General features: G+C 48.2%; 5 protein-coding genes and 1 non-coding gene across 6 annotated transcripts; 3 read left to right on the top strand and 3 right to left on the bottom strand.

Moving 5' to 3' along the window:
• Positions 1–393: 393 nt before the first annotated feature.
• LOC118075542 (RNA-binding protein 4-like) lies at positions 394–3364 on the top strand. Its single transcript, XM_035097539.2, has 2 exons — positions 394–459; positions 2384–3364. The coding sequence occupies exon 2, from the start codon at positions 2399–2401 to the stop codon at positions 3362–3364; it is 966 nt and encodes a 321-aa protein (XP_034953430.1). The 5' UTR covers positions 394–459; positions 2384–2398.
• A 7855-nt stretch (positions 3365–11219) lies between these two features.
• SNX15 (sorting nexin 15) lies at positions 11220–18930 on the bottom strand. The gene is made up of 8 exons (XM_035099370.2): positions 18718–18930; positions 17401–17436; positions 16734–16854; positions 15381–15496; positions 14748–14994; positions 13614–13778; positions 12433–12693; positions 11220–11709 (listed from the first exon to the last, which is right to left on the bottom strand). The coding sequence occupies exons 1-8, from the start codon at positions 18814–18816 to the stop codon at positions 11603–11605; spliced, it is 1152 nt and encodes a 383-aa protein (XP_034955261.1). The 5' UTR covers positions 18817–18930; the 3' UTR covers positions 11220–11602.
• A 1415-nt stretch (positions 18931–20345) lies between these two features.
• Positions 20346–24092, bottom strand: ARL2 (ADP ribosylation factor like GTPase 2). The gene is made up of 5 exons (XM_035099274.2): positions 23856–24092; positions 23120–23230; positions 22786–22948; positions 21467–21547; positions 20346–20800 (listed from the first exon to the last, which is right to left on the bottom strand). Exons 1-5 carry the CDS (start codon positions 23918–23920, stop codon positions 20666–20668), a joined length of 555 nt encoding a protein of 184 aa, XP_034955165.2. The 5' UTR covers positions 23921–24092; the 3' UTR covers positions 20346–20665.
• Positions 24093–25512: 1420 nt separating this feature from the next.
• SAC3D1 (SAC3 domain containing 1) lies at positions 25513–28984 on the top strand. Its single transcript, XM_035098455.2, has 2 exons — positions 25513–26995; positions 27675–28984. Exons 1-2 carry the CDS (start codon positions 26416–26418, stop codon positions 28136–28138), a joined length of 1044 nt encoding a protein of 347 aa, XP_034954346.1. The 5' UTR covers positions 25513–26415; the 3' UTR covers positions 28139–28984.
• Positions 28985–32951: 3967 nt separating this feature from the next.
• On the bottom strand, positions 32952–95455 carry AHNAK (AHNAK nucleoprotein). The gene is made up of 5 exons (XM_035098992.2): positions 95265–95455; positions 53945–54038; positions 52511–52667; positions 51162–51349; positions 32952–50064 (listed from the first exon to the last, which is right to left on the bottom strand). The coding sequence occupies exons 3-5, from the start codon at positions 52665–52667 to the stop codon at positions 34261–34263; spliced, it is 16149 nt and encodes a 5382-aa protein (XP_034954883.2). The 5' UTR covers positions 53945–54038; positions 95265–95455; the 3' UTR covers positions 32952–34260.
• Positions 95456–104953: 9498 nt separating this feature from the next.
• On the top strand, positions 104954–105036 carry TRNAL-CAG (transfer RNA leucine (anticodon CAG)). The gene has a single exon. It is a non-coding gene; the product is annotated as a tRNA-Leu (tRNA).
• The last annotated feature ends 16860 nt before the right edge of the window (positions 105037–121896 follow it).

The following is a 121896-nucleotide window of genomic DNA, read 5'->3' as shown; positions in this document are numbered from 1 at the left end:
GTTAAGCGGAGAAGCAGTGACCGGCCCCCAAAGTCACACACCAGGGCTGAGTGGGGATTTGAACCCGCGCCTGCCAGGTCCTATTAGGCCAGCGCTCTAACCATTATGCCTCACTGCCTCACCCCCGCTCACGGCGCCCGGGGGGGCCTCCTCCCCCAGCAGCCGCAGAGAGCAAGCCTCGCCTTGCTGTTTGCAGCAGGACCTTGGTGCGCCCTTCGTGCAAAGCCTGGGCGCGTTCCCACGTGCAAAGCCTGCCTTAGGGAGGAGCAGCCGCGCCCCCTCCCCAACGAATAGCTTCGGGGGCGGGTCTCTTGTTCTGTCTGTGTGTGTGTCCCCCACCCACCCACTCCAGCCACGTGATGGAGCAGCAGCCCAACATGGCGCAATCCTCCTAGGCCGCTCCATCCCAGCCCGGCGGGGAGGCCATCTGGCCTTGCAGAACATCCCGGAGACCGGCAGGTAAGTGAGGCGGGGGTGGGGGGAGGGGGCGCACCATAGTCCTTCCCCCCCTCCTCCCCAGTGCAAAAACCCACGCCCTGCCCAGTTCCCCAAACTGCCTTTACCGTCCCTACCCCCAGGCTGGGATGGAGCCACGTGCCGCGTGGGGTGGGGGGGGTCGCCTTCTTGTCCCCCCCCCCGCCAGAGAAGGACCCGAGAGCCAGGGACAGCCTACCCCACCCCGTCGAGGAGAGGCAGGAGCCTTGCATCCAGGCGGATGGAGGCGGGGGATGGAGGACGTTGTGGTCCATCCAGATGCGGCTCTCATCACCAACATCCTTGCGCCCCGATTGGGGCTGTAGGGCATTGGAGGCCAGCAGCACACCTGGAGGGTGACATTGGGGGGGGCGGGGTGTTTCCCCATCATCCCTGCTCTGCTGTTCAGAAGGTGGGGAGGGGTCTGCTTGGGTTCCGCCGGCCCTGCAAACCTTGTGGGGTGTTCGACGGGTGGGGGAGGGTGGACTTCTCTGGGGCGAGGGGAGGAAATTGGGACACCTTGGGGAGGCGCTCACTGAACTTACCCCATGTGCTTCTCCGCCAGATTGTGGTCCTAGCCGCTTAGGGTAGATCTCTTGGAAGAATCAGATATAGAACATTGCAAAATATCTCCTTGACCAACTTCAATTTAGTCAATCTCTGTTGAATATATCTGCCTAGCAAAGATAAGCAGAACAATGCAAATTATTATTATTATTATTATTATTGCTGCTACTATTGTACTGCATTTGCTCAAAGAAGATAAAGGTGGCATGCATGATTCTCTTCCCATCCTATCCTCACAACAACCCTGTGAGGTAGGTTGGGATGAGAGAGGCAGTGACTGGCCCCAGGGAGTTTGATGGCTGAGCAGGGATTTAGACCCTGGTCTCCCGGGTCCTAGTCCGACAATCTAACCCAGGCATCCCCAAACTTCGGCCCTCCAGATGTTTCGGACTACAGTTCCCATCATCCCTGACCACTGGTCCTGTTAGCTAGGGATCATGGGAGTTGTAGGCCAAAACATCTGGAGGGCCACAGTTTGGGGATGCCTGATCTAACCTCTACAACTACCAGTATTCAATATCCTTATGCAAGATCTGTTGAATAAATCTTTTGAACAAGTAGATAGTAGAACAATTTGTTTATTTCATAAAATGTATACACCACTTGATTGTTTTTTTAAAAAAGACACTTCAAAGCAATTTACAAAAAGATAAAACAATAAAATTAGCAGTAAGAAAAAAATAGTAATGTAAGAAGTTCAAAGAGTTAAAATCACAATAGACGAAAAACAAGATGTAACAATGCAAAATGTGCTATGAAACAATGACCGATCTCAACAACCCAGCCAGTGAGTTGGAAGGGGGCTGTAAGTCAGTGGGCAGTGCCCCTGCTTGGCATGTAGAAGGCATCAGGTTGAATCCCCACCAGCATCTCCAGGTAGGGCTAGAAATGTCTGAAGCCCTGATGAGCCACTGTCGGCCAGTTTTGACCAGCCTCTTCCAGCATGGTGCCATCTAGATGTGCTCAGTTGGGCTGAACATCTGGAGAAGGGAGTTGTAGTCCAAAACATCTGGAGGGGGCACCAGCTTGGGCAAGGCTGGTGTTGAGCTTGGAGGAAAAACCAAATATCTGCAGATGTGGAGATGATGATGATGATAATATTTATATGCCACCCATCTGATTGGGTTGCCCCAGCCACTCAGGGCAGCTTCCAACAAAATATTAAAAACACAGTAAAACATCAGCCATTAAAATTTTCCCTCAACAGGGCTGCCTTCTAAACGTCAAAAAGTTGTTTTATCTGTTGGACATGTGTTGGGAAATGTATGCCTCTGCATGAGAGAGGGAGAAGGAAGCGCCTTCCCCTGCTGCTATGACCCCTTTCCCTCCTTCTTGCCCTCAGCACAATTCACCCACCATGGTGAAGATCTTTGTAGGGGGCCTGTCTCCTGTGGTGACGGCCGAGGAGCTGCGGAAGCTCTTTGAGCAGTACGGGCAGGTGAACGAGTGCGACATCCTCAAGAACTTTGCCTTCGTGCACATGGAGAAGGAGGACGAGGCCCACCAGGCCATCAGCGCCCTGCACAAGAGCGAGTTCTACGGGGCCCACCTGACGGTGGAATACGCCACCTCCAAGATCCGAAACGCTACCAAGATCTACGTGGGGAACGTCTCCGCCAAGGCCACCACCTCCCAGATCCGCCAGCTCTTTGAGAGGTTCGGCAAAGTGGTGGAGTGCGACATCGTCAAGAACTACGCCTTCGTCCACATGGCCAAGGAGAGGGAGGCGATGGACGCCATCTTGAACCTCAATGACACCCCTCTGGAAGACCAGAAAATCTTCGTCACCCTTTCTAAGAGCAACAGCTCCCTGCGGGCCGCCAAGGGGGTGGCGGGGGCGACGGCGGTGCCCACCCCGCCTCCTCCGTCCCCGAGCTACTACTTCTCCAGGGGGCGGCTGCCACCCCCGCCCCCGGCCTACACCCCCTACTGCCCCCGGGCCTGGTACGACAGAGAGTACTGCGACCGCTACTCGTACGAGCTGTACGACCGGGCCCGGGCCGCCTACGACCGGGCCTTGCCCCCTCCCCCTGCCGCCTATAGGGAAAGGAGCCCCGTGGGCAGGCGGACAGCTGCCTCCACCGCCGTCGTGGCCCAGTACGCCGACCCGTACGCAGCTGCTGCTGCTGCGGCAGCCGCTGCTGCCGCCACCGCCGCCGCCAACCAGACCTACAACCCGGCCTACAGCCAGCCAGGGTATGCAGCCGCTGCTGCCGCTGCCGCCACATACTCCCAGTACAGCATAGGAACCGCCTACAACGTGGCGGAGTACTACGAGAGGTACGCCAGCGCATATGCCGCCCAGTATGCGCAGACCTTCTGAGCACGGTGTGCCTTTTCCGGCAGTAAGTGTCTGGAGGTCCTTGGTTGCTTGGGATGGGGGGTGGGAGGTGGGAGGGAGCAGGGGGTGGTGGGCAGGAGAAGGGATTGGCTCAGAAACACCCCACCTCCCGGGCTTCAGCTCTATAGTGCTGGGGAAACCCAGTGGCTTGCAAAACCCAGCCAGATGGGCAGGGTATGAATAATAAGTTGTTGTTATTATTATTTTATTATTATTATTACTACTACTATATCGTGTTCCCCGCATGTGGGCATTAGATTTCTGCACCCTGTCTTCTGGTGAGCGAGGGGTATGCAGGGACACCTTCTAGCCAGGAAAGAAAGAATTTGAGGAGGGTTCAATGAGGGGCAGAGCTTGGGGAGGATAGTGAGGGCCAGATCAGGGGGGCCACAATTGACATGAGCCCAGTATTGGCCGTCCTGGCCAGCAGCTGCTGTTTAGGGCAGGCTTTGCCAAGCGGTTGCCCTCCAGATGTTAGAGAGAAGGGAAAGCTTGGGAGGTTGTGGGATCAGCCCAGCAAGGTGGGCTCTCGGCTAGCTGGCAGGCTGGTCGGCTGGCTGGTGTGTGTGTGCGCGCACAGGGTCCGAGATTGTGCCCACCTTCCATGTCTCTTTGTTTGCCTGTGGAAAATACAGTACAGTACATAGGATGCAAACCTCTGTGTATATATGATGCATGCTTAATACGTCTGTGATACACACACACAAACAGACACACACACGCACCTGAATTGTGTAGATCTCTTTGCAGGCATCGCCACCGCAGTGTCTGTGAGGCCCTTTGCTGATCACACGCTGACTTTTTACTCCAGCTTCCTTCCAAGGTTGGTGATGCTGCATTTTTTTTACACCCTACCCTCCGTCCTTCCTGCCCTCTTGCCTTTTTCTTCCTTCACCCTCTTTCCTCTTTTTTTTTTTTTGTTGATCCGGTCGTTACCTTTTTGTTAAAAAAAAAAACCTGCTTCGAAGACCCGCCGCCTGCCTCTCCAACCCCCGCCTTTCGAACCCGCCGTGAGCCGAAGACGGTTTTGCTCGTAGAAACGCGCCCGCTTTTTTGAACTCTCCTCGTGCCCGGAGCAGCGGGCGTTTGCCAACCTCCGAACTCTCTGCCGGCTAATTCTTTGCTTGCCCCGTGGTGTTGCTGCCTGCCGAACCTCTGACCCCTTTGTCGCCCCCAGATCTCTGCCGGGCTCCTTAGCCGGGGAGAGAGGCCTCCTTTCGCTTCTGCTGTATTCCTGGGTACCGTTCTGTTCTGTTCTGTTTGTTGCCTTTGTACAATCGGTTAACGGAGCTTGTTCCTGTCGTGGCAACTCGTTTGCTTTTTCCCCTTATTTTTTTTTTTAAATGTCGATCATTAAATGGCTTTTACAGAACCTCTCGCGTCTCGTCGTGAAATTACACCCACCGCAATCCCCGCCGCCGCCCAACTTCGCCTCTGCCTTCGATTTCCTCCACCCCACTTTCTGCATGGGGTGAGAGGGAATTGCCCGTTCTTGCTGATATCCACCGCCCGGCATCTCTACCGCACCCCCCCCCCCAAAGTTTACTTCCTGCCTTCCCTCCCTCTGCTTTCCCTCAAGAGTGATCCTCTCTTTGGGCTCTCCCTCTCTCTTTGCCGCCACTAACTCCATCCGTCCGTCCGTCTCACCCGGAGAGTTAGGGAACCATTGTCAAATCCGCAGCAAATTCTGGCTCCCGTCTGTGGGGCTGATGTAACGCAGCCTGGGCTGGGCACCATGTGGTTTTTTTTAACCCTGTTTTTTCTCCCTCCATTGACTTTCTCTTTCTGTGGACAGCTGCTTCTGGAAGGCGACCTCGGGCAGGCAGACCTGACCCAAAAGTGACTCAGCGCCACCAGCCAGCCGAGAAGAACGCGAAAGTCCTGCAAGCGAACCTTCGGCCTCTTGCACTCATAGTGTAGGAACTGGGAAGGAATGGGGTGTTTGGGCAGGGGTGATACCGTAAGATGCTTTCCCCTCGCCTTCCTCCCCCTAGGCGGAAGGACTACTCAAGAGGAGGGTGTGGGCGTGATCTGCCCCTGGGCTGGGGTGCCCGGTCTGGTTCTTTCTGGGTTAGGAGAGACAGCCAGGCTCACCCAAAAGGGTTGGTTTTGTCTCTCTGAAAGGTAAGCAGAAGGACGGAGCCTCCGAGGTCTAAAGAAAATAGTCCCCTTGCTGCCCGGTCCCACTCGTTTGTTTTAGACCCCTCTTTGTCCTGCTGTCAGCTGACGGATGCCCCGGCAGCAGAGCCAGATCTGAACTCGGGACCTCATGATGTTGGGGAAGCCTGTGAGGTAAGCAAGCTCTTTCTCGCCCCCGCCCACCTCCCCGGCTGGGGCTGAGGGAGGGGTGGTCCTTTGCGGAGCCGAAGCTGGAAGGGGGGGGAGAGCAGCTCTTGTAGGAGAAGCCTTCAGCTCCAAACAGAATCCGTTCCGGGAGGGCCGTTCAACTTCCAAAACATTCAGAAACCAAATCGTGGCTTCTGATTGGCTGCAGGAAGCTCCTACAGCCAATCGGAAACCGCGGAAGCCCCGTCGGAAGTTCAGGTTCCAAAAGAACATATGCAAACCGGAACAACCACTTTCTGGGTTTGTGGCGTTTGGGAGCCGAAACGTCCGAGTTCCAGGGCATTCAACAACCAAGATATGACTGTACAGTGGTGCCTCGCTAGACGAATTTAATTCGTTCCACGGGTCTTTTCTTATAACGGAAAATTCGTCTAGCGAATCCCATAGGAATGCAATGAATTTTTTTTGAATTCCCCCCCCCATAGGAACGCATTAATTGAATTTCAATGCATTCCTATGGGAAACCGCGATTCGCTAGACGAATTTTTCATAAAACGAATTCGTCTAGCGAGGCAACCTCCGCTCGAAAAATCCTTTCGTTAAGCGGAAATTTCGTTAAGCAGGGCATTCGTTAAGCGAGACACAACTGTACTTGTGTCCCCGACCCCAGCTTTCTTTCCATCCTCCTTGGGTTCTCAAGTGGAGCCGTGAGCTTCACCCTTTGAGCTATGGCATGGCAAGAGGTGAGTTTGCACCTCTCTGGCTTGGCTGGGGCTTGTAGGGCGCAGAATCACAATTCCCCCTCCCCTCATGCTTGTGTGGGTTTCACTTCCTGGCATGAACTCCTGTCTGGGCGACAATGAAAGCAGGTTGGCACAAGGACCCCCAAAGAGACGGCCTTTTCGTCCATGTGGCTCTCACTCCCCAGCTCTGGCAACTTGGCACAGGATCATTCTGGAGTTGGACACCAGCTGGCAGCTAATGGTCAGAGATCCCTGGAGTTGGCCAGGTACGGAGAGCTCCCACAGGTGCTTTGAGGGAAGGAAGAGGAAGCAGTGGACGAAGAAGGTGACCCGAGAGGGAAAGAAGCAGGAGTTTCCCCTAATGGTTACTGCTTCTGCGGCCACATGGTCTTCCCACACGTAGCAGGAGCGTAGGGGGGTAGAGAAACGTTTTTATCCCTCCCTTGGAAGTCATGGGCATCCACAGAAGCTGGGTGTTGGAAGATTGAGGGCAAGGTCTTACACACAGCACACAGTTAAACTGTGGAACTCCCTTCCGCAGGAGGCAGTGATGACCACCAACTTGGATGGCTTTAAAAGGGAATTGGACAAATCCATAGAGGAGGAGGAGGAGGCTGCCATGGCCATTACTCTGCCAGCACAGTGGGAGGCAGCAATGCTTCTGAATACCAGTTGCTGGAAACCACAGGAGGGGAGAATTGCTCTTGAACTCAGGTCCTGCTTGAGGGTTTCCCAGTGGAGGCAACTGGCTGGCCGCTGTGAGAACAGGATGCTGGACTAAATGGGCCCCCTTCGGCCTGATTCAGCAGGCTCCTAACTCCATTCCTTAGGAGAAAATGCTTTTAATGCAGAACGCCCAGCGATTGCTAAAAGGAAGCTGCTGCAGCGGGCAAACCCGAATTGAAAGGGGCAGAGCGGAGGAGGCAGGTGAGCAGGGATTGGGTGGAGCAGGTGAGCTACCTGCCGGCTATGTGAAAAGTGAGAAGCTTCCACAGTCAGTCTTCTCCATCCTGTGGACATTACCAGAGTTCAGGGACACATCCCAGCCAAGAAATGAAAGCGTTTGAGGAGGGCTCGCCAAAAGGCCAGGGCTTAGGGTTAGATTGGGGCCTGGAGTGCCACTTTTGACTCCTAAGCTATTTGTAGGCCCTGGGGAGTGGGGCTTGAGACCTCATGGAGCACCGAGGAACACTACGAGTGCCTGAGGAATTAAAGCAGCTTTTAAAAATGGTGCCTGTGACTGTGTGTCTTGCTTCCCTGTCCCCCATCCCCTGCTTCCATTGACTGCTGCCGGTGAGAGGGGACACCCCTACCGCACCCGCTGTGCCCCATGCTTCTTTGGCTTGAAACAACTCGCTCGTTTTCGTAGCATGGCGGCTGAGAATTATCTGAACTCTTCCCTAAATTGGTTTTTTTTTAAAAAAATATTACTGTGTTTATACTCCACCTTTTCCTCCAAGGAGCTCATCAAGGTGGCGTACATGGTTCTCCCCTTCCTCATTTAATCCCCACAACAACCCTGTGAGGGAGGTTCGGTTGAGAGGTAGTGAGCTTTGTGGCTGGGTGGGGGATTTGAACCCTAGTCTCCCAGGTCCTGGTCTCACACTCTTAACCACAACACCACCACCGCTACTGGGGTGGGGGTGGGGGAAAATACCGTATTTTTCGCTCCATCAGACGCACCCGACCATCAGACGCACCTAGTTTTTAGAGCAGGAAAACAAGGGGGGAAAATATTCTGAGCACGGAACAATGGCAAACGGCCTGCCTTCTGCTCCCAAACCTTTCAGGGGGAAGGGGAGGCTGCCGGCAGAGCGGCGTGGGCCCCTCCACCCCCAAAGAGCAGCCGAGGAGCAAAGGCTACTAGCGTGCGCGGCTCCCACTTTGCTTGAGTGGCTCCGGCAGCAGAGGCATTCCTCTGCTTGCGACTGCAGCAGCAGCTGAGGGATCCCACTGCCGTCCAGTGCCTTCACTCCATAAGATGCACAGAACTTGCCCTTCCTTATTAGGAGGGGAAAATGTGTCTTATGGAGCGAAAAATACGGTATCTGTGTGTATGTTTTCAGGGGCAGGCAGTACCTGTTGGCTGGGGCTGATGGGAGTTGTAGACCACATAGGAGTCTTGGTAGACCACAAACTTGACATGAGTCAACAGTGTGATGCAGCAGCTAAAAAAGCCAATGCAATTCTGGGCTGCATCAATAGGAGTATAGCATCTAGATCAAGGGAAGTAATAGTACCACTGTATTCTGCTCTGGTCAGACCTCACCTGGAGTACTGTGTCCAGTTCTGGGCACCACAGTTCAAGAAGGATACTGACAAGTTGGAACGTGTCCAGAGGAGGGCAACCAAAATGGTCAAAGGCCTGGAAACGATGCCTTATGAGGAATGGCTTAGGGAGCTGGGTATGTTTAGCTTGGAGAAGAGAAGGTTAAGGGGTGATATGATAGCCATGTTCAAATATATGAAAGGATGTCATATAGAGGAGGGAGAAAGGTTGTTTTCTGCTGCTCCAGAGAAGTAGACACGGCGCAATGGATTCAAACTACAAGAAAGAAGATTCCACCTAAACATTAGGAAGAACTTCTGGACAGTAAGAACTGTTCAGCAGTGGAATTTGCTGCCAAGGAGTGTGGTGGAGTCTCCTCCTTTGGAGGTCTTTAAGCGGAGGCTTGATGGCCATCTGTCAGGAATGCTTTGATGGTGTTTCCTGCTTGGCAGGGGGTTGGACTGGATGGCCCTTGTGGTCTCTTCCAATTCTATGATTCTAGTCTGAGGACATGGGGAGGGATAACAGGCTGCCCTAGAGCATGCCCCCCCCTAATCATGTGTGCCAGATTTAAGGTGTGCCAGAAAGGAAGCACCCCAGGTACAGTCTTGAATGAGTTAAGTCGCTGGAGCATCACCCTAGTGACGCAGAATATCTATCAAGCTTTCTCCCTTGAAACTGAGAAGAAAGAAACGTCAGTTTGGCCTGTGTTTTTGTGCCCCCCCCCAGCTCCTCCAGGGTTGGACCCAAAGATGAATGCAGACCTCAGGCCAAAAAGATCAGCCCCCCCAATCTAGCCTCCCCACTGTCAAATGCAGGAACTACAACCCCAAATTCCAGGTTTCCTACCATGGGACAAGAGCCCAGCATGGTGTGTTTGGGTGGGCAGGGGGAGCCCCAAAGCCTCGCAACACTTCTTTCCCCTCCCATGAAATAACTCTTTGTTATATGAAGAGGTGGGGAAAAACTGTCCTCATATTTTAAAAAGAGCTCTAATTTATAGAGCATTTTTCACTTGATATCTCTGAAATTCGGAAGACTGAATTTTATAATGTGATGCCAGGGAGAATTACTGGGAAAACCAGCTCTTGGCTTGGATTAAGCAGATCCGTCCTTTCGATGGGCTGATTCCTGCTCTCTTCCTGAACATTTGTAAGCAATAGCTTGCTGTAAAGACATTTTAAGGATGTGACCCCCTGCACATTTTAACTTTGGAGTCTACTGAAGAACTCTCTGGACCTTGTTTCTAAGTGAACACGGATCCAATCTGTCTCCGTTGCTCCTCTTCCCTACAGATTGTTACTGTTGTTAATTATTATGATTAACATGTATGGCCCACTCTTCACTAGCAGGTCCCAGGGCAGGTTACATGCGAAAATTCTGAATTAAAAAGCTGACCCAGTTCCTGGGCAGGTTAAAAAAAAAACTTACTCATGCAGCACATATCTGACCTATAGGAGGCCACCAACCTGGATGGCATTAAAAGAAGATTAAACAAATTCATGGAGGAAAAGGCTATTGATGGCTACTACTAGCCAGGATGGCTCTGTTCTGCCTCTAAGAGGGGAGAGGTGTCTGGTGCTCAAGTCCTGCCTGCAGCTTTCCTCAAATAAAACCACCTGTGCAGGCAATCTATATATATAGAAATGTAAACAGACCATAATTTGCTTGTCTCCACTTTTCGCCAAAACTGCTGAGGCGTTCACATTTGGACACAACGTCACATGCAAATAAGCGATTCTACACATACCGTTTGCGTAGACAGATATCACAACAGCGCCACATTAAACCCCCAAAACACTGTGTTCCATAACACACCACTAAGCCAAAAGTGCATGCTAGGAAATAGAAGCCAGAAGCTGCGTCTCCAAGGGCGGGACAGAGTGCATCCTGGGAAAAAGAAGACCGAACCTGTGTCTCAGCAACCAATATGCTATAACTGCCATAACGGCCATTCCTCCACAAAGGGCCACCACGCCGGTATCCTGCCCTTAGCCACCCATGTCCCAAAACACGTCAGCTCAGGTTCGCAGGGGACAGAGCTGGGGACTCAACTGCGTTGTGGGTGGGGGCAGGACGGGGACGGGATAGCTCAGGTTTGCAGGGAATGGAACTGGGGGACCCACAGCAATACGTGGCAGGGCCAGCTAGTAGTTTATAATTCACTGCAATAAGATTTGTTCCAAGGACATTGCTTGCGATAAAAAACCAATTGCTTGCGATAAAAAAGGATGCGTAACTGAAAAAACGATCAATGTGAAACGGATAAATACCGGAAATCTCTATAATTTATTGGAGAAGCATGTTTTGTACAGGGTGAGTCTTTTAAAAGAGGCCCCGTGGAACACATGTACTCTGTTTCCATGGGGCCTCTTTTAAAGGACTCGCCCTGTATAAGCCTGTGAAAATGACAAGGGAAAGTTTTATTCATTGAGAAGCAAGTTTTAAAACATGGAAAGCTCCTGGGGGATAAAATTTTGTTGGAACAAATCTTATTGCTGTAATTTATAAGCTACTGCCTGCATGGGTTGTTTTTCGCTTTCCCCCCAAACTCACACATGCAGTTCTGAGTTTCATCGAGGTTTCCTAGAAGAGGCAGCAGGGTGGCCACTGTGAGAAAAGAATGATGGACAAGGGAGGCCATCGGCTTGCTCCAGCAGGTTCTGTGTTCATCCAGGCGCAGTGGGAATAAATCAAGACACACGGGTGGAAAGGAGATTTACAAACATGTATTGTTTTTACAGTGTGGCCTGAGTTCCCAACAAAAGTGAGGCAGGGTTCGGGTGAAGCCAAGGGGCTGGATCTGTTGTGGGCAGCTTATGCCAGAGTGAGGCTGTAGGTCACCGAGGAAGCAAACTGCCATTCTGCTCCCAAGCTGACTCACGGCCATTGTGGGTGGAGTGGTGGGTTTGGAAGCCCCACTCACAGCTGTAGATGCTTCAGGTGCAGCTGGAAGATTTCCTCGGCCCTCTGGAGGTACTCTGCCGTCTTCTTCTTCACGGCCTCCCTGCGGGCTGCGTCGGGATCCCCTAAAAGAAGGAAGGAGCGGGTCTTGATGCCTGCCACTCAGCCCTCAGCTGATGGCTACAACCCTCCCAGCAACAAAAGAGTGGGAGGGCAGTGGCTCAGCGATTAGAGCATTTGCAGAAGGCGAGCAGGGCAGATAAAATTAAGTACGTAGTTAAACCTCTGGAACACTCGCCTGAAGCAGGCAGCAATGACTAGGGCTGGGCGACATCTGGTTTTCATCATTGCGATATATCACCGGCTAAGCATCGCACTATACCGATATATCACAATGTCTGAAATAAGGTTGGAGCTATGTAGAGGCATTGGGCGGGCTCCATGTGTTTTACCACATTGTGCTTTCTGCATCACGCGCCCACATGTCATGATTCGCGATAAACTGACGGGTCAAAAATTATGAAACCATTTCCCCCCCTATTTTTGAGGTTTCTTCTTGCAATCAACCAGTATATAAATCTTTTGAAATAAATAAATGAAAGAGATTAAAGTGAGGTGGGGGGCGGCAGGATGCCCCCAGAGACTTTGAAATGGCAAAGTTTACAGCCACGTTTTATTTGGAAGCAAGCCTCAGTGAGTTGAAAGGGGCTGGCTTCCTAGAAGTCACATGGACTTGTGGCTCTGACTTATGGAGACCAATTCCCAGGCCCTCCACATGGGGATAAGCCAGGTGCCCAGGGGTATAATGGAGCTGGAATAGAGTTTGGGGACCAGGCATTGCCCATTACCTTGCAGTCCCTGCAGCAAGAGGTCAACGCCGCTGCGGTAGCCACAGAAAGCCTCCTTGTAGTCCTTCGCCGCTTCACTCTCCAAGGCCTGTCTGATGCGCTCTGTGGCCAACGGCAGGTAACCGCCTGGGTCTAATGCAGCAGCTCTTTCCTGGGCTACCTGGCCTGTTCCTGCGTTGGGGGCAGAAAGCGCTGGTCCATGTCCCGAGGCAGCGAGAGCAGCCAGCTCTTCCTCGTGGGAGAGGCTGGCTGCACCGGTGTCTGGACAGAACAAAGAAAAATGTTATTTATCTATTAACTTATAAAAATATTCGCACACCACTGCAGTTTTTTCAAAAAAAGAAAAAAATCATAACAGCTTACGGCAATAAAAACTAAAAAACCGTACAATGAAACTATTAAAAAGTTAGAAACAGACCTCAATGAACCTTTGCAGAATGATGCACTCTTAATTACCTACACCAATAGAGTGGAATAGAAAAGTCTCCAGTAGGCATTTAAAAGTTGGCACAAAAGGCGCCTGCTGAATCTGTAGTGGCAGAGAGTTCCACAGGACCGGGCCAAAAACACTGAAGGCTCAGGTTCTTCTTGTTGTCAAATGAGCCTTGGCAGCTCTGGGAATGACCAGAGACACTCCTGCAGATGACCTCAGTGGTCAAACTGGGATATAAGGGTCCAAGTGGTCCCTGAAGTACCCTGGACCAAAGTTGTTTTGTAAATTAATAAAAGGGCCTTGAACCTGGCTCAGCTGTTTTAACAAGGCTGCCGCATGTTCTTGGTCAGATGCCCCCATCAGCAGTCTGGTTGCTGCATTCTGCACCAGCTGGAGCGTTCGAACCAGGCCCAAGGGCAGCCCCACACAAAGCACATTGCAGTAGTCCAGCTTCACAGACTACAGTGGTCAGGCTATCCCTGTCCAGGAACGGCTGTAGCTGGCAAACTAAGGAGGAGGATTTGGCCATGTGCTTGCTCCATCCAGAATACTTTCCACTGCCGAGCATCGTGGCAACAGTACAGAAAAAGTAAAAGTAAAATCCCCACAATGCAATTCTGCTCATCTTGCTGGAACCAGGTCAGTGTTCAGAAGTAGGGAGGGACCCTGCAACTTGGCTACCTATATCCTACATGGTCCAGGGGCCCCCTGCCCCCCTCCCCTCCGTTTGACGTTTGAGTCCACCTACCTTCCTTTGAGAAGGGATCAAACAGGGCTAACTCCTGAAGCGACAAGGGGCCGCGGGAGGGCGACCCAAGACCCTTCTCTCCTTCCTCCTCCTCTTCGTCGCCGCCAAAGGCAAAGAGAGCGTCCAAGGCCTCGTCGTCACACTTCTCGGGCGAGGAGAGCCTCCCTGTGGAGGGGAAACGGATCAGTGCAAGGCATCGATAACCCCCAACCCAGAAAACGCCTAGAGTGACAAGGCTTTGCAATGGCCCACTCAGCACTCGGACTCAAATGGGGCTACAGAGGTGGTCCTGGCCAGACTGCGGGAAGGAATGGCACACTCTGGACGTGCGCAGGGCCTTTAGGATCTCCCACAGGTGCACAGAGAAAGTGCACCAGTCAGAGGTCAGATTGTTTCCCCTCCTAGCCAGTTCCAAGGGGCACAAGGTGTCATTGCAACGACTCACCTTCACGAGTCCTTAAGAGGCCTCCTTTGAGAGGTGAACACCATAAAAGGTACAGCCTGCAGTGGCTCGCATCCAATCTGGAAACTGCTGAGATACAACCCATATAGGCTGCATTACAGCAGTCCAGGCAGGAGGTCACTAGAGTGTGGACAACTGGGGCCAGGATGTCCTGATCTAGGATTGGCCACAAACCTGGCTCAGCTGGGTATTGGCAGGGATTGGACTCAAGAGGGCGAGAGGGAGGGGGAGGAATAGTGGAGATCACACACACACACCCTTCTGACGCTGCAGGAGAAGAGGGATGCAAGCATTGATTTACAGCAGGGGTTTGAGGAAAGTCACAGCCAGAGATAGATGAACAGAAGAGTTGGGAAGTGCTAGAAGAAAGGGGGGGGGGAATTGTGGCAGGGCAGCCAGGTGACAGACACGTTGTCATTGGAGGGTATTTCTGATTCCCCCTTCTCCCAGAACTTGGTGTGGAGAGGGGGAGGGGATGGGAAAAAAAGAAATGTCTCCTAGTTGTCCCATCCTTCTCTCCAAAAATACACACCCTTATCATGATCTCTGCTCAAGGAAGGAAGGCCATGCCTGAGCATGTGCAGAGTGCCTTTCTCCCCTTGATGAAAACAGAACGCAAACCAGATCCACAACGTGTCTTGTTTTATGCCCGAAGCTCTAGAAGGCTGTACCTTCCTCCTCCGTTCGGGGCTGCAGGGCACAGCACTCCTCGCTCGCTGCCTCCGGAGCAACACCAGGGTCCTGCTGCTCCAAATCCAGGCAAACTCCCTGTTTGGAGTCCAGGAGCACCTGCTCAGCCACAGATCCCAGAGCATCCTCCGCTGGCTCTACTCCTTCCGAGGATGGCGGGACTGGGATCAGAGGGGGAGGCAGAGAGGGCAGGTCGTGGTTCTCCAGAGGTCTCCTCCCCTCCCCACCCTGCAAGACAGAAGCAGCAGAGAGTGGGTCCAAATGTCGGTTGGGTGGGTGGGGGGTGGGGATTCCTTTATTTTAGGACCAGGGCAAAACCTCAGGCAAGGACCCAGTGCCACTTTTGCAACCAAGGAGGGGCCCAGGAACACAACTCCCAAGATGGCTTTCCCATTTTTGCAGCGGGCAGGGAGATCACTTGGAAATTGCTGTGGGGATGTGTGTGTGTCTTGATGGGCCCATTAACTATGTGTTTCCTTATTCATGCAGCACAGAGTTAAACTGCGGAACTCCCTCCCACAGGAGGCAGGGATGGCCACCAACCTTGGGAGAAAAAGGTGGGATATAAATCAATAGATGCAATAAATAAATAAAACCTGCCCGGCCAAAAATACCCGAAAGAACTCCTTCAGCTGAGGGCTGTTGTTCAAGGCTGGGATGTCCACAGTGAAGCGGAGCATGACCTCAGCTGCTTTCCGCCGCTCCTCAATCACCTCGGGCTCAAATCGGCCTGCAAAGAAGAGGAACAGATTCAAATCATGTGTGTGAGGGGATCAGAACACCCCACCCTCTGCTCTCATGTACCAGCAACAACGACCCTGAAGCAATGCACAAGAGGCCTCCGTTTTTCTGGCCTAGCAAAAATTCACCCAAAACTTGCACCTGGAGACCCTCAAAAATGGAACATGGTGGGGCTGAACGGGGGGAGATTTGGGGCAGTCAAAATGAGGCACACCTTCACATACAGGGGAAACTCGGAAAATTAGAATATCGTCGAAAAGTGCATTTCAGTAATGCAACTTATTATTTTTTATTTTTCTTATTTTTACAAATGCATTCTTTTAGAAATTCCACAGTAATAAAACAAATAGTTACACTAATACAAAAATAAACATCGCTATTACATTCCATTTATAATTGACCTGCCTAACGACAAATAATTACAATTGCAACAAATAAGGGCTTGACATATCTTGCTTTGCATGTCATGCATCTATCTCATATATTGGTTTCACCTTTTAAGTTGCGTTACTGAAATAAATGCACTTTTCGATGACGTTCTAATTTTCCGCGTTTCACCTGTACAGTAGTTGAGCTGTGGAATTTGCTACCACAAGATATTGTGATTCCCCACCCCACCCCACCCCAATTTAAATGGTTTTAAAAAGCAGATTACTGGGAATCACAAGTTCAGGTCCTAGACTGGGGCCACCCAGTCAGATGGGGGAGGTACAAGTAATTTATTATTATCCTCATCATTATTATATTAGCCTCTGGAGCAGCAAGAAGCAAGCTTCCATGTTACAGCCCTTTAGCAGCCACCTTCAAATATCTGAAGGGGTGACACATGGAAGATGGAGCAAGCTTGTTTTTGTGCTTCTCCAGAACGGAGGACCTGAACTAATGGATTAAAATGGCAAGAAAAAAAGAGATGCCAGCTAAACTAAACATTAGGAAGAACTTTCCGAGGTGGGGAGCTGTTCTGACAGCGGAACGGACTCCCTCAGAAGGTGGCGGATTCTCCTTCACTGGAGGTTTTTAAAGTGCGGTTGGACAGCCATTTGTCAGAGATTCTTTAACTGGGATTCCATGTTTCCAATTCCATGTTTCGCTTGGCTCCTGCTCAGGGGCTTCCCAGAAGGGGCGTCTGGCCTGCCCCCCGTGGGGACGGGATGTCAGATCAGATGTGCCCCCCTTTTGGCTCGACCCAGCAGCTGCCCATCTCCCACTCAGCCGGAGACCCTCACCAAAGACTTGAGCCTTGGGGAAGGGGGGGAAATCCTCCAGTCGACGGAAGAGGTTGCGATGCGTGTACGCCAGGTCGCCGTGCAGCTTCTTGAAATCACTGTACCGTTTCCAGACCACGATCTGTAGGAAGGAAGAGACATGAGGACTGTGCTTTGAGTGCCCTCTCTCCTGTGGAAGGTCTACAAAGCTGCCTTAGAGTCAGACCAATGGCCCACCTACTGCAGCTAAATACTGCCTACACCAGTAGTTCCCAAACCTTATGGGTCCTACAAACTCCTCCCCAGTGCTCCCTCCTCTATCCATCAGAAAGCACTGCTCAGAATAGCACTTTGCATGACCCACTGAGGACAACAAAATCCCAAACGGCAACCATTAATTCACATTTGTTCGAAATCCAGTTAAACACTACTTTTGTTTAATTAACTGAGGAACCTGGCCCAGTCATGCCAGATTTTAAAAGTCTGGGAGATATGTGCAACACCAGCACTCCTGCCTCCTAGCATCGCCCTAGGTAATCCCATTGCCCCCAGGAACCACCAGTTTTGTGAAACTTTGTCTTGAGCTCCTTAGAGGCATGACAGGGTAGAAACAAAATGGATAACGTTTCTGAAGTGGCTGGCAATGCCCACGCTCCCACCCCGCCTGGGTCACCCAGCAAGGACCTACCTCCTTGACATCTTCTGGTTTCACCTTTGAGACAAACTGGAAAGGGGACAAAAAGTGAGATTTTGAGCATGAGCAAGGGATTTGCAGCCAGCAAGAGGTGTGTGTGTGTGTGTGTGTGTTGGAGGGGGAATGTTCTTTTCCACCTGCACCAAGAAGGGTGGGGTTTCCTTGTGGCATCTTTCTTGAGGTTGAATGTGCACTGAGATCTCTATGCTCTCCAGAAATAGTTTTAAGAAATAAATCAACCAGGCATATAGGGAAGAAAAAGCCTCGCTGAAGCAGAGCCAGCATGGCTTTTGCATGGGTAAGATCTGTTTCACGCACCTATTGGGAGTTCTTTGAGAGGGACAATAAACATCTCGATTCAGGCACATCTGTATTTGACATAGTGTGTTTGGGACTTTTGAAAAGCTTCTGATAAGGTACCTCACCAAAGACTCCTGAGTAAGCTTAGCAGTCAAGGAATAAGAGGCTCGAATCCTGCTTGCAGGTTTCTCTTTGGGGCATCTGGTTGGCCACTGTGAGAACAGGATGCTGGGCTAAATGGGTCTCCCGTGGCCTGATCCAGCAGGCTCTTCTCAGGTTCTCCCAACAGGCTCCCCTTACTCCCTGTTTTAGGGGCCCCTGGTATCCAAAGATCTCTGCCATTCCTGAGACACAGCTGAACCCCCAAGGGCAGAGCAGAGAGCAGGGTGTGGGCACAAATGCCAGAGCTGAGGCCCACTCTGGGCCAGAAGGCGGTCCTTATTATTTCCAGGTTAAGGAGAGAGGATGGGAGTTGTTATCCTACCTGGACATACTCAAGAGTTCAATGAAACTCACAGGGATGCATGCAGGATTGCAGCCATGTAGATTATACCAAGACAGACAATTGGTCCATCTAGCTCAGTACTGCCGGACGCTGACTGGCAGCAGCAGCTCTTTGGGATTTCAGGCCAACAGGCTGGGCTCTCTCCCCAGACCTACCTGGAAGTGCCCCTGCAGACTGAACCTGGGATGCTCTGCTTGCAAGGCGGCACTTTTTCACCGCGCTACGGCCCTTCCTGTGTGTCTACTCCGACGTAAGCCCCACTGAGCTCAGTTGAGTTTACTTCCAGGTAAAAGCAAGAGGGGAGAACCAGAAGCCTCCGCAAGGAAAGGAAGCCCACCCTAAGCTGGAAGCCACCGCCCCTTTGCCCGAGTCTGCTCTGAGCTTGCACTCTGCACATGTACAAGAGGCTCGACGTCCAGCGAACAGGTGCAGCGGGTTCAAATCCCTCCAGGTGAGCATCTAGGCGGCTCTCCAGGTGCCCCTCCCCGCAGCAGCCCCTTCCTCACCTTGGCAGTCACTTTGTACTCGGTGTAGCCCTTGGGATGGCTGCGGTGCTCGGTCACCGTGTAGTGCCGCTGGTACTCCTCCTTCACCCGGCGGGACATCCTGCCGCCCCTCCGGGCGCTGCGGCCCCTTTAAATCCAGGACCGCCGGGCTGGGCGGCTCCTGCCCTCCTTTCGCTCTGGCGCCCGGCCTCCCCCCCGCAGAGCGCATGCGCGGCCCGTTGGCCGCTCCCATTGCCTAGTACTCCAGGGACGAGGAAGCGTCTTCCAAGTGCAAGCCCGGACAGCGCGCGTTAGGGCTCCTCTGCAAAGTGCCCGGCGCGCATTGCGTCCTGCTGCAAGACTAAGGGAGCAGAATAGGGAGGGGCTCACTAGGCCTGCAGATACGCTGGACAAGTTTTGCATAGTAAGCCTGGAGTGGGCAGTCAATCCGGCGAGAAGGAAGCTCCATTTCTCTTTCCAAGGGGACAACGTTTGCAGGAGGCTGGTATGACTGAAGTTTAAGGAGGATCAACTTAGATTGCTTCTTTAATGAGAAATAGAGTAGTGGAGCTTTTTTTTTCCTGAAAAAATTTGAATATTAAAAATACTTTTTCTTCCTCTTAGCCAAATAGTATCATCAATGAAATATGGGCTAGCAGAGGTGTGTGCCCGCCCCGCTCCCCTATTCTTTCCTTTGCATTATTTGTCATTCTCCTGGATTTCCAGACCATCCCTCCCTCTCTTCTCATATTCATCTCCCTTGTTCCTGTCCAGTCCTTTACTCTATTTTTATTTACTTGCTATTTAACAAAATGTTATATACCACTTGTAGTAAACCTTTCTAAACGGTATACAATAAATATTAAAATTATCAATAATAGTAGTTTAATACACTTAAAAATAATCAAAAGCAACATGTCAGCATCTAGCTATTTGGATGGGCCCCTAAAATAGGGATTAGGGGATGGGCGCAAGTTGGGAGAACCTGAGATAGTCTTGCCTAAATTAAAATGTTTTCTGCCTGCACCCAAAAAGAAGACAGCGAAGACACTTGCTTGCCTGATGTCCGTAGGCAGGAAATGTAAGCAGCCGCACTAAGACTGATCGTTTGCAATCATTTTGGTTGTTGCTGTTGTTAGAAAATGTTCCAGGGTGCTGCAGTGGTTTCAGGCTGGGGGCGGAGGGATAGCTCACAACAGTCTTTGGCAACCATAGGGTGAAAAGGCAGCTGCTACTAGTACTAATCCACTCTTGCTCTGCCTTGCATCTTTGTGAGGACTGCCCTTTTGCGGAGGTAAAATTATGCATTTTGTTTTTTAGTATTTGGGGGGAAAATATTTAAGGTTCCTCACAGGGTTGTTGCACAGGTTAAATGAGTTTGGGGAGAACTTGCCACCTTGAGCTTCTTGGATAAAAAGGTGGGCTATAATAAATTAATAATAATGAGTGTCTGGAGAGTACCACACTGGCAACCTGTGGGGTAGGGAGCAAGTGAGAAGACAACCTTGGCAGCTAGATTTCCTCCACCACAAGCCCGAGGAGATCTCCTTGCCCACACAAGGCAGAGGAACGCCTAACCATCCATGCTGGGACTAAGGCAACCAGCCAGGCTCCTCCAGGGCCTAGGAACCCATCAAATATGCCAGTCCTGAGAGCCACAACAACAGCTTTATTGGCATGTTCTTAATATGACACGATCCCGTACAGAGAACTGGGGTGTTGGGGATACCCCAAACATACACCTTCACTGTCCTTCCGCAGGCGGGGCCTGGATCATGGCCTAGGACAGAAGCAAGAGTGGGGCGCCCCACTCTTGACCAACATAGCTGAGCAGCTTTCTCGCCGAGGGCTGCGCCCAGGAAAGAAACAGGCCCTTAAAACGCCCAGCAGGGGAAAACAGTTCCAAGTTATTAAGCCACGCAAAGCAGGTGAGCTGGAGGTGTTTGCGCCTGTTTCCCCCTTCCTCCTCTCAGTCCGCGGTGAATATCCGGCTGGAGATATCGTCCAGCAGCCAATCGATACCCACAAGCAGGTTCTCCCCAGTGTAGGCACTGCAGCCTTGAATGCACCAGTGGTGGCTGTGGATGCTGTCGAGGTCGAGACCCTGGAAAGAGGCAGAAAGACAGTGGGGGGGGGGTGAGGGCCATGCATCTGGCGAGCTCAAAGGGAAAGCCTGCAAGTGGGCCTTGAAACCAGACTCGCCTGAAGTGGTGCTGGGCAGCACCCAGAAAAGCTACAGGCAGGCACCACGCAGGACAGCCTTCATAAAGCAGGCTCCTTCCAGGTGTTTGGGACTACAACTCCCATCAGCCCTGCGCTGGCTAGGGCTGCTGTGCTTCCCAACTTCTCCATCTCCAAAAAATACAGTTGTCTGTAATCTTAAGCATTCTTGACTCATCATGGCTTCTTTTACTCTCTTGTTTAAAAGGCACAATTTGTGTGGGTGTAAATGGTGTTGTGTCCGTGCTGTGGTCATCTAGAAGATCAGGCATCCCCAAACTTTTGGCCTACAACTCCCATGATCCCTAGCTAACAGGACCAGTGGTCAGGGAAGATGGGAATTATAGTCTAAAACATCTGGAGGGCCGAAGTTTGGGGATGCCTGATCTAGATAATGCTATGCCATATCCGACGTTTATGGTCTGCTGGCCAAATAAACTGAGCTGAAATTAACTTCCTCAAAGCCATGAGAGACACCCTCCCGCCCTTGGTTTGGCTGGTACCCAAAGCCGCCCCATCTGCTCTCGCCAGGACTGCCAGTGATCCTCACCTCCTGGATGGCGCTGGAGCTCAGGGCGCCGGGCAGGTCCTGCTTGTTGGCAAATATGAGCAAGGTGGCCCCTGCCAGGCGCTGTTGAGACAGAAACAAAGTTGTGACCTAGGAACGAGGTAAGCTTATCCCAAGTTGTCAGATTGGTCCACCAAGCCCAGTATGGTCCACACTGGCTGGCAGAGGCTCTCCAAGGTCCTTCTTGGAGATGCCAGTGGGAAACGAACCCGGGGCCTTCTGCATACAAAGCAAGTGCTCTGCCACTGACCTATAACCCTAAAAAACAAACGAAGATTCTAGTCCTCGTTGTACTGGGACCTTCTGCAAACAGAGTGTGCATTGCCTACCATGAGCTATGGTCCTCATGATTCTAAATAAAGGGCAGATTGAAAGAGGGACACAGGAAGGAGCCTAACTCCAAGTCAGACCAGTGGGCCAGCTAGCCATTATTGTCTAATCTTTGCCAACCATTTTCGACTACAACTCCCAGTGTTGACTGGGGCCGATGGGAGGGCTTGGGGAAGATTGGCCCACCATGACAAGAAGTGGGCAATGCTTTTTTTCCTGGGGGGGGGAATACAGGGGTAAGCATACTCCTAAACATTTTGTGAATCTAAGTTTGGCCTCATTGAGGGGCAGTATTTCAATATGAGTAGGAAAATGAGAGTACCCCTAAACTGGTGATATATTGCAATGTTGAAAACCAGGTATCGCCCAACCCTACCCTTCACCTTAAGATTCCTGGGCAGGTTGCAACACAACCGTAAATACAGTTTAAAGTCGCTTACAATCGTAAGAAAAAGGTGCATCCTAAAAATGTACATCACAAGTGTCAAAGGCCAAAGTAAAGAAATGTGTCTTTGGCATTCTCCAGAAGTTGTATAATGATGGTGCCAGGCACACCTCTGTGGGAAGGGAGTTCCACAGCTTAGGGGCTGCCACAAAGAAGGCCCTCCCCCAGGCTGCCACCCCCAACTGAAGCTCAGGGAGTTGAGGAGCTACCAATGGGACCCCCCCTATGCCAATATCAGCACCCAAGAGGGTCTGTGGGGAAGGAGGCAATCTTTCAGATATTTGGGGCCTAACACCAACTTGGGCACTTTGAATTGGACCCGGTAACAAACAGGCATTTTAAGCAGGGGGCTCCACCTGGAGACTGAAGCGGAGAGCTCTTGCATGCCAAGCAAGTGTCCTGCCACTCAGCTACAAATCCCCCTCCCCGGTTAACCCTTGCAGTGCCAAGGCCAGGCAGAGCGCAAGGTCCACTCTGTCCTCTGCTGCAGAGCAGGTAGACACTCCCAGCCACCCTGGGCTCCTACCTCCTCCACCAGAAGGCTCTGGAGTTCCCTCTTGCAGTCATCTAGGCGCTGGCGGTCAGCGCTGTCCACCACCCAGATGAGCCCATCGGTGCTCTCAAAATAGTTCCGCCAGTAGGAGCGCAGGGATTTCTGGCCCCCAACGTCCCAGATGTTCAGCTTGAACCTGCAAAGAAGAGACCCATAGCCAGGTGACAAAAGGGTGGAGGAAGAGAGGGGGGGTCTAGGCCAGCAACGAAGGAGGAAAGGAGGGAGGAATACAGAGAGGGGCCCATTCCTCCTGTCACAGCAGCCCCCTGGCAGCTATGGGGAAAGGGGATGGGATGGAGCCCCTCACCCACGGTGCTCCAAGGTCTTGATGTTGAAGCCCAGCGTGGGCGAGATGGTGTCGATCTCATCCCCATTGAACTTCTTCAGGATCGTAGTCTTTCCGGCATTGTCCAGGCCCCTGACATAGGGAGGTGAGTTAAAGGGACAGAATTGCAGGAGAGGAGAAGAGGAGGAGGCCTGCCTGCCTGCTGCACACCCTCCCTCAGTTCCCTTCAGGTTTCTTCAGGGAACCTCAAAGCAGGGGGAAAGCCTGCTGCTCAGTGGCAGAGAGCATTCACTTTGCATGCAAAACGTCCCAGGTTCAACCCTTGCTGGCACCTCCAGGTAGGGCCTGGAACCCTAGAGAGCCGCTGCTGCCAGCCAGTGTAGGCAATACTGAGGTAGATGTGCCAATGGTCTGACTCGGTATAAGGCAGCTTCCCGTGTTCCTATGCAGTCTGCTAGGAAACTGCTGACATATACCCATATACCCTGCGGGGTGCGTGGACGCGCGCGTTCTGCTTGCACGGGCTCTGAGAGGCAATGGCACTCTGCACACGCGCAGAGACGCCCCTTGCCACCTAGGTTCAGAAGACCCTAAGGATGCAGCTAAAAAATGCTGCCCGGTCTCCAGCCCTGGCCCTGCTCAACGCCTCGGAGCAAAAGGAGGTGGAGGAGGAATGCGAAGCCCCGCGTGGACCCTCGCCCGGCCCTGCCACCCCTTCCCCTCTCCCTTCGCCCCTCTTCCCCGCGCGGAAGGATACAGCATCAGCAGCCGCAGCTCCCGCTCCTTCTGCTTCATCTTCTTCAGGATGCTGAGCAGCCCCATCTCCTTCTCGCGCCGGCGGAAGAAGCTGCCTCGCCTCGCCCCGCCCCCGCAGGAATGCCGGGGGCTTTTTGTGCCAAAGAGTACATACAGAAAAGAGGCTTTTGTACAACTCGGGCTTCCAACCGCCGCTCTATCAAAACCTCCATATGCGGGGCAGTTTAGAGGGGTCTTCTCCCAACCCCCAACCATCTATTTTCTTTCTTTTTTAATCCATTGGAATCAATGCAACAAGGAAGCACAGCTGCTAGAGGTTTGAACTGTGAAGTCGGGAGGAACCCAAGGAGTCATCTAATCCACGCCCCCCCTCCCGCAATGCGCTTCGATACAGCGCTTTGAAATAATCCTAAAAAGAAGAAAATACTTTTGCTCACTGAACTTGTCCGCTTCTCCATTTGACTATTGGGCGGGGATTATGAAAGAGCTTTCCTTGAACTTCTGACAATGCAAACCTATGAATATCTGCTCAGAAAAGCCCAATAGAGTTCAGTGGGGCGTCCTCCCAGGCAAGTGCGTATATTAGCATCACTGCATTTCAGCCTTCGGACACTTTGCTGGCCTGGGAGTTACTTCTGAGCAGACTATGTGTTAAGATTCCACGAAAAGTCCCTATTCGTTTATCTTCTCGTGCAAACGGGAACCCGAAGTCGAGATAATGGAAGATTCTCCGACTGCGCTGCGCCACTTTCCTCTCCATTGCTTATTATTCTCCAGGACACGCCCCTTCCCCATCCTGCCCAATGGAAAGGAAGAGCAGCTGCCTTGTTTGGTGGCGAAAAAACAGACTCGTAAATTGAAACATTTTTTTTAAAAAAAATCCTTCCAGTAGCACCTTAGAGAGTAGCACTTTCAATTGTAAATTGAAGACTGACATACAGGGCCGGAAAAGGGATTCAATATACCGGTAATTTCTCTCTCTCTCCCCACCCACTTTGGAAACCTGGCCATAGAAAGAAAATAAGTCAAGGTTTTCCCCACTCCACCCCCTAAATTCAGGTCCTAAACTGAAGGGTCCTTCTGAAGGAAAGACGGGATAACAGAAAGAGGCATATAAGCACCATTTTCTGAATGAACGAATGAATGGAATGAATGATGTCATGGATTTTAAAAAAAACCGCTTCTGGCTATTTTAGAAGAGCAACGTGGCAAATCATCGGCTGAACGCTGGATCTGGGCCGAGGGAGTCGCAATGAAATTTTTTAAATTAATTTTTTACTGCAACCTGCGAGGTATTTTCTGTTGAGGGGTTGGCTGGAAATCCACACCAGTTGTATCCGAGTCCCTCACTTTCAGGCTGACCCCTACCCCCTCGCCTGAACTTAGGGGAGAAGATGAGGCTGCATCCGTTTTGGAATTGGCAGGTTTTTTCTTTTTTTCTTTTCAATGTTGAAAACAATGTTGGGGAGAACTCTCCGCCCTTGAGGCAAAAAAAGTTGATCCGAAGGCTGGTCGCAGTGTACGAGTCTACTAGTATAAGTCTAAGGAAGACATAGTTTTCAAGTGCCGTTCTTGGCGTCACGTGGCCTTCTTGACAGCTCTCTCCTCTAGCCAATAAACAGTTGCAAGGCCAGGAGCACTTCCGGGGCACGCTCTATTCCACGGAAATAAGAACAATTAGTTTGTATAATCAAGTTTTCGAGTTTGAGTGCAAAGGCATTTAAAAAATCTCCCCCCTGGAGTTCAAATGAAATGCGATATTTTAGACCAGGTATAATTGGGCATCTCCAGCAAACAAAATGAAGCAGCAAAGAGAAATGAGCCTTCTGTCTCTAACCCGTGTTACTTCGAGTGAAAAATGCTATTTTAAAAAAAGTTTATTATGCTGCAATCCTAAACCCATTGAGGGGTAGGCTGTATGCTTGAGCCCCCTTCGAATTCCTGGATCCAGGAATGCATCCCCAATGCAAATAACACAGCAAAGAGGAGCCGAGTTCCGGAAGGAAGTTGCAGCAGCAGCAACGGCAGAAAGATTCCTGCATTGCAGCGCATTGGAATAGATGACCCTCGGGGTGCCTTCCAACTGTACAAGTCTACGGTATGAACCAAAGGCCTCCCGCTCCTCTTTGTCCCGGGCCGGGTCCATTGGCGCTGTTGTGTCGTGAGTTTCTTAATACAGTAGTAGTCATTCAGTGACAATATCTTCATAATAACAGCTCTTTATTTAAGGCAACAAGACAGGACTGACTCTGAGGACAGGAAAGCTACATTTATAGGGACGGGGAACTAGCTAGAAAGGGATACATTTTGGAGGGAACAATATCATGCAATCACAGTGCTGCCTTTTGGAGGAAACCAATAAAACAGGGGATCCAAATATAGCAGCTTAAATGAACCAATAGTAGCTGTACCTTCTGTAACCAAAAGGCAGTTACTTTACCCTAAAGCAAATACAGACAATAGCAATACAGATATAAAATCCTCTGACTCAATACGCAACAGGCGCCTCCTCCTCTCCGCGGGACCAGCCTCTCCTCCTCCAGCTGCTGCTTCTGCCGTCGATGTCGAGCTCGGAGGTCGCCCCTCTCCAGGGCACGTGCCCGGGGATGTGCCCGGCCGAGGAGTTCGCGCGCCGCCGCCGGGAAGGCCGCCTGCACCGACTGGAGCTGGGCGCGGGGCGCGAAGCGGACCCGGCGCTGGCTATCAAGGAGTACTCGCGCCCGGCCGCCGGCAAAGCGCCCCCGCGGCCCGAGGAGCTGCGCCCGCCCGACGTACTGCTGGCCACCGTCCAGCACCTGCTGGACCAGGAGGACCGGGGATCGGACGCCGGGGACTCCGCCGAGGCTGCGGAGCGCGGCGCCTTTGTGACCGACCGGCTGCGCGCGGTGCGCCTGGACGCGGCGCTGCAGAGGCTCCCAGGCGCGCCCTGCGCCGCCCTCCACGAGCGCGCCCTGATTTGGCTGCTCCGCGCCGGGACGCGCCTCTGCGCCCAGCCGCCCGCCCGCTTTGACGCCCACTTGCACGGCGCCCACCTGCAGGAGACATTCGCCGCCCTCCGGCGCGCCTACCGGGAGCACGAGGACGGAGCCCGGCCCGCCGCCCAGCCCCGATTCCAAGCCCTCTTCCTTCTCTACAACCTGGGTGAGGGATCCAGGGTCGGGCTGGAAGGGGTGGTGGTGGTCAAAGCCTTACTCATCCCCGGTATTTGGTCGGGTGCTTTAGCTCAGCCTTGCCTACCTCGCAGGGTTGTAGTGGCGATCAGATGAATACAGTACTGTGAACTGGGAGAGACTAGGGCTTACAATCCTCACCCTGCTCAGCCCTATAGTTCACTGTGTGGCATCGGGCTAGCCAATGCCCCATAGCCTTTCAGGTTTGTTGTGGGGATTAAATAAGGAGGGGGAGGACCATACAAGCCACCTTGAGCATCTTGGGCTGGGGGGGGGGAGAACTGGGATATAAAAGCAATAAGAAATAAATAAATATGATTCCATGAAAAGGTGAGATATTAATGCAGTAAGAAATAAAATCCTCCCTGAAAACAGGGGTGCCAACTTGGGAGGGCGGCTCACATAATCAATCACATGATGTGGTACATGCACACCATTTGAACACCAATGCCCATCAACTTTGGGGGGCCCCACTCCCTCAAATATTTTATGGGGGGTGAAGCCCCCTCGTCCCCTACCAGTAGGAATTGGCTCCTATGTCTAAAAGGTTGGGATATAAATATAGCAATAAATGAATTGGTTTCCGTGATCCTTCTATAAAGCCTGTTCTATCCTGACCTTTTGCTTCTTTCTCCTCCCACCCCAAACAGGCTCTCCAGTTGCTCTTTGGGAGACGCTGCAGCTCCCCGATGCCATCCGAGCCTCCCCAGACGTCTCTACAGCACTGGCCATCAATTGGGCCTTCCTGGAGCGGAATTTCGCTCGCTTCTTCCGCCTGGCCCGGGAACTGCCTTACCTGCCCAGTTGTGCCCTTCACCCCCACCTGGCTGGGGCCCACCGCCTGGCCTTGATGACCTTCAGCCACGGCTTCAGTGCCAGGAACTCCCGCTACCCTCTGGCACGGCTGGCACAGTTGCTGGCCATGGACAGCGTGGAAGAGGCGGCGGACTTGTGCCGGGCCCACGGCTTGACTGTGTTGGAGGGGGAAGTGGTCTTCCAGAAGGGCTCCTTCAAGGACGGTGTGCCTTTGGTGCATAAGCCTTCCCGCCTGCTTGTGGATGGCAAATGGGGGGAGTCTAGTCTGCTGGAGCTCTCAGAGAGGGTCTGCAGCTGACCCTCTTCGGAAAGACTCTGTGTGCGTGAGCTGAGACTGGAAAGGGGTTTGCAGCTCAGGGTTTTCCCCCTAGGGAAGTTAGACTGGCTCCCTCATTGTTGTCCACCTGGCAGTAGGCTTCAGGTGCAGACAGTGTATTTTAATTGCTGGTTCTAAGAGTGTTCTGCTGCATTTTTATTTATTTCATTTACGCCCCACTTTTCCTCCATGAAGTATTATTATTATTCTTGTTGTTTTTTAGTCATTTAGTCATGTCCGACTCTTCGTGACCCCATGGACCATAGCACGCCAGGCACTCCTGTCTTCCACTGCCATTATTATTATTATTATTATTATTATTATTATTATTATTATTATTATTCACCGCCTCTTCCACCCATCCGACTTTGTTGCCCCAGCCACTCTGGGCAGCTTCCGTAATATAAAAACACAGTGAGACATCATACGTTAAAAAACTTCCCAATACATGTCTTCATTCCCTTCAGATGTCTTCAAAAAGTTGTGTACCGGTAATTGTTTTTTTCTTTGGTTGTATATGGTTCCTCCCCCTTCCCATTTTATCCTCCCACCAGTGAGCGTTGTGGCTAAATGCGGATTCGAACGCTGGTCTCCCAGCATGCTGCTACACCGTGCTGTTTTAAACTTGTATAATTACTTTAATTACACCAGTGTGGTGTAGTGGTTAGAGTGCCTGACTAGGACCTGGAAGAGGCCAGGGTTCAAATCCCACCACCATCAGCCATGAAGCTCCCAGGGTGTGACCTCAAGCTCAGTCACTGGCTCTCAGCCTAACCTCCCTCAAAGGGTTGTTGTGGAGACTAAATGAGGCGGGGGGGGGGGGACGGGACACTTTGTGTGCACTACCTTGAGCTCCTTGGAGGAAAAAGGTTGGGATATGAATGCAATAAATAAATCCATGTTGTTCTTAAATGTGCCTTGAGTCTCACCTTGGGAGGAAGGTGGGGTAGAAAATATTAAATAATGCCAATATTATTACTCCTGAAGGCAGAGTTGGTTGAGGGAAGTGTGGGCTCTGACTCTCCTTGGGGGCAGCAGAAGATGGGGAAATGGGACAGCACAGTTTCCATACAGGTCCGACCTTTAAATGCATCCTTCCAGGAAAAAGAAAAATGTTCCCTGTAGATAAAGGGCAGGGAAGCTGTGGCCCTGAATAGTTGGACTACAGCTTCTGTCAGCCCATTTCATTGACCATGCTGGCTCAAGGTGATGGGAGCTGAGAGTCCAGGAACATCTGGAGAACATCTGTTTCTGGAAGCATAAGCCATATTGCCCCCCAAAAAGTTTTGTGGCAGCTTAAGGTTCCATTCCTCTGCCATTAGAAAGTTAGCACATCTGAGCTAGAGGTTCCAGAAGGGCCCTTTCCTCCACTGTGCTGGTTCCCTTAATGTCCAGGAGCTTTAAAAAATTAATTACTGCCCCCACCCCTAGTGGCCTTGATGTGGTACAGTCCATTCTACCACATTTTGCTGCTTGCAGGTACATTAAAAAGGTAAAGGGACCCCTGACCATTAGGTCCAGTCGTGACCGACTCTGGGGTTGCGCGCTCATCTCGCATTATTGGCCGAGGGAGCCGGCGTATAGCTTCCAGGTCATGTGGCCAGCATGACAAAGCCGCTTCTGGCAAACCAGAGCAGCACATGGAAACGCCGTTTACCTTCCCGCTGTAGCAGTTCCTATTTATCTACTTGCATTTTGACGTGCTTTCGAACTGCTAGGTTGGCAGGAGCTGGGACCAAGCAACGGGAGCTCACCCTGTCACAGGGATTCGAACCGCCGACCTTCTGATCAGCAAGCCCTAGGCTCAGTGGTTTAACCACAGCGCCACCTGGGTCCCTGTTGCAGGTACATTAAGAGTCCACATATTGTCATGCGCTGCCCCCTGCAGGTTTGGAGGACTTTATGCAAGGCTAGAAGGAAGTTTTTATTTACACCCTCCCTGAATTCAGAATGCAAGAGTCCTGCTGGATCAAACCAGTCCTTTCGACCATCCCGTTCCCCACAGTTCTCTGGACACCCTCATGAATGCTAGTCATGTGTGTGGAGCATTTAGTTGTTTGGAAAACTGAACTGAATGTTACTAGAATGTTACTACAGTAATATGTCAGCTGTCAGAAGAGATTGCGGTGGTGGCAGTTGTTTTGTATATACTGTAGCTTACATGCCGAAGTGATGCTGCATATGAGAAGCTGTGAGTTAACTACTGTATAACCTTGTTTCCTAAAAAAAACTGGGCCTGCAAATATTAAATGCTTGGACAACTTTAAAGTGTAGCCCCACCTGCCAACGCTGGGGAATGGATGACAAGAAAATGCTTTTCATCGCAGAGAACCACTGTAAAAAGTGTGAGCCCAAAAGTGCCTTCTCCTAGGAAGGTACAGTACTGATAAATACGTATATGAACCTGAAGGGCCAGAACCTGGGAGGATGCACAGGAGAAATTGAACTTGCTGCACTTGAGAAGCTCCTGTAAGAGAATTGTGCACAATTGAAGCAAGAAACCCAGAAGGCTGTAGAAGCAGCTTTGATTTTCTTTATGGCAGGAATCCCCAAACTGCGGCCCTCCAGACGTTTTGGCCTACAACTCCCATGATCCCTAGCTAACAGGACCAGTGGTCGGGGAAGATGGGAATTGTAGTCCAAAACATCTGGAGGGCCAAAGTGTGGGGGTGCCTGCTTTATGGTATTAAAATGTTTCCTCCCCCCCCCCAACGGTCAGCATTTGAGATATGCTGTATTGTTTTAATATGTGATTGGGAGCTGCCCAGAGTGGCTGGGGAGACTCAGCCAGATGGGTGGGGTAGAAATAATAAATTATTATTATTAAATGGAACTTCCTGCCCCCCACTTTCACTCTAGAGTGCCACTCGTCGAACTCACATTGCCCTAAGTGAGAGAGCTCCCCTAAAAATTTAATCCTTACACCCCACCCCACCCTGGACTTCCTAGGCAAAATGTGGGTGCCTGTGGGAGTAATGTAGAACCTCTTCTCACATCATATGTGCTTGCAGACAGCTCACTTGTATGTGTGAATGATACACCCCTCTTATGCAGGCGCTTTTCCTCGGGCATGCAACACCTTGTGCACTCACACACAAACATGTGGCCCCTTTAAAGAGAATCTTGTTGATCCAGGGCCCCAGGCATTCATCAGAAGAGAGTTTGTAGGCCCCATGTATATCACCAGATTGTAGACCTCAATAGATCACCTATTCCTGCCCAGGCAGATGCAGGAAAACCTGACAATTATGTCTGTCCTAAGCTTTCCTTGGGGGATTTCCCGACCTGTCAGAAGTCGTGGTTGGGTTTCTGAATGTTTATGTAGTGTGCGAGATGTTTGCTCTTTTAGGAGGCTCCTGTATGAAAAAGTTTATCTGGAGATGTTAAGTGGGAGAGATACTGCTTTCCCTTACTTGTGTCCGCCTTAATTCCTCAGACCGCCCTTTTACATTATGCGCTAACTGACAGGAAATTGTGGATGCAGTGCAGTATTTAAGTCTTCTGGAGTTCTATGCATGCCTACCTGGAAGCAAGCCCTACTGAGACATCTGAATAAACACGCATGGGACTGCAGTGCATGGTAGAAAGAGACCAGGGTCGGTTTTGGAAGGAGCCATAACTCGGCAGTAGGGCATCTGCTTGGCATATGGAAGTTCCCTTGTTCAATCCCCTCTTTGCCCGAGACCCTGAAGTACCACTGCTGGTCAGGCAGTAGACTATTGGGCAGAAGGGACAAGGTAGCTTTCTATACTCAAAAGTATATAATGTGCATGAGGTTCTTTTATACTATGAGCATGGAGTGTTCCAATTTTGCTCCTTTCTTAAATCAACACACACTTCTCTCTGGTAATTTTCATTTTGCTGAGTTTTGGCTCTTCCTCCAAGTTCACCTGTTCCAGGTGGTTCAGCCTGAAATTGTGAAGGCACAAGCTGCTGCAAGTCCGACTTCTCCTGCTCTGAGTAGGAAGACCCTAAGGGGGCTTCTCACTGCATTAGGCTGAATGCTTTCCCAAGTCCCCTCACAATCCGCTGTGCGGCTACGGCAAGGCTACTGAGGCCAAACTGGTTGCTGTAGATCAGACTGCATTGAAACCATCTAGTGGTGGTATTGCGAAATGACTTAATATAGCCTATGACATAGCATGGATTCTGGGATGGCCTAAATCAGGCACCCCCAAACTTCGGCCCTCCAGATGTTTTGGACTACAATTCCCATCTTCCCGGACCCCTGGTCCTGTTAGCTAGGGATCATGGGAGTTGTAGGCCAAAACATCTGGAGGGCCGCAGTTTGGGGGTGCCTGGCCTAAATTGTGAGGCAGGTATATGGCATTCTTTAATCCCTGTGACCCATTCTGTGTAACTATTTAATTCCCAGCCTTAAAAATATAAAACCCTAAAGGTTAGCAAGGGCTCAGTTGTACCTGAAATCCACAGCCTGTCTCTTGCTGAGAATTACAGCTCCTGGTATGGAGCCAACTTTACCCCTGGACTTTTGACAGCTTCGGTAAATATATTTAAGGATCTACCCTGTTCCCTTGATCGAGGTTTCTTTTCACTGATTTTAATATAGTATTTTTTTAATTGTTGCAACCCGCCCTGGCGCCTTAGGATGGAAGTCGGGCAAGTAATCTTAAAAGCCCCCTTCAGACCTCCCCACACAATGATGGCAGGTTGGGGTGGCTTAACACCTATGTGTTGCTTGGAAATGTGGTCAGCTGAAAGGGGTTATTAGCTTCTCCTGAAAAAGAAGAGTGCAGCAGCTGGGACACTGGGGAATAAAAGGTTCAGGAGGTCAAAAGGTTAATAAACACTTTATTTCCATTTTACAATATCAGTTATTCTCAATTAATTTGCTTTTAAAGTGCTGAAAAGATTTTCCTTTTACTGTTTTGTTTTAAAACCAAGATACATTTGTTAAACAAAAAGATGAAGGAGATAACAAATAGCATCTGTAAGGTTGGGAGGGAATATAAGAAGGCCTTGAAGAATTTTGCTCCACATCTCAGAAAACTTTCATTATACAAAAATAACAAATATATAGAGATGACTAAGATGGTGTCAGAATGTACACAAAATTTTTGGCTAATTTATTTTATCGTGACTTTTTTTAACCAGACAAAAATGGAAATTATACCATGGGTGTTTTATTACATCTGTCCTGTATCAAATGAATACAAAAGACCTGACCTTTCTGCAGCAATGTAAGACTGTTTGTGAGGCCCCAAATTTGACACATCTCAGTTGCATCTATATATTTTTACAGAGTCTTTTTCTTTTAACACATCCAAATTTTAAACGATAGAATTTTTTTTGGCTGCCCCCTTCCACAAATAAAAGCGGGAGGGGGAAGGGAGTCACTGAAATGGAAAACAATTGCCATAGATCAACACTGAAGATATTTAGCAAGTCGAAAAGTATATATATTTATATGTTTTTAAAAGCTTGCTGAAGTAAACGTAAAGCTCTCAGCGTACGAAGCGCAAAACCCCAACCCTGAAACACAAGAGAGAACTTCCAAAATACACCTGAAGAACTGTACATCCCACCTTCCTAATGGCACAGCTTTAAATATCACATAAATCCAGGTTCTACCTCTTTTCAAATTGGTAGCCCATCACACAAACGGCATTATTACCCATGGCACAAATGATACTGTTTAATTCAAACTGATACAGCTGATTCACCAAGCAGCATTTTGTATTATGTGTGCATTGCCGCTTTTTTAAAAAAAAATTGGCACTACTTAACCGTTATTACTGCCACAGTGCATTGTGGGAAGCACGGCAATGCATTCTGGGATGCAAGTTTACCTGCCGTATCACTGCTTTATGAACTTTGCAAAAAAAAAGAAAAGCAAGCTGCTGTATCAGTTTCTGTGAGATATTTATACATATATCTATGAAAGATATAATCATGTTGGGACAACTCCCTGACCACAGTAAAAACATGGTTATTTCTCAGTTAAGGCCTACCATTTCACTGGGCACCCCGTTTTTATTGCTGAGCATTTCAAGCGAGGAAATTTGTATATACACATATATAAGGGAGATAGGTAAGATATATACACACAGAGACAATATGTACAAGAAACCCCCCCATTTCACTCATTTCATTTCGTCATCACTTCCCGTTACCTCATAAGAACCTTTAGTTTTTGCCCCTATCCCCCCAAACGTACCAAATTTCATCTTGGACTGTTTGCCTTTGTCATGCTCCAGTGTGCCTGTTGGCGTTGAATGCGAGGAATGCTCGTCGCTGAAGGACGACGACCGGTGCCGGGACTTTTTGCCCTTAAAGAAGGAGAACTTCCCTTTCGGAGAAGCAGACCCTTCCACTTCCACATCGCCCTCCAAAGAACCCAGGCTGGCCTGTAACTCCCCTTCGCACCCTGAGGCAGACACCGAGATCTCTGGGGAGCCAACGCTGCCTTTGACCTTAGATTTTGAGAAAGGGAACTTTGGCATTTTGATTTTGGATTTCTTAAGCTTAATGTCGGGCTCTTCCAGTTCGACATTCACTGCCCCGGCATGGAAGCTTGCCTCTGGCGCCTGAGGGAACTCAACGTCAACTCCAACCTCCCTTCCTGTTAGCTCTTGCCCCGCAACCACAAATTTTGGCATTTTCATTTTGGGGAATGACACTTGTCCAGATGGGCTTTCTAAATGGTCATGTGGAACGTTCACCCCAACAGAAGGACCTTTGACCTCTAATTTGGGACCTTTGAGATCAACCCCTGCCTTTGGTCCAGAAAACTGAAGGCCTCCAGACCCCTGCATGCCCATGCTTAGCTCTGGCCCAGAAACTTTGGGAGCTGACATGTTGAGCGAAGGTCCTCTCAAGCTGACATCAGGAGCGCCAGCGTCCAAGCCCATGCCAGAAATCTTCACGCCTGGTGCCCCCACGCCGATCTGTTGGCCTTTCATGCCACCAGATACATTAACGTCGCCTTTCAAGCTTGGTCCTTTCACATTCAAGTCAAAGCCTGGGGCAGAAATGTCATGTCCTGTGAGATCTACTTCAGGCCCTTTGATCTGTGGCCCTGAAATACTTCCTCCTTCACTGGCGATGCCAAACTGGGGCAGCTTCATGCAGGGAATCTTAATTCCAACTCCAGAAGAGCCTTCTACGTTAATGTCAGGTGCCTCGACAGCCACCTTGGGAGATGTAACGCTGCCAGAAATGCCGAAATCTCCTTTGACCTTTGGTCCTTTCAGATTCACATCAAAGTCAGGCGCTGAAATGCCTCCTCCAGAGGCCATTTTAACGGTTGGCGCTTTCATGTCTAGGTCTGCAGCGCTCACATTGACATCTAGGCCTGGGGCCTTTGGCATTTTAAGCTTTCCTTCAAAACCACTGACGTCAACATCTGGTGTGCCAAATCCGATCCTTGGACCTTTAATGTCACCAGAAAGGCCCACGTCTCCTCCAAATTTTGGTCCTTTCAAGCTTACATCCACTGCAGGAGCGCTCATACTTCCTCCGAGGCTTGGGGCCGAAACATCAACACTTGCTGAGGGCAGTTTTCCTTGAAGGTCCACCTCGGGCCCCTCCACTTTCACACCTGGCTTCCCGATCTTTGGCATGCCAAATTTTGGCAATTTCAATTTCCCTTCTAGGCCTTGTCCTTCCATCTGGGGAAGGTCAATGTCACCTTTCAGCTTTGGTCCTTTCAAGTTAATGTCAGGGGCTGACATGGAAGGAGCAGAAACATCCATGGGTGGCAGGTTCACCGATGGACCTTTCAGGCTGATGTCAGGTGCGCTGAGGTTGGCATCAACACTTGGGCCTCGAAGGTCTCCTTCCAGTTTGGGACCAGCCAGATCAACATTTCCACCTGAGAATTTGAACTTTGGCTTCTTGAGATGGATGTCAGGACCTCCAATATGGACATCGGGGAGGCTGGCACTTCCGCTGGGCACTGTGATGTCAAGATCTGGAGATTTCAGAGATGGCGATGAGACGTCTATTCCTGGTGACTTGATTTCCCCTTCCACCTTTGGCAAAGAAGCATCAGCCTTGAACATAGGTGATTTGATATCAAACTCGACGTCAGGAAAAGAGAGTTTCCCAAACATAGACTTCTTTCCTTTGGGTGACTTGATGTTCATGTCTCCTTTCAGGGATGCTTCAGGAACAGAAATGCTTCCTTCCAAATCTGGCGATTTCATACTTGCATCCATATCTCCACTCACGGCAACGCCACCCTTCTTGCCTTTGATTTTAGGCCCGCTCATGTGGAGTTTAGGCATTTTGAATTTGCTTTTCTTCCCTTTTCCAGAAATGGAGATGTCAGGCGATTCAACATTCAGCTCACCTTCTGGGAGGGAGATGTCTGCCTTGGGGCTTTTTGCTCCAAATCCAAACTTTGGCATTTTAAATTTAGGGAGTTTAACGTTTCCCTCTGGCCCTTCAAGGTTTACATCTGGACACTCCAAGTCAATCTCAGGGCCCTTAGCTTCAATTCCTGGCCCTTGAATATCAATTCCTGGACCTTTTAAGCTGCCTTCAACCTTGGGAAGAGTGACATCAACATCACCCTTCACTTTAGGTCCCTTCAGATTTAAGTCAATCTCTGGCATGGAGATTTGAGGTGTCTTGAAATGCATTTCAGGCATCTTGACTTTGGGACCCTTCAGTTTTCCTTCTGGTCCTTCTATGTCCAAGCTGGGGCCTGATAATTCCAATTCTCCCTTGGGTACATTTACATCAACATGAGGTCCTTCTCCTTTGAACTCAGGCATTCCAAATTTGGGCATTTTGAATTTGGGCATTTTCAGTTTTCCTTCTGGGCCATGGAGGTCGACATCTGGAGCATCAATATCCAGCTTGGGACCTTTGATGTCAATTTCTGGACCCTTCAAATCACCTTCAACCTTTGGTAGGGAAACATCCACATCTCCTTTCAGTTTGGGGCCTTTGAGGTTGAAATCCACATCAGGCATGGAGATTTTAGGTGCTTTGATATTCATTTCAGGCATCTTGAATTTAGGGCTTTTCCATTTTCCTTCTGGGCCTTCGAGTTCAACATCAGGAACATCTATGTCTAGTTTGGGTCCTTTGATATCAATTTCGGGGCCCTTCAGGTCACCTTCCAACTTTGGCACAGAAACATCCACATCCCCCTTCACTTTGGGACCTTTCAAGTTCAAGTCAAAATCGGGCATGGAGATTTTGGGGGTTTTAAAATGCATATCAGGCATCTTAAACTTGGGACCTTTAAGTTTTCCTTCAGGGCATTCAAGCTCAACATCAGGAACGGAAACATCCAGTTTAGGGCCATGTATATCCACATCTGGTGCTTTCAAATCACCGCCAATCTTGGGAAGAGATACATCCACATCTCCCTTCAGTTTTGGGCCCTTTAAGTTGAGGTCAACATCTGGCATGGATAGTTTTGGTGCTTTGATGTTCATTTCAGGCATCTTAAATTTAGGTCCTTTCAGTTTTCCATCAGGTCCCTCAATATCAATGTCAGGAGCATCTATCTTAGGACCTTTGATATCTATTTCAGGCCCTCTTAGACCCCCTTCAAATTCTGGGACGGAAACATCCACATCACCTTTAAGTTTAGGCCCTTTCAAGTTTAGGTTCATGTCTGGCATGGAGATTTTAGGGGCCTTGAAATGCATGTCTGGCATCTTGAATTTAGGGCTTTTCCACTTTCCTTCTGGGCCTTCGAGTTCAACATCAGGAACATCGACGTCTAATTTCGGCCCTTTGATATCCACGTCGGGCCCCTTCAGATCACCTTCTAACTTCGGTAAAGAAACATCCACATCCCCCTTCACTTTCGGCCCTTTGAGATTTAGATCGAAATCCGGCATGGAGATTTTGGGGGTCTTAAAGTGCATATCAGGCATCTTAAATTTGGGACCTTTGAGTTTTCCTTCAGGACCTTCAAGCTCAACATCAGGAAGGTCAACATCTAGTTTGGGACCCTTGATATCCACATCTGGGCCTTTCAGGTCACCTTCTAGCTTTGGAACCGAAACGTCAACATCTCCCTTCAGTTTAGGGCCTTTCAAATTGAAATCAACGTCTGGCATGGAGATTTTGGGTGATTTGAAGTGCATGTCAGGCATCTTAAACTTGGGACCTTTCACTTTTCCTTCTGGGCCTTCGATGTCCAGGCTCGGTGCATCAATGTCCACTTTTGGAAGAGAAACATCAAGGTCTGCTTTTGGGAGGCTCACGTCCACATCTGGGCCTTCTCCTTTGAAGCCAAATTTGGGCATTTTGAATTTGGGCATTTTCAGTTTTCCTTCTGGGCCATGGAGGTCAACATCTGGAGCATCAATATCCAGCTTGGGACCTTTGATGTCCATTTCTGGACCTTTCAAATCACCTTCAACCTTTGGTAGGGAAACATCCACATCTCCTTTCAGTTTGGGGCCTTTGAGGTTGAAATCCACATCAGGCATGGAGATTTTAGGTGCTTTGATGTTCATTTCAGGCATCTTGAATTTAGGGCCTTTCCACTTTCCATCTGGGCCTTCAAGTTCAACATCAGGAACATCTACGTCTAGTTTGGGTCCTTTGATATCAATTTCGGGGCCCTTCAGATCACCTTCCAACTTCGGTACAGACACATCCACATCCCCCTTCACTTTGGGACCTTTCAAGTTCAAGTCAAAATCTGGCATGGAGATTTTGGGGGTCTTAAAATGCATATCAGGCATCTTAAACTTGGGACCTTTAAGTTTTCCTTCAGGACCTTCAAGCTCAACGTCAGGAAGGTCAACATCTAGTTTGGGACCCTTGATATCCACATCTGGTCCTTTCAGGTCACCTTCCAGCTTTGGAACCGAAACGTCAACATCTCCCTTCAGTTTAGGGCCTTTCAAATTGAAATCAACGTCTGGCATGGAGAATTTGGGTGATTTGAAGTGCATGTCAGGCATCTTAAACTTGGGACCTTTCACTTTTCCTTCTGGGCCTTCAATGTCCAGGCTCGGTGCATCAATGTCGACATTTGGAAGAGAAACATCAAGGTCTGCTTTTGGGAGGCTCACGTCCACATCTGGGCCCTCTGCCTTGAAGCTAGGCATTCCAAATTTGGGCATTTTGAATTTGGGCATTTTCAGTTTTCCTTCTGGGCCATGGAGGTCAACATCTGGAGCATCAATATCCAGCTTGGGACCTTTGATGTCAATTTCTGGACCCTTCAAATCACCTTCAACCTTTGGTAGGGAAACATCCACATCTCCTTTCAGTTTGGGGCCTTTGAGGTTGAAATCCATATCAGGCATGGAGATTTTGGGTGCTTTGATGTTCATTTCAGGCATCTTGAATTTAGGGCTTTTCCATTTTCCTTCTGGGCCTTCGATTTCAATATCAGGAACATCTACGTCTAATTTTGGCCCTTTAATATCCACGTCGGGCCCCTTCAGATCACCTTCAAACTTCGGTACATCCACATCCACATCCCCCTTCACTTTCGGCCCTTTGAGATTTAGATCGAAATCCGGCATGGAGATTTTGGGGGTCTTAAAGTGCATATCGGGCATCTTAAACTTAGGACCTCTGAGTTTTCCCTCAGGACCTTCAAGCTCAACGTCAGGAAGGTCAACATCTAGTTTGGGACCCATGATATCCACATCTGGGCCTTTCAGGTCACCTTCCAGCTTTGGAACCGAAACATCAACATCTCCCTTCAGTTTAGGGCCTTTCAAATTGAAATCAACGTCTGGCATGGAGAATTTGGGTGATTTGAAGTGCATGTCAGGCATCTTAAACTTGGGACCTTTCACTTTTCCTTCTGGGCCTTCAATGTCCAGGCTCGGTGCATCAATGTCGACATTTGGAAGAGAAACATCAAGGTCTGCTTTTGGGAGGCTCACGTCCACATCTGGGCCCTCTGCCTTGAAGCTAGGCATTCCAAATTTGGGCATTTTGAATTTGGGCATTTTCAGTTTTCCTTCTGGGCCATGGAGGTCGACATCTGGAGCATCAATATCCAGCTTGGGACCTTTGATGTCAATTTCTGGACCCTTCAAATCACCTTCAAACCTTGGTAGGGAAACATCCACGTCTCCTTTCAGTTTGGGGCCTTTGAGGTTGAAATCCATATCAGGCATGGAGATTTTAGGTGCTTTGATGTTCATTTCAGGCATCTTGAATTTAGGGCTTTTCCACTTTCCATCTGGGCCTTCGAGTTCAACATCAGGAACATCTACGTCTAGTTTGGGTCCTTTGATATCAATTTCGGGGCCCTTCAGATCACCTTCCAACTTTGGAACTGAAACATCAACATCTCCCTTCAATTTAGGGCCTTTCAAATTGAAATCAACGTCTGGCATGGAGATTTTGGGTGCTTTGAAGTGCATTTCAGGCATCTTTATTTTGGGACCTTTGATCTTGCCCTCTGGGCCCTCTATATCCAAGTCGGGAGTTTCAATGTCCACTTTGGGTCCTGATACATCAATGTCTGCTTTGGGGAGGTTTATATCCACCTCAGGACCCTCACCTTTGAAGCCTGGCATTCCAAATTTGGGCATTTTAAATTTGGGCATTTTGAGTTTGCCTTCTGGTCCATGGAGGTCAACATCTGGAACATCAATGTCCAACTTGGGGCCTTTGATATCTATGTCAGGACCTTTCAAATCCCCTTCCAGGCTTGGTGCAGAAACATCAAGGTCACCTTTTAATTTAGGACCTTTCAAATTCAATTCCACATCGGGCTTTGAAACTTTAGGCGATGAAATATTCAGGGAAGGCATTTTAAATTTAGGGCCTTTCACTTTTCCGTGAACATCAACATCTGGGCCTTGGACATCAACTTTGGGCCCTGAGATATTAACATCTGGTTTCTTCAGCTTCACGTCAACCTCTGGAGTGTGAACCTTTGGACCAGAAAAACTGAACTTTGGAAGCTTAAATCTTGATTTCTTTGGTTTCCCTTCAATATCTATTTTTGGTGCTTCTAAGTCAACTTCAGGTCCTTTCAATTCAACGTTAGGACCTTTGATGTCACCTTCGAAGTCTCCCTTTAATTTAGGACCTTTCAAATTCAAGTCAATGTCTGGCATTGAGATCTTTGGAACATTAAAATTAATTTCAGGCTTCTTAAACTTGGGACCCCTTAATTTTCCTTCAGGGCCTTCGATTTCCAAATCGGGTGTTTCAATGTCTAGGTTGGGGCCAGATATATCCACTTCTCCCTTAGGTAAGCTCACATCCACTGAAGGGCCTTCTCCCTTGAAACCAGGCATTCCAAACTTGGGCATTTTAAACTTGGGCATTTTGAGTTTGCCCTCCGGACCATGTAAGTCAACATCTGGTGCGTCAATGTCCAATTTGGGGCCTTTGATGTCAATGTCAGGCCCTTTCAATCCACCTTCGACCTTTGGCAGAGAAACATCCACATCTCCTTTCAATTTTGGACCCTTCAAATTAAGATCTACATCTGGCATGGAAAGCTTTGGCGCTTTGATGTGCATTTCTGGCATCTTAAACTTGGGGCCTTTAATTTTACCATCTGGACCTTCAATGTCTAAATCAGGGCCTTCAATGTCCACCTTGGGAGCAGATATATCAATGTCTCCCTTTGGGAGATTTACATCCAGTTCAGGGCCTTCTCCCTTGAAGCCAGGCATTCCAAATTTGGGCATTTTGAATTTGGGCATTTTCAGTTTTCCTTCTGGGCCATGGAGGTCAACATCTGGAGCATCAATATCCAGCTTGGGACCTTTGATGTCAATTTCTGGACCCTTCAAATCACCTTCAACCTTTGGTAGGGAAACATCCACATCTCCTTTCAGTTTGGGGCCTCTGAGGTTGAAATCCACATCAGGCATGGAGATTTTGGGTGCTTTGATGTTCATTTCAGGCATCTTGAATTTAGGGCTTTTCCATTTTCCTTCTGGGCCTTCAAGGTCAACATCAGGAACATCTATGTCTAATTTCGGCCCTTTAATATCCACGTCAGGCCCCTTCAGATCACCTTCGAACTTCGGTACAGACACATCCACATCCCCCTTCACTTTGGGACCTTTCAAATTCAAGTCAAAATCTGGCATGGAGATTTTGGGGGTCTTAAAATGCATATCAGGCATCTTAAACTTGGGACCTTTGAGTTTTCCTTCTGGACCTTCAAGCTCAACATCAGGAAGGTCAACATCTAGTTTGGGACCCTTGATATCTACATCAGGTCCTTTCAGGTCACCTTCCAGCTTTGGAACCGAAACGTCAACATCTCCCTTCAGTTTAGGGCCTTTCAGATTCAAATCAATGTCTGGCATGGAGATTTTGGGCGTTTTGAAGTGCATGTCAGGCATCCTAAACTTTGGACCTTTCACTTTTCCCTCTGGACCATCTATACTGAAGTCAGGAGCTTCAATATCTAATTTGGGACCTTTGATATCAACATCTGGTCCTTTCAGATCCCCCTCTACCTTTGGCAAAGAAACATCAACATCCCCCTTCAGTTTGGGACCCTTCAGGTTCAGGTCAAAGTCTGGCATGGATATTTTGGGTGCTTTGATGTTCATTTCAGGCATCTTAAATTTGGGCCCTTTGAGTTTTCCTTCGGGGCCTTCAAGCTCGACATCAGGGATGTCAACATCCAGTTTGGGACCCTTGATGTCAATATTTGGGCCCTTCAAGTCACCCTCCAATTTAGGAACAGAAACATCAGCATCTCCTTTTATTTTGGGACCCCTCCAGTTCAAATCAATATCTGGCATGGAGATCTTAGGAACATTAAAATGCATTTCTGGCATCTTAAATTTGGGCCCCTTGAGTTTTCCATCAGGTCCTTCAATCTCAACATCAGGAATATCTACGCCAACTTTAGGACCTTTGATGTTGACATCAGGGCCTTTCAGATCACCTTCCAACTTCGGCACTGAAACATCCACATCCCCCTTCACTTTGGGTCCTTTGAAACCCAGGTCGAAATCAGGCATGGAGATTTTGGGAGCTTTGATATGCATTTCAGGCATTTTGAATTTGGGGCCCTTTAGCTTCCCTTCAGGTCCTTCTAGGTCAACATCAGGAAGGTCAACGTCCAATTTGGGCCCTTTGAGATCAACCTCTGGGCCTTTCAAGTCACCTTCCAACTTTGGCACAGACACATCCAGATCACCTTTTACTTTGGGACCCCTTAGGTTCAAATCAATGTCAGGCATGGAGATCTTAGGTGCCTTAATGTGCATTTCTGGCATCTTAAATTTGGGGCTCTTCCACTTTCCTTCTGGACCTTCAATGTTAACATCAGGAGCATCAATGTCCAATCCTGGCCCTTTAATTTCAACATTGGGGCCTTTCAGATCACCTTCCAACTTCGGCACTGAAACATCCACATCTCCTTTCAGTTTGGGGCCTTTGAGGTTGAAATCCACATCAGGCATGGAGATTTTAGGTGCTTTGATGTTCATTTCAGGCATCTTGAATTTAGGGCCTTTCCACTTTCCATCTGGGCCTTCAAGTTCAACATCAGGAACATCTACGTCTAGTTTGGGTCCTTTGATATCAATTTCGGGGCCCTTCAGATCACCTTCCAACTTCGGTACAGACACATCCACATCCCCCTTCACTTTGGGACCTTTCAAGTTCAAGTCAAAATCTGGCATGGAGATTTTGGGGGTCTTAAAATGCATATCAGGCATCTTAAACTTGGGACCTCTGAGTTTTCCTTCAGGACCTTCAAGCTCAACATCAGGAAGGTCAACATCTAGTTTGGGACCCTTGATATCCACATCTGGGCCTTTCAGGTCACCTTCCAGCTTTGGAACCGAAACGTCAACATCTCCCTTCAGTTTAGGGCCTTTCAAATTGAAATCAACGTCTGGCATGGAGAATTTGGGTGATTTGAAGTGCATGTCAGGCATCTTAAACTTGGGACCTTTCACTTTTCCTTCTGGGCCTTCGATGTCCAGGCTCGGTGCATCAATGTCCACTTTCGGAAGAGAAACATCAAGGTCTGCTTTTGGGAGGCTCACGTCCACATCTGGGCCTTCTCCTTTGAAGCCAAATTTGGGCATTTTGAATTTGGGCATCTTCAGTTTTCCTTCAGGTCCATGGAGATCAACATCAGGCACATCAATGTCCAATTTGGGTCCTTTGATATCAAATTCTGGGCCTTTCAAGTCTCCTTCAAGTTTGGGGACTGAAACATCCACATCACCCTTGATTTTGGGACCTTTCAGATTCAAATCAACATCAGGCATGGAGATTTTTGGAGCCTTGATGTGCATTTCGGGCATCTTAAACTTTGGACTCTTCCATTTTCCTTCAGGGCCTTCAATGTCAACATCAGGAGCACCTATGTCTAGCTTAGGGCCCTTAATGTTGAAGTCTGGGCCTTTCAAGTCACCTTCCAGCTTTGGAACTGTAACATCATAATCTCCCTTCACTTTAGGACCTTTCAGGTTCAAGTCAACATCCGGCAGAGAGATCTTTGGAGCTTTGATGTGCATTTCAGGCATCTTAAATCTAGGCCCTTTCACTTTTCCTTCTGGGCCTTCAATGTCCAAGCTTGGAGCATCAATGTCAACTTTTGGAACAGAAACATCAATGTCTGCTTTGGGGAGGCTCACGTCAACATCTGGGCCTTCTCCTCTGAAGCCTGGCATTCCAAATTTGGGCATTTTGAATTTGGGCATCTTCAGTTTTCCCTCTGGCCCATGGAGATCAACATCTGGCACGTCAATATCCATTTTGGGTCCTTTGATATCAAATTCTGGGCCTTTTAAGTCTCCTTCAAGTTTGGGGACTGAAACATCCACATCACCCTTGATTTTGGGACCTTTCAGATTCAAATCAACATCTGGCATGGAGATTTTTGGAGCCTTGATGTGCATTTCGGGCATCTTAAACTTTGGACTCTTCCATTTTCCTTCAGGACCTTCAATGTCAATATCTGGAGCATCGATATCCACTTTGGGGCCCTTGATATCCATTTGGGGTCCTTTCAAATTGCCTTCAATATTTGGGACAGTTACATCCATCTCCCCTCTCGCTCTGGGGCCTTTAAGGTTCAAGTCTACATCAGGCATGGAGATCTTAGGTGCTTTGATATTCAGTTTTGGCATCTTAAATTTTGAACCCTTCAGCTTCCCTTCTGGGCCTTCAATATCAAATTCTGGAGCTTCCACATCTAACTTTGGGCCTTCAATGTTGACCTCTCCCTTTGGAAAGCTCACATCCACATCAGGGCCTTCCAGTTTAGGCGTCGAGATGCCAAAATGCGGCATCTTCAATTTTGGCATTTTCAGTTTCCCCTCACTGTGGAGATCCACATCTGGGCCAGTTAGGTCTACTGTGGGACCCTTGATGTCAACGTTAGGGCCCTTCAGTTCTCCTTCTAATTTTGGGGTGGAAACATCAATGTCTCCTTTTAGCTTGGGTCCTTTCAAGTTTAAGTCAATATCTGGCATGGAGATTTTGGGTGTCTTGAAATGCATTTCAGGCATTTTGAACTTGGGACCTTTCAGTTTTCCCTCTGGACCATCGATGTCTATGCTCGGCATATCAGCATTCAATTTGGGTCCTGAAACATCAATGTCTGCTTTGGGGAGGCTCAAGTCAACATCAGGGCCTTCCCCTTTGAAGCCAGGCACCCCAAACTTGGGCAACTTCATCTTGGGCATCTTAATTTTAGCATCTGGGCCTTCAAGTTCAACATCTGGGAGATCCACATCAAGTTTGGGGCCCTTGATGTCAACGCTGGGTCCTTTCATATCACCCTCAATCTTTGGGACAGTCACATCCATTTCACCCTTCATTTGGGGGGCCTTGAGATTCAAGTCGACATCTGGCATGGAGATTTTAGGAGATTTAATATTGAATTTTGGCATCTTGAATCTGGAACCTTTGATTTTTCCTTCAGGACCCTCCAGTTCCACATCTGGGACATCAACATCTAACTTAGGACCCTCAATGTTGACCTTGGGTCCTTTCAGGTCACCTTCTATCTTTGGCCCAGAGATATCCACATCTCCCTTCAGTTTTGGCCCTTTCAGATTGAAATCTACATCTGGCATTGATATCTTGGGTGCATGGATATTCAGTTCAGGCATCTTAAACTTGGGCCCTTTCAGTTTTCCTTCTGGGCCTTCAATGTCCAAGCCTGGTGCTTCAATTTCTACTTTGGGACCAGAAAGGTCGATGTCTGCTTTTGGAAGACTTACATCCACCTCTGGACCTTCTGCTTTGAAGCTGGGCATTCCAAATTTGGGCATTTTGAATTTGGGCATTTTCAGTTTTCCTTCTGGGCCATGGAGGTCAACATCTGGAGCATCAATATCCAGCTTGGGACCTTTGATGTCAATTTCTGGACCCTTCAAATCACCTTCAACCTTTGGTAGGGAAACGTCCACATCTCCTTTCAGTTTGGGGCCTTTGAGGTTGAAATCCACATCAGGCATGGAGATTTTGGGTGCTTTGATGTTCATCTCTGGCATCTTAAATTTGGGGCCTTTAATTTTGCCTTCGGGTCCTTCAATGTCCAGTCCAGGAGCTTCAATGTCTACATTTGGAGCTGAAACATCGATGCTTCCCTTTGGAAGACTCACATCCACATCTGGCACTTCACCTTTCATGCCAAACTTGGGCAATTTCATTTTTGGCATTTTGAGTTCAGGTCCATGTAGTTCGACATCTGGTGTTCCAATGTCCAATTTGGGGCCTTTGATGTCAACACCTGGGCCCTTTAATTCTCCTTCCACTTTTGGAATGGAAACGTCGACACCTCCCTTGACTTTGGGACCTTTCCAGTTCAGGTCAATGTCTGGCATGGATATTTGAGGGGTCTTAACATGCATTTCAGGCATCTTGAGATGAGGACCCTTCAGTTGTCCTCCAGGGCCTTTGATGTTGAAGGTGGGAGCTTCAATGTCTACATTTGGAGCTGAAACATCGATGCTTCCCTTTGGAAGACTCACATCCACATCTGGCACTTCACCTTTCACGCCAAACTTGGGCAATTTCATTTTTGGCATTTTGAGTTCAGGTCCATGTAGTTCGACATCTGGTGTTCCAATGTCCAATTTGGGGCCTTTGATGTCAACCACTGGGCCCTTTAATTCTCCTTCCACTTTTGGAATGGAAACGTCGACACCTCCCTTGACTTTGGGGCCTTTCCAGTTCAGGTCAATGTCTGGCATGGATATTTGAGGGGTCTTAACATGCATTTCAGGCATCTTGACATGAGGACCCTTCAGTTGTCCTCCAGGGCCTTTGATGTTGAAGGTGGGAGCGTCAATGTCTACATTTGGAGCTGAAACATCAATGCTTCCCTTTGGAAGACTCACATCCACATCTGGCACTTCACCTTTCACGCCAAACTTGGGCAATTTCATTTTTGGCATTTTGAGTTCAGGTCCATGTAGTTCGACATCTGGTGTTCCAATGTCCAATTTGGGGCCTTTGATGTCAACCGCTGGGCCCTTTAATTCTCCTTCCACTTTTGGAATGGAAACATCAACACCTCCCTTGACTCTGGGGCCTTTCCAGTTCAGGTCAATGTCTGGCATGGATATTTGAGGGGTCTTAACATGCATTTCAGGCATCTTGACATGAGGACCCTTCAGTTGTCCTCCAGGGCCTTTGATGTTGAAGGTGGGAGCTTCAATGTCTACATTTGGAGCTGAAACATCAATGCTTCCCTTTGGAAGACTCACATCCACATCTGGCACTTCACCTTTCACGCCAAACTTGGGCAATTTCATTTTTGGCATTTTGAGTTCAGGTCCATGAATTCCAACATCTGGTGTTCCAATGTCCAGTTTGGGGCCTTTGATGTCAACCGCTGGGCCCTTTAATTCTCCTTCCACTTTTGGAATGGAAACGTCGACACCTCCCTTGACTTTGGGGCCTTTCCAGTTCAGGTCAATGTCTGGCATGGATATTTGAGGGGTCTTAACATGCATTTCAGGCATCTTGACATGAGGACCCTTCAGTTGTCCTCCAGGGCCTTTGATGTTGAAGGTGGGAGCGTCAATGTCTACATTTGGAGCTGAAACATCAATGCTTCCCTTTGGAAGACTCACATCCACATCTGGCACTTCACCTTTCACGCCAAACTTGGGCAATTTCATTTTTGGCATTTTGAGTTCAGGTCCATGTAGTTCGACATCTGGTGTTCCAATGTCCAATTTGGGGCCTTTGATGTCAACACCTGGGCCCTTTAATTCTCCTTCTACTTTTGGGATGGAAACGTCGACACCTCCTTTGACTCTGGGGCCTTTCAGGTCAATGTCTGGCATGGATATTTGAGGGGTCTTAACATGCATTTCTGGCATCTTGACATGAGGACCTTTCAGTTGTCCTCCAGGGCCTTTGATGCCAAAGTCAGGTGCAGCTATGTCCACTTTGGGGCCTTTGAGATCCATCTGGGGCCCCTTGAGGCCGCCTTCTATCTTTGGCACAGAAACAGCCACATCGCCCTTTAGGTTTGGCCCTTTGACATTCAAGTCCACATCTGGCACGGTGACATTTACTGGCGATGTTTGCATGGACGGCATTGAGACTTTTGGACCTTTTAGGTCAACATTGGGAGTTTCAATATCTAGTTTGGGACCCTTAATATTCATTCCAGGCCCTCTTAAGTGGCCTTCCACCCTTGGCCCTGAAATGTCCATGGCGCCTTTCCCTTTAGGGCCCCTGAGATTCAAGTCAACATCTGACATAGAGATCTGGGGTGTATGACCAACTATTTCAGGCTTGCCAAATCTGGGTCCTTTCACGTGTGTTTCAAGGGTCGCTTCGGGAGCTTGCAAATCCACTTTAGGCCCTGAGATGTTAAGTCCCCCTTTTGGAACAGTCACTGTCGCTGTAGGGTCTGGTGCAGAAAATTTAGGAAGTTTCATGTGGGGTATTTTAAGTTTTCCTTCGCCTCCTTCAAGACCGACATCTGGAGCCCCAAGATCCACCGCAGGCCCTTTGATATCCAGCTTGGGGCCTTCCAATGTTGGAGAGGTGGTCTTCAGGCCACCCTTCAAGTCCACATCTTTCAGGCCCACGTCCACCTGTGGTTGTGCGATTCCAGGTTCTCCCATGGCCCATTTGGAGCCTTTCAAGGACACTTCTGGGCCTTTTATTGACGCTGATGGAGCCACTGCATCAAGCTGAGGAACCTCAACATCAGAAACTGAAGAGGATATACCAAATTTGGGCATTTTCATTGCAGGAAACGCCACCTTTCCTGTGCTTCCAGTGTTGATATCTGGAGATTTGATGTTGCCTTCGACGCTGGCACTGGGGATGTCCACTTTTGGACCTTTCAGATCACCTTGAATTTGGGGTCCTGAAATACCAACTGAAGGACCCTTGAGGTGGGGCAATGATAAATCAGCTTGCAGCCCTCCCACATCACATTGGATTTTACCCCGACCTCCTTTCCCATTCACTTCGGGCGTTGTGACATGGAAACCAGCTTCCTGGCCTCCTGGTATAAAGTCAGTCTGGGTTCTCATATCTACACCTGTGACATGAGGCCCAGATATTCGAATATCAGTTTTCCCAACCTTAGGCTGTTCCATGTGGATACCAGGAACACCAAACTCCAACCTCTGAGAGGGCGACTCAATAGTTGGTCCGGTATACGTAACGTCAGGTCTTCCTCTCACCCCAATGTGGGAGTCTGTTATCTGGGTAGTTGTTCTCCCCGACAAGTCAACATGTGGGATCTTGATGACAGTTTTCCCAGGTTCTGTTTCAATCTCAGCTTTGGAAATGTGGGTGAGTTCATGTTTCGGAATCTTGATTTTAAACTCTGGGCTGCTGATGTCAATCTCTTTGGCACCCTCACGACCTGTGACGTCGACAGTGTAAGCAGTAACTCTCTTGGTGACTGTGATGGTTCTGCTTTGGGTTCCTGTGTGCTCGACTTCCATGCCATCTTCCGATTTAAGGCGAGGCTTGATTTTTGTGGTGTAAATCCGTTTGTACTCTTCGTCGTCTCCGCTCTGGAACACAGAAGAAAGAGTTGTTACTGTCAACAGTAGTCTAAACATAAAATGCTGGTATCTACACCTATCAGTCTATCACAGGCATGTCCAACAGGTAGATCATGATCTACCGGTAGATCACTGGATGTCTGCGGTAGATCACTGGTATATCATTGGCTCCCCCCCAAAACAACTGTACTCCCCTAAAAAAAGCTCAACATTTACCTCCTCCCTGAAAAAAATCAACAACTTTGACCTGAACCCCAAAAAAAGGGGGTAGATCACTGCCAGTTTTGAACTCTGTGAGTAGATCGCAGTCTCTTGGGAGTTGGCCACCCCTGGTCTATCACATCTAAATCCAGAAGCACAGCATGGACTGATGCACATACATAAAGTGGACATCGCTTGTGGACAGTTGAAGCGGCCTTCTCCGCACATAGAAAGTGAAGATATCAGCAAAATCAACAACAACATTGTGCCTTGCCTTTCTCCTTGATAATTTGTTTTCTGCATGCAGAGAATTTTGTATGGTCAATCAGTAACATAAGGCCTCACCCACAAAACTTGAAGTAATGCAGCCCAGACATGGGATGATCACCTCTGAAAGAATTTCTTCTGCTTCAAATAACTAGTGCAAGGATATTCATTTCATTTCACTTTTAATTTTTTAAAATTACCATACACAAGGTGGTTTATAAGCTGAAGAAACAACAAAATAGACAGCAAAGATCACACACCTAATAATAATCTGATCAAATGCAAAAAAGTCATAATAAAAAACTTAACTTTAAAATAAACAACCAGTGGCCCTCCGGGTGCAGTTGAACTACAACTCCCATCATCCCTGATGATACTGGCTGGAGCTGTTGAGGGTCCAACAAGTTACCTGTCCCTGAACCTGCCCCAACAAGTTACCTGTCCCTTGGTACTTGCCCTCAACTCCTTAACTGATTGCATTTGTAAATTTGATAAAAGTCTTCCTCTGGTGTCCTGGAGTATCCAAGGTGGCACAGGTGTATGGAAAGAGCCAGGTCTCAAGTTCCCCCAGGCCCACCCTTAGATCCTTCCTCCCTCAGCTACAGAAGGGGGTCCTCTCCATGACAATGCTCACTCACCAAAACAACCTCTGGACTCCTTGAGGCAAAGACGTCATGGGACCAAGACTGTCCTGGCAATGGAGACCGGTCGCCTTTCCTCTGCAGCCGAAGGCCGACAGTGTGATGGCCCACGTTCTTCAGGAGCTCTGTGACTTCCCCGGACTGCAGGTTGTCGAAGTAGATTGTGGCACTCACGATCTGATCCCCTGAAGGGGGTGGGGTGGGGATTAAGAACATTAAGAAAAAGCCCTGCATCCACACTAGCCAACCAGAGGCCTCTGGGAAACCTGCGCCATAGGGAAGGAGCTGTTGTTTGCTCCCCAGCAGCTGGTATTCAGAGATAGACTGCCCCTAAACTTGGAGGCTCCAGTTAGCTGTCATGGCTAGCAGCAGTTGACAAACCTATTGTCCTCCATGAATTTATAGAAAAGCCAGCCCATTTTAAGAAGACATTTGAACTAGTCCATGATGTGCTGTGTGAAGAGCTGCTTCGTTTTTTTTAAAAAAATTATTATTATTGTCTCTCCTAAACCTAACACAGCTGGTATTAAGAGAGTCCAAAATGTCCTGAGCTTGCCAATGTGGGCTGAGCAAAGTTCTGTAGCCCTTACCTGTGTGTTTTTAATTTGTTTGTTTTTTCCCATTTCTTTCACACTCTCCAAAAATAACACATTAGGCCAGTCCTTTGTCACAGGTCCCATCTACACGACACTTTTAAAGCAGCACCATACCGCTTTAGAACAGTCAAGGAATCCTGAGAACTGCAGTATGTTAAGGGTGCCAGGAGTTGTTGGGACACCCCAGTCCCCTCACAGAGCTACAACTCCCCTGCTAAACCACTCTGGGAACTGTAGCTCTAGGGTGGGGGAATAGGGGTCTCTAAACACCCTTCAGCACCATTAACAGACTGCAGTCCCCCGGATTCTCTGCAGGAAGCCGTGACTGTTTAAAGTAGTATCGTGGTGCTTTAAAAGTACAGTGGTACCTTGACTTACGAATGACTAATGAATGTTCCGAGTTACGAACGGAGCTCCGTCCGCCATTTTGGATGCGGTTTAGATAGGATTTTTTTCGACTTACGATTTTTTTTAATCCCCCCCGCCCCCCATAGGCTTCTACTTACGATTTTTTCAACTTACAAAGGTCCGTTCGGAACGGATTAAATTCGCAAGTCGAGGGACCACTGTATGGTGCGGATATGGCGTACGTGACTCTTCAAGATGTCATGGGGGACTCTTTGTGACCATAAAGAGGATGCCCTCTGGTGGCTTTATAAGTTGATGATGAACAGGGAGGAGGAGGTGGCTTCTTGCTGTCCAGCCACTCTGCCCCCGCCCAGACCACCCCCCACAAACCTCCTCACTGACCTTCTTTCACAATGCCTCCTTTGGCAGCGGGTGAGTCCTGTTGAACCTGTTTCACGAAAACGCCTTCGTTCGTCTGGTCGATGGTAAGTCCACGAGAGCCAATGCCTTCCCAGTCGGGGAGCAGAATCTCCCGGGTCTCTTCTTCCTCCTTCTCCATCTTAAGGAAGGAAGGAAGGAAGGAAGGAAGGGTGTAAATAGGAGGCCGTGGGGAACTCAAGAGACTGCGCATAAAAAGGAGAACTCCTGCTCAAATTCTGCACCTCAGAAGGTTGAAGTACAGGTGAAACTTGGAAAATTAGAATATCGTCGAAAAGTGCATTTATTTCAGTAATGCAACTTATTATTTTTAATTTTTCTTTTAATTTTTACAAATGCTTTCTTTTGGAAATTCCACAGTAATAAAACAAATAGTTACAATAATACAAAAAATAAACATCGCTATTACATTTCATTACCAGTACTGTAATTACATTGCATTTATAATTGACCCGCCTAACAACAAATAATTACAATTACAACAAATAAAGGCTTGACATATCTTGCTTTGCATGTCATGCATCTGTATCTCATATATTGGTTTCACCTTTTAAGTTGCATTACTGAAATAAATGCACTTTCGACGATATTCTAATTTTCCGAGTTTCGCCTGTATGCTACAAGCTCAGTCTATTTCAGAAAATGCATTTTGCTCTATTACATTTCCATCCCAATCTTGCTCCAACAATCTCAGGGAAGTTATATAGTAGGCACGTCCAAAAGGTAGATCGTGATCTACCAGTAGATCACTGGATGTCTGTGGTAGATCACTGGCTCCCCCCAAAGAAGCTCAGCAACTTTGGCTCCCCTAAAAAAAGCTCAACTTTTTTGTCCTGCACACACACAAAAACGGGGCTTCCCCCCCCTCCCTAAAAAAGCTCAACAACATTGACCTGAACCTCAAGAAAGGGGGTAGATCACTGGCAGTTTTTAACTCTGTAAGTAGATCGCAGCCTCTTGCGAGTTGGCCGCCCCTGTTATATAATGACATAAGATGATCCTGCAGGATCAGGCCAAAGGTGGTCCATCAAGCCCACAATCCTGTTCTCACAGTGGCCGACCAGAGGCTTGTGGGAAACCCGCAAACAGGATTCGAGCACAAGAGTCCTCTCCCCTCCTGTGGTTTCCAGCAATTGGTATTCAGAAACACTGGTGCCTCCAAATGTTTAGTTGAGATGCCATTATCCGCACCACAGCCTGGCAAGGTTGGTTATGTCAATGGCCGTTTGCCCCAAGATGACCCACTAAGTTGGTGGGCTGAATTGCTGTGTTCCAAATCCAATGCTCTACCCTCTGCTGCACTAGTTCCTTACATAGCTCCTCTCCAGGACTAGGAGATCTGGATAAATATGGCACAGTAGTACCACTGCTTTACTAATAAAGAATAGACTGAATCACCTTTCTAGGACTTTGGTCCAGGCTGGAACCGCCCCAGGAATTCCCTTCTCGTCACTTGCCAATCCTTTGGTAATGTTTCTTCCAACTTCCCAACCTATAAGAGAAAACAAAGCAAAGCCTTGTTGGTGAAAGAGAACTTGCCATGTCTGGGCGTCGTGTTTGCACCTGATGAATCCATGTCGAGTGCAGGGGATGGGGAATCTGAATTCTGTTGGGAGAAGAACTGGGGCTCCTGAAAATATCAGCTATCCCCCCCCTACACCTTTAAGGAAGTCCCCATTTCAGGGCTGGGGAAGCTGTGACCCCCCTAGACATGATGAGACCACAACTCCCAGCATCACTGCGCCATCCCTCGTGTCTGGTGCAAAGTGGAGTCACGAGGCATCTGCAAAGCCACAGGTTCCCTCACCCCTGCTCTGTTTGCAAAAGCAGGTTCCAAAGAATGTCAGCAATGCCTTTCAAAGTTTATAGGATGGTGAAAGTAGGTTTGTTGAGAGGAAGAATCAGAACTATTTTCAAAAGCTAACGAGGAATGCTGCTTTCGCGTTCCACTTGGCAAAATTGTTCTCTGTGGCGCACACATTTCTACACCAACTGCCGCCCATTGCAAAAAGATGTCCCTTTAATTGCCAAATAGAACATACCGTATATTCCGGCATATAAGACGACCCCCAACTTTTCCAGTTAAAATATAGAGTTTAGGATATACTCGCCGTATAAGAAATACGACCCGGTGTATAAGACGACCCCCCGACTTTTTTGGGTTAAAAAGTAGTCTTATACGCAGTACTAGGAAGGGTATGGGGACGCAGGTGGTGCTGTGGGTTAAACCACAGAGCCTAGGGCTTGCTGATCGGAAGGTCGGCAGTTCGAATCCCTGCGATGGGGTGAGCTCCCGTTGCTCGGTCCCAGCTCCTGCCAACCTAGCAGTTCGAAAGCACGTCAAAGTGCAAGTAGATAAATAGGTACCACTACAGCGGGAAGGTAAACGCCGTTTCCGTGTGCTGCTCTGGTTCACCAGAAGCGACTTTGTCATGCTGGCCACATGATCTGGAAGCTGTACGCCGGTTCCCTCGGCCAATAATGCGAGATGAGCGCGCAACCCCAGAGTCGGTCACGACTGGACCTAATGGTCAGGGGCCCCTTTACCTTTGCCTTTTAGGAAGGGTATACGGAGAGTATTCAGCGCAACTGATGTTTATACCCACTTAAGAACTGCCTTGCTCAATCTGACTGGTTTGGTAATCTTGTGTCCAGAAAGTGGCCATCTGGGTGCCTGCGGGGAAGGTGTCTAGGAGTCCCCACCACCTGGCATTCAGAACTACTGCCTCTAAACATGGAGGGTCCATTTATGTATCACTCCCTATGTCTGTGATGTTCAGGCTTATGTAGGCAAAATAGCATCCCCCCCAGCAGGCTCGGGGGAAACCTGCAGAATTCTTTAGGGATGGAAATCCCCAAGCGGGGCGAAACCTCAAAACCAGCTCAATAAGAGCATGCATAAAATTATCAAGGCAGTTTACAACAAAATATGTGAGTACACTAAAACATAAAGTGCCATAAAAGCAATGCAAAATAATCATTAAGATGATTATATAATCAGCGGAAGGGGGATATTTTTAGGTACTCCCTCTGCATCATTCAATATTATCTCTATATTTTCCCACAAACACTCAAGTCATTCCCTCCCCCCTGAACTAAAAATCCAGCCCCTTGATCCATTTGCTGCCCTTTCCTCAATCCTTTCCAAAATTATAACCAGAACTAAGACATTTCACTGTCTCAAGTAGCTTACAAATGGCTGGGCACACCCACACCCATTTTAGAAGTCTTGCTGCAACCCCTGGGCACCAATTCCTGCTTTTCATCTATTTCCCTGCCTCCCTTTGTGTTGCCGCCTGAGGCACCTTGATTTACCCTGGGGCATGGCAGGGCTGGTGCTGACTATAATAAAAGCATAAGAAGTGCCAATGGCCTGTCTTAATTCAGCACCCTGCCTCTCGCAGGGGCCACCCACCCTGCAAGCAGGACAAAAGCGCAAGAGCACTCTCTCCTCCTGTAGTTTCCAGCAGGTGGCCTTCAGAAGCATTCATGGAAGCAGAGCAGTCGCCATGCTCTGAGATGGGGCGACAAGAACACTGACCTGTTTCAGAGCCAGCGATACCCCATCACTTAAGCACGCGTAAAAGGCTGTATTGGAAAGGGAAGAGAGACAACTGCTCCCTCTTCCCTTCCTCCCTTCCCTTCCTCTTCTCCTCGGGCAGCTCTTCTTCCTTGTGAGCCTGGGCACACTTCTGCCCCGGGCTGAGCATGCTACATGCCAGCCACAGCCCCTCCCAAAGCCTGAGCATGCAAGGCACGGTACATATGCCGGCAGGAATGCGAAGCCTGTGTTCTCCCTACCCCTGGACTCTAAAAGGAGGAACCTTCCAGGGCACAAGCGGCATTGCAACACAAGGGAGCAGTGAGAAACATTGGAACCTGTAGAAGCCAAGGAGTGAATAGGCAAACAGGTGTAGCTCAGCAGCGGAGAACATGGCTTGCCTGCAGAAGGTCCTTCCTCAAAAGGACCAGGTGGCAGATGGTGGAAACATTCTCCTCTGCCCGAGGCCCTGGAGATACTGGGCTCAACAGTAGATCAAAGTGGGGCTTCCACATTCAGGAACAGTCTAGCTCTGAGTACCAGAAGCTCCCAGATCAGATGAAGGGTTCGCTGAGGTTTTTTTTTTGTAGCCCCGATTTCTGTACGCTGTCAAAATCCTAAAACGTATTTTGTTTTTATCCTTCATTTGTTGCAATTTGCTTACTCTAGTACAATCTTTTCTTAATGGTTCACTAATATATGCTGCTAGCGGGACCCAGGTGGTGCTGTGGTTAAACCACTGAGCCTAGGGCTTGCTGATCAGAAGGTCGGCGGTTCGAATCCCTGTGGCGGGGTGAGCTCCCGTTGCTCGGTCCCAGCTCCTGCCAACCTAGCAGTTCGAAAGCACGTCAAAATGCAAGTAGATAAATAGGAACAGCTATAGCGGGAAGGTAAACAGTGTTTCCATGTGCTGCTCTGGTTTGCCAGAAGCGGCTTTGTCATGCTGGCCACATGACCTGGAAGCTATACGCCGGCTCCCTCGGCCAATAAGCGCAACCCCAGAGTCGGTCACGACTGGACCTAATGGTCAGGGGTCCCTTTAACTTTTTAATATATGCTGCTGTCTTATAGAATGAGCCTGTAGGGTTTCAGGCAGGGAAAGGTCTTGCCCATCACCAGCTACCTGAAATCCTTTTGGTGGGGGTGTTGAAACTGGGGCCTTTTGCTGAGCTCTCATGCTGAGCTCTCATGCTGCAGACTCTCCCTTGAAGCATAGGGGGCTCTGCCTTATTCCAAGTCTGTCTCTTTGTCCATCTGGCCCAGCTCTGACTGGCAGCCACTCTGAAAGAGAGATCTCAGGCAGAGACGAGTCCTTCCTACCATCGCCTGCCAGGGATTTGAACCTGGGACATTTTTCCATGAAAAGCATGAGCTACAGCCCCTCCTTGGGCAGGTAGACTTCCCCTTGGTGGAACTGGGCTTTCGTTTAAAAGGTGGGAAGGGTGCAATACCATTTATCAGCAGAATGGAGAGGACTTGTTATGAAGAAGGAGGAGAAGAAAGGACAGAGCACAACTGGAAATGTTGCATAAGTGTTTTTAAAGGGTGCAGCCAGGGGGCGGCCATGCCTTCACGATTGATGCTTTGCAATGCTCTGGCTCCCGTACCCAATCCCAGCTCAAACGCCCCACCTTCCACGCTGACGGCCGTGCCAACTTTCAGCAAAGCAACAAGAGGGGAAAGTTTTCCACTTCCAAACAGCTACAGACATGCATGCTCAGGTCATCCATGAAACCTGATCAGCCCAGACAGGAGGAGGGGAGGCTGCTGCAGAAGAGGCTCCCACTGACATCAGCTCCTGGCCCCAACTGGAGAGTCTTCACAAGCCAGCATTTGAACTGGGAACAGGACACCAGCACCCACCCACCCACCCCTCACAAGATGGCAAACGACATATCCAGGCTTGTTTCCTTAATCTCTGTGGCCTTGTGGATTCCACCAGCCCCCAGTTACAGAGAGGAAAACAAGGGCGATCTTAAGGAGTTCATTGCACACTCCTCAGAACAACTATCACTGGCCGAGTGCGCCCACACACAGGCTGAAGAAAGCTGCTGGAACAAGTGTGGTGTATTGGGAGACCAGGGTTCAAATCCACACACCCCCCAACTTGGCCATGAAGATCACTGAGTGGCCACTAGGGTGATGACTTTTTTTACAACATCATTTCCCTGTATCATAATTTGAGCTTTCATTAAAGATTAGATAAAATCTTACTTTCAAAGAGATTTGATAAATAAAAAAAAACCTCACGCACAAAATGATGTTTAGGGAAGTTTTTAATCTGTGATATTTTAATGTATTTTGGTATTTGTTGGAAGCCGCCCAGAGTGGCGGGGGGAAACCCAGCCAGATGGGCGGGGTATAAATAAATAATAATAGTTTTTAAAAAAATATTTATCAGTTTTTTGACCATTTTTGAAGTCACTGTAAGCAGATATAAAATTGAACCCAAGCTTTAGAGCAGGCATCCCCAGACTTCGGCCCTCCAGATGTTTTGGACTACAATTCCCATCTCCCCTGACCACTGGTCCTGTTAGCTAGGGATCATGGGAGTTGTAGGCCAAAACATCTGGAGGGCCACAGTTTGGGGATGCCTGCTTTAGAGTCACATATATACAACATTATATAGGGTCATCAAACACACAAGGAACCTTTTTTTAGCTGCAGTAACAGTATCGACGCCGCTGGAGGACGATGTTTTGCTACCTCTCCTGTAGGTTCTTTTCCCAGCATGCCCGGCAGGGTCTGCTGGCTGAGTTTTGAGGTCCCCAAAAGGGGCTTTTACCTTGCGCAGGTGTGACATTTGTATACCCTTTGTTGCTAAGAACACTCCCCATTGCGGAATGCGGTGTTGTGTCCAAATTTGATACGAAATATATATAGAATTGTTAATACAATTTTATGAAATGGTAAAACGGCATACAAAAAAATTAAAAACAGTTTGTGCGTAAGCTTTTGAAATATTCCAATGGAATATACCTCATTTTAGTCATTAATAGGCAAAGGTTCATCTATTTGTGCTACAGGAAATAATTTTTGAGGAAAAAAATTAAAGTCATCACCCTAGCCACACACCTAACCTACCTTACAGGGTTGTTGGGGAGATAAATTGGGGAGGGACAGAAACATCTATGCCCCCACGAGCTCCCTGGAGGAAAAGCTGGGTTATGAATGCAATCAATCAATAACTAAAAGAGGGAATCTGTTTGCAATATCTGGAAGTGTCTCTGAAGCCAGAAGGTTAGAAGAACTCCACCCAGTAGACACTGTCTATGCTCTGACCTTAATGTTCCCCCCACCACCAGCAGCCTATGTTTGGTCTTTATTGTACACCATCCCTTCCTCCCACAAAACATAGGGAATTCTGTAAAAGCACAGACACTGCAATCAAGTTGTGGAAATGGGCTGTCCATGGTTGGTCAAACACCAAGCTTGCTTGGTTTCCTAAGTACGCACAGCACTTTCCTCTTTGCCTTTTATGGGCTGGGTTCCTCCATAAGGAAAAGTAAAAAAAATAATTTTAAAAAATCCATATCCCATTACAAGATTATTATTTTTTAAGACAATCAACCGTGCTGGAGGGGGGTATCAAATTATGGACAATAGGCCACAGTAACCTGCATCATCATTTAGGGCGGCCATCCCAGAATCAATGCTATTTCATAGCCATTTATGTCTTCTTTGCCATGCTTTTGCAACAGCACTGATAAATAAGATAGGTAAAAGTAAAAGGGACCCCTGACCATTAGGTCCAGTCGTGACCGACTCTGGGGTTGCGCGCTCATCTCGCATTATTGACCGAGGGAGCCGGTGTATAGCTTCCAGGTCATGTGGCCAGCATGAAAAAGCCGCCTCTGGCGAACCAGAGCAGCACATGGAAACGCCATTTACCTTCCCGCTGTAGCAGTTCCTATTTATCTACTTGCATTTTGACGTGCTTTCGAACTGCTAGGTTGGCAGGAGCTGGGACCAAGTAACGGGAGCTCACCCCGTCACAGGGATTCGAACCGCCGACCTTCTGATCAGCAAGCCCTAGGCTCAGTGGTTTAACCACAGCGCCACCTGGGTCCCTTGATAAATAAGATAGGATGTATTTATGTATTTATCCATTGACTTCAATGCAGTGATGGTCTCCAGCAGTCAGTGTTGCCCTCCAGATCTTTGGGACTGCAGCTCCCCAGAGTCCCAGCCAGCATGTCCAAAAAAATCTGAAGGGCATTAGGTTGTTGAAGGCTGATCTTCAGCGACTGCAGGCAAGATGGAGGAAGAAACACCGCAGGATTCCAGACTACAGAAGCCAGCCAGACGTGGGGCAGAGCTGCTACTTAAGATATTTCTCCTCCATCTCTAAAGGCATTAGGGGGTGGTCATGTCTTCAGGAATGCACTTCGCTGGTACGCCTTTCAGATCCGGAAATTCCCAAATAATTACGATGACCCCAGAAGTGCTGTTTTTCGAGAAACGTTCCAGCTGCAGACCAAGGCAAGCAGACTTGCCAAAAATCCCCACCCCACACGTTAGGGATGGAAATATCATCCCACAAGCACACTTCTGCCTTTGGTTTTTCAAGCCCTAAACAGTTTTGGGAGCAGGTTATCCAAAGGACAGCCTGCACACATGCTATGACCCTGCCCAAAGTCTAAGATAATCTTTGGAGGCCGGAAAGATAAAGAGAGGTCAGGCTGACTGGGCCCTGTCACTCGTATTTTCTGGAATATGCTTCCCCATGAGGTTCATAGCGCACCTTCACTGGAGAGTTTTAAAAGAGCTCTTGAGACAGATTTCCCTCTGCTTTTTTTTATTAACTGCTGTGTTTTAAAAATGTTTTGCTGCCTGTTTTTAAAAGGGCACGAAGCAGATTTTAAAGAGTTTGCTGTATATGTTTCTAAGACTGCTTTTGCCTTGCAAGGGCACGTTCCCTGATAGGCAGGGCAGAGATTATTTAAAAAACGCTTTCCCCCGGTGTCAGGATCTGTAATCTTGCAATTTAACCCTGTCAACAATGAAGTGAGCACACTTCTACCTGCTCTGACACCTTAGCAAAGGAATGGACTTGCTAGCCTTTTTCTGCTTTATGAGGTGGACTTTCTCCCTCTGAATTCAAAGTGTTGACTACCAATCTCCTCTCAATGTGTTAAGTGATGCACATTGCTGCCTTCTGAACGAAGCATGTTAAAAAACAGGTATTTTTCAGAACACACAATCATCTTTGATCGTCTAAGGCAGGGTCCCCAAACTAAGGCCCGTGGGCCGGATGCGGCCTGCGCGAGCCAATTGTGCAGCCCCGCCGACCGCTCTTATCAGCGCGCCACAGTGTGGTTGCCCATCTCCGGGTCGGCGCGGCGCCAGAAATAGCCGGAGGGTGGGAAAACATGCTCCCATATGCACGCGCACAAGCTATTTCTGGTGCCGCGCCACACCAGAAAAAGCGAGTGCGCGAACGTATGGGAGTGCGTTCCCCCGCCCTCCGGCCCGCTGCGCGATCAGCGCCAGAGGAACCGGCCCAAAGCCGGGTAGGTTTGGGGACCCCTGGTCTAAGGAATCCGTCTGGCTGGTGGAAATAGAAGGGGGGGGGGAGACAGCTGAGTGAATCAGCCCCAAATGGCTTTATCCCAAGCTTTCTTAGGGGACATTCCGCTCGATCAAACACCGGAAAAAAAGACAAGCACCATCGTTAATTGTAACTTCTGAAGAAGAGAAAAGGCAAACCAAAACATCAGGAATGGAGAAGTAATGAGTTGAATCTGGAGCTTATGGGTGAGTGCTGGGGTGGGGGGAGAGAGATGGTGGGTGCTTTAGTATTAGGAGAAGGACTTTGTGCAAATAACTAGGCGATTGCAGGAGTGTAAAACCCCAAAAGGTAAATACGACGTGATAAGAGAATAAATTAGCAGAAAGTGATTCCAGCAGTTGGGAGGATTGAAAGATCTTTGTACCAAAGGAGGTGGTGGAGGCCATCATCATTTCTAGAACCTGACTGCTGGCAAATCATAGAATTGTAGAGCCAGGAGGGTCATCTAGTCCAACCCCCTGCAATGCAGGAGTCACAGCTGATGAATCCTGGCTGATGGTCATCCAACCTCTCTTTAAAAGCCTCCAAGGAAGGAGAGTCCACAAACCTTCGCAGGTAGGTCATTTCACTGTCAAGCAAGCTCTTACCCGCAGAAAGAACTTCCTAATGTTTAGTTGGAATCTCCTTTCTTGTCATATGCGTCCACTTTTCGGGTCCTCCCCTCTGGAGCTACACAAAACAAACTTCCTCCATCTTCCATGTGACAGTGTTTTAGATATTTGAAGGTGGCAAATGAAGCACTGATGCTTTTTATCAAAGATTCCAGACTCTTTCGAGGTGCCTGGAGGAGTTTCAAGTGCTGCTTACTCTTTGCTGGGGGGGCTGTTGATAATTTGTTCAGGTGTTTGGCTGCTCTGATGCAGATATCACAAAAATATAGAGGGGAAATGCCATGCTTCCAGCATGCTTCCCTCGCAGGGGAAACAGCTGCTGTAGCAGCTGTCCTTGGGGCTTCCTAGGGTGAGGAGCCAGGTGCACACTAAACGGTACCTTCTTTGCAAAAGCAAGAACCTAAAATCCCAGGGAGAGAACACACTGGTTGTTCGGCTTTCCCATCATCTGCAATGAATTCTTGCCTCTCAGAACCAGCTATTTTACACACACACACACACACACACACACACACACACACACACACACACACAGCCTCACTCAGCAAACCACAAAAGGTAAAGCTAGCAGTCGTTTGTATTCCCCTACTGCCAGTTCCTTGTGGTTCCTGCTTGCAAACACAATTAATTTAAGAGGCTTGTTTGGACAAGAAAAGCTCGCTGGTTTTAATAGAAAGCGTTTCCTTTTTGAAATGTATCTCTTTTGCTTGCGTGCCTCCCTCGCTTCTCGTGAAATGCCTCCCTCCCCAAATTTAACCGATTCATCATTTCCAGCTAATCCCTGGAAAAGAGCAGCTGGCTAATCTATCCCCAAGACAACCCCAGGGCAAAGATTGCAGAAATATTTTACAATCAACCATTCCTGCATTTCTGTGACTCAGCTAAGGCTATCTGTGCTCACCTTTTGTGGCAGTGAAGCTGCTGGGCTACTGGGATGGCACAGAATGTTCACTGACATTGCAACCGCTTAGAGAACATAGGTGTTGGAATGCCTGCAATTCTGCTTTTGTGGGGGGTAGGGGAACTGGCAATCTGGCTGGGAGCGAAGGATCACATTAGCCCTAGGGGCAGAGATAGCTTTGTGAGTTGAGCGGATGGTAAGGAAGAGGTTCCCTAAGGAAGGGTTAGTGAACCCAGAGGCAGTGTTGAATCCAGGGGTGGTTGAGTTTTTTGAAACTGAGCTGGCCAGCGAATTCTTTGGTTGAAAATTCCCAATTTATTTAGAATATATTGAAATTTACATTTCGTAAGAAGGGGACTGCTAGGTCTGGCCTCCTGTTGCTAGTAGTGGTTGGCCGGATACCTCTGTTGGGTTCGGTATGAAGGCAAGCAAGCTCTCTATTTATAGGTCTCCTGGCATCTAGTATTCAGAAGCAGACTTCCTCTGAAGTGCCATTTAAATCTCATGGTTTGTAACTAGCATCTCCTCCATGAATCGCAACCTCTCTGCAGCAGATACTGCTTCTATCTGCATGCTTTCAAAAATACTCCACAATCATGAGGTCTAGAAACTTCCTTTGCAATGAAAGCAGATTCTCAGGGAATTGACTCCACGCATGCCAGGCAACGCATGATGCACAACCAAAAGGACCACCAATAGGAAAGTTTGCAAAGTGACACGTGGCATTAGTAAGCATTTAGATATTTCTGGCAAAACTAGGGTGTTTTTTTACTATTCTTTTTAATTATGTTGTTGCAAATTAAGGAAGGGTAAATGGAAAAAAGGAAGCCTTTCACCTTTGGGTGCAGGAAATTTTTTTAAAGCACATTTAACTGGCGGGGGGGGGAGCAAACTTCCTTTTCTGGGAGGGGCAGAACTTGAAACAGTCCAACTTCCCTATTATGGAGTAAATTTATCTCAACTTTTATTATGCATGTGCAACCCCGATGGGACGCTGGAATCTGCTTAACACTCGTTTAGTACCAGCGAGCTTGGGATCCTGTTTCCCTGTGTGGGAATCTCAGCTCTCCCTACATTCCTAAAAAGCCTCTGTCCCAGGCTCTTTCTGCTTCTTTCTAAAAAAATAATGGTAATAAAAAGTGTGCGTTGTGTGCATCTAGATTTATTGTGGCACAAACTTTCATGGGCAAGAAGCTACAATAAACCGAGCCCAGCTTTTTCCAATACGAAGGGCAAAGCTTTTGATGGCCGTGGCTTTCATCTACAGAGGCTTCTGCCGCAATAAAATCTACTGGACTTTAAAGGTGTGGCAGGACTCTCTGTTGCTTTTTAGTAAAGAGAGAGAGAAAGAGAATGAAGAAGATGCCGGAGGGAGGGGAAGAGAGAAAGAGAATGAAGAAGATGCCGGAGGGAGGGGAAGAAGAAACAACAGTATTGAGAGATGGATGTGGAGCAGAGGAGCAGCAAGCTGTCTTTTTTTTTTTTACTGAATCAGTCCATTGGACTATCTAGGCTCAGAACGCCAATTGGACGCAGTGGCTCTCCATAGTTTCAGGCAAGTCTCTCAGTTCAAGCCCTATCTGGATATGCTGGGGATTGAACCTGGGACCTTCTGCATGCAAGGCAGATGTGAGCTCTATCCCTTTCCCAAATGCGGGCAGATGCTGCAACCTTCTGCTCTGCTACTCAGCGGTGGAGCCTCCAAAAACACAAGCTGTAATTTAGCTTTCTCTGCTATTTTGCACTGCCTTCTACGGCATAGACACCAGAAATCCCCTGGTAAGGGCACCCTCTGGTGCAGACCTTCTGACAACTTTCCCTGCCCCATCCTAATAATAATAATAATAATAATAACAACAACAATAATAATAATTTGTTATTTATACCCCACCCATCTGGCCGGGTTCCCCCAGCCACTCTGGGCGGCTTCCAACAAAACATTAAAATACAGAAATCAAACATTAAAAGCTTCCCTAAACAGGGCTGCCTTGAGATGCCTTCTAAAGGTCTGGTAATTGTTGTTCTCTTTGACCTCTGGTGGGAGGGCATTCCACAGGGTGGGTGCCACTACTGAGAAGGCCCTCTGCCTGGTTCCCTGTAACTTGGCTTCTCGCAGTGAGGGAGCCACCAGAAGGCCCTTGGCGCTGGACCTCAGTGTCCGGGCAGAACGATGGGGGTGGAGACGCTCCTTCAGGTATACTGGACCGAGGCCGTTTAGGGCTTTAAAGGTCAGCACCAACACTTTGAATTGTGCTCGGAAACGTACTGGGAGCCAATGTAGGTCTTTCAGGACCGGTGTTATGTGGTCTCGGCGGCCGCTCCCAGTCACCAGTCTAGCTGCCACATTCTGGGTTACATTACAGCTGCCAAGATCTTTTCCCGTTAGTCATTTACAGCAGCAGACATAGCATCCTTCTCAGGGCCAGGAAACATCTCAGCGGAGAGGATCTGCTTTGGATGCAGAAGGGGACCACCCCAGGAGCACATTTCCAGGCCTGGGAAGGCCCTAGCCCTATCCAGAAACCCTGGAGACCTGCAGCCACCAGAGGAGAAAATGCTGAGCTGGAGAGCCTGACAGCTTTCTACACTCCTACCAAATGCAGGCAAGCAGGTATGTCTGCTTTTCCGCATGCAAGGACTTTGCGGCACAGCTGTGAAGGTGGTTTCGTCCCACCACTTTTCACCCAGTGCCATACATCATTCTGCAACTGTCCCGACACCCTGTTTTTGGGGTGGGGTGGGGCGTAGACGCAGGACCCCTTGAGCCAAGATTGTTCAGTTACTGATCTCTTGGGGAAAGCAGAGACAAAAGGACCACACCCAACTTTGTTCCTCTGGACATAAGCCTGCAGGCTGGGTGTGATTGCCTCACAGAGATGACTCACGGCACACTCATGCACACAAACAGGCTGGATCAGAGCAAAGGGAGAGGCCTCGGCAACCTTTGTGGAGTCTTGCAGCCAAGCCAGTCAGCCCAGACATTTTAGCGACGCGCAGGCCCGGAGTTAAGAGATCCAACTATTGAAAATGGAACTCGTTTTTTTAAAGCTTCTGCATGCAAATTCCACTTTTCCCCTGTGAAGTGCAAGGAGTACCAAGCCCTCTGCGTTATCCTCACAAAAATATGCACCAAGTTAGCTTTCTGGCTGAATGAAGAATCAGACCTGGGCCTCTCCAAGTCCTGGTCCAGAATTCCTAACCACTACAACACGCTGCCCTTTGACCCATACAGTAAAAGAAGCCCTTTCTGGATTTCCGATAGCACAACTTGTGCCCCAATAAGATCTGTTTTGGAAGGCTGCACAAGGATTAGCCACACAGGGAGAGGAGCCCCTCAAACCTTGTCGCTGCATAAGACACTCTTCTGGGTATGCCTCCTGACTGGACTCGTCCAGAGATGCAACAGGGCACCCTCCTTTAAGAGCAGGTAATTATAATGGTGCAGGAGCAAAATTACCTGCCTCCTGGGTGGCAACTGTTCTTTGGGCCAACAAAATTTACTGTGTTCCCAGTTTTATATCTGTTAAAAATCTAAACAGCAGAAACACAAGTTTTGCCTCCCACCTGCCAAATGCACGGCCCATGGTCAACAAACCACACCTTGTAAAACCAAGTGATATAACCCTCAGCCATGTCAGCCGGTAAGTGACTAATGAACAGATGAAGGATGTCCAGAGTCTGTTGCAGTTTTAACTCGCCCACACCACATGCTGCGGGCAACTTGCTGCCAATATCTTTTCTCTCACACATAGAATTCTTTTAATTTTTTTTAAATCTGTATTTTCCTGCAAAGCATACGTACACAGAAAATTTAAAACAGCAAATTTAAAGCAGCAACCATCAAATTACATTAACGAAAACAAGAGCTGTCAACAAACTTTGGTATCACATGGAAAACGAGACAGTTCAGTATCAACCTACAGAGTCACAATAAATAAATAATAGTATGTTTTCATGCATCCGGTGTTGTTTTTGGTCTCATCGTTTATGTTCCTCAGACAAGTGGCCAGGGACTCAGCTATATACAGCTGCAAATTAAATGTTCTAAGTGTGTTGTAAAGGGCAACATGCAAATGCGACACTAGAGGGCAACAGTGAGCTACGGCAAATCCAATGGGTTTTTTTTTAAAAAAAAACCATTTTTTTAAAAAAAACATTTTCGCAGTGTGTTTTTTTTATGTGTGTTTAGATTCTACCCAACAGTGCTTGGGAAACGTATCCGTCCGGATAGATTTCTGAGAAGCAGAATTCACACATAAAATTCCAATTGAAACAGGCATTCTGCAAGTCTGGCACACGGCCTCTACTAGGCAGGGAGGATGATGGTGGAAATTTGAAATGTTGCTGTTCCTTCGGGGGGGGGGGCACAACATGAAATCTTGCTCCCAAATGGGTGGAGGATGAAATCTGGGCGGAAGGCACCATGTTTTTTGCGCCCACAACTTTTCAGAAAAGAGGCTCCGTGTGTGGCATTTTTAGGTCATGAAAACAATGGCCAGAAGTCATCACCACAGACAGCAGCAAAATAAAGTAAGAAAGAAGATGATCCACCAGTCCTGGTCGAAGTAGACTGCCTTCCCCCAAACACCGTAGTGGTTTTCACTGCCTGAAGAACGTCAGCAAAATGGCTTCACAAATTTTACCTGCAAAAGTTCAGGTGGCGTCTTTGGGTACAATGCCCACAACTGTCTGCTCTAAGAGCTACGCCTTTTCCCTACAGAATCCTGGGAACTGTAGTTCTGTAAAGTGGGTAAGGGGTTTTCAGTAGAGGATTCACAGCATCCTTCAGCAAATCACCATGGCCAAGATTCCCAGTGATGAAATAACTTGTGCTTTTTTTCAATTAAAAAAACTTTTTAATGATTCTGCTGTATGGTTTCTTGTTTTTTAGTGCTGTAAACCACTCGATATATTTTATAATACAGCAGTATGCAAGTATTTTTTTTTATCAATAAACAAACACAATTGTAATATAGCAATGCCTAGAGACTTAGTTTCAGCTAACAGGCATAACCAACACCTTCTTTTTTAAAATAAACCAACTGCGTCCGACATTGGGAGATATTTCTTGCGGCTCAGAAGGTGGCTCACGGAATGTTTCACATCCGATATTATCAGAAATTATTACAAGACTCCCAGAAGCTACGCCACACTTGATTTCCTCCCATCGGTCTAGGTTTTCCAGATATCTAATGCAATCCAAGCTGCATGGTATTTATACAATGACTAGCTTCACGGTTTGTAATATGAAAACACACACCAATAAACTGCAATAATTTATAACCATTAGAACACAGCAGCTAAACTAATGCAAGAATCACAGACATTAGAACAAGATGCTGGCGAACGCACGGCATGCTCATGAAATACTTGAGCAAATCTCTGGGTGTGGGTGACTTTATACTTGTATGGGGTTTTTTGGCTCTGCAGAAGGACCCTAGCTTTGTGGGACAGCACATGATGTGTGTGTGTGTGTGTGTGTGTGTGTGTGTGCGCGCGCAAAAGTTCCATCGTTGCTGTTGATATGTGCGGTCAAACGTTCAGGTATGCAGCAATGATAATTAATAATAATGATATAATAATAATAACTCATTATTTATACCCCGCCCATCTGGCTGGGTTTCCCCAGCCACTCTGAGCGGCTTCCAACCGAATATTAAAAACAGTACAGCATCAAACATTAAAAACTTCCCTAAACAGGGCTGCAAGTAAAATAGTTACTTATTGCCTTGACATCTGCTGGGAGGGCGTTCCACAGGGCGGGTGCCACTACCGAGAAGGCCCTCTGTCTGGTTCCCTGTAACCTCACCTCTCACAATGAGGGAACCGCCAGAAGGCCCTCGGTGCTGGATCTCAGTGTCCGGGCTGAATGGTTTTTCTGCTGAGAAGTCCCAGATAAAGTACCGTATTCCTCAGCATCTCAAAAACAAGTCTGAATGCAGGTGCAGACTGGGACGAAGCTCTCCAGTTAAAAGGCTCGTCGGAAGTGAAAAGTCTCTGGCCGGCATCGAAAAGCAGCAGAGCCAGCACATGTTTAATATTCCAGGGGAAGGGATTCCAGAGGATAGGGGTGCCACCACACAAAAAGCCCAATTCCTACACTGTATGGAACGGACCTCCTGATAAGACAGCAGGAGGTCATCAGTTGTAGTGATCAACTGGGTATTTAAGGGGTAAGACGATCTTGCAGGTGGTCCTAGTCCCAAGCTGCATATACACCAAAACCAGCACCTTGGACTTATCATAGTTGCTAATTGAGAGCCAGTGCCATTCTTCCAACAGTGGGGTAACGTTTCAGTGATATCCTGCACCGGTGAGCAGTTGGGTCGCCACATTTTGCAGCAGCTTCCAAACCACCCTCAAGAGCAGGCATCCCCAAACTTTGGCCCTCCAGATGTTTTGGACTACAATTCCCATCATCCCTGTGGCCACCGGTCCTCTTAGCTAGGGATCATGGGAGTTGTAGGCCAAAACATCTGGAGGGCCGCAGTTTGGGGATGCCTGCTCTACAGCAAGCCCAGAGCAGAGAAAATTGGGCTAGACGCACAGAGAGTTTCACCTGGCATTTGGGGGCTTCCTGCATCTACTGATCCAGGGCACACACCCACACCCCGTCCACCAGGCCCCCGTCTTGAAACTTATGCTGCCACATCACTGGTGGCCCAGGGTGCTCTGCGAACCACTCCTAGCTTCACACATCTGCTATCTGCCTGCATCCAGTTCCAGCTCCTTTGTGCATTTATTTAGATAATGCACACTGTTAAAATTCAGTATGGTGTACAGTAGGATGTTTAAAAAAGATTCGGATCACAGAGATCTGGGCCATGAAGCTCATTGGGTGATGCTGGGCAAAATCTCTCTCTCTCTCTCAGCCTAACCTACCCTCACAGGGTTCTGTGAGATACAATTTGGCCGGGAGGCAGGGGGGAGATCACTTGAGTGATCGAATTGAGATGAAACACTTACTTTCATGTAATAAAATTTATATAACCGCTTGATTGCAAAACAAAAACAACACACACACCCCAACATCCCTAAGCAGGCTACATGTTGCACTTGAGTGGAGAACAAGATAAAAATGCAACAGACACCTTTTCAGATACAAATGTTAAGGCACACATTTTCAGATTTTCAGATTTGAAAAAGTACGGCACACATTTTCAGGAGTACAGGAAATGGTCCTTCTAGATCAGGCATCCCCAAACTGCGGCCCTCCAGATGTTTTGGCCTACAACTCCCATGATCCCTAGCTAAGAGGACCAGTGGTCAGGGATGCTGGGAATTGTAGTCCAAAACATCTGGAGGGCCAAAGTTTGGGGATGCCTGTTCTAGATGGATTTATACGTTTTACATCTGAAACAAACCTGGAGGGAAGGCTACTCTCACCAAACACAACCACTGGCTACGCAAACCAAGGGGTCCTACCCCCATAATGCCCCAACATACCCCCCCCCCCCGCGCGCAGAGTTCAGTGCCAGCTGCTCTGTGGCCTTGGCCATTGAGTGAGGCAGGATCCTGGCTCATCATGCCTGCCTGTCCCCAGCTTTGAAAGAAGAAACCAACCATCACAAGGGAGCTATGCCAACCACGAGGGCCCGGCCAGTTGCTTCTATTCAGAGGGGGGGCCACGTGCTTGAATTCTCCGTATTTTTAGAACCAACTGCTTGGCCTCGAGAGCTATGAGCCGGTCAGGCTTTCTTGGGATCGCCGGGGTTATTACTGGAAAAGGGGAGGTTGCAAAACATTCCCACAATGTCACGGGAGAGGGTATTCTGCGGCAGAATATCTCACTGGGCTCGAGAGAGGAAGTCATCAAAACAGGGGCTGCGTTTCTGTCAGGAAAGCCCAGAGGCAGCCCTTCCAGCAGGCGAGGGAGGCACTTTGGTAATCCGAGATTGGTGGTCTTCAAGCGGCCAGCCGTGCCCTCGTACCCAGGGGGCTCCATTCCAGTACAAAGGAAGAACCCCAGAGCCTTAGCACCTCTGAGGTTATGGGCAGTGGTTAGAATGTCGGGCTGGGACTGGGTTCAAATCCTACAAAGCTCACCATGTGACACTTAGACTGGCCTACCTCATAGGGTTGTTGTGTGAGGATAAGGCAAGGCGAGAAATATCGCATGCTGCCGCCCTGAGCAACTTCAAAGAAAGGTGGGGATGAAGATGTATAAAATAAATGCATCTGCTTGCCCCAAATACCCAATGCCTTAGATTTTAAGGGTGGCAAGGGAGGAGATGAATGGATCTGACCAGCACGAGAAACCCCATTGAAATTGTTTATTCATTAAAATGTATATACTCCCACCACCACCTGTTTTATAATGTATATAAAACAGATGAAAATTAAAAGATGAAAAACAAAATTGTAAAACAGTCAGGCAGAAGAAGTGCAATTGCACACATGGCTTAAAATAACAACATCCAAGTAAAGTCTATCAATGTGAACAGATTATCAAGTACGGTATAGTTGCAGATTTGCCAGGCTTACGTATTTATACACTGCTTGACTTTGGGGGAGGACCATCAAAGGGGGTTTATAAAAAAGATAAAACAGTAAAATTATCAATAAGAAGAATCAGCAATATTTTAAGACTTTTGAAAAACAAAAAAGAACAACAGACTAAGAACAGATTAGGCAGGGAGTTCCGAAGTGCAGGTGCTGTCACACTAAAAGACCAAGCTCTTACAAAAAGCACTCTGCACATGCTCGGCAGCCCTTGATTCTTTATCCTCACTTCACGTGCAGTAGAAGCTGAGCCTTGGCCATGAAAATGATTTCCAAGGTCACGGCTTGGCAGGATCTGGGTGTTTTGCAATATTGCATAGTTCAACAATTCTTTACAAAGGCATGTCTTCAGACCCCAGGCTTTTCCACTCGGCTCGCAGCTCAGCCCAGCCCCTTGCTCACTGTTCAGCGGCCTATGGAGATTCCTGCCTTTAATAAGGTGATAGCCGCAGTGGTATTTCAGGTCCCTGAATTTTCAGCTTTCATTCTTTTCTGAGGTGTATGAAAGGACAGGGGAAGGGTGTGCCACTCAACACAGGGGAAGAAGTACAGTGGTACCTCGCAAGACGAATGCCCTGCAAGACAAATTTTTCGCAAGACGAATGCGTCTTGTGATCTGACGGTGACTCACAAGACAAATTCGTTTTGCGAAAAATTGGTCTTGCAAATCACGGTTTTCCATAGGAATGCAATGACATTTTCCATAGGAATGCAAAAAAAGAAATTTCAATGCATTCCTATGGGAAACTGCGATTCGCAAGACGAATTTTTCGCAAAACGAATTGACTCGCGGAACGAATTAAATTCGTCTTGCGAGGCACCACTGTAGAGCCAGGAAAGCAGCTATCTGCCCAGCAGAAGGAAGCACGTGGAGTAATTACTCTCAGATTTCAAATTCCACCCCAAGATTCTGCACTCAGGCGAACGCATTACCCTAGTTTGCAAAACGATAACCTGCTCCTGCTACCTTAAAAGACCACCTTGTTTACAATGGCACAAGCTGTCATGGGCTCTAGGCCCAAGAAATCAATGTGCAACAGCATACCTGACAGTTGCTACAAGACTCTCTGTTGTGGTTTGCAGAGGAGAAGTCCAGGGCCCCCAACAGAGCAGAATGAGCCATGGTAATTAAGTGAAGAAATAATAATAATAATAATAATAATAATAATAATAATAATAATAATAATAATTAATTGCAATTAAAAAAGCCCCCCTCCCCCAATAAGGCCATTAACTCCAGGTTCCAAATGTGCTTCTGTCTCTATGCTGTTTTTGTTGCAACTGGTTAACACAGAGACCCTTTCAAGAGTTCCCTGGTTCTCTTTCGGGTGGCACAGGAGGATCCCAAATGGGGTTCCCGACTTCTTTGCCTGCTCCACTCCACCACATCGGCATGCTGCTCCCCACCCCCACCCCACCCCCCATCAATCTTTCGTTGCTTTTTGGTCATAAGTGTCCCTCAATATCACACAACAGGTAAAAGGTAAAGGGACCCCTGACCATTAGGTCCAGTCGTGACCGACTCTGGGGTTGCGCGCTCATCTCGCATTATTGGCCGAGGGAGCCGGCGTATAGCTTCCAGGTCATGTGGCCAGCATGACAAAGCCGCTTCTGGCAAACCAGAGCAGCACATGGAAACGCCGTTTGCCTTCCCGCTGTAGCGGTTCCTATATATCTACTTGCATTTTGACGTGCTTTCGAACTGCTAGGTTGGCAGGAGCTGGGACCAAGCAACGGGAGCTCACCCCGTCACAGGGATTCGAACCGCCGACCTTCTGATCAGCAAGCCCTAGGCTCAGTGGTTTAACCACAGCGCCACCTGGGTCCCATCACACAACAGGATTATTCAAAAAAAGAGAGAGTCTGGACTGATAAACCCACCCAGACTCTGGAATGCTACGTGGGTGGAGAATGAGATGTTATGGGGTGGGGAGATGCAACGGAACAAAAGTCAATGTAATAGAAGACAAAGTCTTGTGCAAGACGGTGCAATGGGGGGGGGAAAACCCCTAAATATAATTCTATTAAGCTTAAACGGTGATTTAGTGCATGATCCGACAAAACTCCTTCAGGAGCAGTGAAGAAGCCTCCCATTCGGGACGTCAAAGTGTGTGTTTGTGTGTGCACGCACATTGTGCATGCTGCACTCGGTGGGTACCATTCTAGGCACAAGCAGTACTGTAATCCCTTTATCCTGACTGGGCATTTTTTAATTGTTGCTGTGTGTTTGCCGGGATGGCAGACTGATGCAATGGCTGACTTGACGCTCCAGAACATAAAAAGGGGAGATGAGATGAGCAAAATGAAGGCTGCTGTGTCGTCCCCCCCCGGCGCGCCCCCCTGCTAATCCCCACACCACTGCCACCACCACCAGGTGAGGCAACACACTCAAAAGCACCAGCAGCAAAGATCATACTACCGTGTTTCTCCAAAAATAAGGCACCGTCTTATATTTTTCCTTATTAAAAAAACACACACACTATGGCTTATTTTCAGGGGATGTCTTATTTTCCCCCCCTCCTCCACCTGCTGCCACGGCCAGCATTGCTGCTGCGCCTATCACTATGTCTTATTTTCGGGGTATGTCTTATATTCCTTGAATTCTTAAAAATCCTGCTACGGCTTATTTTATGGCTACGTCTTATTTTCGGAGAAACAGGAAACAAGGGCACCCCATGGAGGGTGGGGAGCTACCACTAACACCACAGGTCATACATATGCTTTTTGCTTCTCCTGGATGGGGAAGAAATACCCTTCACTTGGAGGGGATTTCTCCTTCCCCGTTAAACGCAACTTCCGGTGTCGCTCTGCCCATCTATGGGCACAAAACATGGCCGCTGCCGCCGACACCGGAAGTCACGTCTCCGCACTTCCGGACATGCGTAGATGCGACTTTCGAAGCCAGTGCCAGCCATTTTCGGTGCCCATAGATGGGCAAATCAGGAAAAAAATGGCCTCCGGCAGGAGAATAACAGGAGACGACGTGATACAGGGGACCGCCGGGAAAAGGCAAGAAAAAACGGGGGTTTCCCGGGGAAAACGGGGTACTTGGCAGCTATGGCTATGGTTGCCAGACTCAATAGTTTAACCAGCAAAGGGTCTGCTGGTTTCCCTTTAAGGTTTCCAGACTCAAAAGTGAGCAGGGCAATTAGAGGCACAGAAGTCCTGTCTTCTATTGAGTCTGGCAACCCTAGTCCTAGCTAAGGGCTTCCCCCAGAGACATCTTACAAGCCACTCTGGAAAATAAGGGCCTTTTCACCTGGTCTAACAAGGCCTTTCTGATGATACCCCCCCCCCAGCTCTTAACTCCCTTCCTTTCAAAACACACGAGAACCTCATCTGCTAAAATGCAACTGGCTCTGCGTTTCAATAACAGCTAGGGTGTTATGTTATATTTCTATCCAATTTCTGCCTGGAGAAGGATGCAAGCAAGGTATCAACAGGGCTGTGTTTATTTTAATTGCAACACCGGGAGCGTAAGGAAATGTCCACATTTTCGGCAAGGGCGGGTGAGGGAGGAAGGGCACATAACTTGTCATGGGACATGCGGCTCCGCCTAGTGCCAGCATCACAGGGCACCTGCCTAGGGCCACATCCCAGCCTCTGGCCTCTGCTAGCCCTCCTTGCCATTCCTGTCTCTAAACTAGTGGGCAGATAAGAGAGAGAGAGAGAGAGAGAGAGAGAGAGAGAGAGAGAGAGAGAGAGGGACAGCCTCTGCTCACTCCCTCCACAGTGCAGCCTGGAATAGGAGCTCAGCAAGGCAGTCCTGCAAATTATTTGCTAATTATGCAAATGAAGTGGGTGGGGAAGTTAAACAGAGGACGGCCAGATGGAAAACAATGGCTGCTCTGGGCAGAAGAGGGAATTTCTGCACATGTGGCTTCTACACCCCAATTAACTTTTTCTCTAAAGCGATTAGGTTTTAGAATGCGGTTAAAATCTAGGAAGGCCAAATGGCTACGAGGAGGAATACCTGCACATCCGCTTTCGTATCTCTGGATCTATAAGGACTAGTGGCCAGCTTGGTGCTTTGGAAAAGAAACAAAACATGGAAAGCCAGGAATCCAAGCCAGGGAATGGCCGAAATTTATGGGAGGTGGCATGCCCAGAATCAGGGCAGACCTCAGAAAATGGGACCTTATGACAAGCCTGGGCCTTATCCTACACAGTCTTGTTAGCAACGGTGGACCCCCAGATTCAGAGCCCAGGCTTGGGAGGAAAAGGTGCCTCATCGCTATTCTAGCAAAACTTTCCAGCTGTTGCTCTAATGCAGGCATGTCCAACAGGTCGATCGCGATCTACTGGTTGACAGCAGGGGCCCCTGGTTGATCTTTGGCCCCCCTGTTAAATACCCCAAAAAAGCTCAACAACTCTGGGTAGATCACTGCCAGTTGTTTTATACTGTGAGTAGATCACAGTGTCATGGGAGTTGGACGTGCCTGCTGTAATGCACACCTTCCCTTTTGAAGGAGATCCGGGGCCCTCCAGTTATCTGCTTAATTCCAGGCACAAAAGCTTTGCTATCTCACAACCTCCTCCTAATAGCCCCAAATTCTTCAAAGCTTCGCTATCTCACAGCCTCCTCCTAATCGCCCCAAATTCTTCCCTTTGACCCAATTCATGCCGCAAAAAGCCTCAGGCTGAGATAAGCTTGCATTCAACCCTCAGTCATGCCACCCCACAGCTCACCCTGCCATTGTACAAGGAGTCCTTTGTGCTGCGCCTCAACACCCTGGATCCACTCCACAGAGACTTCTGGGCATGGGCGAAGTTCTGCCTGCCTGCCCCTTCCTGCCGTCCAAAATTGAAGCTGCAAAACTTGCGGAGGCAGATTCCTTCTCCTCAGTCGCAGCCCTTGCAACTTCTCGGGACCGGGAGATGGAAGAGATAAGAGGGTGCTGAGAGTGAGGTTTCACAGGCCCGGTTCATGTGAAGTTAACTTATTCGGGGCGTATAAGAGTACAGTATTGTTAACTCTGGATGGAGGCAGGACTCTGGCAGAGAGTGGGGTGCTTTTCCCGCCCACTGCTGCCTGATATCCTTTAGCTGGAGATGCCAGGGACTGAACTTGGGAGCTACCGCTGAGTAGACCCTACCTTCCATCAGGAGAGGCAGCAATGGCTTTAGAAGAGGATTGGACAAACTCAGGGAACAAGAGAAGACTATTGATGACTACTAGCCAGGATGGCAAAGTTGGAGAGAGTAATGCTTCTGAGGAACAGTTTGCTGGAAACAGTTTGCTCTTGTGTTTGGGGTTTCCCATAATGGGCATCTGTTTGGCCACTGTGAGAACAGGATGCTGGACAAGATGGGCCACTGGTCTCATCCAGCAGACTCTTCTTACATTCACATGGCTTCTACTCTCATGATAGAAACTAACAACAGTCCCAGCTCCAGTCCCTGCAGGAATCTCCCAGCCTAATATTAACATATTTATACAGCCAAGTGTTCAAAGAAGTTCGCACACATAGTTCTCCTCATTGCAACCTTTGCACCAATCCTGTGAAGGAGATCAGTATCAAGATCAATATTGCATAATGGAGGCTGAGAGCAACACCTTTAAATTCCTATAACAACGTCTAGGACAAACCACCGAGCCAGATTTGCAGCAAGAACTGAATTCTGAACTCGGAACTGCCGCCATGCTAATCTGTACAGATTAGCAAATCAGGAGGTTGAAGAGAATGGGCAGAGAATCCTTAGCTGAAACACAAACAAGCATCTAGTCCCTTATAAGGCAGGCATGGATCTGCACAGTTAATAAGTTCTGCCCGTTTCCCTCCCACCTGCCCCCAAATCAGACAATGCTTGGGTGTGGTTTTTCAATAGTTAGGGTGACTACCCTCCTTTCATCTGCATGTAAACAAGATTTTGCATCCCCAACACACACGTGTTCCTTTCAAAGCATTTTCTCCAGGGCAGAATCTGATCTGACCTTCTGGGTGCAGTGGGTGCCGGTCTGCTGTTTTGTGTTGGAGTAATTGTAAGTGGCAGCAACACAGACCAAATGTTACTATTGCTGGAGGGGAGAGAGAGGTACCCTTCTCTGGGTGGGTTGCAGATATAAAGTAGAGAGTCTGCAAGCAGCCACCCCACACACACCCCGCCTCCATCCTGTGTCTGGTTGTTACACGTTCCCCCCAAAAGTAACCAACATTCCTTTTCAGAAGCACTTTGGGGTTAGGAATATGACTAAGCGAGTGCAGCTTAAAATCCATATGCAACTTAACTTGAGGTGTATTAAGCAGAAATTTCTGCCTTGGCCCTTAAAGGTAAAGGAACCTCTGACCATTAGGTCCAGTTGCAGATGACTCTGGGGTTGCGGCGCTCATCTCGCTTTACTGGCTGAGGGAGCCGGCGTACAGCTTCCGGGTCATGTGGCCAGCATGACAAAGCCGCTTCTGGCGAACCAGAGCAGCGCACGGAAATGCTGTTTACCTTCCCACCGGAGTGGTACCTATTTATCTACTTGCACTTTGATGTGCTTTTGAACTGCTAGGTTAGCAGGAACTGGGACCGAGCAATGGGAACTCACCCCATTGCGGGGATTCGAACCGCCGACCTTCTGATCGGCAAGCCCTAGGCTCTGTGGTTTAACCCACAGCGCCACCCGCGTCCACCTTGGCCCTTAGTGTCCCCCAAAGGAAACCATCAGATGGGCTGCATCCTTTAGTGGTCATGCTGGCCCCTTGCTAAACTGACCTCCTGATCCGAAGCATACTAGGAGCAAAGAGAAGCCCTTGGCTTCTAGCTGCACATCTGGGGCAGCAGTTTGGTGGCTGGGACTTCTATGCCTGCAGCCCAATGATCCCTGTGTATCAGGGACAGCTCTTTATTTTCTGATACGTCACTGTTGTCTCTAGTTCACTTTTGGAGGATGCCTTTGAGAAACACCAGCGCCCCCCCCCAGCCCCCTGGCTCCACACAAATTCCACCCCTGAGGGAGGAATGGTGAGTAACCTGCGCCCCTCCATATGTTGTTAGACTCCAAATCCCATTGGTCCCAGAAGCCAGCATGGCCGTGGTCATGGATGATGGGAGTTGTAGTCCAACAACTTCTGGAAGGCTGTGGTCTTCTCCCCATCCCTGCTCCTTTTGAACTGCTGATAACATTTTGCTTGGCTTTCGCTTCCTTGGAATATGAGAGCCCTGAGGATTTACATCCTGTCTTTCCTTTTTTTTTTATTACAAAACTTTATTATGTATAATCGATACAATAAAATGAGTAATGCATCTCTAATGGTTACATTGTTCTTATTCCGTTCTCACCCAGTTATAACCCCTCAAATCCCTCCCCCCCCTGACCCTCCCATTGACTTCACAACCGTTTCTAAACTCGTCCCACTATTCCTTTTGGTTGTTCTGCATACCTTGCTCTTCGGTTTTATGATGTTACATAATTTCTTTTAAACTTTCTTTATATCCTTGTTTGCTAACTTTAATTGTTAAGGAGCCCTTTAAATATCCAAAAAATTTTGTGGAATTTCTAACTTTTTTTGCAAATAATTTAGAAATGGTTGCCAATTGCTTTTTGATTCTTTATTTTTTTTACTACTGATTTCATCATATTTTATCGCCAAATTATAGTAATTAAGAAGTTTTCCTTGCCATTCTTCTTTGCTGGGGGCGCTTGTGGTTTTCCAGTTTTTTGCGATTAATATTCTCGCGGCGGCTACCGCATAACTGACACAGCCTCTGTCACTGGGCTTGATATCATTGGGCATCATCCCCAAAAGGAATAATTTCGGACATTTCTTAAAAGAGTACTTTAACATTTTCTTTAATTCCCTGTAAATCGATTCCCAATACACCCTGATTGTCTTACAATTCCACCACATATGTATGTTAGTTCCTACTTCTTGGTTGCATTTCCAGCAGATGTTGCTTGACCCCGGATAGAATCTGGCCATTTTGATTGGTGTTATGTACCATCTGCTTTGCATTTTTAATATGTTTTCTCTCAGCTCGTAGTTTGGTGTGAAGTTGAGGTCTCTTTTCCAAAGACTTTCCCAGTCCTTCATTGTTATTGGTTGTCCTATATCTTGGCTCCATTTTATCATGTATTCTTTAGTCATTTCCTCCTCTGTTTTCCATTTTAAAATGATTTGATATAAATTTGATATAAATTTATCTTTGTTTACCAATAATATTTCTTCTAATTTGGATGGTTCTTTATTAAATCCTATTTTTTTGTCAATTTGTAACCTTTGGTTTATTTGAAAATATTCTAGCCAAGTATTTAATAATCCCTTTATTTCCGAATATTCCTTTAACTGCCAATTCCCATCTTTTTGAGTTAATAACTCTTTGTATGTCGGCCATTTTGATTCCATGTTCCTCCTTCTCACCGCAACTACCTCTAATGGTGAAATCCACCAGGGTGTATTGGGCTCGAAATATCTTCTATATTTCTGCCATGTTAAGTATAACGATTTTCGAAAAGTGTTATACATGAAAATATTCCTTTTATCTATTTTTTCCTTTAACATATAATGATGCCAGCCGAACCCCAGCCCTTGTCCCTCCAGGTCTAGTAGGTCAGTATCCTTAAGTTGAATCCATTCTTTAATCCACCATATCGCTGCCGCGTCGTGGTAGCTTTCTAAATCCGGTAAACCGTAACCCCCCCTCTGTCTAAGATCTATCATAATTTTATATCTTACTCTAGGCTTCTTTCCATTCCAAACAAATTTAGCGATGTCCTTTTTCCAATCTTTAAATATTTTTTTCTGGTCCCCTAATATAGGTAGATTTTGGAACAAATAATTCATCCTTGAGATCACACACATTTTAATTACTGAGATTCTCCCCAATATAGACAGCTTCAACTTATTCCATACCTCTAGCTTTTGTTTAATTGTTTTCCAAATCTCCTTATAATTTTCTTGTATTAAATCGATCCCTTTTACAGTTGTTTGGATGCCCAGGTATTTTATTTTTTTAACTATTTTTAATCCAGTTTTTTCTTGAAGTTCTATTTTTTCGTTCCCCTCCAGATTTTTCACTAACAATTTTGATTTTTCAAGGTTTATTTTGAGGCCCGCTAGATCACCATATTCTCTTATCTTTTCCATTGTTGCGGGAATGCCCTCGACAGGGTCTTCAGTGGTTACTATTACATCATCGGCAAACGCCTTTACTTTAAATTTTTTCCTTCCAATTATAATTCCTTTAATTTTCTCTTCTTCTCTTATATTTTTTAATAGAATTTCTAAAGTAATTATAAAAAGAATTGGGGATAGTGGGCATCCCTGTCTGGTGCCCCTCGTAATATTAAATTTATCTGTTAATTTGCCATTTATAGATATTCTGGCTTCTTGAGTTTTGTATATTGCTTTAATTGCATTATCCATTTTCTTTCCTAAATTTAGACTATCTAATGTTTTTGTCATAAAAAGCCATCCTGTCTTTCCCTCCGACTAGCCTTCCCAGCTGCTAACTCCAGATACACACCAACACAAAGCCTTAGCAGGAGGGATGTGGCCATCTCCAAGCACTGATGGGTGTCTTATTCCAAAGCACAGGGAGATTCCTAGCTATCAAGAGACCATTTCCTAACCCTTAGCTCTCACTGGTGAAAGCATGCATGATTCACTAGCGAACTGCCTAATAAAACCAGCTGCCATTAACATTATTATAGGACAATCATGTCTTTCCAGTGTATACAGGAACATGACAATAAAGCCCCTTTTGCTTTTAAACTCCTGCAAGAAGAACAGAAGAGGCAGAGGAGGCCCATCAGCCATGAGTAACAAGGGGAGGAGGAGAAAGAGTCAGGTGCTAGTCACTGGCCTGAGAACAGGAGGCTTATATAGGCATGTCCCGATTTTCACATGTGAAACATTAAGAGGGTGTGACTATGCCCTGGTATGTTTCCTCTGCAATCTTCTTGTCTCACAATTATTATCCGCTGCTGAGATTTAATAAGTTGCATAACGCCTGTTTTACGAGTTTTATGTATGTATATGTTGTGATGGCTATTTGACAAATAAAACAGATGAGTGGGGGGGGGAGAGAATCAGTCAGCAAGTAGGGTTGCCAGTCTCAATAAAGGACAGGACTTCTGTGCCTTTAATTGCCCTGCTCTCTTTTGAGTCTGGAAACCTTAAAGAGAAACCAGCAGACCCTTTGCTTGGAAATTAATCAAAGAATCTGCTGGTTTCTCTTTAAGGTCTCCAGACTCAAAAGAGACCAGGGCAATTACAGGCACAGAAGTCCTGTCCTCTATTGAGTCTGGCAACCCTATCAGCAATAAAAGGGCTCTTCTGACCTAGGACCAAAAGGTCAAACGCTGTAATCAGAGGCTAATTGGCATCTGTCTGTCTCGGGAGACAATGGTGCCTTCGGGGGGTGAAGTCAAACCACTGGAGAGTCACTGTAGAGACATGTTTTGCAGCTAGGGCAGATGAAGGTGTCCAGTTCTGCTGATGCAGTTGGACCATGTGCCCCTCCCAGCAGTCATTCCTCCTCTGGTCACTGCTGTGGATGTATGACCCGAATGACTGTCTCCAGGCACGGTGGGTTGTCCGCAAGGGATTCCCACCCAAGCTGAGTTACCGTCGTCAGCCTTCATGTTGCGATTGCAGACATCTTTGTAACGCAGAGCTGGTTTTTCCTCTTTGCGTTGGTCATTAGCACCACATTCTTCCATGCCCTTTCAGAGAGGAAAGCCATTGCCGAAGCTGCCGTGCCAATATGCTTGTCCAGCTCCGCATCAACGGAGAGATTGCTGGTTGCGATGGAGCCCAGATAGGCAAAACCAACTACCACCCAAAACATGTGGGCCATCAACGCTTGTGCTGTGTGGAGTGCTAGTGACAACCTGACCCAGGACGTTGGTCTTTGTTAGGCTGGTGTAAAGTCTGAACTCCACAGGTAAGAGTTTTGTACACAGTGGTGAGAGGGAGAGAACCTGCACACCTGGCCAGTTCTGCCAGCGAAAATAGGCACAATTCAGTCAATGCACATCTATTGAGTTGCTTAGGTACATCATCTGCTTCTACCTGTGTAGGGATGGAGAACCTCTGGCTCTCAAGTTGTTGCTAATCTAGAACTCCCGTTGTCCCTGACCACATGCCATGTTGGTAAATTAAGAATCCCAACATCTGAAGGACCATGGGCTCCCCATCCCTCACCTATTTAGATAGGGGTAGCCCAGGTTCAGATTTCACTCACCTATGAAGCTCAGTGGATGGTTTTGCTGGGGGTCAGTCATTCTCTCCCAACAACGGGGTGGGTGGGAGAAGGAAGGAAGGAAGGAAGGAAGGAAGGAAGGAAGGAAGGAAGGAAGGAAGGAAGGAAGGAAGGAAGGAAGGAAGGAACACATACCATCCTGAACTCAAGACTAGATCGATCTTTGGGCTCATGCAAGGGCTGTTCTCATTAGATTCTCTAGATTCCAGAAAACTTCAGGAGATCAGAGTCTCTCTTCCAGCACTGCAAACAAAGGTTACATAGACTTAAGCTTTCCATGCATCTGTACTGGTGTATTAGGAGTGCTCCAAGAATGCTTGGGGGGGTGCTGCTGCTGCTGCTGCTGCTGCTTCTGAAGCAAGGACAATCTCTTGTATTGGGGAGCCACCTTCCCCAGGACAAGCAGGATCCTGTTCTCTTCCCCTTTCAATTTCATGCCCCTTCTACTCCAATCAGTGCAGGGATTGAAAGGGTTGGATTGTATAGAAGAGGAAGAAAATCCTGTCTTTGTTCCACTGGTGATCCAGAGCAACACCAAATCATAAAGTCATATGAGCGGCAGTGAAAATTCAATTAGGAAGGCAAAGAACTTGCCAGATACGTTGGCTTGGGGGCACGAGCACCCAGAAAGACGACAAAAAGGGAGTGGGTGTGCATGCATGGGAGAGAAAAAGCATTTGCAGCACAAAGGAAAGGCTCACGGGCTGTCCTAGTTGCACAAAACTGGGACACGGGCATGGACGGGAAAGGAAAGCAGAAATGTTGTTCAAAGCGGGGACGTGGAGGCACAGTGTGTTCAGAATCCCATGTTTCCTGCCACCCTCTTAGGGCTGTTGCTTGTGTAGCAGCTTCCCAAATATAAAATGCATGTCGCTAGCAAACAGCACTTGTTGCAGGTCCCTAGTCCTGAAAACCTAAACTACCTTACAACTGTAAGACTTATGTGGGCAGGGGATTTTTTTTAGAGAAACTGAAAGGGGTCTGAGAAAGGCTTCCACTTCTTCTGGTGCAGGCACACCTCTTTCAGTCGCTGCAGTCAAACAGGTTCAGTAGGTTTGGGATGCAATGCAGGGGAAAAACCAGCCCTGCAAGACCTATTTAACCAGGCTTAAACAAAACCCTGCCTACATGTGGATTGTGTGGGAAGCAGCAAAGTGGGGTGACCTGTGGGGGGGGGGCACAAGAACAGCAAGGTGTGAAGAGCCTGGCCAACTTGTTTGAGATTGAGTGTGCGCCTTAAAGAGGTGTCCCCCGGAATCCTCTGCTGCACTCATGGGTTCCACCTTGGCAGGCCTAGAGTACAGAGACACACGCCCCACAATCAATTCACACACCCACACATCCCACCCCGTATCGTGGAGACCAAGAACACACACCCAGCCCTTCCGTGCGCACATGCTCCTCGGCGATAGCTGACTGTACAATAACCTGGCCAGACACATCCCAGGCTCCTTGGTTCCACCGACTTGCCCTGGCTTGTCCCCTATTGAAGCTGCTGAGCGATCTCTCTAGGGCATGAACAGGCCCTTTTGCTGGTTCCCCTTTGTCTTGTTTTCAGGTACTGGGGGAACAAGCCCAACCACTGGCACCTTCCTCGCCACCCAGCTCTTCACACCTACTGTGTTGGGGCAAGCCCCAAAGAAGCAAGGAAGATCAAGCTGATAATGATATTTTAAAAACAAGAGAGAGGGGGGGGAGGCCAGAGCAAGAGAAGTGAGCAGCTTTTGCCACTCCTGTTGCCCCTGGGGGCTGCAGGAGCCTGGCATTCTGCCTGTGCCCCAACCCTGTGACACTCCACTCCTAGAATTCTTGTAGTTCTGTCCTTGCATCACCTCCTTGCATCACCTTCACATGAAGTAAACACGGTGCTGTGTGCTCCGGTCTTTGTGAAATGGGCTCAGACAGGCCTCAATACTCCTTGTGTCCTATTTCAGACCCTCCCCAAGCCGATTCTAAGCTCATTTGGGCAAAGGAAGTTTCCCAAAGTGCAGCAAATGACTCCCTTTGCTCTCTGTTGAAATTTAATTGTAAGGCAGGGACATCTCTTTATGAACCGAAGAAAAGCTCCGCTGGATCAGGCCAATGGCCCATCTAGTCCAGCATCCTGTTTTAACAGTGGCCAACAAGATGCCCCTGTTAAAACAGTGCCACAAGAGCCCTCTCCCCTCCTGCATTATCACCTTTGGCTGTATGGCATAGCCATCGTGGCTAGTAGCCATCAATAGCTCTTTCCTCCTCCGTGAATTTGTCTAATCCTCTTTTAAACCATCTAGGTTGGTGGTCATCAATGCCTCCTGTGGAAGTGAGTTCCATAGTTTTCTGTATTGGGTGGGTGGGTGTTTCCCACATGCAAAACTAAACTCCAGGTCATCCAACAAAACTGACGGGCTTAAGATTCAGGACTGACAAGAGGAAATGCTACTTTGCAGTGCTTAACTGTTCCTGCCTAAACCAACCTACAGTAGTTGCTACAATCGGGAGAGATGCGTAATGGGAGATAGGGGCTTTTAGGTTGTGGCACTCCATGTTGGAGGGAGAAGTCCCTTCCCCGAGAGGTCCACACAAAAACGTTTTCGTTCCTCCAATTATACGTTGGCATTTTATCTTATTATAGTGATCTATATAATAAGATAAAATGTCAACGTATAATTGGAGGAACGAAAACGTTTTTGTGTGGACCTCTGGACGCCGCCCCCCCCCCGCTCCGCCTTTGAAGTTCCCACTGCCTGAAACAGGTCGCTGGGATATAAGGCCCTTTGGCCACATCTAGCAAGGCTCTTTTTACAGATCGCCAGTATCATTCTGTTAAGGATGCCATAATCTTCTGCCCAAGTAGGAGTCTTCAGTCCAGCTCTCGACAACACACACCTGCAGCAGGAAGCAAGCAGCTAGCTGCCTATATCCTCCCAAGTTCAATCAAACTCCAGCAGGTTCCACCGACCCAGCCTGCCACATGTCAAAGAGAAAGATGCCTTTGGAACACTGAGCAACACACCCACAAGGCTCCCACAGTGCATGGGGCTGGTCCCTACCTTCCAGAGTCACGGGTTAGGGCAAACAGGCACAGATCTTTTATCTCAGGAGGAGGAGGAGGGCGGTTTTTGCCTTTCCCCTGCCAAAGTCGAACTGCCCCTCAATCACCTACGTTCACGGAAGAGGATCTTTACTGTCTGCCTTCCTGTTTAAACCTCGCCCTTCCTTCCAAAGAAGCCCAGGAGAAATGGGGTGCAGAGGAGGACAATGATAGAGACGCCATGGAAACAGCCCCAAAGGCTGTCCATCCTCAGGCAGATGAGAAGACATTTTCCCACTCCAGAAGGCAGAAGGGGTGAAGTTGCACAGAGCAGCAGAATCACAGAATCGTAGAGTTGGAAGAGACCCCAAAGGTCATATTGTCTAACCCCCTGCAATGCAGGAATCACAGATAAACAAGCCCTGACAGAATCAGTACCCCCCCACACACATACACCGTGTGCCAGGAGAGGGCTGTGAGTGTGCTCACATAAATGATGACACTCACCCAGCCACAAAGGAGGTTGCCCACTGCTTCTCTGCCTGATCAGGGCTTCTGCCTCCAACCAATCGGCTTCTGCCAGCGGCAGACACATTTCCACATCAGGTGCAACCACATAATTAAATCTCACACAATCACTTCCAACCCAGAGATTTAGCCGAATTACCCAACCCCAGCCGAGGCGTCCCGTTGCATCTCTGCATGACTCACAGCTGTTGGAAACAACGGCACAGCAGGTACACTTTTGGTTTCTCTCTCTCTCTCTCTCTCTCTCTCTCTCTCTCTCTCTCTCTCTCTCTCTCTCTCTCTCTCTCTCTTTGTCCCAATAGCACACTGGTGCCAAGAGCATGATCCCTTTCCGAACACGAGGCTGCTTAGGCGCCATACTGAATAAACCCCAAAATTACGATCTGCTGGAATTTAAAACCACATATATTTGACAGAATTTATTTGTGTTCTCACAGAAAGCCATGGAATTGGGTCCAGCACTTGACCCTCTGAAAACTCTCCTTGCACTTTCCCCCTTTGTAACCATAAGGGCTTGAAAGCTGGTTGCTAATGTTAAATAAAACTGAAGGATGCTGAAAGCGCGAGTCCAGTATGTCAATTTCTTCTGTATATGATGCTCACACACAACACACCAGAGACTTGTCCACAGGGTTCACATTTTAAAAGTGTCTACTCAAGGCCTAAACGGATGAAGCTTGGAAGACCACCATATGCATGTCTCATATTTACCTAAAAGTACTGTAGCTGGGTGGGGCAGGGACTCTGAAAGTTACTGGAACAGAGCGGCAATGGGGAGAGGCGGTTTTATTCCTTCACCTGCACCAGTTCCCAGTTCTAAATTTCCATTCTGCCCCCTGCCCCGCAAGCTATTAGAGCAGTAGCAGAAAAGATATGGGTACCAATAACTAGAAAGGGGGAAGTTTTAATTGATAGCATAGAAAAGCACAAGAGCCAGGGGTGACAGGAGAGATCTTTCTATGGGAAGCTGGCGCGCTTGGAGCAAGAACAAAGGAGAGTTGGCAGCTATCTGTCAGGAAACTTGGAACCTCACAAGTCTTCAAAGAACTTCGTGGAGGCTCTTGCTCTGCCAGCCAGTTATGCCCAGGGCCGCCTGCGCTCTGCACTCTGTACTGAGAGAAGCAGGATTTTGCAACATGCCTAATTTTGCATGCTCTTTCCTTTTGCATGAATACATATGGATGCGTGTAATGTGGATGCCCTAACCACACAAAATATGTGCCCCCAAACCCCTCTGATACAGTATTTCAGTGGGCATAGCCCAGATATCCTCAAGCATACATACGTGCAACCATTAGGACTAGGAATTGGGTGAGCTTTTCTTTTCATTTTTTAAAAGGAAAGCTAAGATTCTTCAGGAAATTAATTCCGCACCAAATACTTTTGGGGTTTCCCTCCTCTAATATTTCATGGAATTGTGTCCTAACACACTCAGGCTTAATCTTGCTGCTCTCAAAAGTGTGGATCAAAGCCACAACAGCCCTCGTGGATAGGTCAAAGTTTGATTCCCGTTAAGGTGGATGTGATGTGTCTGGGCAGTACCGCTCCAGACTTGGGAGTGGGGGAGAGAGATCACCTTGAACCATGGGACTCAACCCCCTGTCCCCATCATAGCTGCCAAGTTATCCCCTTTTTAAAGGGATTTTCCCTTATGCTGAATAGGCTTCCTCGCGAGAAAAGGAAAAACTTGGCAGCTATGGTCCCCATACAGCTGCAACTTGCAATTGGAAGAAGCCACTCCAGACACAAGCCGACCGCCTCAGCAAGAACTAGGCTTAAGTTTGTCCGTCCCTTTGTCAATTATCACACTGTCAACGAAAAGCCAAATTGGTCTTGCAGCTGTTGGTCTTCTAACTAGGCAAGGGGAGCTTCCTCCCCCTCCCCTTTTCACCTTCGTTCTCATGTACCAAAACAGGAGCAAGGACATGAGGGTCACAGGTCTCTTACACACCCTCAACAAACATGTCAAGTGTCCCAGAACTGCAAAAAACAGGTTACTGCCTTTAATTATGAGGACGAAGGGATGGGCATATGGGAGGCTAAATTGTACAGAGCCGTTTTCGAAGGCAGGACTTTGTGTGAATGCTGAGATGTTGCAGGACAGCGGGGGGACAGAATGGGGACAGTTAAGAACAGGATTCAACCACCTGAGAGTCCCGGCTTTTTCTTTTTTAAAAAATAATAATCAAGTTTCTAGTCCTTATAGTTGTGAAACCGTGCGAGCTGATGAAATCTCAAGAAGCCAGAGGGGCTGCTAAATGAAACTTTTTCTGAAACGCCAGTGCCCTTGCCCGGTCACCTAGTACCAGCAAAACCAGAATGATGCAAGAGTCGAAGTTATGCAAAGCAATTATGAAAATAGATTGAATTCAGATGATTTTTTATGGGTTACTCACCGCCTCGGCTGAAGGCTCTACCATGCTTCTGAAATTACTAACAAGGCCCAGCCTGTGCTTTCTGGATTTCCCAAGAGCTACATACAACCTCCCACTTTTCTTCTCTCTCTCTTTCTCTCCTCCACGCCCCATATCTTAGCCCCACCAAGGCAATGTTCTCCTCCATTTCTGAAGCTGAAAGCCCAGGCGCCTTTTGCTTTCCATTAGTCCTTCTCGTCCAGGGTTGTTCCACCCTTTTCAAAGACAATACCAAATTGGCAAGGAAAGAGTTTTTCTCCAAAGCAGCATCCGCAAAAAAAATCTTGGACAGGAATCCTGGAAGGACCAGGCCATTGCAGCACATTCCAAGCTACGTTTCCTTTAGGAACATATGAATTAACTCCATGTCTCACGTGCACCAACCTCGTGAGCACAAATGTTGCCGCTGCCCTTGCAGAGCAGGGATGTCCAAAGGAACTCAGTCCCCCCCCCCAAAAAAAGAGGTTTTTGGTTGGGTTTGTTTGCTTTTTAAAGCCACCTACAGCTCTCTCCCAGAGCTGAGAAGGCACCCCACTCCAAAATCCACAGCTGGGCAACACACCTCTATTAAAATCAGCCAAACTGTTACAAAACGGTGCGCAAACTTGTGAGTCGTCCAGATGAGGTTTAAACTTTGAGGTCTGCATTTTGGGCTTGAACTTTGAGATCTGCATTTGGATCTGAAGATGGAGATTGCAGACTGATTTAGCCTTCTGCTAGGTGCTTGCAGGGATCAGATTACACACCTAGGATTCTGGGAGGAAGAAGCAATGGCAAATCCCCGTGTTTTGCTTTGTTTCGAAAACGCAAAGCCAGGCTCTGTTACCCAGATCTGCCTCACACCATATGTGAAATGCCCAGGTTCCTGGTTATGCAGAAGTAGACAGAGAGAGCAACATAGCAGCCTTTACATTAGGAAAGCCAGAGATTGATTTTGGGTGGTGCACTAGCTAAAACAGTTGACCAAAGCCAAGTTATGTAGTACTAGTGTCATTCAGCCCGTTTAATAAACGGGCACTCGAACATTCGGCCTTTTTCGGTAGCGGCGGCGCGTGGGGGGGCCGGCTGGCCCCTCCCACGGCCGCCGCTTTGTTGGGGCGCTCCGCTGACCCCAGCTGGCCAGCGGGCGCCCAGCAGAAGGCCGCGATTCTTCTGAGGACTGCGAGGGAAATGGTAGGCAGAGCGGTGGGAGGGTGGGGAGAGAGCGTGCGTGTGTCCGTCAAGTCTCTGCGTCCAATCCCTGTGTCCGTGGGGCACATGCGCAGTAGCGCGGACACAGGGACTGGACGCAGAGACACTTGCACTTTATTATATAGGATTACCTAGCAGCTGGCAGGCATGCAGCCCTCAAAATGCAAAGCTTCTCTTCTGGTGGTTGAAAACCGTCCTCCCTCTGGTTGTCGATTTGGCCCTGAACAGCTAAATTTGGTACTGCGAAGTACCTGAAATAATTGCAAGCACCCCATGTGTTTTTAGAAAGACTCCAGTGGAAAATACCTTCTTTCGGACCCTAAACTAATGTTAACCTTCATAGGGGTTTCTGTGCCTCTCTCTTCTCCCATTGCTTAATTGTGCCCTCAGCAAACCCTTGCAGCTAAGGGACACATGGCAAAAGGCAAATTAACACACTGTGCCTTGAAGACCGGGCCAGGAACCACCTCTGGAATAAACTGGAAGAAGGAATGCAACACTGGCCTTACCAGCCAGGAAGGTGCAAGGTGGACAAGGCAGGGAAGCTGGAAAACACAGGCTCCCTTTCAAGAGCTGAGGGGAAGAAAATGCCAGTGAGGGGAAAAGGAAACGTTTGGGGAGGGGGGCTCAGCCAGGGCTGCCTTCAGGTTGCTTTAAGCCTCCTTGTCCCATTCTACCATATCCATTTCTTAAATCCGCTGTCTTTCAATGGGCACTTCAAGGTCTTGCTTCTCACTGAGGTGGTAAACTTCTGCCAGGGCTAAACAGCTACGGCGGGGTAGGCAACCGAAGGCCCGTGGGCCGGATGCGGCCCACTGCCTTCTAAATCAGGCCCATGGACGGTCCGGGAATCAGCGTGTTATTTGTGGGGCATATGAATTCATTCATTCCCCCCCCCAAAAAAATATAATCCGGCCCACCACATGGTCTGAGGGACACGGTGGACCGGCCCACGGCTGAAAAAGGTTGCTAACCCCTTCCGTAACACCCCTAAGCTACGAGCTGCAGCGGGCTACGATTTATGTGACTGAATATGTGCCCACCATGCCAACAAATAAAGCCCAGTGATTTATTTATTTAAATCAGGGAGCTTTCGGTCAGCTGAGCCCTCACCTGCAGTCTAGTAATAAAGGCACAGGTTGGCTACCTGAGGACTACTAGGCCTCAGCATAAGGCAAGAGTGGTGAACATGGGGCATTCCTGATTCCACCTTACAAGAAAGAAGTTTCCACCTAAACATTAGGAAGAACTTCCTGACAGTAAGAGCTGTTCGGCAGTGGGATTTGCTACCAAGGAGTGTGGTGGAGTCTCCTTCTTTGGAGGTCTTTAAGCAGAGGCTTGACAGGCATATGTCAAGAATGCTTTGATGGTGTTTTCTGCTTGGCAGGGGGTTGGACTGGATGGCCCTTGTGGTCTCTTCCAACTCTATGATTCTATGATACAGCTGGACTCCCAACAAGGATGGCCAATGTTCAGGAGTGATGGGAGTTAGATGCCAGCAACATCTGGTGGGCCCTCACTGGGAGCCCACCCCAACACAGTGTTATGTCAGGAGTTGGGAGTTTTTGAACTTGAAGTTCTCTCCCTACCATACCAACCAAGCAGGTCGCAACCCACCCACCCCCCACAGCCCCCCCGATGTCCTCAGGCCAAAGCCCTAGTTGACCGACTGTGCCTCTGGCGCCAACCATGAATCTTGCCACTTCAATAGAGACAACACACACAAAACTCTGTCCGGCCTGCTACCCTGGCCAAGACACCCCTTGGCCTTGCTTTGTGTATGGGTCACTTTTCCTCCCCACCCCAACTTGGTTCGCTTGGACATTTGGCCGCTCCTCGAAGACACTTTGAAAAGTGGGGTGGGGGGGGAGAAAGCGTCTCCACTCCCAAACTATCAAAGCCCCTTTTCAGAGCTGTCCATTCCAGTGGAGACTTAAGGGGGAAACTCGGCAACTTTTGTGCTAGGGAAAACTTTTGGGACGCCTGCCACGCAGGACAAAAAAAAGGGGGTGGGGGTAGGAGTTAATGTTCAGTGTCAACTAAATTCAAATAAACTGTTGTGGGAGCTCCGAGCGAGCTGCCATGCGGCCAGGAACTGCTCCAGAAAGTGTCCGGGGGGGGGTAGCGCTGCACCAGGCCAGAGTTTGCTTGTTGCAGAGGTGCCACACCCAAAGGAAACCCATGATCCAGCAACCACGGCGGCTGCTCAAGCAAGGGTGGTGGAGGAGGAAGAAGCAAAAGAACCAGTATGCTCCGGCTTGCCCTACCTGCCAGGGCAGAAGCCAACACCCTTTTCACCTAACCAAATCTCGGCCTTGCCCAGAGATACAGAGCAGAACTGAGCGCAAAGCTGCCCCTACAATCTGCTAGGGCAGGCATGTCCAACAGGTAGATTGTGATCTACCGGTAGATCACTGGACGTCTGTGGTAGATCACCGGTAGATCAGTGCCCCCCCAACGAAGAAGCTAAAACACTTTGGCTCCCCCAAAACAGCTCAACATCTTTGCCCTGCACCCCTAAAATGAGCTAAACCATCAAAAACAGGGCTTTCCTTCCTAAAAAAAAGTTCAATGTTGCTTTCCTCTTCCCTAAAGAAGCTCAACATCTTTTACATGGGAACCCCCCCCCCCCAACATGGGCCTTCCTCCTTCCTAAGAAAGCTCAACAACTTTGACCTGAACCACCCAAAAAGGGGGTAGATCACTCCCAGTTTTTAACTCTCTGAGTAGATCGCAGTCTCTTGGAAGTTGGCCACCCCTGTGCTAGGGGAACCACATCTGCTACAGACCCTACAAGGATGTGGGGTGCACAGGACAAAGGTGGTGGTGGGGGGCTTATTGCCACTGTGGATTCCTATTGGGTGGGGCACAGAGCTACTCAACCCCACAGCCCAGGGGGCACAGCCTCAGAAATGCACATTTCTATAAATCTCCCCAATGGACCCCTAGAAATTATACCCACCAGTGCTATGGGACAAGCACTCCCCTCAGCTATGTAAACTCCCACAGAATTATTTGCAGCCCCCTAGATCAGAAACCCCACATGGTTCCATTAAAATATCTGCGTTCCTAAAGAGGAGCCACTTCCTTGGCTGCAGAGGGAAGAGAAACTTCCATAACTACCGCACAGAAGAAACACTCCATGTCTACACGTCTGCCCCATGGATTTGCAGAGATTCCTTTAATGCCCTGCAAATAGCGATAGCTGTGCAAATGTCCCCTGGCTCCCCAGAATGCCCCACACACAGCGAAGAGTCTTCCTTACTGAAAACTCCGGATGAGTCCTCCCCAATCTCACTCTGATCCACACCTACACAGCTCCTGTTGACAAGCCACGTGCAAAGTTCTTTTCCTCAGACCCATAGAGCTCCCAGATTCCACCAGCCTCATCCCAAAGAAAACCCTCCCCACAGCCAGTTTCTGTAGAACTTCACTACTACTCCTTCAAGGTGTCTCCTTCAGCCCCACAGAGGACCCCCCCCAACTCCCCCAAAACTGCTTTGCATGCAACATGTTGTGTCATTTGGCTCTTTTGCCCCCCTCTCCTGCTTCAGAAAGATCCCTTCCTGGACTCACCCCCCCCCCCAACCATCCCAAGTTTGGGAGTGAGGCTCAGCCCCTCCCTCCCTCTGCCAGCTAAAAAGCCTGCTTCGCATTAGTCAGTCTTTCCAACCACCGCATTCCAGAGGCAGCTGGAGGGGGGCCAAGTGGGGGGGGGAGCGGCAGGGAGGAGCTTCCCCACCTACTAGAGGGCCAGCCCCGGACCGAGCCAGGCGAGGCGGCCGCGAGGACGGACGGCCGCTCCCTCTCCGGCGAAACGAAGCGCAAAAGTTTGAGCCCAGGAGGAGTCTCCGCGCCTGTTGCAGGCTGGATCCGAAGTGACATCCAGCGGAAGACGCAAAGCCCCCCCCCTTTTTTTTGCACGCGAATTCGTAACTGCAGCACATTCCCCATTCTACAGAACGCCAGACTTTTCTCGACAAGCAATGCGAAAGGGAGCCACTCCGAATTAAGCCAAGAGAAAATATACTCTCAGGAGGGAAGTGGAATTTCGAAGCTCATCCAGCCCCTAGAAACAAACACACCCTTGGGACGGGGGGGTGGGGGCAGAGATGAGCTTTGCAAAAGACTGTGCAGACCTTGCTCCCCGAAAGAACGCAAAAAAGGCGTCATTCCCTCAAAATTCAAAAAGTCCGAAGAGGTTGGGAGGGGATCTCTAACACACACACACACACACACACACACACACACACACACACACACACAAACTTGTTTGCAACCGCCCGATCTCCTGAGGGTTGCACGCCTTCCGATCTGCAAATTGGATGCCACAAAAAGAAGTCACTCCGGAGTAAGCCAACGCCTTAACAGGCATGCGCACCAGCGTCTCGTGCACCAACCCAGGGGGCACATCCGAGCCCCCCTCCATCAGACTCGCCTCCGGACAAAACCCTCCTTCCAAAAGCACCACCCCTTCGCATCGCCCCTCAACCCCCCCCCCCACCACCAGCCCAACTAACGTCGTGTAAACAAGCCGATGGTTTACACACACACACACCCCGCCTATCCACACGCGGATAGCCTCCCAGTTGTGGATCCAGCCCCGCTCCTCCACCAGGTCTTGCTACCCCCACTTCTCAATGGGCACCCCCTCCCCTCAAAGTACGATGGGGCGGGGTCACACCCAGCGGAAAGCCCTGGACATTTTCGAAGTGAGAGGGAATGAGTGGGTGGCGGCTCTTCAGAGTCATTTCTATAACTTCGGTTTCCAATAAATGTGAATCGGCAGATCCCGGTATCTCCCCCTCGCTTTGTCACCTCTCCATACCCGAAACCGATCCGGTTTCCACGCGCACCAAAACTTTCAATCTTTTCCATCAACTTCTCTGCAAAAAAAAGGCTGCAGAAGTTCCGCCACCCTCCCGCCTCGTGTGCCAAGGGCGTTGCCCAGAGGTGCCAAGGCTGGACGGGGGGGGGGGTAAGCAAACAGAGAGGGGAACCCTTTTCGACAAGGCACAGCTTTTAAAACATACAGTACAAACTTTATGGAGGGGGGGAGCTTGAGGGAGATTAACTTGTGCTCTTCAAAAATGGTCCAAGTTTATTTTCAAGTATGCAGGAGGATTTTTTTGCGGGGGACGCGCGAAATTAAGTAGAGTCCCGTCAGCCCTGGTGAGGCTACCAGACCCCCCCTCTTCCCGGCCCAAGCTGGCCACCTCCCCCCACTGCCTGCCCGCCCGCCCGAGTGGTACCTGCGGGTCCGTGGCGTTCAGCTGCACGGCACGGCCATGCCCGGCTTCGTCCCGGTCGCTGCTTCTGCCCAGACCCCGATCCTGTCCTGGATTCCTGGAGGCGGTAGCTGAGCCCCGGCGAGCAGGCTCTCTCGCGTGGTATCCCTGCTGCAGGAGCGCACTGAGTGGGCAGCAACCAGTCTAGGGCTGGGCTCTTGTAACTCTCAGCCCGGGATGGGTGTGACTCTCTCTCTCCGCTTGCTCGCTCCCCTTCCCGGAGCTCGGGAGGGAGGGACCAAGCCAGGCTCAGAGGAGAGAGAGAGAGAGAGGCAGAGAAGCAAGCTCTGCTCCCCAACCCCACTCACTCTCAGAAGAGGAGCCTGTTGGATGAGGCCAGTGGCCCACCCAGTCCAGCATCCTGTTCTCACAGTGGCCAACCAGATGCCTGGGGGAAACCAAGCAGGATCCGAGCGCAAGAGCCCCAGTTGTTGCCAGCAACTGGTATGCAGCTGTGGAGGCAGAGCGTAGCCGTAGCCCAGGCATCCCCAAACTTCGGCCCTCCAGATGTTTTGGACTACAATTCCCATCATTCCTGACCACTGGTCCTGTTAGCTAGGGATCATGGGAGTTGTAGGCCTAAACATCTGGAGGGCCGCAGTTTGGGGATGCCCGCCGTAGCCTATCATAGCTAGCATCCATTGATAGCCCTTTACTCCACAAATTTGTCCAGTCTTCTTTTAAGCAAGTAGGTGGCTCTCCTGTGGCAGTGAGTCCCATAGTTTAACTACGTATGTGCTGCATTAACTACTTCCCCTGCCCCCTCCATCCTGATCCTTCCAGCATTCAGCTTTCATGGGATGTCCACAAGTTCTGGTGTTAGAGAGGGAGAATTCCCGCCCACCCCACCCCCTCTATCCGCTTTCTCCCTGCCATGCAAGATTTTGCAAACTTCTATCATGTCGCCTCTTTACTAAAAAGATCCCAACACTACAACCTTCATGGGGGAGCACTCCACCCCTAGATCATTTTGGTTTGCCCTTTTCTCAACCTTTTGCAACTATGCAGTATCCAATTCTTCTCCAAAAGGACAGTGCCAGGACAGAAGGTGGCGGCAACCCGTGGGGGCAACCTCCAGGTCTTGATGGGCTTCCAGCAACCAGCATGCGAAACGGTCAGGGATGAAGGCAACAACCCACAACCCCTCTGTAAGAGGGAACCCTGCTAGATCAGGAGGACAAAAAGGCACCTAGGCCAGCATCCCTCCCAGATAGGCTAGTCAGATACCTCCCAAAGCAATAGGTCCCCACCCTCAGCAACTGGTGTTCAGAGGTAGACTGCTTCTGGATCTGGAAGCTCCTATGACAACTAGCAGCCAGCAAGCATTAGTGGCTCTTCTCCTCCACCTATTCCAGATATAGATTATATATTATATATATATTATAGGGATGCGGGTGGCGCTGTGGGTTAAACCTAGCAGTTCGAAAGCATGTCAAAGTGCAAGTAGATAAATAGGTACCGCTACAGTGGGAAGGTAAACAGCATTTCTGTGTGCTGCTCTGGTTTGCCAGAAGCGGCTTTGTCATGCTGGCCACATGACCTGGAAGCTGTACGCTGGCTCCCTCGGCCAATAACACGAGATGAGCGCTGCAACCCCAGAGTCGGTCACGACTGGACCTAATGATCAGGGGTCGCTTTACCATATATGTGTGTGTGTGTGTGTGTGTGTGTGTAATAAAATACTAAAATACTATAAGGAGCCAACTCCCCACCTTTTCCTCCATCCAGATGAGCCTTTCAAAAGAATGGGGTCATACAGCAATGCTTTTCACACTGGGGTGTGTGTGTCAAAGATCTCAAAACCAGGGCATGTTTCTACTAGGGAATACGGCCTTTCAGATACTTGGGCCCAGTCTGTACCACTTGATTATTTGGTCTGCCTTTTGTAGCAACTACAACGTGCTGTGCTAGATGCTGTGTTTTTAATGCTTCTTCTATTTCTTATATATTCAAATGGTAATGCAATCAAATACAATGTAATAAGTAAGAGAGAAGCGATTGAAAATCATTACATTTCATGAGAAGGATGTGCCAACTCCCATCTTCAACCACAAATCTGCAGACATGCCGCAGACCACCTGAATTAAGCTCACGGACCGCTGGTGGTCCACGGACCACAATCTGGGAGCCCCCTGCTCTTAAGTGACTAACCAGATGCTTCTTGGGAGGAGAGCAGAAGCAACAGCACTCTCCCTACCTGCGATGTTTCCCAGCATCTGGTATGCAGAAAGGCACACTGCCTCCCACAATGGAGGTAGAGCGTAGCCACTGTGGCAAGCAAGTATAACTGGAATCTCACAGGTCCAATAAGCAACAACTTTGGAATTCTACCATTGGGTAAGCAAGCAAAACAACTATAACAAACTTTTATATTTCCGATTTAGGCAAATACCTAGGTAAAATACAAACAAGACATTCAGACAGACTGAAACATATTAAACAACAGTGGAAAGAAGGTCAAAACGGGGCTGACTAATAAACCACAACATTTGCAGGAACACACACACAAAAAACCCAACTCTTTAAAAAAAATGCCCCAGACCAGCCTAGTGAGAAGACAGTCTCTCTCTGTGTGATATGGAATGGAGGGTGCTGAAAGAGGGCCATCCTGACTGGCTGGCTGGAACCAGGAAAAAGGAGCACTCAGCACTTCAACATTTTGGAGCATTGAGAAGCTGTGTAAACATTCCTCATACATTGCCCAATTAACTGGTGGAACTCACTGCCGGAAGATGTGTGATGACTACTAGTTTAAATGTTGTGGTTTTTTTTTACGGGGTGGGGGTGGGGAACAGAACGAAGCCAGTATGAAAAGAAGTTATTGAAGAGTGGAAGTGACCCTATGGAAAGGGTCCACTACTCACCTGGATGAGAGAAGGCACTGCCAATGCTGTAGAGAGGAGATTAGGGGCAAAGCTAAATAGTCAGAAGTGTAGATCTTGAGGGAGATGGAGGTGGTGGCTGGGCCACAAACTTCCTGTTGGTTGCCCTTGTGTGACGGAAACTCACCACCTCCTGTGGCCCAGAGCAACAAGCCCTCCTTCCCCCAACACCTGCTCTGTTTACAGGCTATAAATACACCATATAGAGTGCAGCTTGTTTATATGTTATAGATACCGTGAAAACCTCTCCAATTAAACACTGGACTCCTCACAGCTGTCAATCAGGGGCACATCACCCACCCACCCTTGTTCAGAAGAGCTGCTTCTTATGCACAGTAACCTTCCACCCAGTTCAACTTTCATGACTGATGGAGACCTAATTGAAAAGTCTATCTGCAAATCCGGCCGACACTTTAAACATCACACACACACAATGATCGCATATTGTGGCAATGAGTCCCACAAGTTTATTTAGCACAGCAGGTTAAAACATATTTTGACCAATGCTTCCAACAAAGGACTTTACCGAACAACACAGACACTTACACCCCCTAGGACAGGGTGGGCAAACTCAGCCTAATTTCATTTGGGTAGCCTGGGGGAAACGGGGAGAAGGAATAATAGAATTACCATATAGATCAGAGCTGGAAAGGACCCTGAGGATCATCTAGTCCGACCACCTTGCAATGCAGGAATACGCAGCTTATGGGGATCAAACTTGCGACTTTGTTTTTATCAGCACCATGCTCTAACCAACTGAGCTGTTTGAAGAGAGGGAAAGAAGAGGTAGCGAGAGAGAGAAAAGGGGCTAGCAGGGATAGACGAGAGAGAAGGGGTGGCAGAGAGAGAGAGGAAGAGAAGAAAGGAGTGGGTGAGGAGACAGGGGCGTACCCAGGATCAATATTTGGGGGGCAAGGGGCGGGGCCAAGGTACGGTAGGGGGACCACAGTGGGAATGTGGGCGGGGCTACGTGGCTTGCGCCTCCCAGCTGTTCCAAGGAGGCGGCCCCAGGCTCCCGCTCCCCGCGTGCAGCCTGGGGCCGCCACGCTGCGCCCCTCAGCCTTTTGCTTCTAGGGGGGGCAACTGCCCCCCTGCCTACGCCCATGTGAGGAGAGGGAAAGAGAAAACTGTTGCCTCTAGTCTAAGTTTATAAGTTTACCAGATGTCCCCATTTCCCAGGGACAGTCCCCGGATTTCAAATCACTCCTCTGACAAAATCCATTGAAGTTGAAAAGTGTCCCCGGATTCATTGAAAAAAATCTAGTAACCTTACGCTAGTCTAGCCCCATCTTCTGCTGGCTTGGCCCTCATCCACAGCTGTCTCCAACCCTGCCCACCACCGGTGTGCTGCCCACCTGACATATTTTATCAATGGGTGGGTGGGAGGTCCTAGAATTATGGGAGGAGGAGAAACATTCTCTCTGTCTCTTGCCCTCCATGCACCAAGTAATCACTTTTCTCTTTCCCAAGCTGCCTGGGAAGCATCGCTGACAGAGTCTCTAATTACAGCCGGGACCTTGCTCTCTAGTCATAACAGAAAGGCGGATTAAAGTCCAGGCTTTTGCTGAGTGGGAACGCTGAGCAGACATCACCTCACACATAGCGTAAGGCAGGCAGACTATGGCCCGAGGAGGGAGAAAATAGCTGCCAAGGAGATAATGTTAATCATTATGTTTGCGGAAGGGATTCCTTCTCCTAAGTTACAAAGAGTCAAACTGAATCCACATGCAGCGCTGGCCGGAATTCGGAGAAACTGATTTGCAAGGAGCAGTGGAGGTAGCTGGAGGCCAAAAGGATTGCCCCAAGTGTTTAATTATCTTGTGGAACTCCCTGCCACAAGATGTCCTGCTTATGGCCTCCCACTAAAAAAAAGAACCAGACGCCATCTGCACTATGCATTTAACACAGTATCGTACACTTTAAACACCGTGGCTTACCCCCGAGACTGCTGGGAAGTGTAGATTGTTAAGGGTGCTGAGAATTGTGATATGTATACCGAGGGTGGGGCCTCAGACAAATTTGTGGAGGAGGGGAGAGGCCTGTTAGTCACCACGATAGCTAAAAGGAGCTTCTGTGTAGGGTGTGGCCTTGCGTACCTCAGCAACAGGTGAGATATACATCACACACATACACAAAGTCAAGAAATAATCCAGACATGCGTAACGTCTGCATATATATATGCAAATTTAGAAATATTTACTAGGACTGGACAGCCCTTCATGGAATGCCTTCGGACAGAAGACTGTCCTATGTGCAAAGGGAGTAGATTTACCTCTGAATAGGAGATCCTGGAGGGACAAATACCAAAGGAGTGCTGGGGCCTTTGTGCCTCGTTTGTGAGCTTCCTAGAAACATCTAGCTACTGATGCATTGCAGCCAACTCCTATGGGCCAAAATGGCCCCCCATAAAATATTTGAGGGGAATGGCCTGCCCAAAGTTGATGGCCATTGCCATTCAAATGGTGTGTGTCCACTGTGTCTTGTGATTGATTGTGCAGGGCAGGGCTTACCTGCTCCGCCCATGCCCCCTGCAGAATTTTTTCAAGTTGGCACCCTTGTACTGGTGGAAACAGCATCCATCTTCAGGATCGATGGACCCACAAGCAGCAGCAGCGCTCCCTTGCTATGACGCCCCCCCCCCAGCAAGTGCCACGACTAGACTATGGAGCTGATGAGAATTCAGAACAAATGATGGCCCTTGCTTTCCCCCTTCTATCAAATCTTGCAGCTGCAAATTCGCAGTTGCAGTATAACCAAAGTTCCCAATTTGGGGGGTGGGTTTTGCTCTCTACAACTCCACTCCTTTTTTTCAAAGTCATGGGGATGCAAGCAGCCAACTCCCCTGACCCCACATGCCCTCCCCCCAGTTTTACCAGTGTGGTACAGTGGTTAGAGCAGGCTTCCTCAACCTCGGCCCTCCAGATGTTTTGAGAAGACAATTCCCATCTTCCCTGACCACTGACTGGTCCTGCTAGCTAGGGATCATAGGAGTTGTAGGCCAAAAACATCTGGAGGGCCAAGGTTGAGGAAGCCTGGGTTAGAGTGTCAGACTACTAGGACCTGGGAAAGACCAGGGTTCAAATCCCCATATGGCCATCATGAAGCACACTAAGTGATGTTAGAATTCAGCTGCTGCCTCCCAGCCCAACCCACTTCACAGGGTTCTTGTGGGGGTTAAATTAAGAGGGGGGAGAACCATGTATGTTCCCACACTGAGCTCCTTGGAGAAAAAAGGCAAGATATAAATGCAATCAATAGGATAAATGGCTCCTTGCCCAGGCTTCCTTGCAAATAGTCCTGCTAGCATGTGACTGTGCAACACAATTAATTACTGTTTGCAAAACAATTCAGGATCCCAGAAGAGAGGCGCCAGAAAGTGGAACTTGTTCTTCTAATTATTACCTGGCTCGCAGATAGGCTTAATTAGCAAGCATCACCGGCACAGCCCCTTGAAGTGTGTAAGGTGGCTGAGAAGGCTCAATGTGTGAAGAAATAAATTAAGATTAGAGTAAAAGAAAGGAGAGGAATCTTTAAAACCAGAGTTCCATGGAGGCATGACTGAAGGAAGAGCAGCAGCCATCAAGTTGCTTTTTTGAAATGGGTATCCCCGACCCACAGGATGCGGGTGGCACTGTGGGTTAAACGACAGAGCCTAGGGCTTATTGATCAGAAGGTCAGCGGTTCGAATCCACGCGACAGGGTGAGCTCCCGTTGCTCGGTCCCAGCTCCTGCCAACCTAGCAGTTCAAAAGCACGTCAAAGTGCAAGTAGATAAATAGGTACTGCTACAGCGGGAAGGTAAACGGCGTTTCCATGTGCTGCTCTGGTTTGCCAGAAGCGGCTTTGTCATGCTGTCCACATGACCTGGAAGCTGTACGCCGGCTCCCTCAGCCAGTAACGCGAGATGAGCGCTGCAACCCCAGAGTCGGTCACGACTGGACCTAATGGTCAGGGGTCCCTTTACCTTTATCCCCGACCCACAATATTGGAACTAAGCCAGATGGCCCAGCAGCTTGCAGCCTATATTGCACACCCAAGTGAGAGGAACTCTGTGCAAGGGCAGAGGAACCATGGTCAGGAAACTGATTTTAAAGGCTGGGCCTTTAGTCCCTCTTGCCCAAAACTCCTGCTCTGACTAGCAGTGGCTTTGCAGGATCTTGGACAGAGAAATGTTTTTCCATCACCTCCCTACTGCCTGCTCGTTCTCACTAAATTTTGTTAAAGACATGAAATATGAGCAACGTGTTTCATTCATTTTTAGCTGCTGCTGCTGTTGATTTCAATTGCCGTTTGAATATTTTAATATACTCGTGTTTAACTATTCTTAAACTGAGAACATTAATGCTTTATTAGCTGTTTTCTTACCATCAAGCGGTATAGAAATCTGGTTAAACAAAATAACAGTAAATTATGGGGATTGAACCTGGGACTTTCTGTATGAAAGGCAGGTGCTTGTACCTACCAGCTGAGCTATAATTCTTTTCCATGGAACATAGGAAACTATCCCATACCAAGTCGGACTATTTTGTTCCCCCGGTGCTGCATTGTCAGCTCTGACTGGCAGAAGCTCTCTAGGGTCTAAGACAGGAGGGACAGGGTGGGTAGGCTGCTGCTGCTGCTGCTGCCCCTGACATCTGCCACCTGAAGCAGCTGCCTCATGGTAGGGCTGGTTGTACCTTATACCAAGTCAGGCACTTTGCCTAACCAGCTCTGTAATGCCTACTCGGACTGGCAGTTCTCCAAGGTCTTTCTCACTATCCTTTTCACCTAAGTCGATGGGGATCAAACCCACATTCTTCTGCATTACTACCTGCACTATTTATCACCTGTGGGTGTGCTATCGCCACTGAGCTCCAGTCTCTCCTCCTTCCCTGCACTAAATACCAGTGCATGTAAAAAATAGCATGCACTTGAGGGCTGGCTGAAACCTGCACGATTGTAAAGCAGGCAATCCCAAACTCGGCCCTCCAGATGTTTTGGGACTACAATTCCCATCATCCCTGACCACTGGTCCTGTTAGCTAGGGATGATGGGAGTTGTAGTCCCAAAAACATCTGGAGGGCCGAGTTTGGGGATGCTTGTTTTAAAGTGTAAGGCGCTTTGTGTTTATTTGGTACCGGTAAGTAAAAGTGGAATGAGATGAGAGATGAGAAGACTCCCTGGGAAAGGCCCTGATGTTGGGAAAGATTGAGGGCACAAGGAGAAGGGGACGACAGAGGATGAGATGGTTGGACAGTGTTCTTGAAGCTACTGGGGGAGGCAGTGGAAGACAGGAGTGCCAGGCGTGCTCTGGTCCATGGGGGAGTCCCACGAAGAGTCCCACAAAAGTGGGATATGAGTTATTAAAATAAGTAAACAAACCGGGTGATGACTTCTACCCATAGGCCGTTGCAGATCATGCACCACGGATAAACCTCTGAAAACCAGTTGCTGGGAACTGCAGGAGGGGAGAGTGCTCTTGCTCTCGCTCAGTCCTGCTTGTGGGTTTGCCCACAGGCATTCATTAGTTAGAGCACAAGGTAAACAATGATTCTTATGCCCCTTTCTTTGTTCTACCTTCACAGCTGGTGGAACGATCTCACCCAAAAAAATCACGGATGTTTGGGCACTGCAAAATTTGCTTTCGTAAATACCTTGGGAAGCAATTTACATTTGCAATTTGCTATTATTATTTTCCTTTCCAACATGAATGAGCCAAATTGACACCCCTAGCTTCTGTTACTGGAGGGCCCTGGTGGCTGTAGTGGTCAGGAGTAACTTTTGCCAGCTTCAGATGGTACACCAGTGATGGCCATCCCTGGGATAGCCTCAGTAGTCTGACTCATTCATTGATAACCTTAAGGTTGAACAATTTCAGGGTCCTCTGTGTATGGCTGGCTTGGGAACTTGAAAAAAAAAACAGCGGTTAAGATGCTGAGTGGGGCAAACTACCATGCTCAGGTTTTGTGTCCGGATTTTTGCTTTTTGAAATATGGCAACCCTACAGGGTGACACCACTTTTAAAAGAACTCTGCTGGCTGCCAATATGTTGCTGAGGCAACCCACCTGCCCAAAGGGCTGCTTTCCCCCTAGAATATCAACCTAACCAGTCATTAAGGCTGCTGGATGTGGCCTCCAAGCCATGTTGCTAATCAGCAAGTAGAGGAAGGACCTTTTCAGCACAGTAGTAGTGTCCTTTCTGTGGAACCAACCTCCCCTCTGAACTAAGACTACATTGATGCAATTAGCTTCCTAAAAACTTGTTTGCTCTAGAAGGCATTGGAAGCTGCCTTACGCCGAGTCAGACCATTGGTCAACCGAGCTCAGTATTGCCTACACTGACTAGCAGATGCTCTCCAGGGTCTCAGCCAGGCATCTTTGCCCAATCCTACCTGGAGATGCCACTGGGGAATAAAATAATTATTATTATTGAAGTAAATCAAAGAAATCAATACAGTAAAAATAATAGAAGTACTGTACAAAAAAGCAGTGCAGTATATCTGGGAGCGATTGGTTGGTAAAGTACTTAAGACCAAAAGGAAAACAAATTTTCACACAATGAAATTGGTATGTATTTATTGCATAATAGATAAAAATCCCGAAAAATTATGTTCTGCTTGACAGGGATCGAACCTGGGACCTTCTGCATGCAAAGCAGATGCTTTACCATTGAGTCACAGAGAGACCCAAGAGATCTTTGCTGCCTGTTAACACCAGCAGGTTTCTTTTAACCAGCTGCCAAGCGTCCTTCACTCAGTGGCTGATGTTTTATTCTTAATTTTACTTAACAGCTGTCAGGATGGCCGAGCGGTCTAAGGTGCTGCGTTCAGGTCGCCGTCTCCCCTGGAGGCGTGGGTTCAAATCCCACTTCTGGCAACAGAATTTTACTCGGGTTGTGCCTGAAGGAAATGCAGTTCAGAAATATTGTAAGAAATAGCATTGCTTCAGTTATTTTGAGATTAAAAAGAACAACAATTTCCTTGCAAATTAATCTTGAAGACAGCCATAAAGAGGCATTTCAAACTTTGCTCCCCTTCAGAAACCTCTTCCCCTCCTTCCAAAATTGTGCCTTTGGGCATGAGGCCTTGTGGCTATTCTTCCAGTAGGTAGGCCTCGGGAGTAACAGTGCTGCTGCCAAGGGACATTTCAACCATCTGCGGCTGCCCACGGCCGAATCATGCCGAAACCATCTCAATAATGGCTTCTGGCTGCCACGTGATAGCCAAAGTCTCCGTGGCCAAGGTGCCTACAGTCATTGCCACAAGGCGATGATGGAGACGGGGATTCCCTTGCTGCCCGCTGTGGGCCTTGTGATGTCATTTGCCCAAGTCCCTTGGCAACCCAGCCCAGTCATTGCAATATTTGCCTTTATTATGCACCAGTCTCCGCAGCAACCGTGTGCTGCTGGCAGGAGGAGGAAGAGGAGGAGGAGGGGATCCCCTTTTGCCTTGGAGCAATAAAACCAAAAAAATACAGTTTCTATCCCTCAGGGAGAGTCCCCTGACCCAGGTCTCCTTTCTTGCAGGCCAACATTTCTCAGGGGCTCTCCCCCCCTACAGCGAATCTCCTTCACACCGCCTTCTCCTTGGTGAATCTGAGACTGAAAGAGGGCGCGCCACATTCTCACTCGCAATTTCGTGGCAGGCGAGAGGAGGAGTTTGATAAGAAGCAGACTGAGTCACTCAGGGAGGGGGACTCATTTCAGGCACCACTAAGCCGCAGCTGAGGATGTGTTTATATCAGGAGGGTGGGCTTAAGTTGGCATGAGGCGTTTTCTGTCCCCCACACCCCAGTCTTCATTCGCAGCTACAGTATACCGAGCCACCGACTTCCCCTTTTGACTCAACCAACCCAGCTCCCCGGCAAGGAGCCACAAACCACAACTCAGCCCCGTTTCCACAGCCCTGTTCTCTTTTCTATGCACAGAAAAGGTGGATGCATTTTTTTATTTTATTTTTTGCAACGACCTGCTAGTCACAGGGGAAGAGCCACACTAGACATCTCACACATTTTGAAGGCTATCTTTGCAGCATGAAGGACTAGGAACTCGTTCTCTTTCTTTTAAATAAGATGAGAGGCTGGGCTCTGCATCCGATACCATTTGTACTCGGTGGGGAGAGGTTGATTTGTTTGTTTTTGGCATTTATATACTATACGACCCCGTCATGTTCTCTGGGCAGCCCGTAACTTAAGCTCCATCCTCAGGAAATGCAATTAATTGACAACTAAAATACAGCTGAAACGAAAAGACGCATGGAATCTTGCCTATTTAAACTTTACCGCTCATGAAATACTCAGCATGGTTCGCACGAAATGGTAAACTATGGTTTGTTACACCACAGCTTATTTCGGGTGTCACCCACATGACACCCCTGGGTGACAGTCTGCCAGCCAGTAGCACAGGTGAAAAGTCTCAGTAAATATTCCCTCAAAAATTTACAAAACAGGTGAGACTGCTTCGGTTTTTACCTCCCCTGTATTGAACATGTGCCTTTAAACATGCCCACATTTTATTGGGAGCCGAGACTAGATGCCCCCCTGAACAGGGCAGGACTGTTGCATTCATGAGGCAAGCTGAGGGAGCCATCTTTGTGGTTCACCTCAGGTGCTGAAATGTTGTGGGCTGGCCCTGGAACAAGGGAGAGGGGCAAAGAGTTTCTTTCATTGAGTGTGTCAGTGGCTGTTGTAGGGCCCTTTCCCCCCTAAGAATGAGACAGCTAATGAGATTTTCTTTATTTATAAAAGTAGTACTTTTTAGTGATGGTACTCGCTGGTGTGAAGTATTGTTTGTTTGTTTTGGTGGGGGGGGGGGGTTGTCTCTTGTTTGCTGACCATGGCAGCCATTTTGTTCTTGCACCTACGGCACTTTCATCATGGTTTGAGAGTACTTGCATCTCGTTTTTTAAAAGGAAAAAAAACACAGTATAAACGTGTTTATATAGGCCTACCACTCTCTCATAAAATATAAGGGCAGTGAACAGCAATATAAAAACATTAAAAGCAGTACAGAACAAACATTAAAAGGACTGGTTGCTCAAGAAAATCTTAAACAACTGCATAGGCCTGTCTAATTATGCAGTTGTGGCCCTTCCTCTTTGCACTTTTAGATGTGACAGCCATTTTGTGCCGTGCCATGCCATGCCCCCCAACAGCAGCCATTTTGTGACTATTACCCACAGTGTTTTCCTAAAAATTCCAAATGCTTCCCACTGAACAGAAGGGTTGGCAACCCCTAACTTAGTGTTATGTGTGAACGCAGCCCAGTAACTTAGCTACTGCTAAGAAACCACGAGCTGCAGCCACGGTTTTCTTCTTGCCTTGTAGACTGTGGTTTGTTTTTAACTAAGGCTTGGAATTACTGCCAAGTAATTCCAAGTAATGCCATGGCTGCTTTGACCACCCCACCCACCCTGGATGCTTGCCAAGCTATACAGGAGCTAGAAAACAAACTAAACTTTTGGAGAAACAAACCATGGTTTACTCGACTGTGGGACAACCTGTGGTTAACTCATGGTTTGCTACAAACCATAGCTTAAACAAACTATGGTTTAGGTTATGTACATATTTCTGTTTTCTCTGGCCCCAGTGTGCTCCCATCACTGGTGCTTGAAGCTGAGTATACATGACATTCTACGTTCCATATCTATGCTGTTGGTACTTGATAAATATTACTCTATATCAGGGGTCAGCAACCTTTTTCAGCTGTGGGCCAGTCCACCATCCCTCAGACCATGTGGTGGGCCGGACTATATTGGGGTGGGGGGATGAATGAATTCCTATGCTCCACAAATAACCCAGAGATGTATTTTAATTAAAAGCACACATTCTACTCATGTAAAAGCACGCTGATTCCTGGACCGTTCGTAGGCCGGATTGAGAAGGCGATTGGGGCGCATTCGGCACACGGGCCTTAGGTTGCCTACCCCGGCCTTATATTCTGCCCCACCCCTGAGCACACCTTGCCCAGGACCCCCTTGAAAGAGGTACCATTTTGTGTAGTGAAGAGCAGCCCTGCATTAAGCAAAGTTTGTCCCACAACTCAGTTCTCCATTGGCTTAAAAACAACAACAACTTTACAGTGGTGAATATTAACTCAGTTTTTTGTATTATGTAAATTTTAAGAACTTGAAATAAAGTATTTTAATAAAAAAAATTAACTCAGTTTGGTATAACTCAGTTGGTTAGAGCATGGTGCTGATAATGACAAGGTTGTGGGTTTGATCCCCGTATGGAACAGCTGCATATTCCTGGCTGCATTGCAGGGGGTTGGACTAGATGACCCCCAGAATCCCTCCCAACTCTACAATTCTATGGTTCCATGCTGGATATTATTGAGCCTAAAGGTTAACACCCATGTCTTCCGATGGAGCTTCAGTAGGTTCGAGGATTAGAGTGACATTTAAAGGGCAAGGAGAGGAGAACAGAATAATGAGGCATCCTTTTAAAAGACCGGAATCAAGGGCTTTGTGAGAGACATGTGGATCAAGTGATCTGAAGAGCATGAATGCAAACTCATCAAAAGGGCCCCACCCCTTCCCAAGCCACAATCTTGCCACAACTTGTGAGCAGAAGGCAACGCCGTCTAGAGAATCCCCACTGTACCCAAAAAATGTCCTTAAGGGTCTGTTTCCACTGTACCTCTTTAAACAGCAGGGTTTGATAGTCAGAAGGTCAGAGACAGTGTTTATATTTTCTCATGAAGTGCGATGGAAAAGGTTGGGTAGCCTTCCTAGGGATATCTGACGTACCAGGGGGAAAAAAACTTCAGGTATTTCTATAATTATCTCATTATGTACAAGGTAGAATGTGGTGGTGGGAGAGAACAAGACTGCGTTGCAGGAGGTTGGAGGAGATGATCCTCTGGGTCTCTTCCAACAACTCTACAATTCTATCGATTTTAAAAAATCTCTGCAACGGTAGTCTTCCTCATAAATCCACCCCCCCTTCTCTCAGGTTCAGACTTGAAGTAGGCAATCCCTTGGGTCACCAAATGCCTTATTGTGTGTGTTAAAATCAGCCATGCAGGGTGGGGTCATTTGGTTCAGGGCTGGTTCACAGCGCTCTTCCAACTTAACCTGTTGAATAATAGGGCATTGTAAATTCACATGGTACTCCTCTCTCCCACTGTATTGATGCTGCAGATTTTTATCTGGTACAGGAAATCAGTTTCAGATGCCCTTGTTTCCTTAATACAGGTTGCTTTGCAGACTTCAGAGTTAATGGTATGTTTGATGTGTGCATCTCCCCGCTGCCGCCAGATTTCCCTGGCCTAGGCATGCAATGGTTATCTGGTGCTGTGGTTAGAGCACTGGACTAGAACTGGGAGACCCAGGTTCAAATCCCACTCAGCCACAAAGCTCACTGGGCAACACACTCTCTCTCGCTCTCTTGTTATCCTACATATGCAAAAAAGATAAAGAACTACAGTACTGTATAAGGGAAAATAACTACCGGTATGTACTGGTATTTCATCCTGAGCTCCTTGGAAGAAAGACAGGGTATAAATGTAATAATGAGAGGATTCCTGGTTAGCTTTGGGGGCAGAGAGCAACACTCAGGACAGAGGAGAAAAATACCCCAAAAGCTCCAAGAAGACCCAAAGTGTCTGATAAGCATAGCTGTCAAGTTTTCCCTTTTCTTGCGAAGAAGCCTATTCAGCATAAGGGAATTTCCCTTAAAAAAAGGGAGAACTTGACAGCTATGCTGATAAGGCAGGGAACCATTAGATTGCCTAAGGTGGCGGCAGCCCCCCCCCCCCATTACTCTTGAGCCCCCTAAACTAGCCTGGTGCCCTCATCAGTGTCAATTGCCCATCATCAGTCTCAATTGTGGTCCAGTAGATTCTGTACCTTGAATGGGTGTGTCTGCAAAGCCATCATCTCACCCATCAAAACATATCAGACAGGCCCTGGTGTAAGGCAGATTCCCCTATGTTCCTAAGGAGACGGGGAATAACCATTTATTAATTTAAACACTTTTTTTTTCTACCAGTTCTCGGCTGATTTTTAATTTCTGTGTCCACAGGTATTCCATCTGATCATCTGGGGTGTGCCTGGATTGGCTCGGAGCTGAGATGCTGGTTGCTGGGGTGACAAGGTTTGTGTCCCAAGGTTTTAGAACATAGCACAAGAACATACAAAAAAGCCCTGCTGGATCAGCATCCTCACAGCTGGATCAGCATCCTCACAGTGGCCAACCAGATGCTCAGGTGGTTAAACTCACAAGCAGGACCCCAGCATCAGAGTACTCTACCTGCTTTCCAGCAACTGGTATTCAGAAGCGTTACTGCCTCCAACCACAGAGGCAGAGCAAACCCACCATGGCTAGTAGCCACCAATCGCCCTCTCTTCCATTTGTCTAATCCTATTTTAAAGCCATCCCCGTCACTGCCTCCTGTGGAAGTGAGTTCCATAGATTAATTATGTGCTGCATGAAAAAGTCCTTTTTTTATCCGTTTGGCTTTGTTTAGGAAAGAGGGTGAAATGTACCAAAACGCAGAAGCTTGCTCTGTGATCATTGCTTAGTATTTATTTGTATATATTTAAAAGTGAGGTCAAGAGTGGGTGGCTATCATCCTCAATCTCACCCACAACCTCTTCCAGTCCAGTTGGTGGCATTCGGAGGCCCCATAATTCAGAGGAGGGGCTGTGTATACATTGCCCCTGGTTGCCCTATAATTATAACCATCAGCCTCCTTCTCCTCCCCATTCTCTCATCCACACCCAACAAATCCAGGTAGATCTTCAGGGGAGAGGAGGGAGAAGGCAAGACGGAGCCTGCACAGAGTAGACAGGGGGGGGGGGGGAGATTGTAGAACAGGTTTTTTGTCTGATCAAGAGGTGGAGAGCAGGAGGAGAGGCCAGGCCCTTCCCCTCTGCCCTGCAACTGTTAATATCTCACAGGAAAGAAATAAAAAGAAAACACCGCACACAAAGGCCAGCCATTATTTGAGCTGATCACACCCTGTGCGCACAGAGTTGTTTTTTAAAAGCGACCCAGCGCTTCCAGATTCCGCAGCTTGAATTAATGCTGCATCAACGTGTTCTGTACTTCTAAGCAGTGCTATTTTTTTTCTAGAAAAATAGATGCTACAGCTCATCGTGAACACCTCCCTTGTTCTCTGATAATGGCACCCACCTGAGAGGTGCCGGAATTGAGTTCAAGTGAGTTCCTGCTGGGGGAAAAATGCCTTGCTTTTAAGAAATCAGAGTATGCATCCTGGTTGGGAAGCCTCTGAACATGTGCAGAGGGATTTCTTTTCCCCCTCTTGTTAAGGGAATCAGCTTCTGCATTGCTCCAGCAGCCCCTATTTTACCGGGGACAGTCACTGCTGTATGTCTCTCCCAGATTTGCATATTTGGAGAAGGACATCCGCCATCCTCGGTAAGCATGCAACCAGGACAAGTTTTTCCTAAGGTTGCTACCATCAACATTTTCATCCTGCACAGACATGTCTGAACAGACTGCAAGCATCATGTATATGAATAGGATTTTTTTTTTCTGAATGCCCATCTGACTGTAGCCAAAACAGGACCATCCACACAGACAGACTTTTTTTAAAAAAAGAAGTTTTTGATGTTTTAAATGAAATTGTTCCGTTTCTTGATGGCCACTTGTTTCATATGCCAGCTGAGAGCAGGCTTTTGTACGACCGAGACCAAGAAATGCCAGAGCAAGCAGAGAAGAGAAAGAGAAAGAGAGAGAGATTGTTGGGCAGCCTTGCTCAATCTCATGTTTTGGACTACAATTCCCATCAGCTCCAGCCAGCATGAGGGATTTGGGGGCGGAGGTTCCAAGCTGTAAGAAAAAAAAAATGAAGCACAGCCTGCTGTGCCACCTTTAGAACAGGGGTGTAACTGTCTTGGTTGGAGATCAATCTAAAAACTGCTCCACTCTTCTGTCTCTTCCAAGCCGCAAATGAATGACTAAAAGAAGTACATGTGGGTGTCTAAAACAATGAGGACTAGTTGGTGTGATGGAATTATGCACATTTTTTAAATAAAAAAAATTAGCATATGCTGGTGTGAGTCACGGTACTCTGAACCATGCCTTATGAAAGCTTTAGCAACTCCGTGCCAACATCAAGAGTGCATGCGCACCTGCCCACACCAAATTTCACCCCCCCGCCACTTCCCCAGCTTAGCACCCTCCTCTAGTAGTTGGCCAAGAGGGTGCCATTCTGGCTTTCTGATTGCCTCTGAATCTGTGCAGAACTTGGAGAGCAGAGTGACCTCAGTTAAGGGCGTGTGTGGGGTCTTAGCAGTGTCTGGTACGCACAGGGAGATCAGCCATCTCCAAGCACTGAGTTGGAATGCGCTCGAGAAATAAACTGTGGCTTTGTTACAAGGCTCCTGACTGCATCTCTGCAGGAGTCATAGCTCTGCTCTAGCCTGGGGCATGTCTCCTTCCAATCTGCCTCCTTTTTAAAGGGTTGCCACCAGGCCAGGAGCATCCCAGCCTCAAGATTTCAGGGCCAAAACCTGAGATCTAAGGGTAGCCCTCGGTGATGTCATAGGGGGTGGGCCTAGAGATTTTTACAATAATTTGCTGAGACGGGTTAATTGGGAGAGGGGAAGAAGGAGAGAAAGAGGGCTGGCACCACACACACCAAGAGTCTACGTAATAATTTGCAGAGATGGAGGTTAATTGGGAGAGGGAGGGGAGGGAGGCAGATACCCCCCCAAGAGAGTCTATGCCAAGCATCCCCAAACTGCAGCCCTCCAGATGTTTTGGCCTACAGCTCCCATGATCCCTAGCTAACAGGACCAGTGGTTGGGGAAGATGGGAATTGTAGTCCAAAACATCTGGAGGGCCTGGTCTATGCAATGATTTGCAGAGGTTAGTGGGAGAGGGGGAGAGGGCTGGACCCCCAGCCTCACCGAAGAATCAATGCAATCATTTGCACCCATAACCTGCTGAGCTGAAGCTTGCAAGCTGCGTGCACAGCCTTCTTAATATTTATTTTTAAAGGTACTCAAGCCCTCCCCAACACCTGGAGGGGGCCAGGTAAACCTGGAGGCTGTCCACCAGCTTCCTCCTCCTTCAGAATGAGTTGGCTCCACCTGTCATTGGCTCTGGCTCTGCCCATTGTGGGTTTTTCCGCCTCCTGTCCTACCAACTCCCAATGGGCACCAGCCACCACTTTTTCTACCACTGAGTCACACAGCCTGTCCCTTTTTAAAAAATCATGATGCATGCCCTGAGCTATGGATGCTCCAACGTCCTTGCTGGATTTTGGGAGTTCTGAATCTTGTATTTCCAAATGGGACAGATACACTGGGAGTACACACTGTTCCCGTTTAAGAATAAATTAAAAAAAACAAGGAAATCCCAACTTCATGCAGAGTGCTGTACAAAGTGAGCAATTTGCCATCACCGTCAGTTCCTTTGTGTCATTTCCCCAACCACTGCGTGACCGATGGATCAGCATACATTTATAGCTCCCCCCCCCCCCCGACCAAAGGCAACCACAGGGAGATAGTGCAAGGCTCTCTTGCTTGCGGTGTGTTTCTCCAGTGCTCGCTTTCACAACAACAGTAAAACACCACACAACAGATTGTTGCGTACAATCATAGCAGGACTGCTTCTTCTTCCTAGCAGTGTTTTTTTGTCAAACTTCACATCAGTAACACTGAGAAGCCCATCTAGGGCTGCCAGACTCAATAGAGGACAGGACTTCTGTGCCTTTAATTGCCCTGCTCTCTTTTGAGTCTGGAAACCTTAAAGGGAAACCAGCAGACCCTTTGCATGGAAATTAAACAAAGGGTCTGCTGGTTTCTCTTTAAGGTTTCCAGACTCAAAAGAGAGCAGGGCAATTAAAGGCACAGAAGTCCTGTCCTCTATGGAGTCTGGCAACCCTAAGCCCATGTAGTGTAGTGGTTAGGTTGCTGGACTAGCACCTGGGAGACAAGGGTTCAAATCCCCACTTGACCATGAAGCTACCTGGGTCTAACCTCCCCTCAAATAAGCTTTGATTCAAATGGAGGGAAAATAAGCCAGCTGCATTTTCAACCAGTAATGTGTACACAGCCAAAGGGCAGTACATTTGAAGCCCATCCAATGCTCATTTAAAGCACATGATTTCCAGCAAAGAAATCCTCAATTGTAGTTTGCAACTGGTGCTGGGAATTGTAGGTCTGTAAGGGTGAAACTGCTTTTTTTGGGGGGGGGGAACATTCCTTTTAAATGTATGTTTGCCCTTAAGAGTGGAGAAAAACCTCCCAAATTATTCTTTTAAAATAGTGCCATCTGTCAGCAGTCAGATGTTTGGGAAACAATGTGGGGTTTTCTAGGGGGCTATGATTAAAAGGTGGAGCAGGGCCCTGTCAAATCCCCCAACACCCTCTGCATGGTGTAGGTAGCAGCAGAATAGGAGACAATGTTCCGTACCAGGAGGCGGGAGGGATGGGGCACCCCGTGAAGAGGGCGAGGAAGCGGAAATGCATGATACCAGGCCAAGATGAGAGAGAGGGAGAGAGAGGGAGGGAGGGAGAGAGAGGGAGGGAGGGAGGGAGGGAGAGAGGAAAACACTTCTCCTGTGGCCTGAGCACATGATCTTTCTTTTATGGGTGGAGACGATCACTCAAATCACTCAAGGATGACTTTTATTTGGTTGGCTGTCACTGGAGCCCTCTCCAACTTAAGAACATAAAACGAGCATGCTGGATGAGGCGAAGGGCTCATCTAGTCCAGAATCCTGTTCTCACCGTGGGTAACCAGACACCCTCTTTGGGAAACTCACCAGCAGGATTCGAGCTCCAGAGCCCTCTCCCCTCTTGTGGCTTCCGGCAACTGGTACTCGGAAGCTCTGCTTTCTTCAAATGTGCAGGCAGAACACAGCCATCATGGCTGGTAGCCTCCGATAGCCCTCTTCTCAATGAATTTGTCTAATGTCTCTTTTAAAGCCAGTTAGGTTTGTGGTCATCTCTGCCTCCTGTGGGAGGGAGTTCGAGTTTAACAAGGTGCTGCAGCAGGAACGACTTCCTCCCATCCTGAATCTTCCAGCATTCAGCTTAGCGATACACTGGATGAAGAAGGACTTTCTTTCGTTCTGGATCTTCTAATACAGTATTCAGCTTCCTAGCATGTCCACAAGTTCTCATGTTAGGAGAGAGGGAGAGCAACATTTCTCTATCCACCCTCTCCAGGCTGCATGCATGTCTATTCATGTCCATAGCTGTCAAGTTCTCCCTTTTGTTAAGGGAAATTCCCTTATGCTGAATAGGCTTCCTCGGGATAAAAGGGAAAACTTGACAGCTATGATCATGTCGCCTCTCTTACTTGCCTTTCCTCTAAACTAAAACGCCCCTTATGCTGGAGTCTCTCCACCCTCGTGATAATTTGGGTTGCTCTTTTCCTGAACCTTTCCCAGCTCTGCTCAATGAGGGGAGGCCAGCAGAGGCGTACCTAGGCTCCCTTGTCCCCTTGGCAGGGAGACGTATTGGCTTCCCCCTGTCCCTTGCACCTTTGCCAGAGGAGCTGAGCCAGAGCAGAGAGGTACGCTTTTTGCACCCATCCTTGGAACTGCTGTCTTGGTTGGGGGGCAGCCTAGCCAACCCATGGAAAGCCAGATGCATTATGTACCAGGGGTGGGAAAGCTGGAAGCCTCTGGAGGTTGTTGGGCTCCAATTCCCATCACCCCCAGCTGGCACCATCAATAGTCAGAGATGGTGAGAGTTTACAGGTGTTGTAGCTCTGCAGCAAAACTTACTTCTAGGTAAACATGCATTGGATTGTGCTGTCAATCACTGGCTGTTGCAAAGTGAATGGATGCAGCTGAAAATCCACGAAATAAAAATACAATTGGTGGCTTGCGTTGTATGAGAGGTGGCACAAGCAATCATGTAGCTATTTCCTTGTGGGAAATAGTGAGTGTGCAACTTTGTGTGAAACGAAAGCATAACATCAGCAGTGCTTTAAAGTCTGCTCCCCCCCTTTAAGTCTTTAAAAAAATGCTATTTAGCTGGTGCCAAAGGGTGGAGCATTAGATCAGGGTGGGGAACCAGAGCCCTGGGACTTTTACTTTTATTAAGGCTGCACTGATGACATAATTAGTGCCAATATATTTAACTGATCTTCCTTGCTCAGGCAAGGGAATGAGGTGATAATGAGGCTTTCAAAGTCTGGCTGTTGCTTGCTCAAAGGAAGTCAGAGAATGGGGCAGTTTCAAGGCTCACACTTCATTGCATGGTGGTTTGGAATGCCAAAGACTGCATTTCAGCCAGCTGAGGACCAGTGCCTTTTTATTAGGCACCTGCTATCTGCACTTTCTGGAAACAGTTGTAGATAATTTTGTCTTCCAACAGCCTTGTTCCTTGCTGGTCGTTTCCACAAGGACAGGGCAGGTGAGCTTACAGCAACAGCAAAAGCAGGTGGAGGAGGAGCAGGTCCAGGGGGGTTCTCTGGGGTCAGCGTTGGGCCCCTTGATGAGGCCAGGACCTTGGCAGTGGTCCAGCGATGCCAGCCCCTGGAGCTGGCCCTAACCAGATTCATGGTTACAAATCCAAGTTGGATCTTGCACTACAATAAGGATTTATTGAGCCACATGACCACAGCTCACCCCACCCACCCTTGGTGTGTGCAAGCAAACATACACATACACATACACACACAGGTAAAGAAGAAGCAATTGTAAACTGCAAGCCTAAGAGGCCTTGCAATGCAAGTTTGCCATTAGCAGGAGAAAATGAAGATAGCATGCAACAAGTAGTTAAGAACCACGGCCTGTTCCCTCGGATGATGTTTGTGGAAGGATTTGAGGAAATGCCCGAATGAGAGATACATAGGCAGGGCCCTCCTCTTAGCAAACCGCAGTGAAATGGGCAGAGCTGGCAAGTCAACAGCTGCTGGTGGAAGGAAGTCAAACTTCCTGGCAGGAGAAACAGAGGCGACTGGCTGGTTGTGATGGAATCAGAGGCACAGGCGGGCAGAAGGAAAACAGAAGCTGAGCCAAGTTTCCCAGCACATGCCGAGTTTCACACACAGACGCACACTCGAGCACTTGCAAAAATAATAAGCGATGAAAATAGGCAGTCCAAAAACATGAACATGATTTTCAGTTGCCGTTCCGGATTCTACCTTTCCAGGAGAGAGAAGAGTCTTCCATTCCTTCCTTTGAGTTTTCAAGGGAGAGTGGGCAAGATGAGCTTTGCAAGAGCTGAGCTGCTGAACAAAAAGTAGAGCACCTTGCAAGAGCTCAGCTGCAAGAAATCTGAGGATGTCTCTCATGTCCCCTCTCATTCTCCTCTTCTGCAGCCTAAACACCCCCAGCTCCTTCAACTGTTCCTCATAAGGCTTGATTTCCAGGCCTGTTTTCATCCTGGTCGCTCACCTCTGCCTATCTCCCAGCTTGGTCAATATCCTTTCTAAACTGTGGTGACCTGCCCAAAACTGGATACAGTCCTCCAGGTGGGATCTGATCATGTACATCTCTCTTCTCTCTTCTCTCTCTCTCTCTCTCTCTCTCTCTCTCTCTCTCTCTCTCTCTCTCTCTCTCTCTCTCTCTCTAAATGTTTTATTGAATTCCAAAAGAAAGTGAACAGAAAATAATAATATACATTTTCACAAAATTATCTTCTTTTCATCATAAATAGCTTCTATGATGACTTCCCGTCACCCCATCATGGGTCCTAAATACTGATTTAACAGCCCAAATCAATCTCCATTATCTTATTTTCCTAGGATTTTCTACATTTCTGCAGATGTCGCTCCAGACATGCCAATGAATTCATATTTTTACAATGCTCACTGATATTTTTTCTATACGTGTCCCATTCTCTCCTAAATGTTTGTTCCGTGTGGTCTCTAATTTCCCCCGTCATTTGTGCCAACTCTGCATACTCCAGCAGTTTTGCTTGCCACTCCAGTTTGGTTGGGATTGAGTCTTCCTTCCAGTTTCTGGCTATTTACATTTTTGCTGCAACTGCCTATGCTCATTATCCCCAATAGGAAGGCTTCTGTTTTTTGTTTTTGTTTGCAAAGGAGATCTTAAATATATTTTTAAGTTTATTCTTTATTATATCCCAAAATTCCTTTACTTTTCTACACTTCCACCACATATGTAACATTGTGCCTTCCGCCTCTCCACATCTCTCTTCTCATAGGTAAGGCCATATTATGTTCTCTCCTAGAGCTTAAGGAATGCAGCTGATACCTTTATAGCAGGTTGAGTTTCCTTCGTATACATCACAGACATATCCCAAGTTGCTAGAAAGTCCACCAGCTCATTTCCCCTTTGCTCGCCTTCTATTAAAATTCTATCAATTTCTCTGCTGTGGCAACATGCCCTAATCGTTGAAGCTAGGCATCCAAGTTTAACACCTCAGCCATTTTCCAGTTCTGCTTCTATAAAAATGGGATTGTGTTCAGGAGAGGCTGGGATTTACTTGCCTCCAGTAAAGTATGGAAGGAGCCCAGAAATATGGGGAAGACTAATGTACCAGTCGCAGAGAAGATGCCTTGCATGTAGAAGGTCCCAGCATCTTTAGTGAAAGGCTCAGCTCGAAGGACATATGCCCGAGATCCTGGGGAGCAGCTGCCAGTCAAAGTACAAGGTCAAACTGTTCTGGTTCAATAAAAGGAACTTTCCTGTGAAATAATAATAATAATAATAATAATAATAATAATAATTAATAAATAAATAAATTGATTATTTATACTCCGCCCATCTGGCTGGGTTTCCCCAGCCACTCTGGGCGGCTTCCAACAGAAAAATGAAATAAAAAATAATCTATTAAACATTAAAAGCCTCCCTAAACAGGGCTGCCTTCAGATGTCTTCTAAAAATCTGGTAGCTGCTTTTCTCTTTGACATCTGATGGGAGGGCGTTCCACAGGGCGGGCGCCACCATCTAAAAAGTTCCTTAAAAGTGTTTCCAGAGTTGACATTTGTCTGGAAGTGTTGTTTTCCACAAGTCCTTATCACCTGTTTACTTGAAGAAGAGGAAAATGTATTCTACAGCCACCAAGAAAGCCAGGGTTCTATCCAATGTTAGTCATACTTAGAGCAGACCCATTTAAATTAATGCCTATGATCAGGGGCGTAGCAAGGGGGGGAGCGGAGGGGGCGGTCCGCTCCCAGCTCCGTCTTTTGGGGGTCAGCGCGAACGCCGGTGGCAGCACCCTGCTACGTAGCGTGCATGTGCAGCATAGCTACATAGCGACGCATACGCCATACGTAGCAACGCTGCGCATGCGCGCTACGTAGCGACGCTCTGCCCCCAGGTGTGCGTCATGTTTGCCGCTTCGGGTGCCCAAGTGGCTTCCTACACCAGTGCCATTTATTTCAGGGGATCTACTCTAAGTAGATCTTAACTGGAGACCACCCACTCTTCCTACTTCATACATTCCACGGCTGAGTCCAGACTTATAAAAAGCTGAGCTCAAATGCAGCTCTGTCTCCAAGCTTTCCTTTCGTTAATGCTTGTTTCCTTGGACATAGATTCCACTGCATCTCACAGGTTGTGCAGGGTTTCAGCTGGAGAAACTTATTTCTGATCTGTGTTGCTTTCTCTGCTTCCTAGCTCCTTTTCACCTTAATTGTTGCAATGAGGACTGCAAGCTTGACATCTAAAGCCGACTGAAATCCACAGTGACTTTGGAAGAGCATGCGAGTTACGTGCCACCCTATGATTCACCCCTAATTTAGGAAAACCCACCAAAGCAGGCTTAAACCAAACAATGTCTTGTGTATATTTAAACAAGATAACAGCTTCCAGACCTAGTCTCCAGCATGGCTTCCCTGATCCACATTCATCCAGAAAAAATGCAACGTGCATGGATTAGAAGCTCAAGATAGGGTCAGGTCTCCGGCCTACGTGCCATGTGGAGTCCTGTCATCAGCTTCAGTTTGCTCAGCAAATCCATCAAATCTTGGGTACAGTATCCCTGATCATGTACAGAGTGCCCTCTCCAACAAGCTCCTCCTTTTTTTCTTTTTTAACTCTGCATTTAACAACCTAATACTGTACTGTATTCTCCTTAGTGCTATCAGTGTTGCAGCTTCAATTACAGTGGTACCTTGGTTTATGAACACAATTGGTTCCGGAAGTCTGTTCATAAACCGAAGCGAACTTTCCCATTGAAAGTAATGGAAAGTGGATTAATCCGTTCCAGGCGGGTCCGCGGCGTTCGTAAACCGAAAATTTGTAAACCGAGGTGTTCGTAAACCGAGGCTCCACTGTACTCTTAGACCACCCACTGCCTCTGGTTTCTGAGGCTACTAAGCTACAAATGCTCATCATTTTGCAAAATGTAGAGAAAACAGCAGCAGATATTCCATCTCCCACTGACTTTACCTTGCTGTGTCCTGCAGCTCTTCCAGGAGGGTGATGTTTTGACCAGGTTATATTATAAGAAAGCATTAAATATATAAATTAAATGTTCATAAATTTACAAGGCAAACACATACATAAGTATATAACCACACGTCTGAAACAGGGCAGGAAAGCAGTCCTGAAGCTAATTTGACTTTCCCAATGACCTCAAGTATTCCTCTGCAGTAATGGAGGCAAATGGGGAAAGCCTCCCCATTGTCTCTATGCTCACGAATCCTGTCTTAAGGGTGCATCTGCGTTTGAATAGAGTGAGCCTGTGACCTGGATTCAGGGAACTAAAGTATTAACCATCACAAAAGAGTAATTTCTTTGTTCCCGAAAGGGGACAATGACAATAAAGATTATCTTATCCAGACTGCCCAGGTAATGCAATCAGTGACCATTATCAGGTATCCTGGGTTTAGGATTTTGCTGTAGACTGCCCCTTCTGTAATGCATGTATGATGTATTGGGGGGGGGGTGGCCTTAAGCTTACAGGGTGGCAATTTCAAAAAGTCTATATAAGGGCTTGCACACCATTGTCCTAGGTTCCTCCTCCCTCTTGCATGCAGTGAGCGGGGGACCCTGTTGCAACAGTTTAATAAAGATCGGGCTTACTAGCTGCTTTGCTTCTCAATATTCTCTGGTTGGCATATGTTATTTTCTCCTACCATTAGGGAACTCACTTTAGGGGACTCTATGCAAGCTCTTGGATACCCCATCAGGGGGAAAAGAGCAGATTTTGTTTACAACATTTACATCCAGCTATCAATCTGATTAGCAAACCGGGTAAAATGAAGATCAGAGGCACCAGATGAAATGGCTGAGTCTGACAACCAGGAGAGAGAAAAACAGGAGGAAACAGCTATAGAATTATATGCTGCTAATTAACAAATTAGAACTAGTAGGAATGTTCTCGCCTTCCCAAGGGACATGCAGCCAGTCAGAGCCTCTAAACCCCTTCCTTCTCTGGGGAAAAGAGATTAGTGTTATTCGTTTTCTGCCTTGCTGTACCAACTAGGAAATGGTCTTCAACTATGATAGCCTTCTTCTAGCATCTGAAGGGCTGCCACGTGAACAATGGAGCGAGCTTTTTTCCTGCTGCTTCAGAGGGGCAGACTTGAAGCGATGGATTCAAATGGCAATAAAAGAGATTGCCCGATTTCCACTGCTACATACGCCATTGTGTGTAAAGCCTAATAATAATAATAATAATAATAATAATAATAATAATAATAATAATTTATTATTTGTACCCCGCCCATCTGGCTGGGTTTCCCCAGCCACTCCGGGCGGCTTCCAACAAAATAAAATAAAATAAATGTGCACAAGTTGCGGACTTACTTGTACTTGAAAATTATTATTATTAATAATAATAGTAATATTCCTCCAGACTGGCACAGGCAGGCCATTTCAAGGAGGAG

The sequence above is a fragment of the Zootoca vivipara genome, chromosome 17 (assembly GCF_963506605.1).
Source record: "Zootoca vivipara chromosome 17, rZooViv1.1, whole genome shotgun sequence".
NCBI classification, from domain to species: domain Eukaryota; kingdom Metazoa; phylum Chordata; class Lepidosauria; order Squamata; family Lacertidae; genus Zootoca; species Zootoca vivipara.
This window is presented reverse-complemented; position numbering and strand designations above follow the sequence as displayed.

What these genes read in the sequence shown, in the direction of transcription:
- LOC118075542 (XM_035097539.2), top strand. Translation starts at nt 2,399, where the DNA reads ATGGTGAAGATCTTTGTAGGGGGCCTGTCTCCTGTGGTGACGGCCGAG.
- SNX15 (XM_035099370.2), bottom strand. Translation starts at nt 18,816, where the DNA reads ATGTCCCGCCGGGTGAAGGAGGAGTACCAGCGGCACTACACGGTGACC. An exon ending in AGCTGAAGGAGTTCTTTCGG is followed by an intron (nt 14,995 to 15,380) that starts GTATTTTTGGCC and finishes TCTGTCTTGCAG; the next exon opens with GGTGGGGAGGGGAGGAGACC. An exon ending in GCCCCGAACGGAGGAGGAAG is followed by an intron (nt 13,779 to 14,747) that starts GTACAGCCTTCT and finishes TCCCCTCCACAG; the next exon opens with GGAGGCTCTCCTCGCCCGAG.
- ARL2 (XM_035099274.2), bottom strand. Translation starts at nt 23,920, where the DNA reads ATGGGGCTGCTCAGCATCCTGAAGAAGATGAAGCAGAAGGAGCGGGAG. An exon ending in GAGCTGCGGCTGCTGATGCT is followed by an intron (nt 23,231 to 23,855) that starts GTATCCTTCCGC and finishes TCCCTATGTCAG; the next exon opens with GGGCCTGGACAATGCCGGAA. An exon ending in AAGACCTTGGAGCACCGTGG is followed by an intron (nt 22,949 to 23,119) that starts GTGAGGGGCTCC and finishes TCTTCTTTGCAG; the next exon opens with GTTCAAGCTGAACATCTGGG.
- SAC3D1 (XM_035098455.2), top strand. Translation starts at nt 26,416, where the DNA reads ATGTCGAGCTCGGAGGTCGCCCCTCTCCAGGGCACGTGCCCGGGGATG. An exon ending in CTTCCTTCTCTACAACCTGG is followed by an intron (nt 26,996 to 27,674) that starts GTGAGGGATCCA and finishes CACCCCAAACAG; the next exon opens with GCTCTCCAGTTGCTCTTTGG.
- AHNAK (XM_035098992.2), bottom strand. Translation starts at nt 52,667, where the DNA reads ATGGAGAAGGAGGAAGAAGAGACCCGGGAGATTCTGCTCCCCGACTGG. An exon ending in AGGAGGCATTGTGAAAGAAG is followed by an intron (nt 51,350 to 52,510) that starts GTCAGTGAGGAG and finishes CACCCCCTTCAG; the next exon opens with GGGATCAGATCGTGAGTGCC. An exon ending in GGAGTCCAGAGGTTGTTTTG is followed by an intron (nt 50,065 to 51,161) that starts GTGAGTGAGCAT and finishes TCTGTGTTCCAG; the next exon opens with AGCGGAGACGACGAAGAGTA.